The 144,179-nt window shown below is 38.5% G+C and overlaps 5 protein-coding genes and 1 non-coding gene across 14 annotated transcripts; 3 read left to right on the forward strand and 3 right to left on the reverse strand.

Moving 5' to 3' along the window:
• The first annotated feature begins 28,515 nt into the window (after positions 1-28,515).
• LOC133822520 (ribosomal RNA-processing protein 14-C-like) lies at positions 28,516-31,006 on the forward strand. Of its 7 annotated transcripts, none has more exons than XM_062254891.1 (3): positions 28,523-28,662; positions 29,261-29,480; positions 29,827-31,006. In XM_062254891.1, exon 3 carries the CDS (start codon positions 29,827-29,829, stop codon positions 30,880-30,882), a length of 1,056 nt encoding a protein of 351 aa, XP_062110875.1. In that variant the 5' UTR covers positions 28,523-28,662; positions 29,261-29,480; the 3' UTR covers positions 30,883-31,006. The 7 variants fall into 7 exon arrangements, with proteins under 7 accessions (XP_062110873.1, XP_062110875.1, XP_062110874.1 ...); XM_062254890.1 differs by having other exon boundaries at positions 28,532-28,662; positions 29,258-29,480; XM_062254892.1 differs by having other exon boundaries at positions 28,534-28,676.
• A 1,483-nt stretch (positions 31,007-32,489) lies between these two features.
• LOC133822523 (probable plastid-lipid-associated protein 10, chloroplastic) lies at positions 32,490-45,887 on the forward strand. 2 transcript variants are annotated; one of them, XM_062254897.1, is made up of 10 exons: positions 32,490-32,643; positions 33,453-33,610; positions 33,690-33,803; positions 33,947-34,081; positions 34,540-34,635; positions 34,909-34,989; positions 44,747-44,833; positions 45,023-45,099; positions 45,181-45,380; positions 45,477-45,887. In XM_062254897.1, exons 2-9 carry the CDS (start codon positions 33,455-33,457, stop codon positions 45,293-45,295), a joined length of 861 nt encoding a protein of 286 aa, XP_062110881.1. In that variant the 5' UTR covers positions 32,490-32,643; positions 33,453-33,454; the 3' UTR covers positions 45,296-45,380; positions 45,477-45,887. The 2 variants fall into 2 exon arrangements, with proteins under 2 accessions (XP_062110881.1, XP_062110883.1); XM_062254899.1 differs by having other exon boundaries at positions 32,527-32,730.
• Positions 45,888-46,314: 427 nt separating this feature from the next.
• LOC133822522 (uncharacterized) lies at positions 46,315-54,541 on the reverse strand. 2 transcript variants are annotated; one of them, XM_062254896.1, is made up of 14 exons: positions 54,045-54,541; positions 53,699-53,953; positions 53,119-53,298; positions 52,834-52,969; positions 52,324-52,658; positions 51,549-51,678; positions 50,247-50,375; positions 50,093-50,137; positions 48,977-49,056; positions 48,446-48,542; positions 48,242-48,331; positions 47,125-47,175; positions 46,832-46,897; positions 46,315-46,732 (listed from the first exon to the last, which is right to left on the reverse strand). In XM_062254896.1, the coding sequence occupies exons 1-14, from the start codon at positions 54,524-54,526 to the stop codon at positions 46,580-46,582; spliced, it is 2,229 nt and encodes a 742-aa protein (XP_062110880.1). In that variant the 5' UTR covers positions 54,527-54,541; the 3' UTR covers positions 46,315-46,579. The 2 variants fall into 2 exon arrangements, 1 of the variants encoding a protein (XP_062110880.1); XR_009887908.1 differs by lacking the exons at positions 46,315-46,732; positions 46,832-46,897 and having other exon boundaries at positions 47,119-47,175; positions 48,446-48,537.
• Positions 54,542-73,744: 19,203 nt separating this feature from the next.
• Positions 73,745-76,047, reverse strand: LOC133823896 (uncharacterized). The gene is made up of 2 exons (XM_062256750.1): positions 75,684-76,047; positions 73,745-74,217 (listed from the first exon to the last, which is right to left on the reverse strand). The coding sequence occupies exons 1-2, from the start codon at positions 76,045-76,047 to the stop codon at positions 73,745-73,747; spliced, it is 837 nt and encodes a 278-aa protein (XP_062112734.1).
• A 17,918-nt stretch (positions 76,048-93,965) lies between these two features.
• Positions 93,966-95,288, reverse strand: LOC133822524 (F-box protein At1g30200-like). Its single transcript, XM_062254900.1, has one exon. The coding sequence runs from the start codon at positions 95,195-95,197 to the stop codon at positions 94,088-94,090; it is 1,110 nt and encodes a 369-aa protein (XP_062110884.1). The 5' UTR covers positions 95,198-95,288; the 3' UTR covers positions 93,966-94,087.
• Positions 95,289-141,232: 45,944 nt separating this feature from the next.
• On the forward strand, positions 141,233-141,339 carry LOC133828057 (small nucleolar RNA R71). The gene has a single exon (XR_009890702.1). It is a non-coding gene; the product is annotated as a small nucleolar RNA R71 (small nucleolar RNA).
• Positions 141,340-144,179: the final 2,840 nt, after the last annotated feature.

The following is a 144,179-nucleotide window of genomic DNA, read 5'->3' on the forward strand; positions in this document are numbered from 1 at the left end:
ACCTCAGATTCGAGCTAGAATGATTTAAAGAATGACCCTTGAGAACGATCAACTTTTAGTCCTTTAGCGGTCACCTAGTCATAACCAAATATAAGATACCATCAATAAAAATGGTCAACATAGATTCCCAAACCAATATCTAGCCTCCGGAACATCAATCCCCACTTAACCGGGTACTAGGTACAACCCCGAGGCCTAAGGATTGAATCCCCAAGCTTAAAACACCATTTTGGGCTAAAATGACCTTAAGGGCCGCAGCCCTCCCCAGCCGCGGCGCGGCACGCCCTCCAGACAGAGAGGGCCTTCCCTGCCAGATGCCAAGGGCCGCGGAGCACCACAGCCGCGCTGCGGCGCTCAGCCTAGACCAGCAAAAAGACAGCACACGAACTCAATTTTTCCCCTGCGTTTTCCCTTGGAACTAAGCCCTTCAAACCTGTCCCAAACCTCAACCTAACACCAAATTCAACCACCAAACATCCTCTACCACTCTCCCTCATCAAAACCCAAAGAAAACATCACCCAAACTTCTATTAATCCAAACTTTCCATCATTAAATCATCAACTAAAACTTAACTCAAAAACAGAGTACACCATAAAATACATGACTGGAACTCACCTCAAACACGATTTTGAATCCCCTTTAATGTCTGAAACAAGTTCCCTAACTCCCACCTTTGATCTCCTAGCTCAACTCCTCAAGATGGCTCTCAAAATTCAAAGAAAGGATGAAGGAAAAAGCTTGTACGGGAGAGAAAGGAAAAGATGAGGATGGGGCTCTCTGTTTTTGTTCTGTTTCTACAGCCTTCCAAACCCCAAAAACTGATATAAATCCTTAAGGTCAAAAGACCATAATGCCCTTAAGCCAAATAAATCCCTCTAAAGGCTTCCGAGGGTAAAACCGTCCTTTCCCACCTATCTCGTTAATTATAATTAACGCTCTCCAATTCCCGCTAATCTCAATATTCTCAAACATCAATAAATTATATCCCATCACCCTTTTATTCCCGGTAATGCTCTAATCATCAAAATGACCCCGAGACTCACCCCGAGCCCCGAACTTAAACCCGTTATGACTAGACCGAACACTTACATCTCATGATCGTCTTATGCCGAATAGCTCGAACCAATCCACCTTATAATATGGCTATATTAATTAATCACAACCATGCACCCAAAATACACAATTACGCCCACAACGGTCAAATTACCAAAATACCCTTATAATAATAAATACTCCCATATGCATGCATTCACCATCATATAATAATATAATTCACGTAAACATGCATATATTCATTAAATACCATAATAAATCAATTATGGCCCTCTCGGCCTCCTAATCAAGGTCCTAAACCTTATTAGGAAATTTGGGGCATTACATAAACAGTACGTCCGGGTTGGCTATCGTGGCGTACCTCTTGAGTTGGAGGTTGGACATGGTGTTCCCCACCTGGTCTAGCAGGTCAGCCGCCAGGGGGCCGTGTCCTGTCCGAGTTTAGGGTGGAAGCCCGCTTCGGCGGCTGGCCAATCGACGATCGGCTGAGGAGCGCTGAACTCGGCAGGACACTCCGCGAATTCAACCTGACGATGGATCGTCAGGGCTCTGTAAGTTTCGTCCCTCCAGCCGCGACCATTCTCCTAGGTCCGGTTAATCAGCCAGGACTGCTCATCCCGCAAGGCGAACTCCCCTTCCTCGAGAAGAGTCGGGCGTATGGGGAGAACGGGCAGTGCAGGGATTTCCTTCGCGGCCAGCTGACTTTCACCATGTGACTCTTCAGCCGAGCCAGCTCGCCTCGTCCGGGGCCTCTTCCCGGTGTTGCCCTCTACGGCGCCAGCATCCGGGCCCCTCTTCCCCGAGCTCCAGCTGACCGCTGCGCCCGCCTCCAAGTCAATCACGGGGGGCTAGGCGGGGGCGGAGATTGCAGCAAGCTCCACGGTCTGGAGGGGGACCGCGGCCAGGACTCCCTCACCGGGACAGAGCTCCATCCCGGACAGTTCCTTAGTAAGGTTGGGCTCCAGGCCCGTCGCCTCGTTTTTCTTCCTGGCCGCCTTCTTGGCCGCCCTGTCCTTGAGGAGCTGCCTCATTTCGCTGGCAGGGGTTGACATATCGGAATCCCCTGCAAAAGTACAGAAAAGGGAGTTAGGACGATAAACCAAACAGACAAGAACACGCAAATCAAAGTTAGAAATGACCCGGGACGAACCCTCATCTATGCCCCGGGCGTGACTCAATTCCTCTAAAGCAAATGAATGGACCCGATCCCCTATATCGTCCGGGTTCAAGAAACCCCCGTACTGGAGGAACCCGGATAAGAACATGAGGACCTCCGAGCCTACAGGGACGGGAATTGAAGGTCTCATCTCCCCATTGGCCACAAACGCGGGGCCTGGGGGTACTAGCCTATCCCTAGCTAAGTCCCCGACTCGGGGAGCATAAGTTAAGATTAAAGGGGAGTTACCTCGCCCCGATACGCTAGCCTCGGGAGTCCCAATGTTTGGTAGGGTATCTTCGAAGAGCTCCTCCAGCTCCTCTAAGGTGGCTGCCTCTGTCGGGGCCTGGTCCTTCTTGCGTCGGGCCGCGTTGGCTCACGCCACTCTTTCCACACAGGCAATGTGGTCCAGGGCCAACTGCTCCCGGACGTCAACGTTCTTCTCGCAGGGGATGCCCCGAAGGTTCGGGATAACAATGGTTTGGGTGGCCGCGAGCATCCCGACCAGTCGGAGATTGTCGTTCGTGACATAGCCACCCACGTCCAGATCCTCCACGCTCAACTCGAAATAAAACCTCCTCCTTTCCATAATGAACTCGGTAAGGGGAGTTTAAGTGAAAGGCCCTGCCACCCGGAAGATATGATAAGAGACGACTAAAAAGGATAAGGAATAAAAGAGAGGACCAGGAAAATACTTACCCACTCGCTGGAAGTCCAGCAGTAGTGTGGGGTTCTTGTCCACAAGGAACTCGGACGTCAGGAACCAGTAATGCCTGACGTCCGGGGGATGCCTCCAGGAGCTGGTAGGAGCGGGATAGCCACTCCGCGGCTTCAGTCTATAAAAGATGTCCAGGGTCTTGTCCTTGATGTTGACCTGTGACTCCAGCTTGTAGAAGTACAGGATCTCCGCAGGGGTGGGCTCCGCGACCTCCTTCGCGATGCAAAACACCCGCCATCCAGCGAGTAGTCGGTACGCTTGAGGCAGAAGCTGGAATGGTGCGATTCCCACGTACGTCAAGAACCGCACGAAATAGTCATGAAGCGAGAGCGTAGCTCCCACGCTGATGTGACCGGCGCTTTAGGCCCTGAATCCTTCCACGGACGTATGTGCCCGCTCCTCGATCCTGGCCATGCGATTGTGAAAGAGTCCAGAAGTTGATTCGATGCCCAGACGCTGCTCCAGGAGCAACATCATCCGGTAATTCCGGAACAGGTTGGGCGTTACGTCCATTTCCCACCTATTGCCCTTGGGCATCTGGGATCCAGGAACGACGACAGGGGCCCTATTGACCTTTTCTTCAGAATGGAGCGTAACGCCCGTTGCCATAGCTGACGATCTGGGAACAAAGAAAGAAAGCCAAGCAGTCAGTACCTAAACCCAAGAAAGTCGGTCAAGGTACGGGGGGTCTCCTAAGGACTGCTTGGAGCCCCTTCGGATCAGGTCCAGGACACCGAAGAGCCACAAGACCCTGATCGGGAAAGAAGGAAACTTCTAAGACCCGCCCTCTATCCGGGAAGCATCTGGATACAGAGCAACCCGAACCAGGCGGCGTTCCTAACAACTCCTAAATATAAAGCCTAAACGCACGTATTAAAAGAACATCATAAGTTCATAAAGTCGTCAAGAGAGTCAGGGGGACTTACTGTGAGTTGTTGGCCGTAGAAGGTGATGGTTGTCCGACTGTAAGGACGGCAGAACTTCATTCTTGAAATGGTGTAGCCGGTTTAGCAGTTCGTCGATAGGACAGGCCTGAGACGCGTCTTCAGGTAGAAGGGCAGAAGTTGGGGTTCTCGGGAACAGGCGGCGGTGCAGAGTCAGCAGATAGTAGTATGTGCCGTCGGCGATGTCGGACATGCAAGGCTCGAGCAAAGCTTATCGGTTCTTAAACTGGTTCGAAGGTGTAAGAGTGCCAAATTGGCTTTCGTGGGGTATTTATAGTGGCCCCAAGTCCTGGCCTCTGATCCAACGGACAGGTGTCTCCCCATCGGACGATCAGGAGTCGCGCAGGGACATTTATGAGTCCTCTCAGGTTGGATCCTTGCCATCTCAAATCTAATGGCCCAGGAGGGGCGGATGCCAAAGGTCGCCCCATCCTACGGTCTACCTCATCCCAAGGATATTAATGATGGACCCCCGTGCGGATGGGACGCTTCGCGACGTGTGCTGACACACTAGCCTAGGCCTAGCAACCCTTGGGAGGGTTAGGCGACCTTTCGAGACCTGTGCAGCAATCGCCTGGTGACACATGTACCCTTGCCACGAAGCAGGACAAAGGTAAACGTCCCCGGATGTTGGTAAGCGGTCCGGGCCAGGCGTACGGCCAGTGCCGCGGCCCGCTGTCACGGACTCGCGATCCCAAGCAGGAACTAGGGAGGCAACCATGCGAGCGTCCTGGGAACGATGCAAACCTCCTCCTGGCAGGCCTAGGCAAAGGCTTGGGGGGTAAATGTTATCCCCATTTCCTGCATGGACTCGGGACCTTCGTCTAGGCCCATTGTCAGGGGCTGTTAAGCATGCGGGCCTGGCCTAAGGCCTCTTGGTACGGAAGTGTCCGAGAGGAGGGGTATGGGCCGGGGGTGCATGTCTGGGCCCATTATGGGGGTCCGGCATGGTCATCCGGGTTCCGTCCTCCGGGATGGTCATCCGGGAGACGTGCAGATCATTCGAACCCCCACGACATACGCGTCCTGGTCCCAGACCTTGGTACGGTCCGGGCCTGCGGTAAATGAAGAGGGACAAAGGTAAACAGACCCGGATCACATCGTCCCCCGTTGGAGGGGCCAAGCGTCCAGGAACCTGAAGCCGCCTCACTCCGCGTGGGCGTTGTCCCCACTTTTCACCTGCGGAAAAGGCCACCTCGGGATTGCACGCCGTTGTTTCAGGTCTGCGCTACCAAGTACTTTGACTAGTCTTGTCTCCTGAATCTGCCTCGTAACTCGAAGTGTCCAGACCAAAATCGCCGTTTTGTCGGGCGAGATATAGCTCTTGAGCCAATGTATTGGGCCTTAGCTGGTCTGGAATTCATGTATGTTGTATCTTTTGTATTGGGCTTCCACTAGAAAGGCCAAGAATACCTGTATCTCTGATGGGCCCGGGTCATACCCGGCCCAAACCCAGTGTTCCCATAAGCCTATAAATACAGGCTATAGAACACTGTAAAGGGGATCTCTTTTCAAGGAAGATACAGTGACTCTGTCGAAATACAGAGAGAAACTCCATTGTAAAAGGTTTTTCAAGCTCTAATACTACAGACTCGTGGACTAAGGCTAGTTAACGCCCCAACCACGTAAAAACCCCGTGTTAATCTTCTACTTTCATTACAATTACCCTTAAATAATATTTATTAATATAGTTGCCGAAAACCTCGGTTAACAATTAGTATTTAAAATAGACTTGAAGGTAACGTAAAATTACTTTAATAATAAGACATGTAAATTATATGAGTGACTAAAAAAGACTATTAAAAGTTTTCATTTAAAAATTATCGTGTAGTATACTAAATTAATTTTTATTAATAAACTATATGGTAACTTATTATACTATATGACAACTCATTAGTTTCTTAAAAAAGCTTGAAGGTTACCAAAATGTATCTTAAATAGTAAGATACCATAATATAACATAAAAATAATTGATTGATATATTAAGATGTCTATAAATGAGTTTTGAGGTAACCAAAAGGTACTGAAACAATATGATTCAAAAATAAATCTTTTAATAAAAAAAAAGTGACCAATTGGTATTTTATTGATATCGTAAGCAACCAAATGTAACATTTTACAACCCAGAAAAACAAAAATTTCGGGAAGAGAGATTTCCCAAATTTAAAAAAAAACCGGTAGGCTATGCTGGCGTGACACCGGTATTTGTGTAAATAATTTGGTTGAAGGTATTTTTGTAAATACTATATATTCTAGGTATATAATTGTAAATTTTCCTATATTTATATATATATATATATGTTGCTTGAATGGAGTTTTGCACATGGTGGCTTTCTAGAAAGCAATTGAACCATACCTTTTGAAGAAAAGTCAATTGGACTTTCTTTCTCTCTTTTAATCCTACCATTTTTTTCTTCAATTTGAAAATTAACACAAAATTAGAGTAAATTAAATAATTTCTAGTTAAATGATTTTGACATTAAAACTCATGAAAATAAATAATTAATTCTAATTATTCACCCAATTACACACACAAAAACATACAATTTTACACACTAATCAATAAAGGTGAACTAATACCATTTTAAAAAAACACACACACACAAAGCAAACTTTGAAGTCAAACAAATTGTAACGCCCTGATTACCTCAAGAGAGTTACAGTGAACTTTGAACCGTGAATTTAACTCGCTAACCGAGTTCTTTGATTAAAAACGTGTTTCTAGGTGTTATTAGTAGGTTAAGGTGGAAAATCAATCAAAAGGAAATGATATAATTTATTTAAAACATAAAATTGTTCATGGGCCCATAAAAATGTTTACAAGTTATTTGCAATGCAAAATGGTCACTACATTATAAAATTTACAAATCGCCGATCTAAGCGGCAAAAATAGGGTAAACCCCCTAGTTCCCTTGAGAACTCCTTGGCCATGGTGGTCAAGCGGCTGCATATGTACACATCACCACCTAAGCTCTCCACTCAAGGCTGGGTGAGCTTTTCTTTCCATTTACCTGCACCACATAGCACCCATGAGCCAAAGCCCAGCAAGAAAACTCAATATTACATGAATATAATATCAAACGATGATCATAATAATCATCAAGGACTTCTAGTCCAAAATAGAGAAGTGGCAGTTGTAAAAGTCACTAAGGTGGGTTCCGTTCCCTTTATCGATAAGTGATCATTTCACTAGCTTAACCGAGATAGGTATCTGATGAAATAGTCACCAGCATAAACCTACCGAGTGACCATAGAGTCACCAACGTGGGATTCCGTTTCCTTAGCCATGTGACAAAATAGTCACCTAGGCCTTTGGCCCTGGCTCTGAGTAACTAGTCAAGCGCTTATAATTTTCATCGACCTTAGGGTCGGTCCAGCATTAATGCTCTTTTGAGTCATTCAATGCTGATATCGATTAGATCTAATCTTTTATTGGCTCTGCGTTCATGACGCTCATGCCGTTTCTGACTCTTAGGTCAGTAACACGCGACCAGTGCCGATTCTGAATAGTCAGTGCCATACACAAGTAAGCAAGAATTGCTAAGCATTTAATATGCAATCAATGTCCACATTTAACAATCAACATGCCTCTATAACAACCACGCATGTCATATACACAGGGTGCAGTTTTTTTACCTCTGGTTCGAGCGAGAATGAGTAAAAGAACGACCCTTGAGAACGATCTGCCTTTTAGTTCCTTGGCGGTCACCTAGTCATAACCAAATATGGGATTCTATCAACAAAATGAATAACAAAGGTTCCCAAACCAAGACCTAGCCTCCAGGATATCGAATCCCACTAAACCGGGTAGTAGGAACGATCCTGAGGCCTAAGGTTAAGTTCCCAGGATCAAAACGCTCATTTGGCCTCAAAAACTCTCTAGAGCCGTGGCCCCAAAACCCTGAGCCACGGCCCCCAGCCAAGCCCGGAGCACTTGGGGGAAGCGTCGCGGCGCACCCTACCCAATGCCGCAGCCCCCAGCACACACACATCTCCACCGTCCTTAGCACCAAGCTCGGGCCGCGGCACCCAAGAACAGGGTCGCGGCCCCACCTGGGAAACCTGCCATAACTCCGATTTCTCATATTTTAAACCTTCCAAAAACCTACTTAAACATCTCCAAATCCAAAAATCAAAGTTCCCAAACATCCCAATGATCCAAAATCATCAAATCCCGAGGCTCAAACGAATCAAAAATTCATCGTCACACAAAATCCAAATCAAAGCTTAAAAACTCTAAAACTCTAAACTTAAAGCTTGAATTACCTTTGATTGGGTTGCTTCTCGCTAAATCCTTCGGTCAAGAAGCTTCTAATCTTTCCTAGGATCGTTATGCCTCGATCCTCGCTTGATTCCGACTCCTAGAACTCAAGTTTTCTTTGAAATTTCAACGAACAATAAAAAGAACTAATGGGGAAGAGAGAAAGGTGTTTTAACGTAAGTTTCTTTCTGACAGACTACTTCAGGCTTAAGTAACCTCAAATATATCCTAATGCTCGGGGTCCCAAAAACACTCCCGGGGGTAAAATAGTCAAAACTCCCAGAATTTCCTCCTGATCTCAATAACTCCCAATATATCCTCAGATAAACATTCTCATTATCCAATATCCCGATAATTGATCTCGTTATGACAAAACCGCTAATTTGCATCCTAAGATCGTCTCATGCCGAATAGCTTGAAAATATCCACATAATAATGAGATCTCATCCATAAATCACAACATGCACCAAAATATACAAATATGCCCTCAACGAGCCAAATTACCAAAATGCCTTTACAATCAAATGTGGGCCCACATGCATGCATTTAACATCATATTATAATATAATTCACATAAACATGCATATAACCATTTAATGGCATAATAAAATAATTATGGCCCTCCCGACCTACTAATCCAACCACTAAACTTCATTAGGGATTTTGAGGCATTACACAAACAGAGAAACTACAAACCCAAAACCAAAACCATAGCCTAATTCACCAAAACCATAAAACAATAAGAAAACATCAGCAAATTAAAACATAAAACCCAAAACAAAGGAACCTAGCCATATCAGCAATGGTAGAGACCACCATGTCGCCCCCGACAATAGGACCACGACCTCCTACTACTGGCCACCATGGAACAGTCGCCCATGACCCTAAAAACAACATTAGAGCATCAAGCCACCAAGGCCCATCCATAACTCCATGCTTTGCAAACCATGACGCTTCCAACAAAGATAAAATGGCAACCAAGGAACCCATGACACCACAACCAAACACAAGGAGGGAACTAAGGAGCGAAAACTCCACCATGCTACTGCAGTTAGGGGTGCACACGAGTCAAATTTGATGGGTTTCAGATTTTTGGGTTCCAGTTTTTTGGATTCGGATTTTAAAAAATGCCTACCAAATCCGATCCAAATATATACGGTTTTATTGCGAGTTCGAGTTTTGGGTTTCGGGCGGGTTTCAATTGGATTAGGATTTTGCCCGAATTGGGCCTATAAATTGAAATTTATCATTTTAAAGATTAAGAATAACATTTTTGTCATTTTTTTAAGTTAACTTTTGAGATGAGGTGTTGGACCTCTTATCATTTCTATTATATTTGTAAAATAAAAGATTTTGGACCTTTTTCATTTGGTTTCTTTAAAGTGAATTTAGGCTTTAATATCTAATTAAATTCTATTATTTTATATACTTTTCAATCTTAATTAAATTTAAACTAAATATAAATTTATAAATATTGATAGGTAATTGATGCGTGTCGTATGCCGTATCAAATTTAAATATATATTTTTTTCACTTACACCAGCTACTTCAGTATAGCGGTAAATAAGGGTCGAACCCACGAGGACTATGATCAAATTATTATTCAAAATAATATTATACTGAAATTAAAAAGGAGTTTTAGTTTTAATAGCTGAAAACATAAAATGAAATAAATATCAACGATTGAATAACTAAGGATATAACGATATTAAAGAAATAGTCAAGAATTACTCTCCACCTTCAACAATCAATCTATCAACAATGATGAATAATATTCCCTATTCCCAATTAAACTATTAACCCCGCATATAGCACTTAAGCAGTCAATTATCCCAGTTTCCCTAATATACGTAATTAAAGCTAAACGCTCTTAATTAACCATTTTTACCCAGCAATAAACCCATTAAGCATGTAATCTATTTAACCTAGTAAAAGCATTACACTTTGTGGAAACAAGTTAATCTAGGCAACAAATTCATTAAGCATGCAATTCATTTAACCTAGGTTCTATTTCTCATCACAATTAAAATACCTGTCACAATACCTTAATTGCAATTTATCACTTTACTTAGAATCCTAAACTATTAGGTGAATAGAAATCCTAAGATGATAGTAGAACAATGCAAAACCTTAATTAATGGCCATCTAAACAAGATTTTACAAGATCCATAACATTCAAATAGAAAAATAGAAGTAATTTAATATAACGGAATAAAAGAAATAAAATTCATCAATGCATTCAAGATATCATGTCTAGGGTTTATAAATAACCCTTAACTATAAAGAAAACTACTCCATAATCATATTCATATTCATAAACATAAATATTAAATGAAAATAAAAGAGTTTTGAGAAGAAAGAAAAAACTAGAATGAAGAATATAGATGATAATGTTTTTTCCTCCTCCTCTGTTGCTCTAGCCTCTAAAAATCGCAATCCAAAGTTATAATAAAAGTTAACCCTAATCCCTTTTATAGCCCCCCAAAAATTACATTTAAAAATTGAAATTTAAGAAAAAATCGATCGCCGGCCACGGCCAGTGATTCTTGGTGGCCGCGGCCACTAGAAAATGTATTTTCCAGAAAATCGGGCTCCAGCTGCGGCACTACATTCTGTCCCCCAGGCCGCGGCCTGGAATAAGGCTGGCTGCGGCCGTAGCAAGTTTTCCCGTTTTTCGGTTTTCTTCTACTGCAGTGACCGAAAGTATTTTAAGCATAACTTCATTGATATAACTCGGAATTGGACGATTCAAAAAGCTATAGAAAGCTAAGAAAAATATCTAAAACTTTTATTTCTCGGTATATTTCCAAAACAGTATCGAAAAGTTATCAAAATTAAGTATGAAGTGTCAGACTTGTAATTCCGAGCTTAACCATTGCTTGTAAAATATCCCAAATTCATTCACTTTCACCCAAATGTCTTGAAAATCCTAAAAACACAAAATAAACTAATTAAAAATATATAAAAAAAATAATCAAGTGCATAATAATAGAAGAATAATGAATTAAAAATAGACAAATTCGGTACTTATCAATAATATCATATAATAAAAAAGTACAAAAAAAATATAGATCAACCACACTTCCTATTTCATCTCTCCCTGCAAAACAAAAAAAATGAACATAAACTCATCATCAATATCATAACAAACAAGCATATGTATAAATATTATATACACACATACATACTTAATCAACTTTTTTATAAAAAGAAACAGAGAAACACGTATTTCATCAAAACTTTTATCATTTATGCAAGATTTTTAAACAACACATCAAACTGGATAAACATAATCTATTCATTAAACAACTCAAAACTCAAAAATCAGTATAGAAGCCAAACAACTATATAGTGAAGGAAGTTGACCATAATAGCAACACAAAATGAAATTGAGTTGAACCTACACAATAGATAGAATCATCTTCAACAAAGACAATCAGAAATCAGAAACCAATTTCAGATGCTAACATAATAGAATCATCCTCAAGTTCAACCCATATAACAATATTTTTGTTAAAAAAAAAAATGCATAAACAAGTGCTAAGATAATAGAGGCACGCAAATAAAACACAAACACTAATGATATTGAAATAGGAAAAAAATAACAAAAAAAAGAAAGAAAAATCTCACATGTTCGAGGAGATCTCCATGGCCGAGCAAAGACCTCCATCGATTGTGCACGGTCGATGGTGACATCAAGTCAGAGAGAAGAGAACACCTCCATGGCCAAGAGTGACGAAGAGGAGAGGTTGCTTGTGTCTGAGAAGCTCCTTACAGCCGCAGAGACTTGAGAGGAGAGGGTCGGGGTCGACGTTGGCAACAGGGTGAGAGGCTTCGAGAATGAGAATGAGAGGGTCATGGTTGCTGGGGAATGAGGCGAGATAGAGAGATGGGGGTCGGGGTTGCCGTGGGATGGGTGGGTGGGTGGGTGGGTGGTATGGCTGATCATGAGAGAGAGGGATGGGTAGAGAGAAGGGATAAATATTGAGAGAGAAAGAAAGGAGCGGCTAAAAGAATTAGGGCTAGGGTTGTTAGTATATATATAAATATATTTTTTTAACTATTTTTTTTATAAAATAGTTATGGGTTTAACCCGAATCTGATTTTTTATATATTAAAACCCAAACCCAAATCCAAAAATGTGGGTTTCGGATCGAGTTAGACCCGAAAAGTGCGGGTTTTTTATTTTTCAGGCTTTATGGGTTCGGATCGGGCCGATTTTGTGGGTTTTTTGGGTTTTTCGGGCTTTGTGTTCACCCCTAGCTGCAGTCAAGGAACATCTACAAAGGGGAAAAACAAAGGGCCTGTTTGACATTGTTTTCTATTTTTTGTATTCAAGATTGTGTTTTCAGAAAAATGAGAACAAAAAACAGTTTTTGTAGTTTAAAAAAAAACAGGTGTTTGGTTAATGTTTTCTAAACATATTTTTTTAGTTTTAATTTAAAAAAAAATTAAATAAAAATTAATAAATATATTTACAAAGAGAAAATTCTTTTAAAAGTTTGTAATAAATAATGAGATAAAGTAATGTGAAAGGAAAAATGATGAAAAATAAGGAGAGAGAAAGTAAGGAGAGAAATGTTGAGGAAAAAAAATTGAGAAGAGAGAAATTGATGCAAGAAAATTGATGAGAGAGAAAATGACAAGATAGAAAAAATGAGGATTTAGGAAGTGATGAGAGAAAAAATAATGAGATCAAAAGTGACGAGAGAGAAAGTGATGTTAAAGAAAGTGAGAAGAGATAAATTAATGAAAGAGAAATTGATATGAGAAAAAAAATTGACAAAAAAAAAATTAAGAACAACTAAAAACAACTTTTTGTTGTTCTCAAATTTTTATGTTTTTTGTAACTTTGTTTTTTAAAATGACCAAACGCCTCTATTTGTTTTCAGAAAATAATTTTTTGGTTTTAAAAACAATAAACAAATTTTTAGTTAAGGAGCCAAACACCCTCAAAGTCTCTTGGTCGGAATACCATCAACGTGCAAGGACGCACCAATGGCGATCCGACCAAGAGAAGCAACAAGATCCTTATTTTACAATAACAAATGGGGAGAAGCTATTTGCATCCCAAAATTATAGTTATGCACTTTAAAAGCACATCATATTACGACATTGGTTGACTCCACTTCTTACTTTTGACTTTTACTTTTGAAAAGGGAAATTTCATGTTATATGCATGATAACTTAGTAAAATTTTTTAATATGCCAACAAAAGTTACTATCCCAAATATATGAAAATTTTAATTTTTTAGACAAAAGTACTCCTAACATTCAAACACCAATTTTCTCTCTCAATCTAAACTTTCTCTCTCTAACATCTCTCATTCTCTCACTCTCTCTATCATTCTAATATTGTAGATCTTGAAAAAATACCAAAATTAAAAAAAATCTGAAACTAATATTTGAGTAAAAAAATATGAACCTCCAAAGTTTTCGTCAAATTTCAGTGCAGAGCATCGAAATTGCATCGAAAATCATCGTTTTGGACAAAAATCAAGTTTTCATGATTGTATCACAACAACATCGAAACACCATCTATTTTGCATTGAAACACCATCGATTTGGCATCGAAACACTATCGATTTTGCATCGAAAAAGCATCGTTTTGGCTAAAAAACAAGTTTTCATGATTGCATCACAAGAGCATTGAAACACCATCGTGTTTGCTTCGAAACACCATCGATTTAGCATCGAAATTGCATCGAAACACCATCAAAAAAGCATCTAAATTAAATCAAAACAATGCATTCTCGATGCAATTTCGATGCTCTTGCGATGCAATCATGAAACTTTATTTTTGGTAAAATCGATGCGTTTTCGATGCAAAATCGATGGTGTTTTAATGTTCTTGCGATGTAATCATGAAAACTTGTTTTTTTTGGCCAAAACGATACTTTTTTTTATGCAAAATCGATGGTGTTTCGATGCAATTATGAAACTTGAGTTTTGGCCAAAACGATGCTTTTTCGATGCAATTTCGATGATGTTTTAATGCTCTTGCGATGCAATCATAAAAACTTGTTTTTTTGGCCAAAACAATGCTTTTTCGATGCAAAATCGATGGTGTTTCGATGCTATTACGATGCAATCATAAAAACTTGATTTTTGGCCACAATGATGCTTTTTCGATGGTGTTTCGATGCAATTTCGATGCAAAATTGATGATGTTTTGACGCAAAATCGATGGTGTTTCGATACTCTTGCGATGTAATCATGAAAACTTGTTTTTTGGGCAAAACGATGCTTTTTCGATGCAAAATCGATGATGTTTTGATGTTATTGCGATGCAATCATGAAAACTTGATTTTTGGCCAAAACGATGCATTTTCAATGCAATTTCGATGCTCTGCACTAAAATTTGACGAAAACTTTGGATGCTCCTATTTTTTCACTCAAATGTCTATTTCAGATGATTTTTTTTTAATTTTGGTATTTTTTTGAGATCTACAAGATTAGAATGAGAGAGAGTGTGAAATAATGAGAGATGTTAGAGAGAGAGAGTGTTCGGATTGAGAGAGAAAATGAGTGTTTGAATGTTATGGGTATTTTTGTCTAAAATATTGAAATTGTCATATATTTGGAATAGTAACTTATGTTGGTATATTAAAATATCATGAAATTTTCTTTTGAAAAAGCACTTTTAGAGAAAGCTACCGTTGATGGCTTTTTTAGGAATAACTTATTAAACTAATAAGCACTTATTATTTTAATACCCAGACAATCAACCAAATAGCTTTTGCACATTTATATAGATAGAAGTGTTTTTATAAGCTATCTCAACCAGCCCCTATATATATTAGGAAAGTGGGTGTTTCGGCCCCAATTAATTTGTTAAAAAAAATACTTTAATATTTTAATTGTAAAAAGCTCTAAATTGTTTTAAAAAATTATATTTAAACTCCTAAAATTAAAAAAAAATCTTCAAATTTAAGAAAGATAATTACATTTATGCCCCTAAAATAAAATAAAAAGTCTCCAAATTAAAAAAAAAGTTACATTTAAGCCATCCTAAAACAAAATAAATAATTACCCCTTATTATAAATTCTGACTCCGTCCTTAATAAATATTTTAAGTTAAGGATAAAAGATTGATATAATATATATGAATCATCAAATATACTATTGAAATTGCATGTTTATTTGCTAGTCCATAAATAATACACTTAAAAAAATAGATAGCAAATCACTATTACCTCAAATGAGAAAATTATATTGAGAAGAATTAAAAAAAAAATACAAATTCAACATTATTATGAAATCCAAAAAAAAGAGAAGCAAGGTATTGTTTGGTTCCTAATGGAAAAATAATTTTACTATTTCAAAATCATTAGGTGTGTTTGGAAAGTTACTCAGTAATTAATTTGACGTGTTTGTTGAACCATGTAATTACACCAAACTATGTAATTAGAAGTAATTGAGGTGTTCCAATTATACTATCAAATTCTCATACTTCTTATAAGAATTAGGTTTAATTACTAAATATTATAAATTTTAAATAATAATTATTACATAATATTATTTTCATTGCTTAAAAATTAACTATATTGCCAAACATGATGTTGTACCCTAATTTCAGCATAAGTCCTTCACTCAGCTCGGGTACAGCTGACAAATAAACATACGGAGAAATAACCAAAGAAATTATATATGTTTATTATCCACGTAAGCAACTCGTGTTTCACATAGGCACGTGTGGTGTTAGGCATCCTGGGTTTAACCCGAGCTACAGACATGAAGGTTGTGAAGCACGAGCTCATGATATTCAAATGGTTGTCGAAGTACGAGCTAGGAGAGATATCCATCTCGTGATAATTCAAATATATTGCATACCCACGGATTCCCAAAGACTCAGGCACTTTTATACGATTATTTATGACCAATCTGTCATATTTAATGTCCAAGATATTAGGAGACCATTTATTTTGTGATCAAATCATATCCCAATATAAATGAGAATTGTTTGTATTAAATGTAATAAATATGTAAATCCGTGATTGACTTACGCGGTTACCCAAACCTGTCTATGGAATTTCTCTATAAATACTGAGAATATTGGACAGGAAAAGAGACGATTATTCTGTAATACTGAAACTCTGCCAAAATAGAGAGAGAAACAACAATAATATAGACTCATGGACTAGGTGGATTTTAACCATTGAACCACGTAAAAAGATTTGTGTTCTTGTGAATTCATTTCATATTTCGGTTTATTATTAAGCACTAATCAACCTTATTATTTCTTAAATACACTGTTGGTGAAAAATCGCGTCAACAGTTTGGTGCTTTCATTGAGAGGACGAAATTAGTGCTTTCATCAAAATCCTAGTCAAATCTCATCATGGTGGCCACTCGCTCAATGCACGGTAATGAGATAGAACAGCCTGGAGGGCAGGAGGCTCATCATACCGCTGTTTCAAACGAGCATGGCCCTGAAGTTCAGCAACGTCCGGAAAAGCAACCGGCAGGTCATGGCGATACTGGGAGTTCGGTGTCATTGCCACCGAATCCAAACCCAGACTACTTAACTGCAGTTGAGTTTGAAAATATACAGTTAAGAAGCCATCTTGCTAAGGCAAATAGGAAAATTGAGGAGGATTTGACTCGTTTACCCTTTTTTGCAACCGACGTTAATGTCGGAAAGAGGAAAAGTGGGTCTCATAAGTCCCATAGGAATAACTGATCCAAACCAAGTCGGTCAGTTAGAACTGTCACCCCAAGTTCTATGCCTACAACGCTAGATCGCCAAAATGCTCAACCTAATGGCCCTCATAGGGGTCATCAGCACATCATTCGATCGGTTAGAACCGTGACCCCAAGTTCAGTGCCTCCTTCATACGCGTTTGGGAATACCCATGGAAACCCACGAGGAGGGGCTGGGATAGGCTCACAGAGATAGAATGTTCTAGCTAACCCTCCTGCGTCATGATCGGATCGTTGGGCGCAGAGAGCTAGAAATAATGGGGCAGGACAGAGGCAGGCTAGTTTAGTTCGCCTTGATGGGACAAGGATTGCCTCGCCAGTAAGGCATCCCCCGTCACCTATTAGACATCCAACACCACCTCGGCCTACGTTGTACATTCCTACTTATGGAGACAGTAGGAGAAACCCTCCTCCGTCTGCCCATACCTATGTCCCACGGACACGTGTTGAAAATCCAGATGCTCGGCCTCAATCGCGAGCTGTAAGCTTCACAAATGGAAGTTATTGGACTAAAAGTCATCGAAGTGGTAGGTTCGAGGGCGATCTAAGAAATCATCTAAGTTCGGCACAAAGCCCTCGATACGATTCACAACCTGATCTGCGTGATCGCCTGAATTCGCAGAGAAGAAATTCAGCTTGAGATAAGGATGTTAGTCACATTCGTCAAGAAGGGGGTCCTTCCATAGTACGTGATAATGGGAATGTCCCACCAAACCAAGCTCGATCTTGGAGGGACAACAACCCATCAAACGCGTACGATAGGATGGGAGCTGTTGAACAACCCCAAAATAACCTAGGGACTAGGGACCAAACCCTCGAGAGGTTATCTCAGATGGAGGAGCAAATGAAGAAGCTTCTATCTGAAAAAGACAAGGACGATTGTGACTCAGAGGATGAGCTCAAGCTTTTCGCTCCAAATATTGCGGCGACCACATATTAGGTGGGCTTTAGAATGCCACACTTGTCAAAATTTGACGGAGATGGAGATCCGTCTGATCACCTTGGGATGTTTAACACCATGATGATGGCCCACAACGTTGGACCCGATCTAAGGTGCATTTTATTCCCCTCAACTCTAATTGGGCCAGCCAGGCAATGGTTTAAACAATACAAAAGGCATTCAATTAGCTCATGGAATAAGTTTTCTACTGATTTCAAGAGAGCATTCAGGGCTTCCCAGACAGCTCGGATTAAGGCTGATTCATTAGCTAATGTAAAGCAAAAACCTGGCGAACCGTTGAAGGCATATCTAAGTAGGTTTGCCAATGTTGCTGCATGAGCTAGAGATGCCGACGATAGCTCCGAGCTCATGGCAATAAGGATAGGAATCCTTGTTGGAGGCGACTTATGGCAAGAATTACAGAGAAAAGGAGTTAATAGTGTGGACGAGTTCTTGGCACGAGCTCAAAGATGGGTTAACCTGGAAGAGGCGCGAGACTCTGTCGTAGGAACCAGCCAGATCCCTGTCTAGCTCGTTGGAGCGGTAACAGATGTTGCAGCTACGGCTCAAATCGTTACCCAGAATAACCAAGGGGAAATAATAAGAGGAAGGGAAATGGTGAGAGCAACCAGAGCGGAACAAAGAAAAATAAGTCTGGGGAAAAATTCAAACATGTTTATGCAACCTATACCGACCTCACGGATACTAGGGAGCGCATCTTCCTAGCCAATTCTACTCGCCTTCCATGGAAGAAGCCAGAACCACTGAAAAACCAAAGAGCGAAGAGAGATCCTTCGAAGTTTTGCCGATTTCACAATGATATCAGTCACAACACTGATGACTGTAGACAGTTGAATGATGAGATCGAAACCCTTATCAGGGCATGAACTTTGGCCCAATACGCCCGAAATCGAGTGGTCCCTAGTCAGCCCGCTAGACAAAACCCTCCGTCAGCTCCAATGAATCAAGCCGGAGTTCAAGCGAATTAGGACGACCCTCCTCCAATAATAAGGGGAGATATAGCCACCATTTCAAGAGGACCCCATAAGGCAGGCATGAGTAGAGATGCCCAGAAGAGGTACATTAACGAACTAAAATCCCATAACGGAGTGGAGTTCATCCCAAAACAGCGGTTATCAAAACAACAGCGATTAGAAAAACAACCAATCATTTTTACAGAAGAAGATGCTAGCCATGTCCAGTTCCCACATAACGATCATTTGGTCATAACCGTTCAGCTCGCCAACTAGAGAGTACGGAGGACACTAGTAGATAACGAGAGTTTTGTGAATCTACATTTTAGATCCACCTTGGAAAAAATGGGGTTGTCTGTAACAGAACTGAAGGCGACCTCAATGATTCTGTACGGATTTTTTGGTGAAGGGTTGGCTGCCATCGAAACGATTGAATTAGTGGTAACATTGGGAGAAGGCTCGCAAAATTTCTCCAAGTTACTCGAGTTTGTTGTGATTGACTGTCCAAATGCATACAATGCAATTTTGGGTCGGCCTGCATTGATGGCATTTGAAGCCATAACCTCTATCCACCACCTAGCAATCAAGTTCCCCTCAGCTGTGAGGATATGCACCATCAGAGGTGATCAGCTCACAGCCAGGGAATGCTATAGAATTTCTATGAAGGGAAAATCACAACCCAGGCAGCAAGTTGTGGCCATAAGTGACGGAGGTGAGGAGTCCCAGGAAGTGGAAGACACTTGTGGGACGGAAGAACCTCAAGAAGCAAAGGATAGCGACGTCGTCCCACATGATGACATTGACCCACAAATGGGCGAGGACAGGTCAGAGCTCCAGGCCATTGAGGAGCTCGAGGAGGTAAGTATATACTCCAAAGAAGCTTCAAGAGTTGTTAAGATTGGGAAAAATCTTGATGATAAAAGGAAGAAGGAGCTGATCAATTTCTTACAAAAGAATCTGGACGTCTTCGCCTGGTCACATGAAGACATGGTGGGAATAAGCCTAAGTGTAATTATGCACACTCTAAACTTGGACAAGAACGTGCCTGCAAAATCCCAAAAACAGAGGCGTTTGGGAACAATCCGAGCTGAAAGTAGCTTGACTATTAAAGTGCGAGTTTATTCGTGAAGCAGAATACCCGATCTAGGTTGCCAATCCCGTGTTGGTCCCAAAGCCAAACGAGAAGTGGAGGGCATGCATCGATTTCTCCGACCTGAACAAAGCTTGCCCCAAGGATTGCTTCCCACTGCCAAGGATTGATCAGTTGGTAGATGCCACGGCGGGTCACAAGCTTATGTCCTTTATGGATGCGTATTCTGGATATAACCAGATCGCGATGAATCATGTGGACCAAGAACATACTAGCTTTATGACCCCAACTAACGTATATTGTTATAAAGTCATGCCCTTCGGGCTAAAGAATGCCGGAGCTACCTATCAACGATTAGTCAACAAAATGTTTGTTGATCAGATCGGGAGAAATATGGAAGTGTATGTCGACGATATGCTTTTCAAATCCAAGACTGCTGATAACCATGTATCTGATTTGAAAGAATGTTTTGAGATCTTAAGGAGGTATGGTATGAGGCTGAATCCCCAAAAGTGTACTTTCGGAGTAGCATTGGGAAAATTTATGGGATTCATAGTCAATACGATGGGGATAGAGGCGAATCCTGATAAAATCAGATCACTGTTAGAAATGCCCTCGCTCAGGTCGCGCAAAGAAGTTCAAAGCCTGACTGGAAGGGTGGCAGCCTTGAATCGTTTTATTTCGAAATCTACTGACAAGTGCTTGCCATTCAACAACTTCCTAAGAGGAAACAAGAAATATGAATGGACTGAGGAATGCGAGCAAGCATTCCTCGACCTAAAAATGCACTTGGCCGAGCCCCCAATATTGTCTAAGCCTATGTCTGGAGAACCTCTATTCCTTTATTTGGTCGTGACAGAAAATGCAGTCAATGCCGTGTTAGTTCGAGAAGAAGATCGTGCTAAAAAACTGGTGTATTATATAAGCAAGAGACTTCTCGGAGCTGAATCACGGTATCCACTGATAGAAAAGATGGCATTTTGTCTGATATTGGCTTACAGGAAGCTCCGACCATATTTCCAGCCCCATTCAATCAACCTCATGACCGACCAACCTTTAAGGCAGGTGTTGCAAAAACCTGAAACGTCGGGACGTATTTTAAAATGGGCAGTTGAACTCAACCAGTTTGAGATATTGTATTTGCCACAGACCTCAATCAAAAGTCAGGCCCTTGTTGATTTTGTGGCTGAATGCACCGGATTTCAAGAGGAGCTTTTAAAGGAACCGGTGCAAGAGTTGTGGAAAATATTCGTAGATGGATCATCGAACGAAAACAGATCAGGGCTGGGATCATATTAATCTCCCTAGGAGGGCATCGATTCCATACAGCTCTGAGATTTGGATTCGAAGCATCTAACAACGAAGCCAAATATGAGGCCTTACTGGCTGGACTGAGAGTGGCGAAGGAGCTCAAAGCGAAGGTCGTCCAGTGTTATAATTATTCTCAGCTCGTGGTTAATCAGGTGTTAGGGGAGTATCAAGCTCGAGGCACCAAGTTGGCGGCTTACCTAACTAAGGTGAAGGGGGAGCTAGCCGAATTTGAGTACAGTACTGTTGAACAGATACCTCGTGAGCAGAACTCTAATGCTGACGCTTTGGCAAGGCTTGCCACCACCAAGGAAGTTGAGACTTTGAATGTAGTGTCAGTGGAGTTCTTAGAGAGTCTGAGCATGACAAAAAAAATGGTAGAGGTCGAGATGATCGACACAAGACCGACCTGGATGACCCCCATAATGGAATACCTCACAATGGGAAGGCTACATGAGGAAAGAAAGGATGCAAGAAAAATACTCTATCAAGCTCTGAGGTATGTGATAGTGGATGGTACATTATACTGACGTGGTCATTCATTGCCTCTCCTACGGTGTGTTCTGCCTGAGGAGGCTAAAACCATTCTACAAGAAGTGCACGAAGCCTTTTGTGGAGATCATGCTGGGGGGGCAAAACCTAGCATTGAAAATATTGAGGCAGGGCTATTTTTGGCCCACTTTAACGAAAGACTCCATCTCATATGTTTAGAAATGAGACAAATGCCAGCGCTTCGCCACAGTTGCCCGAGCTGCTCCAGTCAAGCTAACGATGATCTCATCCCCGTGACCATTTGCGGTGTGAGGAATCAACCTAATAGGGTCCCCATCAATGGGCAAGGGAGGAGTTTGTTACGCGGTGGTGGCAATCGACTATTTCACGAAGTGGGTAGAGGCTGAGCCTTTGGCAACCATCACTTCAAAGAAAGTCCTGGACTTTGTGGTGAAGAATATTCTATGTCAGTTTGGGCTTCCTAAAAAGATCGTGTCGGACAATGGGACCCAGTTCGACAATGATCTCTTTACTAACTTCTGTGAAAAATACGGCGTTATTAAGAGTTTATCCTCAGTAGCATATCCACAAGCCAATGGGCAGGTCGAGCCTGTGAACAAAACCCTAAAGGTGAGCCTTAAGAAGAGGTTAGACGAGGCCAAAGGGGTATGGCCCAAACAGCTCCCGCAAGTACTTTGGGCATACCGAACTTCTCACAGAACCTCCACGGGACACACTCCTTTCTCCTTAACTTTTGGAAGCGAGGCAGTCCTTCCAGTCGAAGCTATGGTAACCACTCATAGGCAAAAGACATTTAGCCAGGAATGGAATGATGAATTACTTAACGCATCTCTCGACCTGATTGATGAGAAACAAGAGGATTCACAGTTACAGCTCGCCCATTATCAACAAAAAATCACTCGTTGCTTTAATTCTAAAGTCAAGAGACATGGTTTTGGATTAGGCGACCTGGTTCTCCAAAGGGTCTTTCTGGCAAATAAGGATCCCAAAGACGACATTTTAGGCTTGAACTGGGAAAGACCATATCAGATCGTGGAAGTTTTGCGCGAAGGAACCTTCAAGATAGCTCGGCTGAATGGGGAGATAGTCCCATGGACCTGGAACGCCATGCATTTAAAAAAGTATTATCAATAGTACAGTCATCCATGTAAGGCTTAATTATAAAAGTCATTTAATTAAATAACAGTCGGATTATTAAATGATTTTTCTTGTTAAGGTGGTTTTAAATAATTTTTCTTGTTAAGGTTGTATTAGCTTGTGTATTGATGTTTGTAAAAGCAACCAAGAAAGTCTCTACATTCTGGTTACTTGGGGGGCATATAACCCGAGGTGGATCAGAATAAGATCGCTGGATAAGTTTCAATCACTTAAAACCCTGGATACAACCAGGTCCAAAACTTAGAAGCTTGGAAAATTGATTATTCGACGGCCTTTTAAGAGCTTGAGATGTTAATAAACCTAGCACGAACTAAGTTTAAATAACTTAAAGCCCCTGGATACAACTAGGTCCAAAACTTAGAAGCTTGGAAAATTGATTATTCGACGACCTTTTAAGAGCTCGAGATGTCAATAAACCTAGCACGAACTAAGTTTAAATCACTTAAAACCCTGGATACAACTAGGTCCAAAACTTAGAAGCTTGGAAAATTGAATATTCGATGGCTTTTTAAGAGCTCGAGATGTCAATAAACCTAGCATAAACTCAGTTTTAATCATTTAAAACCCTGGATACAACCAGGTACAAAACTTGGAAAGTTGGGAAAATTGTTTAAAATTAAGGGCTTTTTAAAGCTCGGGTTATCAATAAACCTAACATGAACTAAGTTTCAAATATTTAAAATCCTGGATATAACCGGGTTTAAGGCCTGATTCTTAATAGGTATGATATAAATCAACACATAAAGTTTGGATATAACAGAGCTCAAAATATCTATCCCGATCTAAAATCTATTCCTAAAATCTCGAATATACAAGTCTAAGGAGTCATAAACATGAGAGATAATAAAGGAAGGATAAATAGATAAAAATATAGATATATAAATTGAAAATAAAATTATCCTGAGGAGAAAAACCTCGAACCGAGCCTAAAGGCGATTGTTTACAAGCCCAAAAAAAAAACAAGGAAAAAGGGTGTCACTGAGTTCCTCCAGGTCGCTCTGAGGATGCAACCTCCTCGCCATCTTGCTTGCCCACCGCAGACGCACCCCCAGTTTTTGATGGTTCTTGCAAAATCTGAGCCTTGAATTTTTCAAGGTACGAATCCCACAGCGCGGGAGCCATGAAAGAAAAGTTCCCATCCTGGTTAAAGGCCCAGCAATGGTACAACATATCTTCCATGGATGACAATGAGGCCGCCTTTTCTTCTTTGACTGCAGCCTCGGCCTCGAGCAGTTTTGCTTTGGCTTCATCAACCTCGGCCTAGAGTTGTGTAGTTTGAGCCTGGAGAGCAGCCAAGGCAATCTTTGCAGCCTGCTCACTTTCTTGGGACGAGGCGAGGGAAAACTTGGCATCATACTTGCTCTTTTGAGCAGCCGCAAAGGTAGCTTTGGCGGCTTGCTCGCCTTCTTGAGCAGCTGTCAGGGAAGTCTTGGCGGCGTTTATTTCGGCTTGGAGCTCATCATTTCTAGCCCTATCTCGGGTTATCCTGCGATATTGAGCCAGGGAAGACTGCAAAATAACAAGGCAAGTCAGATATATCCTTAGATGCGATAAAAAGAAAGATGTCACCAAGGAAGGATAACTTACTGTAAGGTTCATCCCCAGGGCTGACTTCAGGACGTTCTCTGGGCTCCGCTCCTCGATAGCCCTCAAGTCCCTTGAGCTGACCTTATAGGCGTGCCCCACCATGTGGCTCGCCGTCTCGTAAAGGATTCCCCGAAAGGCTTCAGGGATTTTCTCTAGATCCTGAGGATCTACTGGTATTCGGGCGGTCGCAGCTGGGGCAGGGGGAGCTAAAGGATCAGCTTGTATTACTAGATCCCGAGGAGGCGCGAACCGAGGTGGAGGAGGAGGAGGAGGAAGAATCTTCCTCTCAGTAACGGAAGACATCGAAGCTATTGAGCTCATGCCTTTCCCCTTAGCAGGGGATTTTGAGACATTTCCTGCTGCCGGAGGGGCCTTCTTCGTAAATCTGGGCCTCTTCACAACAGGGCCCGAGCCGGTTTTCCCGCCCTGGAAAGTAGTATGGAGGTCAGGAGCTCTGATTTGTTCCATCTCTTCGCCTGAAAAGAACAAGAGGGGATTAGTTCTCAAATAAAGTAAAAAACATACAGAAAGAAAATAAATAAAGATCCTAGCCTCCGGGCTGGGGGAGGAGTCTATTATCACGACCTCCGACCTTGGGGCTACTGGAGGAGAAAGAAAGTCTACGACTAGTATTTCTTGGATCCTAGGAGGTTCAGGTACAGGTTCCAGTTCTACCTCGGGGCTGGACTCATCTACGTACTGCTTAAATCCAGGGGCAAAGGCCCCCTGGAGTAGAGAAGGCCATGTCCTACGGTTGGTTCCGTACTCCTCAAAGATGGCAGACCTAAAATTTAAGGTATTATCGACAACAATGGTACCCTTAGGGTAACTATTGTCATGACGCACCACCAAGTGGTCTACACACTAGAGCTGGGTGATATTAGGGTCTGGGTTGTGAGGATGACGGTGGACGAGCTGATTGGGGTTAAATCTAACTAACCTACAACTGGCAACAACCCTATCTAGTTCCCTATAAGGATATGAGTTACCTTGTCCGGAGGGGCCGACTGCTGCCCTTGACGTAACTCGTTCTAAATCGGGTTCCCGAACAGCCTCAGGAACCTGCCTCTTTCGCACAAGAGGCACCTTGTTCTCTTCCTCGTCCTCGCCTTCGATGGCCAGCAAAGCCTCTTCTTGAGAGGGTGGGAGCTCGTGGATTATCGGGAGGGTAGCCCGGGTCCTTAAGGCCAATGTCTGGCCTTTGCCAATCAACTGGAACGCCAGCATCGTGATGTCATTCACGATCTGGCGGTAGTCCTTCTCGCTGGGTGGCAGCCCAGAAAATTTCTCGTACTGACCCCCAAGGGTCACGGACTTCGCCGTCCTCGCAAATATGGCTGCACGAGAAATAAAATCAGTTTATACATGTATAAGGGAAATATCTTGGAAATAATAAAATTTCATGAGCTGAGGTTAGAGAATAAAGAACTTATGACGATGGTTGAAGTATATGTGTTCACAGTTTCAGAACCCGTTCGACATAAACAACAAGTCTTTATAGTCGTTAGGGTGGCTTGGGAGCTCAATGACAGGAGCAGAATTGGGGAATCTGGTGAGATAGTAGAACCCGTCACCTCGACCTCTTTATTTCGGGTTGGCTTTGAGGTAGAAGAAATATAATATATCTGTCGGAGTGGGGACCTCCCACTCATGCTTAAAAAACAAGTATTTCAGCCCCGCCAAAAGCCTATAAGAATTTGGGGGAGCTGAAATGGAGCCAACTTCATGAAATTCAGAAAATTCGTGAAGTATTGGTCTAAGGGAAGGAAGGGACCTGCCTTCAAGTGTTCGTCACTCCAGGCCGCGAAATCGTCCTGGAGAGGGGAGCAGCTTCGTTCCCCTTCAAAGGCAGGTCAGGCAATGAGAACTTTGGTCTCGACCTCGATGTTGTAGCTCAGCATGATCTTGTTCACCCTCCCTTGGGTCATGATCTTGGATACAATTCTTTCCGCCTCGAAATAGGCGTTGGGGTCAACCACTACCTCCTTTCCCACCACCAGACCGAAGTGGGGAATGAGAGACTCAGGGGCGACCTCCTTCCCCTTTTTCTTTTGCTGAGAGGACGAGCTAGTTGCGTTCTTCTTGTGTGCATTATTCTTGGGAGCCATTAGATCGCCTAATGAATAGAATGACCTAATTAGTAGGCGACCTAAGAGGATTTAAAGGTTACGACGCGGAAGTATGAGAGGAATGGTTTACTTTTGATGTACGAGCTGAGTTAGCCTCGGCCCCATCACGTGATGTCACACGCTACCCTAAGTTACGCGCCTCGGTTTCCTAACAGACCCTTGATATTTGGGGATTCGTGTGTCAGAATGTTAGGCCACTACTGTCCTTGGGAGGCGGTTCAGTGCAAAAACCACCCAAGAAGCGTGACCCCTAAGTAACCTGGTTTGGACCCTAAAAACTTTTCATCTTCTATATCCCGAATGAGTATTTTCTAAATTTGCCATGGATTACCCAACTTTACCCAGAAATTACCCAATTTTATGAATGTCATAGTTCTAAAGATATTTTAGGACCTACTCATTGAATCTAAGTTGAAGCCTATTTGCTAAAAACATTTGGGAAATAACCTAATATTGACTACGGTGAAGTGCGGGTGAGCATGGTGAAGAACAAAAAAAAAAAAAAAAAAGACCAGTAAAAGAAAAATTTCTTCAAAACCAAAAGACGAGGTACTTATAGTATGTTCTTCGATAGAAAGTAAACTTTGCAGGGGAAAGTTCCTGGAAGACTCTTGAGTAACTGGGTGCAACGAACGATTTTTGGGTTTTTCTGAGAAAGAAGAAGGATTCGGAAATATAGAAGAGAGAAAATATAGAAAAATTTCAAATGAAAAGTGGTGAAACCTGAAAATTGCCTACCCTATTTATACGTAAACGACATAAATTAATTTGGGCCATCCGATTTGGTTAGTACAAGATGCAAAGGCCATGGTTAAAAAGACAAAACGACGACAAAAATGTGACAAGACAATTATTGTAGGCCTCGAAACCCGAATAGACGCCAATTGTGGTATACCACGTGTCCAGTACTCGAGTAGTGGGCAGGCATGGTTTAATGCAACAGAAGTCTAAAAGTCCCTACTGTGTAGGTCAGAAGGTGACGACATGAACCACGAGCAGGGACTTGGGGGGCAAATGTTGTACCCTAATTTCAGCACGAGTCCTTCACTCAGCTCGGGCACAGCTGGCAAATAAATATACAGAGAAATATCAGACTTGGGGGGCAAATGTTGTACCCTAACCAAGGAAATGCTATCTGTTTATTATCCACGTAAGCAACTCCGGTTTCACATGGGCACGTGTGGTGTTAGGCGTCCTGAGTTTAACCCGAGCTACAGACATGAAGGTTGTGAAGCACGAGCTCATGATATTCAAATGGCTGCCGAAGTACGAGCTCGGAGAGATATCTAGCTCGTGATAATTCAAATATATTGCGTACCCGCGGATCCCTAAAGACTCGGGTACTTTTATACGATTATTTATGACCGGCCTGTCATATTTAATGTCCCAGATATTAGGAAACTATTTATTTTGTAATCAAATCATATCCCAATATAAATGTGAATTGCTTGTATTAAATGTAATAAATATGTAAATATGTGATTGACTCACGCGGTTACCTAAATCTGTCCATAGAATTTCTCTATAAATACTGAGAATATTAGACAGGAAAATAAGCGATTATTCTGTAACACTGAAACTCTGCCAAAATAGAGAAAGAAACAACAATAATATAGACTTGTGGATTAGGTGAATTTTAACCATTTAACAACGTAAAAAGATTTGTGTTCTTGTGAATTTATTTCATATTTTCGTTTATTATTAAGCACCAATCAACCTTATTATCTCTTAAATATACTGTTGGCGAAAAACCACGTCAACCCATGACAATAAAAATTTATAAGTAATTACACTTGACATCAAATATATTTTATTATTTTTAAAGTAATCATTAGAATATATAATTACTACTTTACCCAACTAATTCCAACACACTCTAAAATAATAATTGATTGTTTCTTTATTTTCCTCTCCTAATTTTGTAACTGCCTCGATAACTGATTTTTTTAACGTTTTCACCCTTTCTAAATACCATTTCCCAAAACTTATAAAGCATAACCATTTCTTGCCTTTCACTTCATCAGTCGACGATAGAGAGAAGCTCCTTGCACTTTCACGCCGGTCTACCACCTCCAATCCGCCACCGCACTCCAAACCCACACCACACCCACGCCGACGCCACTGTAGGTAAAGTTTACCTGGTAAACCCAACCTCTTGTACTCACTTCGCTAGCTCTCTTTCACCACAACTCTCCCTCCCTCCCTCTCTCTCTCTGTCTCTCACTCTCATGGAGTCATATGCCTTCATGGCGCCTCTTTCCTTCTCCTTTCCTCTCTCAGTGTTATATACTTTCATATATGGGATCATTGAGAATCTAGAATATACATATACGATTTTATATTATATAATGGGATCATTTGATTTTGTTCTCTTGATATTGAAATGATATATGATCATTTTCCGTTTCAACATTGAAATAATAATAGTAACTAATTTTTTCTGTGCAATTATGAAATTAAATAGGTCATTGATGTTTGGGAAAGTGGGTTTCGGGTTCCACATTTGACAATGTGATTTTGTGTAGTTGGCATGTTTGATAAAATGATTGTGTGAATAATTTGTTTGTGTAGTTTAATAGTAATCAAGATGCTTTATAAGCTTTCATGGTTATGCTTTATTGGTCATTAGAGAATTATGTTTTGTATTGTTAATGCTTTATATTTTTCAAAATTTTTATATATCTGACTGTTCATGTAATTTGTTCACAACTCATGTTCTTAGTAGTTGCTATTTTTGATTACATCCGATGTTTCTCGCCCACTGGAAGCATGTTCCATTTTGGATATTAAGAGCTAAAAAAGCTTCAGTTCCATTTTAATTTCTTCCTCATCATAGAGAAAGGGAAGCAGCCTAAACTCCTGAAACGACAAGTCCCCAAGACCTAAACCCTAAAACCCTAATTTGCACCCCAGTCTCTCTCTCTCAACGCCGGCCCCCAACGCAGGTTTTACTCCAATCAACTTTGATTGCAATTTAGAGTTCAGCTATGTTGATTTCAATTATATTAATTGTTCTCTCAAGTTGACATGGTTTTCACTTCTTTTGCTCTCTGTAATTTATAGATACGTGTTCGGATTAGAATTTTAGTAGAGCTTCAAGAATTAGGGTTTTCGTTTGGAGTTTACAAGTTTCTAAATGGGTTTCATTCGCTAAAGTTTAGTTTTTTAATTATTTTTTTTGGGGGAAAAATTTATTATCTTTTCTCTGTTTCGATTGTCTGTATTTGGTCTGGAAATTGTTTCTGGTGATTAACTTTCTGAAAAAATCTTAAATTTCAATAACTGGTTTAGATGAAGAAGAAAAGGGTCAAGTCTGGTGGTGAATCGACCACTGTTGTTGATTCGAAGTCTTTAATTCATCAGCATTCGCTCTTCTTTGACAAGTTAGTTGAGCTTATACCTGCTAAGTTCTATCTATCTATTGATGACAAGGATAAACCCTGGTATCAGGGTCTTAGCAAGGCCCAAAAGGCTTCGGCCAAGAAGGAAGCTAGGGAGAACATTAAGAAAGCTAGAAGGAATCGGTTAGATCCCGATAAGTCTTCTGCAACAACCCTTGATTTGCTGAAGGAGAGCTTGGAGAAGGAGAAAAAGGAGGTTGAGATTGATGCGGAAGATGAAACTGAGACTAAGCCTGTTTTGTCTGGTTTGGATGATGACAATAGGTCGGTCACATATGAAGAGCTGCGGCAACGGTTGCGTCGCAGAATTGAAGAGTTTCAGTCTAGTCGGAACACTGCAGGCTCGGAGCCTAGAATAACCAAGAGGTATGAGAGGAATGAGAGGAGAAGCATCGAGTATAAGAAGCGTAAAAGGGAAAATGAGTTCGGAGACAAAGCAGCTAAAACTGGTATTTCGGAGAAGAAAGTAGAGAAAGATGTTGAAGAAGCCTCAAAGGTGCTTTCATTTGGTCATGTCAAGCTCAGTAATGACGATGAGCACGAGAAGAAGAAGAGGAGGCTTTCGAAAGCAAAGGAACTGGAGAGAGCCAAGAAGTTGGAGGAAGCGAAGAATGATCCAGAGAAAGGAGAGATTATCTCAAAGAAGCATTCTTGGGATGCAGCCACGAGTAGGGCCGCTGGGAAAAAGGTTCACGACGATCCCAAGCTGTTGAAACAGAGCTTACACAAGGAGAAGAAGAGGCAACAGAAGAATGCTTTGAAGTGGAAGGAAAGGGTTCAAACTACGGAGAAATTGAAATCAGAAAGACAGGAGAAGAGGTCACAGAACATAGAGCAGAAGAAACAAGATAAGAAGACGCGGCGAATGGCAAAGAGGGAGAAGAAGCTCATGCGACCGGGATTTGAAGGTCGGAAGGAAGGTTTTATCAACGAAAAATCAGCCTAAAGATTTGATTGGCGTGCTATGACCATTATGTCATGAAAGCTTGAGTTTCACACGAATTGGTAAAAACAGAACATGAAGGCCTTGTGCCTTTATCAATATATGTTTTTTCACAAATTGGTTGGTCTATCTGTCTTGCATTATAGTTCAGCATATTCCAATTTAGGAGTTTACGTTTCTGCGTATTATTATTAATTTTTTTAAACCTTGCTAAAGTGTTGAATACGTTACATAGCTCTTGGCAATACGATGTGTTCAGCATATGTCACTGTTTGTTTTGAATAATTGAGTTGCCTTAGAAAGTGTAGAAGGACATAGGATGGAGTTAATATTAAACTTTTGTGTACAAAATGGTTCACTATTAGTCTTAAAAAAAACACGTGGGGTTTACACAAATTATTAACTTTATTTTATTAAAATTTGAACCAAATATAGGAATTTGAACCAAACATAGGAAGGAATTTAGATTCGCATTCCCACCTTTACTTTATCCTATGCCAAACACCCCTAAGTATTATGTAGGTTATATTAGTATTGTACAACTTGTTACAATTATCTATGAGATACAAATTGTCATCTACCAGATCATGTTTAGCCTTTGTTTTGGTTATAAATTAAGCATCTTTGGCATAACACAAACAATGGATCTTTGATTTTGGTTTCACTCATTACTATCGAAACAACAAAAGAGACGAACCGTCGTTATCACACCCAAGGTGGTCAAAGTTTAATATTACTACAGATAATAATGTAATGGTTTTTACTGTTGAAGATATTTAGAGAAAGTACATTGTTAGCATACAAAATTTTCTAACAAATAGTTTTGTGCATGGCATTGTTTCCGTTAAGTTAAAAATTAAGGCAACACTGTTTGATTTATCCTCACAAATTGAGCAAAAAAAAAAAAAAAACAAGATGTGTAAAGTGTATTTATGGTAATAAATATTGTTTGGTTGGAAATTTTTTACAGTTTAGACTACGAAATTAAATATTCAATTTGAACCTTTCTCCATTATGTGCTGTATGGGAAGAAAAGAAACGCTCACTAAGGATAAAAAAAATACTTTCATTCAATTTTTCTATTTCATCTCTAACATAATTTATCTAAGTATGAATGCTACATTACTACGTTATTCCATCTTTAAATATTATTAACTATTTTGTTAATTATTTACATATTAAAACAAATAGGATAGAATATGTTGGAAATTGAAAAATTTCAATTCCACAAATGTTAAATATGAATTATATTTTTCAAAAGAAATTTGTCTCATATGATGGGGCTCTGTTTTTTTATTTTATTTCTTGAGAAAAAAACTTAGTTTAAATTATGTTATGGCAATATTAATCGATAATAAGAACAAATCAATGTATACACCCACTGTATTAATTGACACATCTATGACTATACCTAAGTTATAATATAAAAAAGACATTATTGTTTGATTCTTTTTTCAAAGAACAAACATTCTTTAAAATCAAGGATTTGAAAAAGGGACCACTCTAATTTCCTTTAAACGAACTCTAACTATTTTTGTTTAAGGACCAAAATGATAAATATTTATAATTAGGGATCAAAACATAATTTCTGTTTTATTGTTAGTGAAGTAAACGTTGGCTAAGACATCCTTTTATTTATTAACCGGGGAAAGCAAACGTGGGCCGTAGAAGACGAACCACACAACTGCGACAGCTGATAGAGCTCAGGATCACAAGAGTGGGAAGACGATTCTGAGTTTCTGATTTTATATATAAAAAAAACAGGTATTTTACATAATTCTTCTCTTTTTCCTCTAAAATGGGTACCCAGAGGAAGAAAAAAAGTTAACAGCAAAAGTTTTCCTCCAACAGGTATCAAAGAATCATATTCTCACATGGGTTCACTAACTTAAATCAAAAGATTATACTTTTTTTGGTGATTTTCATAGCATTTCGAAATGGGGTCGCTATACATTTTCTTGAGAAAAGCTTTAATGAAAGTTACAACCTTTTTATGTTGAATTTTATAATCTGGGAGCTGAAATCATGTGGTTAATGCGTTGAATTTTGGCCCCTCTTTTGCTATATTGTTTTTTAAATCATGTGTTGTAACTTGTCTGAGTGATGCTTCAAAATGCTCATATAATGGGTTTGGCTTATTAGCCATGAGGATAGTTCGAGTAGTTGGTGATGGTTTGCTCTACTTGGGAATGTGCTTACGTTGCATTTCTCACAAAAACTGTACGGTGTAGTTGGAGAACCCAGTTTTGAACTTGAGCTGTGAAGTGACTATGGGGAGGATTTCTGGGATTTTGAAAAAGAATAAAGTGATAATGGCTTTTGCATTCTTGCATATGAATGGATACCAGTCCTACTGTCCAATACCTGGGAGCAATTTAGTTTTATTATTTATTTTGTCTTTATTTAATTTTTGCGTAAGAAAAGAGGTTTTTTTTTTTTTTTTTTTCATTGAGTTACTGAATTAGCTAGCTTATTACATGTTAGCAAATACTTCTTTTTGCCTGTTTTAGTTGGTATCTGAATTCATTCGAACTTTTGTTGTAATCCAACACTAATATGGGTATTTTGTTAAGAAATGGACCTGGCTTTTGCTTCCCCCATGTATCTGTCTACTGGAAAGAGAACTCTTGAGAAGATTAAGCCTCATAGCTCCATGCTTACTGCAAGCCAAAAGTCTTTTCCTCGGAGATTATCACCATGTTTGGCAACTTTATCATCCCAAGTAACTCAGGTTTTTTTTCTTTCCTCTCTTATTTTATTTTCTGGTTATACTATCTTACCTACATATGTGCTGACTGTTTTGGTTCCAGGCATTGGAATTTGAGGTTGAGAACAAAAAACATGATTTGTTGAGAGCAGTTCAGGACACCCAACGGGGCCTCACAACAACGGCTGATCAGCGCTCTCTAATAGAGGAGGCCTTGGTTTAGTTCCTTCTTTAAGTAGTTTGAATTATCTTATTTAGGGTCACTTGTGTATAAGCTTGGACAATAAAGTGTGATTGACACAGATTAAGCTAGTAATAGATTGAAGTTGTTCTATACTAAAGTGAGCAAGAAACTGGCAGGTGAGCGTGGAAGGGTACAACAGGGGTACTCCAATTGACTTGGTGAAATTGGATGGGACATGGCGCTTGCAGTATACCTCTGCTTCTGATGTTCTCATTCTTCTGGAGGCTGCTGCAAGGCTTCCTTTCTTCCAGGTTTACACCATTAGTCTATGTTTCTCATTTCTTTAAGATGCCCTCATCGCTTTTTATTCAGAGGACCCAGAAAAAGAAACGAGAGAGAAGGAAGCAGAACTCGGGAATTTATCCTCTAAGGATCTTGGTGATTTAATTTGCTTGATTCTGATAGTTTAGCCCTTTAATCTATTAATTATACCTGAAATTCTCACTTCCTAGAGTGTGGAGCCTTGTTCTTTTTTTGCAAGTGTTTTCTTGTAGAAACTTTTATATAGTGAATAGTCATGAAATGCTTTATGGATCCTATTTCAACAATTCAAATCAGAGTCATGATCTTTTATTTTTCTTTTCTCTGGTTTGGGCTTGTACTCGTAAATTGTGCTGTTTTCTTTACTCTACATTATGTTAGTTACGTTTTTTGAGATGGTTTGTTTTCTGTTGTTCCTCTATCTTATTTTCAATTATTGTGGTTATAGGTTGGGCAGATCTATCAGAAATTTGAATGTCGGGATCAATCTAGGGGAGGTATAATCCGAAATGTTGTTCGATGGAGTATCCCAAATCTGTTTGAGGTATAGATTGGCCTTTTACCAACTTCAGTACAAGATATAAGATACATGTTAATGTAACTTCTGATTTAAAGCTGCATATTTTGGTTTGGAGATATATACCTGGGACAAGTTTCAGATTTGTAATTTTCAAGCAAATTGGTTGGAGAATATACAAGGCAATTTCAAATGCATAGGGCTTCTATTGTTTTAATTTAATTTAATTTAAATTTTACAGGACTCCGTTCTATGAAGCTCAAATTTTACATTTAATGCTATTTGGTTTCATACTTGAAGGAACAAGAGGGTGCAACTTTGCTTGTTTCTGCAAAATTTGATGTCGTTTCCGTTCGTAATATCTACCTTCAGTTTGAAGAGGTATGTTTTTCTGCCTTTTGTGAAACATGACTGTAGAAATATCAGCAAAATATTTTGTATTTAATTGTATGTAATATTGTGAACTAATTCGGTATCATTCTAGCTAGGGAATCTGAATTAATGCGTTTCCTTTTATGTATATATTGCTTGATTCTAGGACTAATTAGTTGACCTAGGATAGTTGTCAGAGTTACATCTGATTTGTACAACTTTTGTGCTTATTTTGTATACAGCCTATATATAGGCTATTGCTTATAAATGAATAAATCAATCAAGTATTTTTCCACATGGTATCAAAGCTTCTTTTCTGAGCTCAATTGTTTTCATTCTGACCATTGAAAATCACTACTCCAACTGATCTCAACACCACTGGCAACAATCTGCCATCTCTGAAATTTCAAAAACCTCTACTGAGGTTGTTTATTATCACTTTGAACCGCTTAATCTTCAAATCACCATTCTCTTTCACCAACAATTCTGAAGGGCATGCTTTGACATTCCCTTTCACCACATACTAGATTGCGCAACTCCATCAACTTCTCAATTCTGCCACCAGACCATATCTGAACAATTCCCCAGTCCCAAGTACTTCTACTGCCTTTACGACTCAAACCACTCCCTGGAATATTGACTCTAGCGCATCCGACCATATGACTAGTCAATCTAAACTGTTTACCACCTATAGCCAATGTCCAGGTACTATGAAAATAATGGTGTAAACCTGGAAGAAAGGAAGCCTATAAAGCTTGTTTAAATGTGAAGTGTGTCAATTTGCAAAACATTGTATTTTTTCGTTCTCACCCCTATAAAGCATCTCATCCATTCACTCTCATTCAAAGTGACATGTGGGGGCCATCCTGTGTTACAAGTGTTGTTTCAAACACTTGCTAGTTATATCATTCATCGATGAACATACACACCTAACTTGGGTATATCTTTTAAAAGATAAATTTGATGTTGTTGCTACTTTTAAAAAAAAATTCATTCAATGATTAAAAATTAATTTCATGCTAATCTCCAAGTTTTGCACATTGATAATGACATCGAATATTTTAATTCTCTCTTAGGTGATTATCTTCTCTCTAATGGTATAATCCATCAAGGTTCACGTGTCAATACTCCCCAACAAAATGGGATTGCCGAAAGAAAAGATCAACATTTATTAGAAGTTGATAGGGCACTCATGTTCACTACTTCTGTTCCTAGGCATTTTTGGGGTGAGGCTGTCTTAACAACAACCTATTTAATCAATAGAATGCCTTCTCATTTCTTACAACATCAAACTCCAATTTCGTTACTTCTTAAAGCTTATCCTCAAACTCATCTTATATATGATATTCCATTATAAATGTTTGGTTTGTACCTCATATGTTCATGTTTTAGGTCCTAATAATACCAAATTTGATCCCGTTCTCAAAAATGTGTTTTCCTTGGTTATTCTTCCACATAATAAAGGCTAAAAATGTTATAATCCAGTCACCCATCGCATGCATGTTTCATTAGATGTCACATTTATTAAAGAACATCGTTTCTATACCAACACTTCGCTTCAGCGAGGGACTGTCATTGATGCTCGCTGTTGGGATACTTGTCTCCCAATGATAGGACTTGAGTTTGGTCTGCCCATTGCATACACTCTTGTTCTAAATTCTGAAAAAATCATCCTTGACATACAGCCAGAAAAAGAGTTGCTGGTTTATACTAGGCGACGGGGTAAACATCAAGTAATACAGCCAACTATGGACTCCACATTTCATTAGTCTGAACTAGAGACAAATCCCATTGTAAGTAATTCTCTGAACCCCATCTAACCTGATTCCAATCCTAATCTTGAGTACCCTAGTGTGATAGAATCAAATCTACCCATTGCAAAAAGGAGGGGAGTTAGGAGTTGTACTTTACATCCTATATCTAAGTATGTGTGTTACAACATATTATTTAAAGTTCAAAACCTTTGCTACCAACATTGAGGAATTGATCATTCCAAGGAATATTGATGAAGCTCTTTCGGTTCCTGAATGGAAGAGAGCAGTTGATGAGAAAATAGATGCGCTGGAAAATAGTTGTCCAGCCCAAAGACAAGCATGTGGTAGGATGCAAGTGGGTATTCACATTAAAATACAAAGCTGATAGCACTATAGACAGGTACAAGGCAAGGCTGGTTGCAAAGGGTTTACTCAAACACATGGAGTGGACTACACAGAGACATTCACACCAGTGGAAAAATTAAATACAATAAGAATTCTATTATCAATAGCTGCTAATTTTAATTGACCTTTGCAACAACTTGATATTAAGAACGCATTCTTGAATGAAAATTTAGAAGAGGAGGTCTATATGAAAATCCCTCCTGACTTTGAAGGAAAATATGGAAAGGAAACTGTATGTCACTTAAAGAAATCTCTTTATGGCTTGAAGCAATCACCACGTGCATGGTTTGAGAGGTTTAACCAAGTGATTAAGAAGCATGAGTGCAAACAAGGTTAATCTGATAATACCCTATTTTTCAAACATTCAATAGATGATAAGATTGCACTTCCTATTGTCTATGTAGATGATATGGTTCTAACTGGAGATGACCTTAATGGGTTGGAAAAACTTAAAAAATTGCTAGCCCAGGAATTTGAGGTAAAGGATCTTGGTCAGATGAGATATTTTTTGGGTATGGAGATTGCAAGAACCAAACAAAGGGTTTCAGTCTCAATGTAAGTATGTTATTGATCTACTCAAAGAGACAGGCATACTTGGGTGTAAACCAGTAGCAACACCAGTGGAACCCAAAGGGAAGTACAAGCTAGTGATAAAAGTAAAACTGATGGACAAAGGGATGTACCGACAACTAACGGGGAAATTGATCTATTTGTCTCATGCAAAAGACCAAATATTGCCTTTGCAGTTAGATTGGTTAGTCAGTATATGCACAATCCTTTAGAAGAAAACTTGGAAGCAGTTTACATGATATTACGGTATCTAAGGTATGAAGAAAGAGGTGTAGAAGCTTTCACAGATGCAAATTAGGCAGGTTCAGTTGAGGACAGAAGATTAGCCTCGGGATATTGTACCAAGGTATGAGGGAATCTTGTTACTTGGAGAAGTAAGAAACAACCTGTTGTAGCAAGAAGCAATGCAGAAGCTGAGGTTAGAGCCTTGCTCTAGGAGTATGTGAATGGATTTGGATTAAACATGTTCTTGAAGAAATACAACTTCAAAGGATTAATCCTATGAAACTCTATAGCGACAATAAATCAACAATCAATATAACACACAATCCGGTTCATCATGATAGAACCAAACATGTGGAGCTGGATAGTCATTTCATAAACAAAATATTGAAGAAAAAGAACTGTGTTATTTATGTGCCAAGCAAACAACAAGTTGCTGACTTGCTAACTAAAGGATTATCATAGGAAAGTTTTGATGAACAAGTGTGCAAGCTGAGCATGTGGGATTTGTATGCTCCAGTGATAGGCCCGATAAGCCTATCATTCGGTTCAGGTACACGAACCAGGGGTAGGCCGAGTCATTTTGTAGTGGATAATTTGTTAATTGGTTAGAAGGGTAATTTGGGCAAGTGTTAGCCTATTAGTGGGAAAAGGAAGCTATGATTCTGTTATGCAAGAATTAAGGGAATTCTAGGCATCATGGAGGTTTCTCTCTCCTTTTGTGTATGAACTCATTTTCAATTTTATTCAATAGAGCTTCTGGTTGTTCTTTGCTGGTTTACTGTTCCATTGGTTTATTATTGTATTATTCTGGTAGCATTTATGTTTCTGTGAGTTACTGGCAGGTCCTATTAATTGGTATCAGAACCAGTCCCGGTGTTGTGCATGCCGATCTCAACCAGGATGGAATCTCGCGTGGAGGGTGTTGAATCGTCTCTGTCCTCTGTCCAGCATCAGCTTCAGGATCACGGTTTGCTACTTAAGGAGCACGGGGTGGAGCTCGGCTCCATGAAGGAAGTGCTGGATCGCCTGGTTACGGCTCAGGGTCGGGTGGCTGACGAACTCGCGTCGTTGCGAGAGGGGACGTTGGGCGGCCTTGGTTCGCATCGCCGACTGCCTAGCGAGGGTTCGGCCGTGACGGGTGGTGGTTCTTCCAGCCGTGGCGTCGATTGTGGTGAGCGGCGGTCGGAATTTCAGCCCCGTAAGATTGAATTGCCAGTTTTTGTGGGTGACGATCCAGATGAATGGACCTATCGGGCTGAACGCTACTTCGGGTTGCAGCGACTGTCCTCAACCGAGCAATTAGAGGCTGCGGTTTCGTGTTTGGAGGGGGCGGCCTTGAATTGGTTTCGTTGGGAGAACCAACGGCGCCTTATTACAACTTGGGAGGAACTGAAATTGCTGTTGTTACGGCGATTTCGTCCCGTGGGTGAAGGTTCGGTTTATGACCGATTTTTTGTTCTGCAGCAAGTGGATTCGGTTCAGGAATACAGAAGGAAGTTTGAAGCTCTAGCTGCTTCAGTGGAGACGATGGGAGAAGCTGCTTTACGGGCTGCATTTTTGAAAGGGCTGAAAGTGGAAATCCAGGCCCCTTTGAGAGTGTTGGAGCCCAACGGGCTGATTCACATGATGGAGCTAGCTGAACAACTTGAAGCAACCCAGGCCCTCACTAAAGGCCTTCGGACTGGGCCAGCTGGGCCCGTTAGGTCTAGTCCAAGACCTCCCTTGGGCACTCTGTCTATCCCTGATGTTCATGGTAAGGGTACTTTCGTACTTTCCCCTTCTTCTTCCTCCACTTCGACTTCCACGATCACCAGCCCCAAACCAGTCACGGCTCCAGCCCAGACTTCGACCTATCAGCGCCTTTCCGAGGCAGAAATCCAGGAGAAGAAACGTCGTGGTGTCTGCTTTAAGTGTGATGGACGTTGGACGCGGGGCCATGAGTGCTCGCAGGCTGAAGTGCAGGTCATTCTTATTCAAGATGACGCCATGGAGGATTCGGCCACTGATCCGCTTGGGGCAGCCTTGGGTGTGACGGCATCAGCGGGGGAGGCGGAAGCCCAGTTGGTGGAAGTGTCGTTGAATGCGGTGGTTGGGTTAACCTCTCCCAAGACCATGAAAATTCTGGGCTCGATCTTAGGTCATGAAGTAGTTGTTTTGGTGGATAGTGGGGCGACCCACAATTTTATTACACGGAGTTGGCCCAGAAACTTACGCTGCCGGTGTCCGAGACTGAGACATACGGGGTACAAATGGGCAGTGGGAACGCAGTGAAGGGGGCGGGAGTGTGTCGTTCGGTTCATTTACAATTACAAGGCATCGAAATTGTGGAAGACTTCCTTCCTTTGCAGCTGGGTAGTACAGACGTGATTTTGGGAGTTCAATGGTTAGAAACTTTGGGAGAAACTACACATCACTGGAAAGAACATACTATGAAGCTTAGAGTCCGCGGGCAACCTATTGTCTTACACGGGGATCCTCTCCTGCATAAAACGTGTATATCATTGAAGCAAATGATTCGCTTATTACAGACTGAGAAGCATGGCGTGTGGGTCGAACTGGGTTGTACAGAAGTATCTCAGCTTTTCGCTGTCTATTCGGAGGGAGTACAGCAAGTGTTGCAATGGTTTCGCAACGTATTCGACACCCCATCTTCGCTGCTACCCCAGCGTCGTCATGACCATGCCATTATACTTCAGCCAGATGCAGCTCCTGTGAGTATTCGACCCTATCGCTACCCCCACGGCATCAAAGACGAAGTCGAAAAGTTGGTTCAAGAGATGTTACGAACAGGAGTGATACAACCAAGTACCAGCCCCTTTTCGAGCCCGATTCTGCTAGTTAAGAAAAAGGACGGGGGTTGGCGTTTTTGTGTGGATTACAGGGCACTAAATCGAGCCACGGTGCCCGATAAGTTCCCCATACCAGTTATAGATGAGCTGATTGATGAGCTCCATGGCGCTCAAGTATTCTCCAAACTGGATTTACGCTCGGGCTACCATCAGATTCGCGTACGGCAGGAGGACATTCATAAAACTGCATTTCAGACTCATGAAGGCCATCATGAGTTCGTGGTGATGCCGTTTGGGTTGACAAATGCCCCAGCCACTTTTCAGTCACAAATGAACGACATTTTCATACCTCATTTACGAAAGCGGGTTTTGGTATTCTTCGATGACATTCTTGTGTATAGCCCGGATGAGCAAACCCATGTCAAGGATCTTGAGATCGTTTTACAAACACTGTCGGACCACCAGTTTTTTGCAAATCTTAAGAAGTGTTGTTTTGGACAGCGGCAAGTTGAATATTTGGGGCATATCATTTCAGGTGCGGGTGTGGCCGTGGACCCTTCAAAGATCCAGTCAATGGTGGATTGGCCGCTACTAAGAACGTTAAAGGAGCTACGGGGATTTCTTGGGTTGACTGGGTATTATAGGAAGTTTGTTAAGAACTATGGCGAAATAGCTCGGCCTCTTACGGAGCAACTGAAAAAGGACCAGTTTAAGTGGAATGAAACAGCCACAATCGCCTTTGAGGAGCTTAAAAAACGGCTCACTACAGTCCCTGTTTTGGCGATGCCCGATTTTATCAAGCCTTTCATAGCGGAGACCGATGCATCGGGGTTTGGCATAGGGGCTGTTTTAATGCAGGAAGGAAGGCCACTCGCATATTTCAGTCAAGTGTTGAAGGCTAAAGCTCGGCTGAAATCCATTTACGAGAAGGAGCTTATGGCTATTGTCCTTGCGGTACTAAAATGGAGACCTTATTTACTTGGTAGGCGGTTTATTGTTCGAACGGACCAAAAAAGTCTTAAGTTTTTGTTGGAGCAGCGGCTGGTTACTCCGGAACACCAAAAATGGCTGGTCAAACTATTGGGTTACGATTTTGATATACAATATCGGCCGGGAGAGACCAATCGTGCCGCTGATGCTTTATCGCGGGTCAGCCAGGTAGAATGCGCACTGTTGACATCGACCACGTGGCTGGATTGGGGGTTAGTGCACCGTGAAATTACAGCCGACCCATTCTTGTCTCGGATTCAGCGTGAGTTGGAGCAAGGAAAACAGATTGCTGGTTTTTCATTATCCCAACAGCGGTTACTCTATAAAGGACGCTTGGTTTTATCTTCTTCTTCAGCTTTATTGCCACATTTTCTAAGGGAGTATCACTGTTCATCTATTGGAGGACATTCTGGCGAATTGCGTACTTATCACAGGCTGAAAGGAGACGTGTATTGGGTGGGAATGAAAGCTAAAGTATTGGAGTTTGTTCGCTCTTGCGATGTATGCCAGCGAAACAAGTATTTGGCCATGTCTCCTGGGGGATTACTACAGCCTCTTTCGTTGCCGGCACAGGTTTGGGAGGAATTAACCATGGATTTTATAGAGGGACTGCCCAAATCCGAGGGGGTGGATACTATTTTAGTGGTGGTGGATAGATTGAGCAATTATAGCCACTTCATCGGCCTCCGTCACCCATTTACCGCCAAAACAGTGGCTGAAGCGTTCGTTGTACATGTAGTAAAACTACACGGTATACCTCTCTCTATTGTGTCAGACCGCGACAGAATTTTCCTTAGCCATTTCTGGTTTGCATTGTTCAAATTGCAAGGCACAGAACTCCGCCACAGCACCGCTTATCACCCCCAAACAGATGGACAGTCGGAGGTGGTCAACCGGTGCCTTGAAACGTACCTCCGCTGTTTTGCTTCGAATAGACCAAAAGCGTGGGCAAAGTGGCTTTCATGGGCTGAATATTGGTACAATACGTCGTACCATTCTTCACTGGGCTGTACGCCATTTAAGGTGCTGTACGGGCGAGATCCGCCTCCTTTAATCCGCTATGCAGCTGGATCGAATCATGTTGTCGCGGTGGATCAAATGCTGGAAGAACGGGACTCTTTTCTAGATGATTTGAAGATGCACTTGCTGCGTGCACAACAGAAGATGAAAGACAGCGCTGATGGGTCACGCAGACAGGTGGATTTTGAGGTGGGTGACAAGGTTTTCGTGAAGCTTCGCCCTTACAGAGAGAAATCGCTAGCCACACGCAAAAATGAGAAGCTGTCGGCAAGGTATTACGGCCCTTTTTCTGTTCTGAAACGTGTTGGCAAGGTGGCATACCATCTCAGTTTGCCTCCATCAGCCGCTATTCACCCAGTATTTCATGTCTCGCAACTCCGAGCGGCTATTGGCAACGCCCATTCGTCCCCTACCCTGCCTCCTACACTCACATCAGATCTGGAATTAATTGTTGAACCTGCTGAACTGTTGAATGTGAGGCAGAATCCAGCGTCCCCGGGGCAGGAGGTTGAAGTGTTGATTCGCTGGAAGGATTTACCACTTTTTGAGGCCACCTGGGAGAATTTTGAGACCATTCGCAGCCAGTTTCCAGCTTTTAACCTTGAGGACAAGGTTCTCAAATTTGGGGGGAGTAATGATAGGCCCGATAAGCCTATCATTCGGTTCACCTATACTAGGAGGGGAACCGGGTACACGAACCAGGGTAGGCCGAGTCATTTTGTAGTGGATAAATTGTTAATTGGTTAGAAGGGTAATTTGGGCAAGTGTTAGCCTATTGGTGGGAAAAGGAAGCTATGATTATGTTATGCAAGAATTAAGAGAATTCTAGGCATCATGGAGGTTTCTCTCTCCTTTTGTGTATGAACTCATTTTCAATTTTATTCAATAGAGCTTCTGGTTGTTCTTTGCTGGTTTACTGTTCCATTGGTTTATTATTGTATTATTCTGGTAGCATTTATGTTTCTGTGAGTTACTGGCAGGTCCTATTATCCAGCTTGAGGGAGGTGTAGAAATATTAGCATAATATTTTGTATTCAATTGTGTGTAATATTGTGAATTAATTCAGTATCATTCCAGCTAGGGAATCTGAATTAATATGTTTCCTTTTATGTATATGTTGTTTGTTTCCTTTTACATCTGATTTGTACAGCTTTAGTGCTAGTTGTGTATACAGCCTATATATATAGGTTATTACTTGATGCTAATTTTGTATACAGCCTATAAATATATATATATATATAGGCTATTACTTGTAAATGAATAAATCAATCAAGTATTTTTCCACAATGACTGTCGAATTTTTCAAGTTTAAATGTGTGTGGCTGTTCAACTCTGGTGTAGCATAATTCAATCTGGTGTATTGTTTACCTGCCTTTTTTGAGTCGTATTCACACTGCTCCTTCTTTAACTTCGAATAGCTTCAGGACCCTCTATCATTTCTTTCATATGCATTTTCTCATTTATCATTCTTTTGGAGTCACTTGATATGCAGCATTTAACATACAAATGAAGGCAGCAAGGTCCACATTTAGTACTAAGCCAATGCTCTATTTTTCTTCCAAAATATGCATTGTCTATAATATTTGATAGTACCTAAATTTATTAATGTCTTTGTAGATGAGTTTTTATTTAATTCTTGGCTTGTTCAAATGCCAAATCATTGTGAAATGATGTTGATGTAGTTTCAATTATACTGAATAACCAAGTCTATCTATTCATCCATCTGTATCAATGTGTGCTTATTTTAAAAAGTAATCTTCATCTTGGGTGCCATGAATTTAATTATCTTTCTGTGCCATGCCATGCAATGCCTTATTTATTTTCTTCAAGTCTTAATTGATTGACACTTCAACCTCTTTTCACGAAAGCTCTAAATGAATTGATCCATATACTTTGCAAAAGGCCAGCTATAATGCTGCACTTTCTTTTGAGCATCACTACTTAGTTTCGTTTACAATTTCTGAATATTCTGCTTCTAAACTTTATCTGAGGCCCTCAAGTTTTATATGGCAGATCACTGTTCAAAATATAAAAATCAGTGAAGAACTGCAGGCTCTAATCGCCCCAGCAATACTACCCCGATCATTTTTAAGTCTGCAGGTAAACAACTTTAAACAACATTGTTCTGTACATTACCTTTCACATATGGTGCGATTACAACTTCAATCCACTGGATTGTATTTAAAGCTCTATGCCAACAAAAATTCAGTTCATTAATTACCAATGCATATATAGTTTTACATGAATAAATACCTCTGGCTATGAAAGCTTATGAATCCTTTTTTACAGATTTTGCAGTTCCTTCGTTCTTTCAAAGCTCAATTTCCTGTAACAAATAGAGCACTTTCTGCAACAGATCCAGGAAGGTAGAACGTGTTATCATGAATATTGTTTAACATTTCCCTCCTAGATATGCATGTTAAAGTTAAAACATACCTGAATTGCAGACGATCAATAGGTGGTCTATATTACCTTTCTTACTTGGATTCCAACATGCTTTTGGGGCGCTCAGTTGGTGGAGGAGGAGTATTTGTCTTTACTAAAGCTCAGCCCCTTGACTGAAGATATGCATGTTACAGCTAGCCGGCAAAGTGTCTGATTTTAAAATGATTATTTGGTAGCGTGGTATTGGAACTTCCATTTTCATGTATGTAAGAAAACTCGTAATTGTCGTGATGTTTTTAACTGAAGGAACTGGAATTTGGTAGGACATTGTTCTCACCTTGGTGCTTCTTGTATGCAGAAAAATTGAGAAGGGAGATCTTCAAAGACATGTATCTGACATTGTTCTTTTACTTAGCCTGCGTAATCTTCATGTTTCCAGCTCTGATCAAGGTGAAGTTGATTCTTATGTACACGTATACGACTAATGGAGTAGTTTGGAAATTGTTATTTGGAGTTGCTTTCTTCATGGCAGCTATGGTGTTCATATGTTTACTGGATGCAACCAAAAAAAAACTCAGTATATAATTTAAACAAGTATATCACAGAATGCGTTAAAGGTAAAGAAACTTCATGGGTTATTCATACTCGTGAGCTGTGTAATATGGTGAATATGCTTAAGCATACTTAATAATGGATTGATGTAGTTGAAAAGACTTGATTTTGTGAAAATATCAAGCTCCTTCAATGACATGCGTGTTCTTACAGGCCACTGAAATATTGTCATGTTTTGTTCACATGTACATCATTCTTTCTTGTAGTCCAAATCAAACGACATTTCTTCGTTTTCTTGTATTTGTAAATCTGATGAAAAGTCATTTTGGTTCTTTACACGCCATGCCATTTTGAATCAGTTGTCTCTCTACCTTGTATCATTTTCACTCCACTTGAAGTGAAACACATTTCAAAAAAGGGTTCATTATTTCATTTCATCGGTACCTTTGTTTATTTTTTGCTCTGACCAGTACCTTTATTATTAAATTTTTTAACACGGAAATTCTACATTGCCAACTTTAAAAAACTGATAACGTATACTTCTTATCTCCTTTGCTTTTATAACTTAAAAAGGTGAGAAACAAGCATAGCTACCTTGTTATGTATGTTTTCTTCAATTCTTGTTTGATTCTATAAAAAATATATTTATAGCCAAAACAAATAAGTTCTTGGTAGTTCTTTCTTGCCCTGAAAGGGTACATTGTCAAGACGATCCTGCCATTTTTCCACCAAGAACCAGAGGAAAATTACATCCCCAGAAGGGGAAAAAAATGTATCTATAAAAATGACGTCTGTGCTATATACATATGTAATATGTACATACACATAGATGCCTGTAGATTACACCTTTAACTTGTAGATTTACAAGACATTTCCTGACAAGTTTCTCTTGTAATTTTATGTTCTCTTCTAACCGAGCAAGCTATTCCAACGTGTTTTAAGGGTTTCATATGCCTTGGAACAAGGCACAGTCTGCAGTATAATTCTTCCATCGATAGAAGATTCAGTTGCTAAGCCAAGCCTCAACAAGGTACTAACTGCTTTATCAACTGGCATCTCAACCTGCATACCATACACACACCAAGATGACTAATCAATCACTGGCTGCAGATAGCCAACACTGATCAAACACTATACATTGATCAGTGATCATTCCATTACCTTTACTTTAAACATGTCGTACATGAATTGCTCGCATTTGTCCCCAACACTGCGGCGACAGATCATCTGCAGTCATAACAAAGTTCGTTGTTTAAAGAAGAACTTGTTAATATAGTGCATTAATAGAGCCTATAAATTGAAAGTGTCATGAGATAAAGATATACTAAAGATGTATAGTATATCGTCTTTTGCAAAAAGAACAAATTTTAAAGCTTGAAGCCCCTGGTAGTTATCGATGGTTACAAAGAAGTCAAAGCGTGCATATGAATAAAATTAAGAGCAAGTGAGCAAACCTTGTCCTCCATTTTAAGCATGATTGCATAGGCCAAAATAGCTTCCTTGTACTGCATGTGTTCAAGGAAAGGAAAAGTCATTGGCAAAATAATCAAAGAAGCAAAATATAAATGTTAGAAATTGGTTAAATACATCTTACTTCCAAACATCAGAGTCAGTCCTTGTATTACTAAAATTTACATGAAATACTATCATTTTCTTACCAAGTCAGAAAAAAATAACCCCTTTAAACTCTTTCACAATATGTAGCCATACAGCTACCTGTATAAACAAATCCAATCTACTTTGTTCTTTTCCTCAAGCTTGAGAATTTTTCCAGAATTCAATCACCATCAACAAGACATAATTCCAGTCTCTGGTATTATAGCCACATAAGTGATTCCCAAACATGTTATTAGGTCCCAGTAAAATCAATTTTCTTAAATGGATAGGAGGAAAGTCCACTACTGGGGTCTGATTACTTTCAAATTCAAACTTTTCGGTAGGCTGTTAGATGGTTTTACCACCCACATATTCAAATTTTGAAAAGTTAAATAAACAAAGGAATGTCCCAATTTGGGGAGGAGCGTTTCATCAAATGGCCATGTGGGACCACATACAGCAAGGTCCAGATAAAAGTTCAACATTACTACTCAAAGTAAGTTATGTAAAGAAGGTTTCTCTACAGTTTGGAAAATGATTTTTTTGTCTAGTAAAGGTAGAATTTTGTTGATTAAATGATTAAGCTAATAGCAAGAACACCTTTCTCCCTTCTTCTACCTAATTTGAATTCAAACCCAAAACCTTCCCTTAGTGAAAGGTAAGATGCCACTGAGTTCCAAAGCTTCATGGTGAGGAATATTGCACTGGCCATGTCTTAAACATTGGCACCTGATGTAAAGATTACAAAATGTCTCGCCAAACATCATATTTGTACCTTTTTTTTTCGGCAAATGCGTCATATTTGTACTTTGAATAGAGAATTTTAGATGGGTCAATTCTTCTACCTCCCAATTTTTTCTTTTTAAATTTGTGTCATGATTAGTATCTAGGTGAGAAATAATGCCACCTAAGAAGATGGAAGGGGGAAGAAAAAAAAAGTAAATGAGAAGAGGAATAGAAGTAGGAGTTCATTACTTGCTGTTGTTCAGAGGCGTCCAGGATAAAATGAACTGAGCCAAAGCCACTGGCTAAGGTCTTTTCATAAAGTGTCCTGTTGACCAATAGCTGTAGTAGAAGATTGCTTTAGGACATCAGTAACATATAAAAACGAATAAAAAATATTAAAAAAATTTCTCCCTCAAATCATATTCATGGCACATAAAAACAAAGTTGACTCACTTGATACCTATCCCAAGTCTGTTTGTAACCAAGTACCACTCGAGACACAGATATTATGAGAGCAGTGATAGCAACCACATCTAGAAATATTGCTGATCTGACAAAAAACATAAAAACAAAATATTACTGCAATTTCTCAAAGAAAAATGCTACTTCAAAAAGAACCGTAAAAAAAACAGATTTGGAAAAGAATGGAAAGGAATAAAAATTAGTGACCCCTTCTCAATTTAATTAGTTATGTGAGAGATTCTTTGGGTCTCAAATGAAGTAAACAAATGAACCGGACAATGAATGGTAAACATGACCATAGAAGATAAAAGAAACCCACTTGATCAATCCATCAATACAAAATGAGTGGCCATGAACAACAAGGTCTAAAATTTTAGTACGAAACCTAATTCACATGCCTATCACTATCTTAAAGAATGATGTGTCACCCTGAAAATTATTCAAGTGACATGGATAAAATATTTCCTCTAGCAATAACAACTACAATGTTCCACAATAGTTTTGAGAAAAGATGATACATACGGAGATAATAAGACATTCTCAAACTTGTAGTTAATGAAGTATGCCGAAAGCCCCAATATTGTCGCACCATCCAAACGTACCTACATGATGAGAAAATGTTGTTATAAGGCTAAATTTTTCTCTCATTCAATAAATAGCATCACTCACCCTTTTATCAGTGATCTGATTTGTAAAAGAATGATCAAAGTTGGCATCATAGATCCAAAATGTGGTACGCTTTGTTGTTTTGGATTTTTTTTTTTATATTCATCTATCTTGCTGTCTAGCACAGAAGAAGCATTATAATTAGATATAGTTCATGTTCAAGGATCGCAACTTAATTTTTCAAACTTCTTAGTATGGGATTGGTCAACACAAACATAAAATTATCTTCTTCTTTTTCCACTTAAAGTGCTGCTAATCTGTTACAAAATCTATGTTTTCTCTGTCATTCTCCTCAGCTCACGAGTCAAAATATGAGATCAATAGTAACAAGTTACATGACTGGAATATGAATCGTTGTTCTTTGAATCTCATAGAGATCCACAAAGCAAAGATGATTCAGAGATGTAAGAAAGATGATCTTACTTATCAGTCATGAACCAAATTAGAATTTATCCACGTGATTTATTAAACCTTCTATATGACTATTATTTCCAGAATATTTATTAATCAAAAGCAGAATAACTTCTCTCAAATCCTGATATAGATCACTTACATTTCATGCTAGCCACATGTTTAACACAACCTCCGTTTTCCAAGTTGATTATGGGCCTACGTAGTTCCAGCTTATGTTATGTTAAACTGCTAATTTTTTTTTAAATATGCTATTAACAATTTTTTTTTTTGGACATGAACTTCTGAGTTAACAGAAACTTTTTTTTTTGTCTGAATCAACTTAAAGTTACTGACTGTTCCTTTGCCTCTGAGGAATTTTGGTTCCTCTCCCCTAGTAACATATCCTGAATGGAATTTAAGATTAGTTTATATTTTATAAGAATGAAATTCTGCAGTTAATAAATCATGTTTTTCAAAAATCTTTATATAGGAGAATCAAGGGTTGGTATTTATTTAGTTGTTTGGTCCACAATCAAATACGCAATTGATTTTTTTTTTTTAAATAAACAATCTTCATACCGTGTCTATGATGCGGAAAGATAGCTTTTTATGAGGAAAGACAACCTACAAAATAGAAAAATGAATGGGAACCCTGTGAAAAGTTAGTTACTGAATGAGCGTGGGAAATTTGAGAAGAATGAGATATAAAACGTGACTAGTCAGATGTACTTACTGATAAATCTGGAATAGGAATTCTCTCATATATCTTTAATTGCAGTGATGGAATGTCAGCTTTGTTTTGTGTACCCCTTTTCTCTACTTCGTCAGTATAAAGCAAAATCAATTCTTCAAATGCTGGTTCCTAATTTGTAAATCATCAGAAATTAATAATAGTGACTTGTTTTTTTCCAAGACAGACTGTCAAACACTATATCAGTTTCCTGTTGAAGAACAATAATTACTACAAAACAAGTGGAAGGTCAAAATGAAACTGTTCTTACAGCTTTTATGCTTGACCATGTAAACTTAAACCTAAACAATGATGGACCTAAGACACATAAGCATCAGTAATTCCTTGGCCTATGTATACAAACGAGAAGTGCCACACGACCCTGAAAACGGTTTTGGAAAAAAAGGTAATAGAAGATCAATGTTTATGCTTGGTGATCATTACTATTGCTGGTTTTTCTTTTGAAGTAACATGAGAGCTAATGTTCATCTAAGTAAGTGACAAGTGAGATTCAATAAAGGAGACTAAATAAAAGATGGTTGCCATTTTTCCTTTACTAAGTTTCAAAATAGTTAAGGCCGCTTTGGTTAATCTTTTTATTAAGCTAGGCAAAAAGTGTTTGGTAAAAAAACTTACTGAAGTTTTGGCGAAAGCTATATACCTAAGAAGCCTGATTATGACAAGAAACCTAAAAAACTAATTTTAAATTTTCTTCTCATCATTATATTGTCTAGATCTATTGATGGGTATAACATAAAGTTAATAAATGTTGGGGAAAAAAAAAAAACTGACGTTTTGGCCAATTCTATATACCTGAGAAAAACTGATTATGACAAGAAACCTACAAAACTAAATTTAAATTTTCTTCTCATCCTGATATTGTCTAGATCTATTGATGGATACAGCACAAAGTTACTACAACATATTTCAGTTAGACAAAACAAGGAAACAAATGTGAGCGAAACAAAAAGTTTTAATAGAGTCAAGAATATCCCAGATACCCAGTGTTAAAACTTTAAGCAAGACATTAGAAAAACTAAACTTTATCCAAGATATTACGATGGATGGTTAATTCCAAATAAGCAATAATAGAAAATAAAACACACATTCATTCGTGTAAGTTTTGCTAGTTGGCTGTACTAGATTTGAGGTACATGTAAAGAAAGTAGGAAATAACAATAAGTAGCACTAACTGACGAAAGAAACTAAACAGAAAAGAATAAGGTAGTAAAAGAATACTAAAAAGATTCATTTTCATTCTTAAGGAGACAAACTATTATAAGAAAAAGTTGTAGGAGGTCATACCTGGAGAACAGACTGTGAGAATAAAATGGATATTGAAGTTTTTAGCATTTTCCAAATGTCATTTCCACAAAATTTCCTTGTAGCAGGTCTCCAAATATCCCGAAGTGATATCCTTGATAAGAAAATACGTCTGGGGGAAAACAATTCTAAATAACTTAGTCATATTTGAGGATAACTGCTTGCATTATATTATATATGATTGTAACCCTTAAAGGAAGCTATTAGTAAGCCTTGATATGCTACCCTACACTCCAATGTAGTCATATTTGAGAATAACTACACTCTGTATTATACATTTATACGCACATCCTTCATGCTATTAACACTTCAAAAGTATATAGAAGCTAAAAACACTAGGTTGTATTTCACATTTTTTTATAGGAAACTGATAATGATATAATTGCATTTCATTTTTTAATACACTGTATTTTTCAGGTCATGGTACACATATTTTATATTCTTTTGGTTGCTACTTACTCCTAGACCATCTCTCAAGTTAGGGTTGTTTTTTTCAATGTTAAAAGCATTCTCTAGCACATCGTTCTCAACATCAAGCCCAAACTAATATTTGTTCAGAATTTTTTTTTAATCTGGGATTGAAACTTTTGTGGTTAAAACCTCAGCGCAGGAAACTTCTTATGTCAGTATTGAGAATCAGAAAGGACAAGCTTTACTTAACGCAAATTGATGATGAAATTCCCAAAGAAATTAGAATGCCAAGGGAAAAAGAAAAGGGAAGTAAAGAGACGGGAGAAAAAAAGGTGTTGGCACAAACCTTTTATAAGGCTCACAAGCATTAGTATCACCATCAAGCTCAAAGGGTGTTTCTGGTGTTGGAGAAACAAGTCCAGCAAAAGTAAGCAACTTTTTAAAGAGCCTTCCACGGGGACCAACTGGTGACAAAAGTCCTTCATAACGAGAAACTGCCCTTTGTGCCGCAAGCCATATTGGAAGATCCTTCTCTGAAAGCTCGTCTACTCCCAGTAGGTCATTAGAAGTCTCTTCATTCTGTTGTAATGATTGCTGGAAAGTAATTAGCTCATTGAGCCAAAGCTCGAATCTCTTAGTCCAATCTTGTGCTTCTTCTGTTTGAAAAGCACCTTTGAAAACCTGTGAAAGAATTAAACGGAAAGCTCAGTAAATCTTGTCATTCTAAGATGAAAAAACCACAATTATGAAGTCTAAGAAGAATATTGTAGCCATGCAGAAGTTATAAAAACAGCATCTTTAAGTGAGAATGAGAAATTTGCAAAACCATACTACAAAAAAGAAAAATGAGAATGACCTCGATAATCCAACTGCCAAGTTTGCCCAATGGTTTTGATATAATGAAAAAGATCCCTTGTAAAAGCTTGGACTGCAGGTAATCTAACTTTTCAACAATAAGAAGGCCCTTCTGTCTCTCAGTTGCATATCCTCGTCTATGAGATGAAAATTACATATGGAAAGTAAAGGAGCGGTCAGGAGTTGTAACTTATAATCTGTAGACTTGTAGACACTTCATCTTTTCTTTTACCTTGAACCAGCAACAGAGTTCAGAGTTGATATATAGAGTGTTCATTTAAATCACCTGAATATTATTGCGTTGGATTCAGAAGCTTTTTTCCAATCAACATATATTGGTAAAGTAAGGAGATAATCCGTGTTCAGCGCAGAAGTCAGCATCAAATCTCTAACTGATAATTCTTCAAACTGAGCGTCATTAAGAAGTTGCATGAAAGCACGCTGAAAACGAGTGGCAACAGCAACTCTACCCAATAAAAAAAGCAAGTAAGATTTCACAGAATAATCTCATGATATTCTTCAACTCAGTAAAATTAGTTTGTTCTTTGGCATAATTCAACTAAAAGGAACCAAACTAACAACTTAGTAAAAACAAGATTGTAACGTTCATTTTACAATATAAACTTTCATAGGTTTCAATTTTTCCTTCATTAAATTTACTATTTCTTAGATATCTGCCTTGAGAGAAGAAGCTTCATATCATGTTATCAGCAATTTGTAATAGTAAAAACTAGCTAAATGTTAGCCATTTAAGTTCAACTCGATCAGAAACAGTAACACTATAAACTACTCAAACCAATCGTTAAACATGTGAAGTCGAATACGTACACACATATATATATATATATATATTTATATATATACACCTTTTGACATTTTTAGGTGAGGGAGAAGGCAGGAACTTCCTTAAATCCAAAACGTAATTGAGCGAAATAGGGTTTTCGAATTCCATTTCTTCAGACCCATATCCATCCTCTTCCATGTTTCTTCCAATCTCATCATCAAAGACTTGTCCATTTGAAGCAGCCGAGCCTTCTTCGATCCCCGTTTGCTGAAAATAATCAGCGCGCATTTCTTCCAAAGTGCTCTTGTGTTCAGCATGAATGATAGAATCCAAACACCTTCAATTTCCACAACACTCTCAAATTAATTGAACTATGGAGAGGAAAAAAAAAAGTAGGCAAAACCCACAATTGTATTCAAGGGACTTACGACGATAGAAGAAGAAAGTCTTCCAATTCATCATCAACATCGCCAGTAGCATGGAACATGCTCGACACAATGCCGCTAAGAAGCTCAGTCTTGGGAATTGGTATGAACTTCTGTCTGGGTACTTGTATCTTAGAAATCCATTTTTCTTCGTCGTCTTCTTCTTCCTCTTCGCTTTCATGGAGTCCCTGTCGTTTTGTATTCATATTCTCAATGATGTCGTCGTTTGTCTCTATACTTGGGAACTGAACGGTGTCGTTTATGGAGGTCTGAGGTTGCGTCGACATCTTTCGGAAGTCGGTGAGGGAGCAGTGAAATCGGCATGATGTAGCGGCCGGTGAGAAGAGCGAGCGCCGGCGGCGAGAGGCTACGGCGACAGAGCTGAAAATTTGCAGAGAAGCAGAAGAAGAAACTGCTGCTAACATATCAGTTTGTATGTAACTTAAATCTCCACCACCCCATATGATCCCTCCTAAACCATACATAATTCTTGGATGAGGAAATGGCTTTTGTGTAAATAAATATGTGATCTGTCTATTTTTTTTATTTTTAGTTTTTATGGTACAATATTACTAAATTAAATAGAAAACAATTTCTTTTTAAGTAAAAATAAATAAATATAATTAAATGAAGTGGCTATCTCTAGTATGACACATTATTTCTCTTCCCACAAGGAAAATGGATGATTCAATTTAATCTTATTTTTTTCTCCCCTCACCTCCTTAACCACTCATAAAATTTAAAAATTATCAATTTTTGTTTCATATCCCTCCTATATCCTTACCTTAGTAAGTATGAAATCACGAAAATAAACTAAAAAAATTTCTATTTCCACCCCTTTACATTATTATTTAATGATTTCTATAAAAAAAAATGCACTTAATGGTGATTCTATTACCTTGTCAAAAAAAATCCATTTATAAAGTATATCACATTAAATTTATGAAAATATTAATTGCACCTTAATTTATTTTAATAGTTAAGAACAATAAATATATATTTTTAAGTAATAATCACAACATCCAACTAACTTATTACAAGTTTCTAGCAATGCAAGCTAATAAAAATATTATCAACCTGAAAGATTGACTCAAAATATGCAAAACTCTATAGCAAAATATTTAGCAAGAATTTAGAAATTTCTATTTAAAATGATCACATATGTAATTCTAGAGAGTGTTATTATATGTCTGTTCAGCAAACCATATCTTTATTATCAGAGTCCATAACACAAATAATATCGAAAAACCTCTAAAGTATAAAATTTCATCTCCAACATTCCTCATAAGTATTGAAAATATTTTTTAGCAACCTTAGGTCGGTCGATTGATGTGTCTACAACAACAATTTTCAACATTTTTTCAAAAAATATTGTGGTGGTAATGTGTGTGTGGTTTGCAACCAAACGCCACCTTAAAAGACATGTTTAAAGTGAAAAGTTAAAATTAATAGATATAAAAAACTCCTCGAAATTAAGGGTAGTTATTGAGAATCTTATTTTAATTATAAGGTAAATTTACGTTACCTGTAGCGTCCCAAATTTATTAATAAGGCTTAGTGCCTTGATTAGCATGATGGGGGGAAATAATTGATTTAATTATGTTAATATGTGAATTAAATGATTATGTGATTATAAATGCATGTTTAGGTGAATTTAATATGCATGTGGACCCAATTTGGTTAATAGGGACATATTTGTAATTTTGGCCCGTTGATGGCATAAATGTGAATTATATGTGTGTTGTACTTGATACCACAAGATTGTGGTGATATATTTGCGATGTGCGGTCCAAGACGGTCCTAGGGAGCGGAATAGCTAAATAGTCACAACGGGGTCGAGTACTTGGCTCGGGAGGAGCCTAGGGGAATTTTGGGGATATAGTATGTGTTCGGGAATTACCGGGTAACGGGTAGTGATTTAATGATTGTTTAAGTATGTCGGAGATTAAATGGAGATTTATAGGAACACTCGAGGAACTAGTGGGATGTTGCAATTGACGGGGTTACCCTTGGTGACATTAAGGGATTGGGGGTAGTTTGGTCAATTTGGAGGCTGAGGTCAGGTTGGACTTACCTTAGAATCTAGAGTTAATTAGAAGAAAAGGGAAGAAACATTTAGACTCTTCTCAACTCAGTGCTCCCTTTCCCTCTCTCGGCTCTCTCCCTCTCATTGGTGTGTTGGAGGTGTTGATGTGTTCTTGAGGAAATTTGGCTAAGGAACTGAGGAATTAGAGACTTGAAGTGCTTGAGGATTAGCTTAAGGTTGAAGTTATCACAAATGTAAGGGCTTAAACATGATCTTTTTTGTGTAATTCTACTGAACTAAAAGCTTGCATGAGGGAATGGACTTTAGATTAGTTTTGAGTGTTGGTGAGGTTTTAGTTAAGTTTTGGGGGTGCTTGTATCAGTTTTGTGACGTGGATATGGATTCTAAAATAAATGCTAGGTTTAAGGTTCAAAATGGGTGAATTTCAGGGAGGTTAGCTTGTAAAATGCATGAGGAATTCTAGGTTTTGGGGTTCACGCCGCTGCCCTGTTCATCAGGTGTCGCGAACTGCTTGAACTTCGATGCTTGGGAGCCTCAGATTTTTGCCCAGGTGCCGCGACGCAGGCTGAGGCGCACTGCGACCCGTGTCTCCCAAATGTGAGAGCTATGCTCTCTGACTTGAGCGCGCCGCGGCTCAAATGGAAATTTTTGGCTATTTGAGGGTTTTAGGCTCGGGAACCCAAAAGTTAAGGCTCGGGAAGGATCCTACTACCCGGTTTAGTAGGATTCGAGGTCCCGATGGCTAGTATTTTAATATGAAGTTCTAAATGTTGGGGTTTTATGCCCTAATTAAAACCCAAACTCTTTGTATCTCATTTTATTATCAATAAAAGAATAGAAATCATTTTTTGACTTGGTCAATCACTTTGCTCACATGTTTTATTTTCATGATTATTTGTTTAATATAAACTTCTATTAAATACCTAGCATATAGCTAATCGTATTTATAGTGATGTAATCACAATGAAATATAAATATGATTATATGTTCAAAATAAGTTAGTCCTAAGATTAGTCAGTGCACAGGATTTACATTGACTTGCCAATTTACGATATGATCTACTTACACATTACAGTGTTATGTTCTTTCCAGAACATTAGCAAAGTAGATAAGATCGGGTGTATTTGTTACATTGGACAGGACCGATATTGACAGTTGATAAGATAAGTAAACATACTGTTATTATCTATTCTAGTCATATCATATAGTTGACCATAGGTCAATTCAATCTCAATTCTGAGTGGTTAGTATTCTAACTGATTGTATTATTTAAGTTCTTTGACTTGTTTGTTACCAGCTTACCCTACGGACTAGCCCACACTTACATCTTGGGAACTCGGTAGTATAATTGAGTGGGAGTGTTAATCATAGATATGAACATCTATAGCTTCTGATGAAAAAGTGAAACAATGGTTTCCTTTTAGTTTGATTCAAGGTGCTAAATGATAGAGATCTCATTTCAGTAATTAAATTAGTTTACTGAAATATCATTTACAAGGAACTAAGTGTTTTAAGGATAAAATACAATGAGGGGTAAAACAGTATTTTAGTCCTATCTCATTGTAGACTGTCTATAGAGGATTGAGTGACAAATATGGTTGTAACAATGGATAATTAATAGCGTATTTATATTTGTTATAGAGCATTCTATGAATTCAAGAGTGTAATTCCGAGTCTATAGTGAAGTCACGAGGAATTAATAAGTTAGTAAATTTATTTGTTAGATTTATGATAACTTATTGGAGCTTGATTTCATAGGTCCATTGTCCCCATTATACATTGGATAAAATCATCTAGATAGTCTCAATTAATTGATTTAATTATCAATTAGAATTATCAAAGTTGACTAGGTCAATTTTGGATAGTTTCACGAAGTTATATATTTTTTTAGAAGAAAAGAGAAATTATGACAGATTTATTAATTATGATAAATTGGTATCTAAATTAATAAATAAGTTTAAATCAAGGTTCAAATTATAAATAATTAATTTGATAAAGGATTTAAATAATTATTTAATTAATTAAATCAATAAAAAATAATATAGGTCTTGATTTTAAGTCCAATTGGCTTATAATCAAATAGGAAATTTCACGGGCCTAAAGCCCATGATAATTTTGACCTAGGGCTTCATATTGGCTATTATTTTATTAATTTTTTAATTAAATTAAATGACCTAATTGAGTCTATAAAATGAGTGCTTAGAGAGAAGTCACAATACACGTTAAAAAGTTCAGAAGTCACATTTTCTAATAGTTTTAGATTCTCTCTAAACACAAGTCTTGTTCTAAGCCTCTTTGATTATTTTCTCTTCTTCTCTCTGTATCTATCTCATGTGTTGAGAATTGCCCACTCTAGTCTAGGTGATTCTAAAGATACTTTGGAAGACTGTGAAGATTTTAGAAGAATGATTCAGTTTCTTGATAATACTCTACGACAGAAAGGATTCAAGGGTTAGAGAAACTGAAGGAATGACTTATTCATTTCGCTGCGTATACTGTAAGTATTCTTATCATTGTTTCTCTTTGAATTCAATTTAGATACATGTTCTAGGCTATTTCATATTAATTTGTTTAATATTAGATATATATGAAAATAAATAAAGATCCTGTATTAGTTTTCCCAACACTAAATTGATTAGAGATTAATGGATATCTATTTATTATGGCGTTGTGACTAGGTTTTTACGTCAAAGCACGGGTTAGGGGATCATGCTCAGGATTGCATTAACTTGTCAGCTCGAGACATAGGTAAGAAAGTTGTTTGTGCCTGTAGAGCAGGGTATGACCATATTATTTGTGTTTCAGGGCATGGCCCTATTGTTTGTGTGTAATATATGTGTGACTATCTGTGAATGTTATATTGTATTGTGCATGCTTATGAATGAACGGTGAAGGTCGGGAATGGCGAAGGCCAAGAACGGCAAAAGGTCGGGTACGGTGAGGGACCGGGATCGGCGTTGAGCACATTGAGTGCAGGCCACTAGGGCGAGACCCTCTAGGGTGCAGTATCCACCCGCTCGGTGAAGACTGCGAACCCAGTGCCTGGTAAATTACCTAGGTCGGCATAGGCCGCTATATGTTTATTCTGTTGTCTATTGAACTGTTTAATTCTATGATTGAATTATGATATATTATGCGTTGAGTTTTCTTGCTGGGCTTCGCCTCAGCGTCAGGGAAGGTCAATCTTTCCCTATTCGGAGGCCTGGTCCAGGTTCCTTTACTAACGTCCTGGTCCATTCACCGGGACCCTGGTTCGTTTATCAGGGCTCGGGTTCATTCTTGATAAGGTTGTACTCCCAGACTGTCGAGCCTGCCACCTATACCAGCATCCTGGAGGATACAGATGGGTTGGGACCTAGAAGATGAGTTGGGCCTGCATCTTGGTCTCGGTTCCCTCGTTATGGTGGCGCCCATCGAACAATGATGGGCTTATTGACGATTGGGCCGCTAGGAATTTCCTCTTCCCCGTTCATTAGGCTTAGGATGGGCCTTTGATCTCTTTAGGAGAGCCCACAGACCCATTGTGTCATACCACGTGTCCGGGGGGAAAACAAGGATAACAAAGATCATTATTATGTCTTATTTTAATTAAATAAATGATCTTTTATTATTTAATGAGTCAATAACAGTTATATTTTTAACGACTATTTCTTAAAGACTATATTTTTAACCGCTATTTTCTAACGACTATTTTTTAATGGCTATATATGTTACCATATCTATAAATACCACATTCCAATCTTCCATTTCTCAACTTTCCATTCTATCCTCCATTATACTTTCCCATTCATCTTACATTCCCAAATATCTTCTAACTAAGTTCGACAACAGATTCACCAAATTCTTTGAATCCTTACGACAATATGAGTCTCGACGATATTATAATAGCAAAATGTACTGATGATCAATATTTCAACGATTTCCTGAATCAGGGTAGCTCAATAAGGCGAGGATAGAAGAAATCCCATATTGATAGGGGGCGTGTAGAAGGACACCAACGTTTGTTCGATGACTACTTTTCTGATCAACCGGTATATACGAAATCTCAATTTCAAAGAAGATTTAGAATGTGTAGACATGTATTCCTATGCAAAGTGGAAGCTCTTGTAAATCATTCGAATTATTTCCAGATGAGGTTTGATGCAATCAGTAGAAGAGGCCTTTCGCCAATACAGAAGTGCATCGCTGCTATGCGAATGTTGGCATATGGATTGCGTGCCGATTACGTTGATGAGTGTGTTCGAATTGGTGAAAGCCTGGTCAATTTCGTTCGGGGAGTGAATGAGATTCTTTGGGACCGAATATTTGAGACGACCTAATGTCGATGACATTCGTCACTTACTTCAAATGGGGGAGGTGAGAGGTTTTCTATGTTAGAAAATATATTTTTATACTCAATGGAAATATAGAAAAACTAAAATACCACTCTATGCAAAAAATACAATGGACAAGATGATAGATAAATAGGTTTACAACTCAATGACCAACAATACAAACAAAGTTATTGCGTATAAGGTTTTTCTTTCTTTCTCTCTCTCTCTCCTTCGGTGTCTACACCGGAGCTATGGCGAAAGGAGCGAAGGCAGCCGGAAAAACCAAATCGAAGCCGAAACCTAAGAAAACTGGTCCATCTTCTTCGGATAGGATCATTAAAACGAGATCAATGGATGACGTACTGGGAGTAAAAGAGTTGGAAGTTGATAATGAGAAGGAGCCGAATGAACAATGGGTGGAAACTCTATACTCTCCAGAAGAGACGGAGGAGTTGTTCAGAAAACGAAGTGAAATTCGACATAATTTCTCTGACTGGGTAGCAATAGCGAACCGCACGGCACAGGATGTAAGTTTGGGTAAGAAAATCTCTCCTCCAATCTTGCGTTCTAATATTGTTAAGAATTTGGAACCCTGTTTTGCTGGTCCTTCATCTGAGCTGGGGGATGTTCAAGGATCTATTGATTGTGAGAATGGTGTGGGGCAGTCGAAGACCCAAGGTGATTGTCTGAATATATCTGGAAATGATGGTGTTCAGCAGCGAGATCCTACCCCTAAAGTGAAAATTAGTTTTGATGATATTGCTGAAGAGGTAAGCTACTGGCAGCCATCAATAGTCTGTTTTGTAATGGGAGTCAATCCGCCACTACACATACTTGATGGTTTTGCAAGAAGAATGTGGAAAGAGGTTGTGGTTAAGGTGGGTTTGATTGCTAAGGGGATCTTTATCATTAGATTCCAGAATATGGAGCAGAGAGATCAGGTCTTACAGGGAGGATATATTTTCTTTGATCGGAAACCAGTGGTTATGAAACCTTGGAACCCGATAGATGATTTCTCTAAGGATGACATTACTAGTGTGCCGACTTGGATTCAATTACAGGGTTTGGACATCAAATATTGGGGGGAGAAATCCTTATTCAAAATAGTTGGGCAGATTGGCAAACCTCTACAAGTTGATAATATAACCAAGCACAGGGATAGATTGCTGTATCCTCGTGTGCTAATAGAGGTTGAGTTTGCTCAGGAATTTCCTAACTCAATTTCATTTACAGATGAGTTCGATCGGGATATTGAGTTGGAAGTGAAATATGAATGGCTACCTCTTGTTTGTTATAGTTGTTCCGGTTTGGGGCATGAGACTAAGCAGTGTAGGAAGAAGATCACAGAGAAGGAAGTAGAGAAGCAACAATGGGTGCCTAAAGCAAAAGTGAATAACATGGAGAAATTGGTACCAAGTGTAGATAAGGAGGGTTTTCAAAGAGTTGAGAAAGGGAAAAGAATAGAAAAAAGAAGTTATTCCTGTTAAGACTAAGGTGGATAATAGGTTTGATATACTGAATAGTCAGGAGCAGGAGACTTTAATTTGTCTTAGGGAAGAGGGGGGAGATCCCTCTACTTCTAATGGATAAGATATTGTGTTGGAATGTTAGGGGGATCAATAGCCATCAAAAACATCGAGAAATCAAGCAATTGATTTGTTCAAGAAGAGCTGGGCTAGTGAGTCTCCTTGAGACGAAGGTTAAGAATAAAAACATGGGTTGTCTATACTCTAATCTTTTTTCGAATTGGTGTTTTACAAATAATAATCCTTGGCTTGATAAAGGGAGGATAGTTGTTGCATGGCTGCCAAGTTTGTTTACTGTTAATATTAGCTTATGTACAGCTCAAGTAATTCACTGTGTTGTGCACCCAAGACAGAAACAAGACAGATTTGAGGTTACTTTTGTGTATGGATTTAATGAAGATAAGAAGAGAGCCCAACTTTGGATGGATTTGGAAGAGATTTCAATGCAAATTCAGGGGCCTTGGATAGTTATGGGGGATTTTAATGATATTCTGTTTAGCAATGAAAGAGTGGGAAAAGGATCTACTAAAAGTCCTACTCAAGATTTTCGAGATTGTGTGGAAAAGTGTAACTTGGAAGACCTGAAATACTCTGGGATTTTTTATACCTGGAATAATAAGCAGAAGCCAGAGGATCGAGTTTTCTCTAAGCTAGATAGAGCTTTAGTTAATCCTCAATGGACAGAGTGCTTTTAGTATTCGGAGGCTAACTTTTTACCTGAGGGATGCTTTGATCACAGCCCCATATTGGTCTTTCTTTATCAGGATGTGATTAGTGGCAAGAACCCATTTCGATATTTTCGAATGTGGAAGGATGCAGATGATTTTGGTGAGCGAATTGCTAAGTGTTGGCAGGAAGGAGTTGAGGGCACGGAGATGTATAAGCTGACAGTAAAACTTAAACGCTTAAAACAAATTCTTAAGTGCATTAATAAGGAAGGTTTTCATGAGATTCACAAAGCATAAATGATAGCAAAGGAGGAATTGGTGTTTTTGCAGGAAGAAGTGAATAAAGATCCCCAAAACTCTTGTTTACAGAATGAGGAACAAGTGGCTCGGGACAAATATGCTAAAGTTTACAAGGCTTATTCTCTCTTCTTAGCTCAGAAAGCAAAAGTTTCTTGGGCTAAAAATGGAGATGAAAACACAGCAATATTTCATGCTTCACTGAGGGCAAGGAGAAATCAGAACATAATTTTTTCAATAGAGGATGCGCAGGGGGTCTGGTGTGATACTCCTCTTACTGTTCAGGAAGCTTTTTTACAGTATTATCATCAGCTCCTTGGATCTGAGATGCAGAACAGACATCGGGTGAAGAAGTGTATAATCAACCTTGGGCCAAAAGTTTCTGAGGTGCATTCCAGCAGACTTGAAACCGAGTACACAGCTCAGGAGATCAAAGAAGCTATTTTCTCTATCCCTGGTTTGAAGGCTCCAGGTCCGGATGGTTTTGGAAGTTGTTTTTATCAAGATAATTGGGAATTGGTTGGTTCAGATGTGGTATCTGCTGTTCTGTCCTTTTTGAGATCAGGAAGAATTCTTAAGGCAATTAATACAACTACCATTACTCTTATTCCTAAGAGCAGTTGTCCGCGAAGTGTGAGTGATTTTCGGCCTATCTCGTGTTGCAATGTGATATATAAGGCTGCATCGAAAGTGATTTTCGCGAGATTGAGACAAATTTTGCCTGACTTAATTGCTGAGAACCAGGGGGGTTTTGTACATGGAAGATATATTGCCCATAATATCATGGTGTGTCAGGATTTGGTGAGATTATATGGGCGGAGCAATTGCAAACCTAGCTGTATGATAAAAATTGACTTAAGGAAAGCTTATGACACAATAGAATGGGGGTTCATTGAAGAGATGCTCAAGGCTTTTGAGTTTCCTCAATCTTTTTCAGATTTAATAATGGCATGTGTAACAACTCCCAAGTTTTCCTTGCTTCTCAATGGCTCTTTACAGGGGTTCTTTGCATCAAAAAGAGGACTTAGACAAGGAGATCCCATCTCCCCCTTGTTGTTTGTGATTGGGTTGGAATACTTGTCCCGAATTATGAGTAAGGTGGGGTCATTACCTGGGTTCAAGTACCATAATAAATGTTCAAATCTGAAGTTGAATCACTTATGTTTTGCGGACGACCTCCTTATCTTTTGCAATGGAGATTTTGTTTCAATAATGCTTATGTTGAGGGGTTTGAAGCTGTTCTCTTCTTCTTCGGGTTTGCTTCCTAATGCTGAGAAAACTGCTATCTACTGTCATGGAATATTTGATGCTGTTATAGATAGAGTGCTGGCAGCTTCTGGATTCACTCGAAGTCACCTGCCTTTCAGTTACCTCGGGATACCTATATGCTCTAAACGAATTTCTGCAGCAGATTGTCAAGGCATCTTGGAGAAGATGACTAGTAGGATTCGTTCTTGGAGCACTCGGAATCTATCTTATATGGGGAGAGTGACCTTGATCAATTCAGTCCTTATCTCAATTCATTCAGATTGGGCTCAGATAATGATTCTACCAAAGAAATTGATAAAAGATGTTGAAGCAATTTGTAGGGCTTTTCTTTGGAAAGGTATCTCAGACTCCCATATACCAGGATTGATTGCTTGGGAGTATACTTGCTCATCAAGGGCGGCTGGTGGATTGGGCTTTCGGCGATTACATGATTGGAATTTAGCTGCCATGGGAAAGTATGTTTGGGCAATTGCCAAAAAGAAAGATAACCTTTTTGTTAAGTGGATTAATAGCGTTTATCTGATGGATAAGAATTGGTGGGATTACAAGTGTCCCGCAGATTGTAGTTGGTACTGGAAGCGCTTAGTAGCTGTGAAGGATTGCTTTAAAGCAAAAATCTCTTCTGATTCATTCTTATCACAGAGATATCATATAAAACTTGGTGTAAATCTGCTGGTTTCTCCTGAAGTCCGAGTCCCGTGGAGGAAATTTGTTTGGGATAGACTTATCACTCCCAAACATCGTTTTATCATGTGGTTAGTCATGTGGGAACGGATGCACACAAAGAATCGAATAGCTAGATATAATTCTAATATTGATCTGGTTTGTTTGCTGTGTGGAGCAGAGAATGAAGACATAGACCATCTCTTTTTCAAGTGTACATACATCAAGAGGTGTTTAGAGGCTATCAAAGGCTGTCTTCATTGGAATGCACAGTCCATCAATCTCCACAGGCTCCTGCATTGCATTTCTCATGCCAAGCATGTGTCAAGTACATATAAAAGTATATTCTTCTCCTGTCTTGCTGCGACAGTGTACCACCTTTGGAGAGTAAGAAATGATGTGCTTTGGAATCAAAAGTTGTGGCAAGTGCATCATACAGTTAGTAGAATTCAAAGTGATTGTAAATTTCGATTGCTTAGTGTATTTCCTTGTAAAGCTTCTAGGAAAGATAGAGTTTTTTTTACCAGGTTGCTTTGATCTGTACTAGTCAGATATCAGGGATGATTGGTTTGGGCTGTTAACCCGGCTGAGTGCTGTGGGTTATTGTATATGTATTGGGTGTACAAGTGGTGGCTATATTGGTTTGTTTTTTGAGTAATATAATGGCTTATTCATCAAAAAAATGACCAACAATACAAGTAAATGTAGAAATGAGAGAAAGAAGAGAATTATTAGAACTAAAACTCTAAAACAAAAGATACCAATAAATATGTAAATAGAATTAGAAGAAGAGGATTACAAACTCAATACAATAATAATACAAGAAGAACAACATAATGAAAAGATCAATGCAAAAACAAACTCTCACACAACCAAAGTGTAGAGTAATGAGGATCACCAACTTGAACAAGGTTCAAAACCTTTGTCCAAAAGCTTATTTCACCCTATTCTCTAAGCACTAAGGGATCTCTCTAGGAAATAGCTCTCTAGAATTATCAAGCCTCTATGGTGTATTTTCCAGCCAAGTGCTTTGTGGATGGAAAATGGTGTGTCTTACAAGTGAGCATTAGGCTCCTATTTATAGAGTTTGAGATACCCTTTGAATTTCAAATTCCCTCAACTCCCATGGCTGTTACCAATGTTTAATTGGATGTTTATGGAATTAAGATGGACATTTGAGAGTTATTTGGGATGTTAGAACCGTTCAATTTGGAAAAAACTGAAAAACCAAGTTGGTTGTCAGCCTCATTGACCGCGGCCAGAATTATCAGTGGCTGCAGCCACTAGCCTCTGTCCCCCAGGCTGTAGCCAGGGAATGACAATGGCCGCGGCCACAGCCTGTTTTCAGGACAAAAAATATCATTTTCCAAAACGTCCCAAATCTTTTCCCACATGATTTTATAACCTCCAAATACATATTGAGAGTTAAAAACATGTCTCCAACAACCATATTTCATTATGGCTTTATGAAATCCAATCTCAAATGTGTAACATAAAATCTACACATTATTGAGTAATATTTGGAAGTTACAAATTTGTGACTGAATTTGTAACACCAAATATAGTACATATTTGGATATTCACATATATCTAAATATTATAACTCTCTATTCTATGTTACAATATGTGACACTCTTTGTCACATTTATTTAATCTAAAATATTATATTATAAAATAATATAATATTACATTATAATATAAATAATATAACATTCCCCCACTAGATTAAATAGTTATCTATTGTAACACTTATTTAATCAATCAAACATTATATTTTACCACGATTTTGGCCAACTGCGAGTAGACGCAAAAATGACAATAACCTTGAATAGAAAGTAAATAACACAAGTAATTTTTATAGTGGTTCAGCCCCAATTTGTTGATAATAGCCTAATCCACTTGGAGTTGTGATATATTTGGCCTACACTTGAGATCAGATGAACTTGAGTCAACTGAGTTTCTCAAGTGCAAGTGAAAAGATACAGTGTGTCTCTCTCTAAACGTTTAGTAAAAAATACTCCCAGAATCCCCCCAATAATGCCATGAGCCATTTATTTATAGGCTCATGGATCGTACATCAGAAATATCCCGCTTTGACGGGGTCCTTGATTTTTTCAACAACTTTAATTAATGAATAACAAAAAAATTACATCAATATAACTATTATTCCGGGATGTTTAAGATATTCCCACAGCAGTTGCGAATGATTCGGGTTGAAGCGATTACTGACCGAAGAGTCACCTAGATGATAACTTCTGAGATAACTGGTCAGCTAAGATAATGCCAAACATCTGGTCGGCATGGGCACAGAATTGAGCGTGAAACACTCTAGTTGGCTAGGGAAAGCATAGCTCTGGTCGGCACTCTGGTCGACTAAGGCAAGCATACCTCTGGTCGGCCATGTTTCATCCCTGATCATGCATGACACATATCTGGTCTCAACCTTTCTCATTTCCTTAGTCAACACATTGATAAAAGTATGTTATCAACTGACATGTATCTATCCAATTACCACGTCATTAAATATAAATATTTGGGGATAACATTTGCCCCCCAAGTTTATTATATGATTTTCTCATATGATAAAATTTTCCTACTCTTAGCAAGGATCCGCAGTAAATTTAACAATTACTGTGTCCCAAAACTCCCAAAATAACCTTTGACATTCTCCTACCTTTTTTTAAATTATAAAACGTCTCAGTCATGAAAATGGCAGTTACTTGCTTGAAATCGTGGGAGAGAGAATACCAAGGGTTTCAGGTGAGTATAATACCAAGGGTTTTCAGGTGAGTCAGGAGTCTCCCTTCTCCTTTTTTAAATAGAGTCACGATTTGGTCAAGACTTCCACAAGCAAAAATAAAAAATCTCTTCCTTTTCTCTTGGCTGAACCCTCCTCCTTCTTCCAAGGTGTTTCAAGTTCCTCAAGCAACTCCAAGCTTTCTCAAGGAATCAAGGGCTCTTCAACACATTTGGGTAAGCTTCCATTTCTTCATCTTTATTTTTAAGCTTTGTAAACTTTAAAAAAAAAATTACACAAAAACTTGTCTAAGAAACTCAATGCCGAAACCCCATTGTGAAACAACATTCTTGGATTTTTTCATGATGAATCTTGGCAGGATAAAGACTTTGTGGCTAATATAGTGTAGTTTATGCTTTGGGTTAGTCAATTTTTCTTTCAATTTCATGAAATTTTGAAAGAAAAATGATTTCCCACCACACATTTTAACTCTAGGTTCATGGGTTTAAGAAGAACATATGAAATCCCTATGAGACTTGTTGAACTCTTGAAATTCCACTTTTTGATCTTGTTTGCCTAGTTCAAAATCAAGAAAATAGGTTTCCCTTTTAGCCCATCAAACCCATAACCTTGGCCACTTCTAGCCATTTAGGCCACTCGGACCTATGCCCTTACTCCTCGGACACCATTCCTTGGGTATGTTATCCTCTCGGTTGCACCAGCCCAGTCGCTCCTCGGACACCACATCTTGGATGCCTGGCTCCTCGGCGTGACCAGCTACTCGGACACCATCCCAGCATCTCCTCAGACACTTAGTCAGTAGCCCCTCGGATGCCTGCCTCCTCAGAGGCACTCGCAGCTGCTCTTCGGATGCACCAGCCTTCGGACTCATGCGGACCCACTCGGGCACCTACCTCCTCGGACGCGCTCCTGTCAGTAGCTCCTTGACGTGGCTCTCGGATACGCACAGATCCACTCAGTCACACGGAGCTCCTCGGTGTGCACCAGGCTTCGGATGTGCGCAGACCCGCTCGGGCACCTACCTTCTCAGACACACCTGCCTCCTCGAACGCGCATCAGCCTTCGGATGCGCGCGGACCCGCTTGGGCACCTGCCTTTGGCCTCTCGATGTGCCCCTCGAGCTGCTTGGATACACGGCCCTCCTAGCCCCTCGACCATGCGTTACATTCACTCAGGCATGCACGACACAACCCCTTGGGCACACAACTTCCCTAAATATTTTCTTTGGGGAAGATTGACTCCTTTCCTCAAATAAATTATTTTTCACAAAGTAATGTATATATTTTTTGCTTTCATTCATTCATTCTCTGTTTGGTTTACTCACATCCTCTTATTTTTTTTGTAGATGAATCACTTCGGCTATAGGGGAGGTGACAATCAAACAGACTCCGATTCCTCAGCTCCCGCTTCAAGGGACATTCCTTCGAGCAATGATTCTTTCTCAAAGTCTCCTAGCAAACGAACTCATGAAGACCGTCTCCGTCATCTTAAGAGAATCCTCCCGCGGTCGGCCTTATATTTTCTTCACGAAGATCAGTTTCTTAAGCAGCAACACCAAAACCAATCGATGAGGGTGAAGTAGTCTAATCGGTTCCCTCAAGAACAAGATCCTCAAGTTGCTCGTAGAGCAACACAAAAGGTGGTAGATAGTGTTCCCTGTGAGAGAGGAACTCTATTAGGGGAAGCTGAGACTGAAGCCTCTTCAAAGCCTGTGCAAGCTCAAAAAACTGGAAAATCCAGGAGAAAAGATACCCAAACATTCACCACAGAAATTCAATAGACCACATCATGTAGGCTGAGGAATAAAGAAAGCGTTGCACCTTCCTAGTTTATAGCTAAACCTTCTAAGCTACACTCTAAAATGTTTGATAAACATATCGAAGCTTTGGGTTTGGAAGGAGTGAATGTGATATGCCCACGCCTGAACCAAAGAGCCAACAATCCTGGTAAAGCCTATTGCGCCTAGTCAAAGTATCGTATATATGCAGGAGCTACAATCCCTTTGCATCCTTTCTTCAGATCAATAGCAGATTATTTCAATGTGTCTCCCTTTCAGATTGCTCCAAATGGGATACAAGCCTTGTCTGCCCTATACATTCTCTACCAGTTCCAGGGTTGGAACCCGCCTAGTCCTCGTGAGGTACACTATTTATTTGATTTTAGGACTAACCCTTGCCATAAGAACACAGGTTTTTTCCACCTCTTTCATAAGCAAAAAGGGGTTAAGTACCTCCATGGTATAGCCCACAAATCAAATCCTAGGAAGTATTATACATAATACTTCCTCATTACAGACATTAAAGCCAATAATCTGCTTTCACATATGTCGGTCCTTTTGATCATCCTCTCCCAACCAGGGAAATGCACTCTCAAGTAGAAGAACTTGCCAACATGCCTTTAGATGAAAAGGATGTCGAACAGTTAGTCTCCTTAGAGAATCTCCGAATGGTGGGATTGTTACCAAACAATCAAGATATTGTCGAGGGTAGTACGACTGATGAAACAGAAACAACTGATCAGTCCAATGCTGACACTGAAGTAGTGACCGACCAGTTTTCTCCTATTCCATCCCCTCATCCACGCCGACCAGGTGGTTCTCTTATTATAGAGCCTTATTGTGAACACCCTCGCCGACCCGCCTTCCCTGTCAAACCAGGAAAAGGCAAAAGTATCGAGTCCCATAGAGAGGACAGCTCATCGTCGGAGGATGAAGATGAGTTTCTTAGCAAAATTCTGAACTCAGGTCTTGCTGATAGTAATCATAATTGGACTTCGTGATGAATATGCAAAGTTTTACTTTCCTCATACGTTCACTTGTTGCCTCTACTAACTCACTTTATGCTTTTCTTTTATGCAGATCCAACAATGTTTAAGCAATTCAACACCCCCGCTCAAAAGAGGAAGACTGGAGAAGGTAGCAGCTCAACTCCTCCAAGCAAGGCTATAAAGACCACGCCACACATCCAGGGAAATCCATTCGACCAGCCAGTCGTACGTTTGGCTCCTTCATCACTTCCCCTTTCTGTTAGTCTATAAACCACTCAGCCAACTTGCTTAAGTGAGCCTCTTCACGTTGTTGGTGAATATGACAAAGAGTTATTAGACCATACTCTTCACCATGCAACTACAACTCAAACATTCGAGACTTTACCCCGAGAGAGCATCGAAGTCGTCCTTCACAAAGGCCTCACTCAGATTATGAGTGTAAGTATCTTATCAGAAACATTTACCTTCTCATTGATCATTCTTATTTTAATATGTTTATGTTATTTATTTAAAGGTCTTATCACTGTCAGTTATGCCCAACGTCGAGCAGTTGACTATAAAGAATTGATCAAAGTCTCGAATGATCAATTGGTGGAAGCCCAAGCCAAGATTGAAACTTTAACCACATCTGAAGGGGATCTTCGATCCAAGGTCGAGCAAACGGAGAAGACCATTGCCAAGTGGGATGGATCTTTAAGAGAGTTGGCTGATGAGAACGAAAAACAAATCCAAACCAACAAAATGTTGACTGATCAGTTGGAGAAAATGACTTGTGAGAATGAGGAGCTGAAACAAGAAAAAGAAGCTGATCTTGCTCACTATGAGGAGATTTGTTTCAACTGCTTCTACCAGATATGGAAGTTGAACAAGCCCCTCAACCTTGACTTTTCTCAGAGGAGTCCAGGGCAGAAGAGCTTGCCAAATGGGAAGCAAAGGCCGTTGAGGAGGCAGCCAATCCAGCTGGGGTCGTGCCTGCTTCTCCTGCTTTATCATTCCAGCCGGAGGATGTCCCCGACGCCGAGGACGGTGTTGATCAACTTGACAGCAGTTTACTAGACCAGTGACCATGCTTTAGCCGACCAGATAGTCTCCTATCCGACCAATAGAAGCTTATCTCTAGCCGGCAATTTACTTATTTTACTTATAATTTTGCAAAGATATTTTACTATGCAATAGTTATTATATTTTGCTTGTATGGCCGAGCTGTTGGCATTTATAGTTTACTTTTCTTTGCTAACATTCTAAGTCTTTTTAGACTTAAAACACTATAAGTTTTTTGTGAATAGTAAAGTCACTCTGATATATGCCTTATATTTTCGCATGAGTACTTAGTTTCCTAACTTAGAAATTCTAGACATTTCGTAAGTCCCTACTAAGTATACTTTCTCACACTCTTATTGCTCTAACATTTTATGAGCTTAATGTTTTATTTCACACGAATATTTGCTTTTTAACTTGGTGGTATTTTAAAATATGACAAGTTACTTAAGCTTTGATAAACAAGTTAGCTTAATGGACTTTTTTTACTTTAAAAACTTACAAGTCAGCCTAAAAACAAATATCTTACTTCATGCTCTCATTGCATGTGTTGAATTAATCACCAGTATACCCCATGTTCCTCCCAAGTGATCGAGGGTCGTAAGATCCTTGGTCACTTGCTACTGTACCGGATCTGTTCGAGCAGTTACTACTCGTGAAACACATTGAATATACAGAAAATGTCCAAGCAGTTGAACATTGTTTGAACATACCGAGCAGTTGAACACCGCCCGATTTTGCCGATCAGTTAAGCACTGTTCGAAAAATTAACACATAAGCATAATTGTAGCAAGAATCGACTATGCTGCGCATAGTCTCTTATTTACTCATCAATTTGAAAAAGGACAAAACGTGTCTAGTAATGAGTCTCAAACAAACAAAAATTGTTTAAAAACAAACGAATGGTCAGCAAATAACCAGATCATAAACATACTTAAATAACAAGTAAAGCACTTGAAAATAAGCTACCACTGTGCAAGTGATATTTATTGATAATATTTCGTAAGGTGCTCGCCATTCCAGTAGTTTCTGATCAGTTCACCATTTAGCCTGGAAAGTTTGTAAGTGCTTGGTGACAAGACTTGCTCGATCTGATACGGCCCTTCCCAATTTGGTCCCAGCACTCTAGCTCATGAGTCTTTGATGAACACTCTTCTAAGAACCAAATCTCCAACCTGGAAATTTTGATCTTTAACTCTGGAATTGAAATAACGGGCCACCTTTTGTTGATGAGCAGCAACCTTTATGCTGGCCTTTTTCTCGCCTTTCCTCAATAAAATCCAAAGATTCAGCCAATAATTGATTGTTTTCGTCCTGGTTGTAAGTGCTTCTTCGATGGGAAGGAGGGTCGATCTCGACTAGTATCATAGCTTCATAACCATATGCCAAGGAAAAAGGGGTATAGCCCGTCGCTGTCCGAGCAATGGTTCTATATGACCAAAGAACTTCCGGCAACTCTTCCGCCCAACACCCTTTAACTAGTTCGAGACGTTTCTTAAGGGTGTCTTTTAATGTTTTATTCACGGCTTCCACTTTCCCATTTGCTTGTGGGTGAGCCACCAAGGAGAAGCACTTCGTAATACCATGCCTAGCACAAAAATCGGTAAATAGATCACTATCAAATTGTGTACCATTATCAGATACTATCTTTTTCGGCAGTCCATAGCGACATATGATATTCTTCACCACAAAATCTAACACTTTCTTTGACGTGATTGTGGCTAATGGTTCAACTTCAGTCCACTTAGTAAAATAATCCACAGCAACAACTACGAACTGCACTCCTCCTTTTCCTTTAGGTAGCCTTCAGATCAGATCTATGGCCCATACTGCAAAGGGCCAGGGACTCTGCATTTGTTTTAAAATATTTGGAGGTGCCCTGGGTATCTTAGAGAATCTCTTACACTTATCACATTTCTTCACATATTCAATGGAGTCCTCGTTCATTGTAGGCCAGAAAAATCCTTGTCGTAAAATCTTTTTAGATAGACTTTGCCCCCCAGCGTGATCTCCGCAAAATCCCTCGTGTACTTCAGCTAATAGGTTCTTCGACTGGTCGGGTGTCACACCCCTTAGCAGTGGCATAGAATACCCTCTTCTATATAACACCCCCTCCATCATGACATACCAAGCAGCCTATCTCATCGTCCTCTTGGCATCATTGCGGTTCTCTGGTAAAGTCCCTTGCTCGAGGTACGTGATGATGGGTGTCATCCAAGTGTCAGCCACAGTAATTGACATTGCTTCCTACTCGGTAATACTTGGACTCGCTAAGTATTCAACTGGTACTACATTCAGAGTGTCAGCATCCTTCGCACTGGCTAATTTTGCCAAGGCATCTGCATTGGAGTTCTGCTCTCATGGCATTAACTTGATCGTGTACTCTTCAAATTGTACTAACAAGTTCTTGGCTTTATTTAAGTATGCCACCATACGCAAACCTCTCGCCTGATATTCTCCCAAAATTTGATAAACCACCAACTGAGAATCACTATTAACTTGGATTGATCGAGCGTGTACATCCCTAGCCAAGCGTAATCCTGCTAACAGGGCTTCATATTCTGCCTCATTATTAGAGGCATTGAATCTAAACCTTAATGCGTAGTGGATCCGATGTTGCTCCGGTGTGATCAATATAAGTCCGACCCCTACATGATGCTCATTCAAAGACCCATTCACATAGAGTTTCCAGGTAGGGAAGACATTTCTCTGCCCAGCTACATTTTCTGTTTCGTCGGGAACATCAGGAATTCCGGTGCATTCGGCAATGAAGTTCGCTAGAGCTTGCCCTTTGATGGCTGATCGGGGCTGATACTTGATCTCGAATTGGCCTAATTCGACAACCCATTTAAGCAAATGACCAAATGTCTCTGGCTTTTGTAAGACCTAGCGTAAGGACTGGTCGGTAAGCGCCATTATGGGATGTGCCTGAAAGTATGGCCATAATTTGCGAGATGCAAGCACCAAACAGTACGCTAGCTTCTCGATCATAGGGTACCTTGACTCTACCCCTACTAGCTGACGTAGTAAACCGAATGCTGCACTTTATCTTCCTCTCGTATTAGAGCAGCACTGACAGCATGCCCTGTGACTAATAAATAAACGAAAAGGTCTTCTCCATCAATGGGCTTTGATAAAACTGGAGGTTGAGTCAAATGTCTTTTTACGGCTTGGAATGCCTGCTCGCATTCTTTTGTCCAATCAAACTTCTTGCTTCCCCTTAGTAGGTTAAAAAATGGTGCACACTTATTCGTTGATTTGGAAATAAACCTACTTAGAGCAGCAATCCGCCCAGTCAAGCTCTGTACATCTTTGGTTCTGGTTGGAGACTTCATTTCCATGAGTGCCTTAATCTTCTCAGGATTGGCTTCTATCCCTCACGAGTTAACTATAAATCCTAGAAACTTTCTAGAACTTACTCCAAACGAGCATTTGAGGGGGTTCAGCTTCATGCGGTACAATCTAAGCACTGCAAAGTATTCCTCCAAATCTCGTACATGCTCTTCAGCTTCCTTTGACTTGACCAGCATATCATCTACGTGCACCTCCATGTTTTTGCCGATTAAGTCACAAAACATGTCATTCACTAAACGCAGGTAGGTGGCCCCTGCGTTCTTCAAGCTAAATGGCATAACCTTATAACAGTACAATCCTTCATCTCTTCGGAAGCTGGTATGCTCCTCGTCGGGAGGGTGCATACTTATCTGATTATAGCCTGAGTAAGTGTCCATGAATGACAAAGTTTCATGACCAGAAGTCGCGTCAACCAACTAGTCTATCTTGGGCAAGGGAAAACAGTCCTTGGGACATGCTTTATTCAGATCGGTGAAGTCCACGCAAGTCCTCCACTTCCCATTGGACTTGGGCACTAATACTGGGTTAGAAACCCAGGTGGGGTAATAAGCCTCCCTTATGAACCCATTTTTCTTCAGTCGCTCGACTTCTTCTTTCAGAGCCTTCGCTCGTTCCTTGTCAAGAAATCTTCTCTTCTGCTGCACTGCTGGGTAACTTTCATCCGCGTTGAGCACGTGGCTGATCACAATTGGTGAGATACCCACCATATCCTTGTGAGACCAGGTGAAGACATCTTGATTCCTTCGCAAAAATTCTACTAGCTGTGCTCTCACTTCCAACTTTAACTTCTTCCCAACTTTGACCACTCTGGTCGGTTCGTTTTCATCTATTGGGACCTCCTCTAAGTCCTACATTGGTCCTACTTCACTCTCCAAATCCCCAAAGCTAGGATCAATGTCCATTCCCTCGCTTTGGGCAACACCCTATTTGGTGACTTCATCACCGGATGGGGCCTGTTGCTCATTGAAACCAAAATTACTTTCTTGGTTGGTAACTATTAAAACTTTCTCCTGGTCAGCTACAATCACAATGCTATGTGGGTTGATATACATCTCATCTACTTCTTCTCTATCTACACACACAATCATATTATTCTCCTTAGCTCCCTTCCGCGCCTTAACTATCGAAGCATTATAACACTCTCTAGCTTCTCTTTGGTCTCCCCGGACACAACCTAGTCCTGCACTGGTGGGGAACTTCATGGAAAGGTGCCATATAGAAACTGACGCATGTAAGGCTGTGAGTAGTGGTCGACCAATCACCACATTGTAAGCCGACGGACAATCTACTATCAAAAACTTCGTCATGATTGTCTCGTGTCTAGGAGCGTCTCCTGCTGTGACCGGTAATTTGATTGTTCCGGCCAGTGACAATCCTTCTCCAGTAAATTCGTAAATAACTTGAGAGCATGGCTTCAAGTCATTGATGGATAATTTCATCTTTTCGAAAGACGACTTGTAAATAATATCCACATAATTTCCCATGTCAACTAGACATCTCTTCACCTTCATGTTCACAATTTGGACTGTAATGACGAGCGGGTCATTACGAGGATACCTCACATGTCGAGCATCATCTTCAGTAAAAGTGAGAGACTCACTTTCGTACCGTAGATTCTTTGGAGGCCGCTCCTCTACTGTAACGCCCTAAACTCCAGGGACCGTTACGGTGTGCATTTTAAACAGTGCTAAACTCGTTAATCGAGTCATTTGGCCATAAAAGTGTGACTAAGTATGTTTATCAGTTTAGGATTAAAATTTTTGGTTAAGATATAACGTTTCACTAAAACGTTTAATATATACATTGGGATGCCAAAAATATAATTTAACGGTTTATTACAACAAAATATTTACAACCAGCCGACCTAAGCAGCAAAATAGGGTTTTAACCCTAGTTCCTCTTTAAACCCTCGGCCGTGGCGGTCGAGCAGCCACATATGTACACATCGTCACCTAAGCTCTCCAACTCAAGGATGGTCCAACTTTCTTTTGCCTTTACCTGCACCACATAGAACCTGTGAGCCAAAACCCAGCAAGAAAACTCAATATGTTCATGAACAATAATAACATGTTACCAAATCATAGTGTGCATGCCTAGCAATAATAGCCTTAATCACGCATGCAAATAAGTTCAGATAGTGATGGGGTATCCAGGATAAGAAATCCTGCCTTCCTGAGTGGATGACTATCAAGTCAATCCTAATCAGGTGAGTGATTTAACATTGGTGGTTTCGATAACCATGCTGGGGGGTATCCAGGATAAGAAATCCTACCCTCCTGAGTGGATGACTATCAAGTCAACCCTAATCAGATGAGTGATTTAACACTGGTGGTTCTGATAACCATGTTGGGGCTTATAGCCCTAATCAAATGAGTGATTTAACACTTGAGATTCTAATAACCATGTTAGGTCTTAGAGCCCTAATCAAATGAGTGATTTAACACTTGAGGTTCTGATAACAATGCTGGGGCTTATAGCCCTAATCAAATGAGTGATTGAGAAGTATGTCACTAACATGGGATTTGCACCCTTAGCCATGTGATGATACGGCCACCTGGGCTTTCTGGCCCTGACTCTGGGATTTACAGCTAGTTCTGACACCATTGCCGATTCTGACTAGTAAGTCAGTGCCACGCACAAGTAAGCAATGCTATCAAGTAGAGCTGTAAATACGGACCGGGCTTTCTAGCACGGCATGAAACCGGCACGGGCACGAGCATGACACGACACAAAAAAATATGTGTCTGGGCCAGGCACGACACGAATTGAAAATTGGCACGGCACAACATGGGCCTGAGCACGGCACGGCACGACAAGCCCAAAGGCACGACACGAAAGCACGAACAAACTAGTCCGAAAGCACGACACAATAAAAAGCCCGATATTTTGACATTAATAATCATAATAAATTTTTATTTGTCAATTATTAATAAATTAAAATGATAATAGAAGTCTTATTTTTCTCAATGTTTATATTTTAATAATTATATTAATTTATTTTAAGATTTGTGAGTTAAATTTGTTAGCATTTATTAGTAGGTATTAAAATTATAATAATTATTTTTGATATAATTTTGTGTAAAATATTGTTAAAAAGTATATAAAAATATCTAAAATTATAATTTAAACAAAGAAATGTATTTGGTTTGGTGGTAAGTTCATTAATGGTTAAAGAGGAGGTGGAGGGTTCAATTCTCCATCCTCACATTTTTTGGCAATAATAAAGTGGGCCCAAATTTGGGCCCGAATATAGAAAGTGGGCTGGCCCGAATAAGGAAAGTGGGTCGGCCCGACTTGGGCCCGACACGGCACGAGCACGGAACGACATGGACCGTGCTGGGCCTACTCTTTCAAAAATGGGTCGGCCTGGCCCGGCCTGAATTTATCGGAGGCACGAAAATGTGGGCTGGGCCAGGCTAGCCCACATTTATAGCTTTACTACCAGGCATATATCATATGTCAAATATCCAAATATAGGACATTCAACATGCTTACTTAACAATTGCTAGCATAATTAGGATCATGCACAAACACAGAGACTCAAGCTTTGATCATTCTCATATTTGACATTTATGGCATTCCATAACCACATGTTTCTCATGCATCACCTACGGGGTGTAGTTTTCTTACCTTTGGTCCAAGCACAGGTTACTAATAAACGAGCCACAAGCACGATCCTGATTTTAAGCCTCTAGTGATAACCTAGTCACAAACATAATATAAAACCTCATCAAAATGAATAATAAAGGTTCCCGAACCAAGACCTAGCCTCCGGGACGTCAAATCCCACTAAACCGGGTAGTAGGAACGATCCCGAGGCCTAAGGTTTGAGTTCCCATGATCAAAACATCACTTCGGCCACAAATGCCCTCAAGCGTCGTGACCCCATCTCTCTGAGCTGCGGTCCCCAGCCATATCAGAGGTGCCAGCCAAGCACCTGCACTAAGTGCCGCGACCCTCCTTCCCAAGCGCCTCGGCCCCCAGGCTCTTCAACTCCACCGCCCACCTGCACCAAGCTCAGGCCGCGATGCCCAAGAACAGGGCCACGACCCCACCTTGAAACCCAGCCAAAACCACGATTTTCCTCTTTTAAAAACCTTCCAAAATCCTATCCAAACATCTCCAAATCCCAAAATCAAAGTTCCCGATCATTATATTCATCCAAAACCATTAAAACCCAAGTCTCAAATCATCCAAAAACTCATCAAAAGACAAAATTCAATTCAAGCTTAAAAACTTTAAAAACATAGAATTTAAAACTTGAATTACCTCCGATTGAGTTGTTTCCCAACTAAATCCTTGGGCTAATAAGCTTCTACTCTTCCCTAGGATCGCTATGCCTCGATCCTTGCTTAAATCCGAGTCCTAGAACTCAAGTTTTCTTCGAAAATGCGATCGGGAAACGAAAATGAAACTTCGAAGGAGATAGAACGTTTTGAACGTTCTTTTTATTTCTTAACAGGTTACTTCAAGCTTAAGTAGCCTCAAACAAATCCTAACGCTCGGGGTCCCAAAAATGTTTGTAATGCCCTGAAATCCCTAATGTGGTTTAATGGCTGGATTAGTAGGCTGGGAGGGCCATAATTGATTTATTATGCCATTAAATGATTATATGTATGTTTATGTGAATTATATTATAATATGATGTTAAATACATGCATGTGGGTCCACATTTCATGACAGGGGTATTTTAGTAATTTGGCCCATTGAGGGCGTAATTGTATAATTGTATACATGTCGGTGATATATTGTTGAGGCCACATTATAATGTAGATTTGTTCGAGCTATTCGGCATGAGACAATCTTTGAATAGTAAGTAGCAGTTTAGTCATAACGGGATTAAGTTCGAGGCTCGGGGTGAGTCTCGGGGTGATTTAATGATTAGAGCGTTGCCGGGAATTAAAGGGTAATGGGATATGAATTAGTGGTATTTGGGAATATTGAGAATAGCGGGAATTGGAGGGTGTTAACTATGATTAATGAAATAGGTTGGAAATGATGATTTTACCCGTGGGAGTTTTTATAAACTTTTATTTGACCTAGGGGCATTAAGGTCATTTGGCTTGAGATATGTATGACTTGGTTGGCTGTAGAAACATTCAGAACAAAACAGAGCCTTCACTTCTTCTTCACGTACATCATCTTCCCTCTATCTTCCTTTGGAATTTTTGGTCCCAAATTGAAGAATTAAGATAGGAAATCAAGGTTTGGAGGTTATAAACTTGATTCATCCATTGAAGGGGATTCAAAACCAGTTTAAGGTAAGATATTATCCATGAATTTCAAGAGTTTCTCTGTTTTTCTTATAGTTTTCAGCCTATGGATTTTGATATGGATAGTTGGAATCAATGGGAATTTTTGGGTTTGGATGCTTGGGTTTTGATGAGGGTATGATGTAGATGAAGTTTAGGGGTTGAATTGGATGTTTTGGTAAGGTTTGGGATTGGTTTGGAAGGTTGGTTTCAAGGGGAATCGCAAGGAGGGAAAAACAGGGATGTTGCTGGTCTGAAGCTGGCACCCTAGCGCCAGTCCTGGCGCCCAAGCGCTATGCAGGGCAGAGGCTAGGGCCTCTCTACCTTGGGTCAGTGCCCCAGCGCCAATGGGCAGCGCCCCAGCGCTAGGCCAATTTCAGGGGATGTCATTTTTAGGGCTCGGGATGGTTTTTAAGGCTCGGGGGTTGGTTCCTTTACCCCGTTTGAGTAGATTGAGAGTCTCGAGAGTGTGGAATTGATCCCAAGAGTGTGGTTTTAGATTGTGAACCATTCATTGATTTACTTTATTAATGGTTTCTAATTGGTTATGACTAGGTGACCACTAAGGAATCTAAAGGTTGATCTTTCTCAAGGGTCGTTCTTATATTATTTCTCGCTCGAACCTGAGGTAAGAAAATTGCACCCCGTATATATGACAAGCATGATTGTTTTTTAGGCATGTTGGTTGATAAATGTGGACATTGATTGCATATTAAATGCTTAGCAGAGCTTGCTTACTTGTGTATGGCACTGATTAGTTAGGGACGGCACTAGTCGCATATTACTGACCTGTGAGTCAGAAACGGCATAAGCGTCCTGAACGCAGGGCCGATTAAAGATTAGATCTAATCGATATCAGCGTTGAATGACTCTGGGAGCATTGATGCTGGACTGACCCTAAGTTCGATGAAACTTATAAGCGCTTGACTAGTCTAAGACTAGTTACTCAGAGCCAGGGCCAAAGGCCTAGGTGACAGCTTGTCACATGGCTAGGGAGCGGAATCCCATGGTTATGACTCTATGGTCATGAGGTAGGTTATGTTGGTGACTAGTCATCATGCACCTATCCTGTTTAAGCTAGTGAAATGATCATTTATTTGTAAAGCCCCGGTGACCCTATCGACACATGGCTAGAGGGAAACAGAACCCACCTTAGTGACTTTTGCGACTGTCACTCATCTATTTTGGACTGAAAGTCCTGAATGATGATTATGATCATTGTTGATACTATATTCATGATATATTGTGTTTTCTTGCTGGGCCTTGGCTCATGGGTGCTATGTGGTGCAGGTAAAAGGAAAGAAAAGCTCACCCAGCCTTGAGTGGAGAGCTTAGGTGGTGCTGCGTACATATGCATCCGCTTGACCACCACGACCAAGGTGTTCTCAGAGGAACTAAGGGGTTTACCCTATTTTTGCCGCTTAGGTCGGCGAATTTGTAAATTTGAAACAATAATGACCATTTTGAGATGTAAATAACTTGTAAACATTTTGATGGGCCTATGAACAGTTTTATGTTTTAAATAAAATATATCATTTCCTTTTGATTGGTTTTCTACCTTAGCCTGTTAATAACACTTAGAAGCACGTTTTTAACCAAATGACTCGGGTAGCGAGTTAAATTTCCGGTTCACCGTTCACCGTAACTGTTCTGGGGTAACCAGGGCGTTACAACGTCCCCAGGGGAAAAATAGTCAAAACTTTCAGAATTTTTCCCTGATCTTATTAACTCTCAATTTATCATCAAATATTTATTCCCATTACCCAATAACCCAGTAATGCTAAATACCCCTTGACTCACTCCGAGTCAAGTATAAATCTTGTTGTGACTTTCTCACTAGCTTACCTCCTAGGATCGTCTCATGTTGAGTAACCCTAGCATAACCAAATAATAAAGAAGCACCACACATATACCACGTATATGCCAAATATGCCTGAAATACCCAAAATATGAAAATCACCCAATTAATCAGAAATGGGTTCACATGCATATTTAATACACCTAAACATGCATATAATCATTTAATAACATAATACATCAATTATGGCCCTCCCGGCCTCCTAATCAAGGTCCTAAACCTTATTAGGAAATTTGGGGCATTACATCTACAGTCATGACCTCTGATCTTGATGTTTCATCCAACTCATGTCGAAGTGTTCGAGCATATCTTTCCCTTGCTTTATTACTATCCCCAGCCAAATGTGGTCCCCCGCATATAGTGTCTGAAGTGAAGTCCACAGGCTCGGGTTGCAAGGGTGGAGACTGCTGTCGCTTGAACCCAGGATTGTTGTTGCTTCCTTCTCCTTGGGTTTTCTTTGCTCGATACTTTTTTAACTTTTCCGACCGGAGAAGAAACTCTATCTCATCTTTGAGATGATTGCATTCATTTGTGTCGTGACCATAGTCTCCATGGAAACAACAGAACTTATTCATGTCTCTTTTACTCATCTCCTTCCTGATGGGTGGGGGTTTCCGGTAGGGAACCTCTTGATGATTTGCGAGATATATTTATGCCCGGTTGACCGAAAGAGTGGTGTAATTGGTGAACCGAGGTTCATACTTGGTCAGCTTATCGTTCGGACCCGACTTAGCCTTCATTTCTTCATGGTGGTCAGCCCTGTTATTTCTACGTTTCTTTCCACCATTTTGACCATTTCCTCCATTCTTAGGAGGGTCAGTTGATCCGCCTAGATTGTTTATGCCTTTCTCCTCTTTCTCAATCACGTCATCCAATTTCATATATCTGTCTGCTCGGTCTAGAAATTGTTGGAGTGTTGAAATTGGATTGCGATGTATACTATCCCACAAAGGGCTCCGATAAGTTATCCAAGAGGATATGGCAACCATCTTCCCCTCGTCACCGACAGCAGTTGCTCGGTTGGCCTCTCTTATGAATCTCTGTATATAATTCTTTAGGGATTCATCCTTGCCTTGTTTGATGTCAGCTAAGTGGTTGGCATAAACTGGAGGAGTCTGAGCAGCGTTAAACTGTCTACAGAACTCTTTCCTGAAATTTTCCCAAGAGGTAATGGAATTTGGCTTAAATTTCCAATACCATTCCTGGGCAGTATCAGACAACGTAGTAGGGAAAACTCTACAACGATAATCGTCACTCACCCCGAGCAGCTCCATTTGGTCTTGAAATTTCCCAACATGCCTTATGGGATCTGCCTTTTCTGTATATACTGCCAACGGCGACGCTTTATATTTTGCCGGTGGCTGGGCTGCTCTGATTCGGGCACAAAATGGACTGGCACTCCTGTGGTCTACTGGATCCATTGCGGAAGGTCATTTTGACAAACCCTGAACTGCAGCCGTTAGCGCATCAAGCTAGGCTTGGATGGCTGGGGCGACCGTCGGGGGCTCAAGGTCTTGACCGCCTGGCCGGGGATTCCTATCTGGCGCACTGTCGTAAAGTATTTCTACTTGACTGGCAGAGAGGTTCAGATCTCGCCCTTCGACTGGGACGATCCTTCTCTTGTCACTGATGACATCCCTTAAATCCTTCCGGGTAGTGCGTCCTCCTAACAGATCAAACACTGTGCTCTTAGACTTTTCAGAAGGCTTACTGGGCGGGACTTGCTCTCTCCCACTACGTTGCTGGCCGGGATGTAGTGGAGGCTTTTCGGTACGTCCCGGGCAGTCTTTTCCTCCTTGTGGGTTGTTGCCTTCTTTATCCTTTGACCGATTAGTATGATGGTTATATGCCTCATCACGACCATGTCAATCTTTAAACTGCAAAGTCTTCTTATCTTGAGGAGTCCTGTTCTGATCCTGCCTGGGTGGAGTCTTCTTACTGCCCGACTGGTGACTTCCTGATCTAGAAGTTTCTAATCAGTGGCTCCTAGAGGGAGTTCTAGAGTTCTCCCTTTGTGTCGAGGCAGTTTTGGAGTGGACCCCATCATCCTCCCGACCAAGGGGGTTACTCCTACTTCTGTCCGGTCCCCGAGAATTGGCTTTGCCAACGGTCCTCCATCCCGCATTATTATTCCTTGCTCTCTGTGTGGCTGCTCCTCGTGCTGCGGTCTGGGCATTGGCCTGGGTCAGCTGAGTGACTGCTTCTAGAGCAAGTGCAGCCTCACGATGTCGTCGGTCGGCCTCCTCCTGTCGTCGCCTAATTTCTTCACTCCTGACATCCATCTCTTGTTTTTGTTGCTCGAATGTAGCCTTCTGCCCGGCCATTTCCTTGGCGAAAAACTCCTACCAAGCATTGAATTGAATCATCTCCTCTTGGAAAACGCTTATTGCTTCCTTGAGCTGTTCCACTTCCGGAGTGGTCTCCTCGAGAAAGACCCTGGGCTCAGTCTCAGGGTTTTGAGGTCCAGGACCTTCTGCTCTAGCAGGCTCTTTTGACGTACTTGGCTTTTTGGTGGCCATACTAGTATTCTTGGGAGCCATATTGGTAGGGTAGCAGTGTATTTCTTCTATTCAGGCTCTCAATGAAAGCACCAAAAATATTGACCACGATTTTGGCCAACTGTGAGTAGACTCAAAAACGACAATAACCTTGAATAGAAAGTAAATAACACAAGTAATTTTTATAGTGGTTCAACCCCAATTTGTTGGTAATAGCCTAATCCACTTGGAGTTGTGATATATTTGGCCTACACTTGGGATCAGATGAACCTGAGTCAACTGAGTTTCTCAAGTGCAAGTGAAAAGATACAGTGTGTCTCTCTCTAAACTTTCAGTAAAAAATACTCCCAGAATCCCCCCAATAATGCCATGAGCCATTTATTTATAGGCTCATGAATCGTACATCAGAAATATCCCGCTTTGATGGGGTCCTTGATTGTTTCAACAACTTTAATTAATGAATAATAAAAAAATTACATCAATATAACTATTATTCTGGGATGTTTAAGATACTCCCACGGCAGTTGCGAATGATTCGGGTTGAAGCGGTTACTGACCGAAGAGTCACCTAGATGATAACTTCTGAGATAACTGGTCAGCTAAGACAACGCCAAACATCTGGTCAGCATGGGCACATAATTGAGCATGAAACACTCTGGTCGGCTAGGGCAAGCATACCTCTGGTCGGCACTCTGATCGACTAAGGCAAGCATACCTCTGGTCGGCCATGTTTCATCCCTGATCATGCATGACAGATTTCTGGTCTCAACCTTTCTCATTTCCTTAGTCAACACATTAATAAAAATGTGTTATCAACTGACACGTATCTATCCAATTGCCACGTCATTAAATATAAATATTTGGGGATAACAATTATATTAAAATATAATATTCTAGGCATGTTTGGAAACATTGATTGTATGCACTAGAATGGAAAATTTTCCCAGTTGCATGGAAAGGCCAATTCACGCGAGGTGATCATGACACACCAACAATCATGCTCGAAGCAATTGCGTCACAAGATCTTTGGATTTGGTATGCATTTCTCGATGTTTCGAGATCTAATAATGATCTCAATGTGTTAAATGAATCCCCATTATTCACTGATATTTTACAAGGGCAAGCTCCCAGATTTGGGTTTACGATTAATGACACAATACAACAAGGGATACTATCTAGCATATGGTATTTTTCTAGAGTGGAGTACATTTGTTAAAACTATCTCATTGCCTCAAGGAGAGAAAACAAAATTATTTTCCGGATGCCGAGAAGCGGTACGCAAAGATGTTGAGCGAGCATTCAGAATACTTCAATCTCGTTTTGCTATTGTACGAGGACCAATACGTTTTTGGCAAAGAGAAGTTCTCAAAGATATTATGTATGCATGCATCATATTGCACAACATTATTGTTGAGGATGAAAGAGATGCATATGAGGGTATATTTGACTTTAGTTATGATGAAGGCCCAGTCGACACCTCAATGATTAAAGTATTGAATGAACCTATTTCTTATTTCCCGGCAATGCTTCAAAGAAATACTGAAATTCGTAACAGAAACATTCATAACAATCTTCAGGCAGACTTGGTCGAGCACATATGATCTAAATTTGGAAATCATTTTGATTAGATTTTGTTTAATTATGTTAGATTGATTAATTATTATGTAATTTTATGAGCTATTTTCAAATTTGGTGTAACTTAAATATTATGCAATATTTATATTAATTTATGAATTTTAAAAAATTTAGTGTGATAATATTTATAATCTATATATATATAAAGGATATCACAAAGGAGATGACGTGACACTCTAAAAACTCTTCAAAGAACTCTATCTATTTTCTCCTTTATTCGAATTTTTTTATTCATTTTATATATTATAATAATAATAAATGTAATTTTTTAAATTAAAATGAGATATTTATAAGATATTATTATTTAAAAATAGATAAATATCTCTTTGTGAATCTCTCTCTCTCTATATATATACACTAAATATTCTCTATTAATCTAATATTTTTCTCTACTCTAATTTCTTTTTTTTTTTTCTCTTCTTCTCTCTAAATTATTTCAATTTCAATTTTCAATGAATTCCAATTTATATCTCCAAATTTGATTGATTTACGTGTTAATGATAACACAATCCTCTTGGGTATTTATTTAATTATTAATGTTTGTTAATCTTTAAAGTTTTTATTTTAAATTATTGATTTTGATATTCTAATATTTTTATCTTATTTTTCTATCATGTTTTAGATGTTATCAGATGTTTATGTTGTGTAGGTGATTTTGAGATTGTTGGAGGTAGTTGGGAAAAAAGAGACATCAAAGTTTTAACAAATTAGTAAGTATAAAGGTAATTGATAAATCTTCAAATAGATTTTGTAGCATTATTAATCGAAAGATTTTCCACCATCTCCAATGGTGTGGAAACTATTGCGAATTCTAATATATTTATATTTTATTTAATTACTATTATTATTTAAAATGAATAAAAAATAGAAAAAAATAATAAAATTGATATAACCATCTTATTTTTTATCTGCTTATTTGTGGTTAATTAATTTACTATTATTATTTTAAATTTAAATAAGATATTAATTTTTTTATTTATAATAATATGTTCATATCTATTTTTGTAGATTTTTTTTTTAAAATTAAAGATATTTTATAAAAAAAATATCTTTTTGTATATGAGTATAAAATTAAATTTAAATAATTATTTTTAAATTAATTAAATATTATTCTTGATGAATATTATTAAATATATTACTATTATTATTATATGTGAAGTTTTGGTACAATTTGAATTAAATCTGATAACTATGATATGAAAGCCTATAATCTCTCTCAATATTCCTTCTATTTTTCGGAAGAGAAACGAGTAAATCGAATTGTAATGCCCTGAATCCCCCGATGTGGTTTAATGGCAGGATTAGTAGGCCGGGAGGGCCATAACTGTTTAATTATGCCATTAAATGATAATATGCATGTTTATGTGAATTATATTATTATATGCATGCATGTGGGTCCACATTTGAATATTATGATGTTTTGGTAATTTGGCCCATTGAGGGCAAATTTGTGTATTTGGGTGCATGTTGTGATTTGTGAATGAGATTCCATTATTATGGAGATATATTCGAGCTATTTGGCATGAGACGGTTCTATATAATGGATTAGCGGTTTTGTCATAATGGGGTCAATTATTGGGTAATAAGAATGTTTATTTGATGATAAATTGGGAGTTATTGAGATCAGGATAAAATTCTGGAAGTTTTGACTATAATGTCCCCGGGGAGGTTTTTGGGACCCCGAGCACTAGGTTTTATTTGAGGTTACTTAAGCTTGAAGTAGCTTGTCAGATAGAACGTACGTTAGAAAACCTCTCGTTCTCTTCCCGTAGTTCATTTTTATCGTTCGAAGCATTTTCAAAGAAATCTCGAGTTCTAGGAGTCGGAATCGAGCGAGGATCGAGGCATAGCGATCCTAGGAAAGATTAGAAGCTTCTTGACCGAAGGATTTGATGGAAAACAACCCAATCAAAGGTAATTTAAGTTTAAAGTTTTGAGTTTTTAGAGTTTCTAAGCTTTGAATTGGACTTTGTGAACCATTGAGTTTTTGGTTTGATTGAACCTTGGGTTTTGATGGTTTTGGACCATTGGGAAGCTTGGAAACTTTGATTTGATGATTTGGTAATGTTTAGGCATGATTTTGGAGGCCTTGGGATGTTGGAGAACGAGTTTGGGCGTGTTCTGGGTTGGGCGCCGCGACCCTGTTCTTGGAGAGCTGCAGCCCTAGCTTGAAGAAGCAGGTGGGGAAATTTGTGCTTGCTTGGCGCCCCGGCCCTTGCTTCAGTGGTGGCTGGGGGCCGCGGCCCAAGGTGCCAGGGCCGTAGCCCTTGAGCAGGGTTGAGCCCGTTTGTATGTGTTTGACCCCGGGAACATAGTTTTAGGCCTCGGGATTATTCCTACTACTTGGATTAGTTTGGATTGATGTCCTGGAGGCTAGATCTTGGTTTGGGAACCCTTGATTATCATTTTGTTGATGGTATCCTTTATTTGGTTATGATTAGGTGACCACTAAAGGACTAAAAGCTAGACCGTTCTCAAGGGTCGTTCTTCTATTCATTCTAGCTCGAATCAGAGGTAAGAAAACTGCACCCCATATGTGACATGCATGATTATTCTTGAGGCATGTTGATTATGTAAATGTGGACATGGATTGATTGTTGAATGCTTAGCAAATCCTGCTCACTTGTGCATGGAACTGACTAATTAGTCAGATTTGGCAAAGGTGTCAGTATCAACTGTGAAGCTGTGACTCATTAGTCAGGTTCGGCAGTGGTATTGGGCACTGGTCACATAGTGCTGACTTATAAGTCAGGACGGCCCTAGTGTGTTCAACGCAAGCCAATAAAGATTAGATCTAATCGAAATCTGCATTGGATGACTCAAAGATCATTAATGCCGGACCGACCTCAAGTTCGATGAATATTATAAGCGCTTGTGTGACTTACCCATCAATCACTCATCTGTTAAGTTAGAGACTTACCTATCAGTCTCTCATCTGTTTAAGGCTAGTGGCTTACCTAGCATCCACTCTTCTGTTTAAATTAGTGACTTGCTTGTTAGTCACTTAGTATGGTTTTCTAGAACCTCAAGTGATATTCACTCATCTGTTTAAGAGCTATAAGATCTGTGTGATTATAATGATAATCCTTTGATAATGTTTATATACCATACTGTGTTTTTTTGCTGGGCTTTGGCTCATGGGTGCTATGTGGTGCAGGTAAAGGGAAAGAAAAGCTCACCCAGCCCTGAGTGGAGAGCTTAGGTGGTAATGTGTAAATATGCGGCCGCTTGACCACCACGGCCAAGGAGTTCTTAGAGGAACTAGGGGGTTTACCCTATTTTTGCTGCTTAGGTTGGCGGGTTTGTAATTTTGAAGCAATAATGACCTTTTTGAGTTGTAAATAACTTGTAAATGTTCTTGTGGGCCCATGAACAGTTTTATGTAAATAATAAAATATATCTTTTCATTTTTGTTGTTTTTCACATTAGCCTGTTAATAACACTTAGAACACGTTTTTAACCAAAGGACTCGGGTAGCGAGTCAAATTTCTGATTCACTGTAGCGGTTCTAGGGTAACCAGGGTGTTACAAGAATGGAAAAAAAATAGAAATTTACCATCCCATCAAAATATGTTGTTACATAGAAAATTTAATATATGTATATGTATTGTAATATCTTTTAGTAGCAATAATATATAATAACTTATCACACTTGCCAACTTCTAAAACTAACAAGTATGAATAATGCTGGTGATCAATAACATATTCACACATTTAGGAAGTTACCATACAAGGTAAACAATAATCATGTCCAGAAATTCAATTCATCAAATCTAAATAAAGTAAACAGTTTCTATGCATAAATGAACTTAATAATAGGAAACAAAAAACCCTTAAAACTTGACTTCATAGAATTAAGTTACTCAAATTCCATTTGTTCGTAAGCTAAAATAATCAACAAATCAAAATGTGGGATACTACCATTGCCTTGACAATAATGTGATAAGCCAATTGAAGCAATTTTATTTGGCAAAAATATAAATAATACCTATAAAGGTTGACTTCTGATATATTTTAAATGACAATGTCAAAATTAAAAAATATCACACAATTTGTTTTAAAAAAAATACAAGAGAATTAAAGTCAAAATCTCTAATCTATTTCTAATTTTTTATTCTATTTTATTTTATTTATTATTATTAAATAATTAAAAAAAACAAAATATCAAAAATCATCAATAACAACAATACATCTTCCGTAACTCTTTTTTTAATATTATTAATAACTAATTTTCTAATAATTATTATAATAAATCAACCATATATAAATTCACATTTATCTTGAAGATTTTCCAATTCATAATAATCTTTTTATTGTTTCATATTTCAAATTCAAAATTTAAAATATCTTAGTTTATTTATAAATAACTAATTTTGTAATAATTATAATAATAAATAATCATATATAATTGACATTTATTTCAAAAAAATTCATCTGTATTTATCCATATATTGTTTTAACATTTCAAATTTAAAATAAAAATACTTTTATTTATATTTAAATAAAATATTTAGGAATAACTAATTTTTTAATAATTATAATAATAAATGAATCGTATATAAATTGACATTTATCTTCAAGATTTATTGTTTTGATATTTCAAATTTAAAATCAAAATATTTTAACAATTAAAACTATCTATATGTATACACGTGATATTAATTTCATTAAGAACATTATTACTTAACTTAGTAAAAATATTTATTTTAAAAAAATGAATGATTGTGCAAAAAGTCATGATTTATAAATTTTTTACCCTAAAAATATAAAATCTTAAAAAAATTATATAATAAACAAAAAAATAACGCAAGGCATATAAAATAATACTAATATTAAATAAAAGCACACGTACAACAAGTAGTTTGAATTTTATTTTTGACACTTTAATTATTCATAATTTCTCAAAAACCTAGAGGAGATTCGCTATATAAGGAGCATTATCACGAAAAAAAATTACGGTCAAGACATCCTTATGTATTTATATATCCTTTACACACAATTAATCTACCAAAAAATATTTATTTTTTAATCATTACAAAAAAAATTGCGCTTGGCGCATCTATATTTTTCTGAAAAAAAAATTAATATATGAAAATTTATACACGAGACAATCGTGTACAACTTACCATAAAAAATTGATTTGGATGAGAAATAAAATAAAATAAAATATATTTTAAGGCGGTCTTTATACTTTTGGAAACTAATGTGATTGGGGTGAGAAATTTCATGTTATATGCATAATAACTTATTTAAATTTTTTAATATGCTAACATAAGTTATCATCCCAAATGTTATACCCAGATTTCGAGCCATGTTAAATGTGACCTCGAAAGCTGGGTTCGCAGCGAATGAACCCGTAAAGTTCGAAGTATGCTCCAGGATTAAATATCGAGCCTGCAAGACTCGAGACGACCTCGAACGTGGTGGCCTCGAAACGTTCACGATCTCGAAAGGTAGCTCCCGTGACGCATCTATCCTCAGGAATGACTTCGGATCAGGGGGTCCGAGCTTGACGTACGTACGATCTCGAAGCCGTGTGACCTCGGGAGATGTCATTAGCTCGAAAGCTGATAAGAAACCTGGGAGATTAAGGGCTTGGAGATATATGATAATGACTTTGAATATCTAAAAGTGTTGTTTATAAGGGGCGTGTTCTGCATTTATTATTGTAAATCCCATTAAATCATGGGATATTATTCGATTAGTTATACGCCCCCTGGTCTTCAGGGGACAATTCCTTTTTATATCGGATTGCAGGCATTTAAAGCCATTTATTTTATTTATACAAAAAGAGTAACTACTCAAAATATGTGGGATAGTATTCTGCAACCTTCTCTATAAATAGAGAGGTCATGCACCATTGTAAAGGACGGAAATTCTGAACCTTGAGAGAAAACTCTGAAGAATTCATGCTTAAGAATTTTCAGAGATAATCTTGAGTTTAATAACAGAGACTCGTGGACTAGGCAGATTTAACTGCTGAACCACGTAAAAATCGTGTTTTGTGTTGTTATTTTTTAATTGGTCATTACTGTTTGTTGTTTACGTGCTCTTCTTTCACTGTTGACGAAAAACGGCGTCAACACCAAATATATGACAATTTCAATTTTTTAGACAAAAATACCCCTAACATTCAAATACCAATTTTTTCTCTCAATCCAAACTTTCTCTCTCTAGCATCTCTTATTCTCTCACTCTCTCTAACATTCTAATCTTGTAGATCTCGAAAAAATACCAAAATTAAAAAAAAATTAATCTGAAACCAACATTTGAGTGTAAAAATATGAATCTTCAAAGTTTTCATCAAATTTCAGTGCAGAGCATCGAAATTGCATCGAATGTGCATCGAACAAACATCGTTTGGATAAAAATAAAGTTTTCATGATTGCATCGAAACATCATCGATGCACCATCGATTTGGCATCGAAACACCATCGATTTTGCATCAAAAAGTCATCGTTTTGGCCAAAAAAACAAGTTTTCATGATTGCATTGCAACATCATCGAAATACCATCGATTTTGCACCGAAACATCATCGATGTACCATCGATTTTGCACCGAAACATCATCGATGTACCATCGATTTTGCATCGAAACACCATCGATTTTGCATCGAAACATCATCGATGTACCATCGATTTTGCATGGAAACACAATCAATTTTGCATTGAAAAAGCATCGTTTTGGATAAAAATCAAGTTTTCATGATTGCATCGAAACATCATCGATGTACCATCGATTTTGCATCGAAATACCATCGATTTGGCATCGAAACACCATTGATTTTGCATCGAAAAGTCATCGTTTTGGCCAAAAAAACAAGTTTTTATGATTGCATCACAAAAGCATCGAAACATCATCGATTTTGCCTCGAAATACCATTGATTTTGCATCGAAATTGCATCGAAACACCATAAAAAAAACATCTAAATTGCATCAAAATGATGCAAAATCGATGCAATTTCGATGCTTTTGCGATGCAATCATGAAACTTATTTTTGGCAAAAACAATGGTTTTTCGATGGTGTTTCGATGTTCTTGTGATGCAAACATGAAAACTTATTTTTTGCCAAAACGATGCTTTTTCAATGCAAAATCGATGGAGTTTCGATGCAAAATCGATGGTGCATCGATGCTGTTACGATGCAATCATGAAAACTTGATTTTTGGCCAAAACGATGTTTTTTCGATGCAAAATCAATGGTGTTTCGATGCAATCATAAAACTTTTATTTTTGCCAAAACGATGTTTTTTCGATGCAAAAATCGATGGTATTTCGATGTTGTTGCGCTGCAATCATGAAAACTTGTTTTTTTTGCCAAAACGATGACTTTTCGATGCCAAATCGATAATATTTCGAAGTAAAATCGATGATGTTTCGATGCTATCATGAAAACTTGATTTTTATTTCGAAGCAATTTCGATGCTCTGCATTGAAATTTGACGAAAATTTTGAAGTTTCATATTTTTTCACTCAAATATCGGTTTTAGATTATTTTTTTTAAAATTTTGGTATTTTTTTGAGATCTACAAGATTAGAATGTTAGAGAGAGTGAGAGAATAAGAGATATTAGAGGGAGAAAGTTTGGATTGAGAGAGAAAATTGATATTTAAATATTAATAGTATTTGTGTCTACAAAATTGAATTGTTATATATTTGGAATAGGATATTATGGTTATATATTAAAAATTTTCATTAAGTGTATAACATACAATTTTCTATTGTTGTTGCCTTAGCTCGCGACACGTCATGCACACATGCTTTTTCCTTTCTGTACACCTGGTCCCACTCTGTAAGCTCCCCTCTTAACTCTCTTTCAGCCGCGCGTGTTGCGTACACACGCACCTTGTTGCATGCACTCTCCCTCACTCGAGTGAGTGGTCTTGAAGTGAATACAATAAAAATGGTTGTATATAAAGGCATTTTCTGTGCCTGACTCTCCCTAATAAGAACGGTCAAACTAAGAATTTTCACTGAATCTTTAAAAAAGAAAAAAAGAATTTCATTAAATAATCTTATAAAAAGGTATAAATGTGTAACACAATGTCCGCCCCCAGAAAAATAAAAAATAAAAAATAAAATATGTACAAGCAGTGCAGTGATCAGAAGGAAGTCATTTCCATCACGTAAGTATTCTTCATCTTGATCATCTCTCCGACAGCTTCACCGAGAATGGTCTTCTCTCCTTCACTGCCATCGAACCCACCGCCCAACATATCACCATCGTCCACTGAACCCTTCTTAATTATCACCCTATCATCACTCGTGGGCCTGATCACGACGAGTGTTGCTCCAGTGATCATACACCCAGAGCCAGGCAGCTCCAGCTGAGGAACGTACCACATTTTCATGTTCGTATCAGGTACTACGCTCCTCTCCAACGACGACTCTAGTTCCTTCGATGACTCGTCGTTTGCCGAGTTCGATCTCATCTCGGCGAGTTGCTCCGCCCCTATGTGAAGCTTCCCTCGTTTGCTCTCGTCCGAAACGACGACGTTCGCCAAAGCTGGGAAATCTCCGACGACGCGTTTCAACATGAAGTGTCTAGCGGACGCGGTGATCAACGATGATATCATCCACCTGATTCGCAACATGAGCTCCTCGTCGGACAAAAGCGGTTGTTGAGATGGAGAAGATGATTTGCAACTTCCATTGTCGTTTTCCTTCTCGAGATTGTCGTTTTTCAGGAGCTTTCCTTTCTTTATTGAATTTCCCCCAAGGATTACGCAGCTCTGAAGATTGGTTCCGAACTCAGCCGTCCATTTCAGAAGCGACTCGTCGTTTTGATCTCCAATAGTGCAAGGAAACTCCAGATGTAGAGATTTCGTCTCCTTGAAACCCTTGAGAGCTTCATTAGGCGGATAGTAGAGAACCTTCCGAGTTGTTGGTTTGCTGTTAGGGGCGACGATTTTATGGAGAAATCGAATAGATTTCGGGATGTAGTTGTTGAGTAGGTTCTTGAAAAGGGGTTTCTTGGGAGGAGTCTTCCGAGGTAGAGAGAGAAAAATGGCGTCGACATGGGGAATCAAGGAATTAAAACGCTTCGAGATCGAAAGGCATCGAACGAGAGATCTGGCATCGAGAACTTTGTTGAAGATCACGAGAAGGAGGTCATCTGGGAGTCGGTCAAAGCAGTCTTCTCCTTCTTGTTCTTGATGAGAATCTAGGGTGGATTTCGCTTTACCCAGATAATTTTCTCGAGAAAATCTCATTGATTATGAATTAAAGAAAGAGTAATGAACAAATCTATTGAGTTGAAGAGGTGGCGGAAAGTAAAAATGTTTTCTTGCTGCTTAGAAAGACTGCAATGGCAAAAATATTTCGTTTATAGATGGCTGTAATTAATTTTTTAATTTGATTTGTTTCTTCGCAAACAATCAGGACACGGTTTTGACCAAAACTTGATACATGGTTTTAACCAATGGATTCAGTATTTGACTTTGAAGTGTTGTCATCATAAAGGGCAATTTCTAGTTAATAACATTTTGGGTTCTTCGAACTAGTGTCCGAGAAAGGAAAATAAATACAATGGTTTGTGTTACGTGTGATGGTTATCATCACCGAAAAGTATACCTAAATGGGCAGTGTTATACTAACATCATGAGTTACGGTTTTTACAGACATCATTCTAGAACTTGATATTTGTAAAGTAGAAATTAAATTTTTATTTAAAAATATGTTTCATTATACACACATAAATCATTTCATGTTTACTGAATACTAACCACGTCATTGATTAAAAAAAAAACATTTAACCCTTATTTTTGTATAAATACTTATTTGATAACGTAATACAAACTTAATAACCTATAATTTTAATAATGATGATTTGATACAATTTAAAGTTCCAATTTAATACATTGAATTTGAGTTTTGTTATCCTATTTTTTAAAATTGACCAAATTATCCTTAATTAAATAATTAACATTAATTTGAAAAGATATTTAAATAAAAAACTAATAAAAAAACAAATAAAAATTAATTCTTATTTTTCTCTCTCTTCTTCCTTCGCTCTTTCTCTATGACTACTCCCTATCACTCTCACTCTATCACTCTCACTCTCTCTCTCTATATATATATATATAGTTGTTCTTCAAATAACAAATTCATATAAAAATAAGGGTTTATACTTTTTTTGGACCGTGTGTTTTTTCCCATTACTTGTTTGGACCCTGTGTTTTGACAAATTATTTTTTGGACCATATGTTTTGTAAAATAGTTAAAATAGAACCATAAATTCAATATTGATGAAGAAAAAATTGAATATAACAACACAATTTTTAAGCAGAATGATTTTATTTTTGTTCTGAATTGTTAGTTTGGTAAATTATTTGTGATTTTAGTTGAGAAAACATTGACCAAAATTGGGTTTAGAGTTCTATTTTAACAATTTTACAAAACATAAGGTCCAAAAAGTAATTTGTCAAAACACAGGATCCAAACAGGTAATGGGAAAAAACACAGGGTCCAAAAAAGTATAAACCCTAAAAAAAATTCTAGAAAAATAATAGAGCAACAAAAACCTTAAAACATTTCAAAACCAGTGGCACCCATTAATAGAGGGGCAAATATTCAACTGGCAGTAATGGATGCAAGAAAAATGTAATGTTGAGTATTTTTACCATAAAAAAAAAGTTTGAGTGTATAAGTGTATGAATGCAAAAACATAAGTTATGCCACAAATATTATTTTTTATTAATAATATTTGTTTATTTTTTATTATTTTAAAAATTAATCAATAATATTTAAAAAAAATAGAAAGTGGACCACTAACACACTGACACGCGTCATCCTAACAATCCACATTAGCAGCTAACAGACCTTGTAGTAACAGAAGTAAGGAAAACGTAACATTCATTATTTTTACTGATGAAAAAAAAATTGGGTATATAAATGTATAAAGTCGAAAATATTAAGGATTTATGTTGAAAATACTCCTATATTTTTTAATATAAAAAATAATTAAAAATATTTTAATTGACTCAAAAATGAAAAAATATATTAAAAATCTATTTTAGTTAAAATAAAAGATAAATCAATATTAAAATAAAAAAAAAATCAAATCCTAAAATTATTTTTGTCTCCTAAAAAATAAATAAGAGAAATTTGCAATTAAAATAACTAAACTTTGTGTTTACTTACGGCTAAAATACCTAAACTTTGTGTTACCTTACGACTAAATACCAAAATTTTATCTTTTTGGCAGTGAAAGTATTAAAATATGGACCAGCCGTTATCTGACATGTGGTCATTAACTGGTCAAAGGTCACACTTAATGGTTAGTACTGAAAAATAAGAAAAAGTAATGTTTTGGTACTTTCACCACAAAAAAAAAAAAAAAAGTTTTGGTATTGAAGTGTAAAAAAAGTGAAAATTTTGGTATTTAAGCAGCAAATTTTCCTTCTCTTTATTATTTATGTTGGAAACTAATTTTTTTTTAAGGAATGGCTCTATGCGTGCAGGTATATTTATGTTTCCAAAACATATATATTATATAAATTTTTTGTTTCCAAAACTTTTATATGTATAAATATTATATAACCAAGGGTATGTTTGGTAGGAAATAGGGAGAGTAGGATGGATGCAGAGCTTATGAAGAATGAAGAGTAGGATGGATGAAAATGATGATTGTTTTCATTTATGTTGTTTAGTATTAGGAGGGGAGTTGGAAGGATGAAGAGGAAATTAAATATTAAAATTACCATTTTATATTTTTAACACAGATATTTATTATATTTTAAAAAGACATCTATGACACTTTATATATTATTTTTGTCTTTTTCTTGGATTTCTCCAAAAATGGAGGGATTGATTTTTTAAGATTTGGAGGGCAACTTTCTCCTTCCTTCTCTCCTCTCCATTCCTCCATCTTGCCAAACAAAGGATTCAACCTTTCCTTCTGCTGTCCGTGTTTTCACCGCTGGACACGTGACAGTCATTAGAGGAGTAATTGAGCTCCTCGAGCGCTAATGAGGTTTTGTAGAGCTCTCGTAGAGCTCTTCAGAGTGTGAAGCTCCTCCGAGTATTGTGATTTGGCCAGACGTGGATGTCTCCAAGTGAGGCCACGCCCCGAGGTCTGTCTACAAGGCGCGGATATCTCCAAGCGAGGCCACGTCCCGTGTTCTGTTCCTGAGGCGTGGATGTCTCCAAGGCCATGACCCGAGCACCAGTCAGGTGGTTCTCTCGTGTTCCTCATTCACCAATCCTCCACGTATAGGATTTTGTCCTCAGAACCTGAAGTAACAGCCAGGTGTCAATTACTGTAGCTGTGGCCCACCAAAAGATCATCTGACAACTTTTGGTGAGTCTCGAGTAGTGGTGTCAAGTTCGTACACTCGACAATCGACATTTCCCACAACGCCGCCTAACATGGGCAAATGTGCAGCCGTATTCTGACACTGTCAGATACTTGTTCCTTGTAAGGTTGGTGGGCAGCTTTTTGCAAATGGGCTCTATGCAATCCGCATGGACCCCTGGTCTTTATTAGTGCATCCCAATGTAATTAATTAGCATTTTACTCCCCAAATAATGGGGGAGTGTTGTATCAACTGTCCATGAAGGACATTAATGATCCAAGTCCCTATAAATAGGGCTAGAATATCTCCTTGTAAAGGGTTCAGGACTTTGGCTAGTTAAGCATTGTAAACTTAGAGCAATATATACGCTGCTTGAGACTCCATTGAAGCTTACTCAAACATGCTTCAAACTCACTAATACAAAAGACTCATGGACTAGGGCTCTTTTATAGCCTAAAACACATAAAACCTTTGTGTTATTTTCTTCTGTTTTAAATCAATTTCTTAGATTAGGTCGATAGTGAAAAAGACAGTCAAAATTTTAGTGCTTTCATTGAGAGCTTGAAGAAAGCTTGAAGAAGACGACCATGGTTACCACTAGACAGAATGCACCAGACGATGTAGCTCTTCTCACCAGAGTTGAGGGAGGAGAAACCAGCCGTCTACTTTCACAAGACCTCCCGGAGATGGTCCAGGACGATTACGACGAAAAATATCGATTACGATGGCATAAATGATGGTGGTGATGACAAATACTATGAGGAGGCCTATGGACGCGAAGGACCTGCTAGAGGTGGTGGTGCTTCATGTCTAGAGGGCTACCCAACATCAAAAAATCGATACCAATGAGGGAAGCATTGCCGCCCTACAGGAGATGGTTAATGCCATGAGGGCTACTTTGGCGACCCCTGCGAGTGGACCTGCATGGTGAAGTGCCGTCTAGGAAGCCAGCAGGTGTGTCACCCGTGCACCCAGCTGGAGTGCCACCTGTTAACACAACAGGTGTGCCTCCCAAGCACCCTGCTGTTGTGGCCCAAGATTCGCCCACTATTGTGGCACAAGATCCACCTACGCCACAAGACCATGGCAAGGGCAAAATCGATGACAACCTTACTCCAGGGCAAAAGAACGCTTGTCGAGCCCCTAAACACAACAAGCCCCCAAGGCCAGCAAATAGGGATAAAGGGCAAGGTGCCCGAGGACATCGCCAGACTGCCAGCACTCGTGGAGCATGGGGTGTTCCGCCCAGGCGCGCTGGGACGGACCGTCCAGGCCTGGAGGTGGTATCCCCCCATCATCTTGCCAATCTTGCAGAAACCCCAGCCAAGGGGCCAACCAAAGGAACGTCTCCGTTAACCAAGAGTAAGGCCTCAACATCTCGGTTAATAACAAAAAATGTCGAGTCCACAGGGAGATCGAAGTAGGATATCCCGAGGACAATGGTCGCCACCTAGGTCAACTAGACCTAAGAGATGACTTAAATGCTCGTAGGGGTGCATCAACTCCCGGCAATAGCCCTGGAAGGAGAGACTAGCCAAATCTCTGAGACAACCTTAATGCCCGGAAGAGAGAACAATTGGCACAGAGTGCCAATCAAGACCGCAATCCTCTCTGCGCGGAATTGGAGAGTCTAAAAAAGATTATGTTCAGGATGGCCCGAAGGCAAGGCCATGACTCTAACTCGGAGGATGAGGATGGGGAGCCGTGTGCTCCCCACATCATGGAAGTCCCACTACCACGAGACTTCAAGATGCTAGCCATCACGTCTTATGATGGCAGCACTGTTGGGGTTTTATGCCCTAATTAAAACCCAAATTCTTTGTAATCTCATTTATTATCAATAAAAGAATAGAAATCATTTTTTGACTTGGTCAATCACTTTGCTCACATGTTTTATTTTCATGATTATTTGTTTAATATAAACTTATATTAAATCCCGATCATATAGCTAATCGTATTTATAGTGACGTAATCACAGTGGAATATAAAATATGATTATATGTTCAAAATAAGTTAGTCATAAGATTAGTCAGTGCACAGGATTTACACTGACTTGTTAATCTACGATATGATCTACTTACACATTACAGTGGTATGTTCTTTCCATAACATTAGCAAAGTAGATAAGCTCGGATGTATTTGTTACATCGGACATGACCGATATTGACAGTTGATAAGATAAGTAAACATACCGTTATTATCTATTCTATTCATATCATATATTTGACCATAGGTCAATTCAATCTCAAATCTGAGTGGTTAGTATTCTAACTGATTGCATTATTTGAGTTCTTTGACTTGTTCGTTACCATCTTACCCTATGGACTAACCCATACTTACATCTTGGGAGCTCGGTAGTATAATTGAGTGGGAGTGTTAATCATAGATATGAACATCTATAGCTTCTGATGAAGAAGTGAAACGATGGTTTCCTTTTAGTTTGGTTCAAGGTGTTAAATGATAGAGATCTCATTTCAGTAATTAAATTAGTTTACTGAAATATCATTTACAAGGAACTAAGTGTTTTAAGGATAAAATACAATGAAGGGTAAAACAGTATTTTAGTCCTATCTCATTGTAGACCATCTATAGAGGATTGAGTGACAATTATGGTTGTAAGGATGGATAATTAATAGTGTATCTATATTTGTTATAGAGCGTTCTATGAATTCAAGAGTGCAATTCCGAGTCTATAGTGGAGTCACGAGGAATTAATAAGTTAGTAAATTTATTTGTTAGATTTATGATAACTTATTGGAGCTTGATTTCATAGGCCCATGGTCCCCATTGTACCTTGGATAAAATCATCTAGATAGTCTCAATTAATTGATTTAATTATCAATTAGAATTATCAAAGTTGACCAGGTCAATTTTGGATAGTTTCACAGAGTTATGTAATTTAGAGAAGAAAAGAGAAATTATGACAGATTTATTAATCAAGATAAATTTATATATAAATTAATAAATAAGTTTAAATCAAGGTTCAAATTATAAATAATTAATTTGATAAAGGATTTAAATGATTATTTAATTAATTAAATCAATAGAAAATAATATAGGCCTTGATTTTAAATCCAATGGGCTTATAATCAAATGAGAAATTTCACGGGTCTAAAGCCCATAATAATTTTGACCTAGGGATTAACATTGGCTATTATTTTATTGATTTTTAATTAAATTAAATGGCCTAATTGAGTCTATAAAAGGAGTGCTTAGAGAGAAGTCAAAACACAAGTCACAAGTCAGATTTTCTGATAGGTTTTAGATTCTCTCTAAACACATGTCCTTTTCCAAGCCTCTTTGTTATTTTCTCTTCTTCTATCTGTATCTATCTCATGTGTTGAGAATTGCCCACTCTAGTCTAGGTGATTCTAAGGATACTTTGGAAGACTATGAAGATTATAGAAGAACGATTCAGTTTCTTGATAATACTCTGCGACAGAAATGATACAAGAGTTAGAGAAACTGAAGGAATGACTCTTTCATTTTGCTGCGTATAATCTAAGTATTCTTATCATTGTTTCTCTTTGAATTCAATTATAGAAACATGTTCTAGGTTATCTCATATTAATTTGTTTAATATAAGATCTACATGAAAATAAATAAAGATCATGTATAAGTTTTCCTAACAACTGGCCTTAGAGCCTTCAGTAATCTTTATTTTCATAAATGAACATGTTTAAAATTGAATTATTTGATATGTTTGAATAATTGGATGATTTTCATGTTTTTATGAAGCATATTGAATTTTATGTGATTATTAGCAATTTTTAAGTTATTTTGTTGTGTTTTCTATGCTATTAATTTTTATATATGCTTTATTTTGTGTAAAACATGTTAAAAATTAATTAGAAAATGGTTTTGGTTTGAAAAATTGCTCAAATTTTTTGTCTGGCTGCCATGCGCGTGCACCAGCCATGCGATGAACAGTACCAAAATTTTTAATTTTTTTTAATTAAAGAAATAAAAATGTGAAAATTAATTATTTATAATCAAAGCAAAAAATATCAGATTAGTTTTTGTATTTAAAATAAGATATTTTGGTTAGTTGAGATTTAAATAATTAGATATTTTCTACAAAGATTCAAATTTAAATTTAAAAATAGATTAACAACTTAATTTTAAATCTTTTAATATATTAAAATATTAGAAGTAAGATATCAGATATATCAGATATTTTCTTTTAAATTCTTGATATTTTTATTAAATCTTTATTTGAAAATATAAATATCTTTTTATTCTATAGTTTTTAATATTTAAATTATTTGAAATTTGAATATTGTTAGTTAGATATTTTTATGTGTTATACCCAGATTTCGAGCCATAGTAAATATGACCTCGAAAGCTGAGTTCGCAACAAATGGTCTCGTGAGGATTAGAGTGATCTAGGATTGTAAGTCGAGCCTGCAAAGTATGATATATGGTCTCGAATGCGGTGATCTCGAAATGATCTCGATCTCGAAAGGTAGTTCCGAGAATACCTTCATCTTCAGGAACTTCGGAGCATGGGTCTTGAGCTCGATATCCCATCTCGAAAGCAACGTTAGCTCGGGAGATGTCAATGGCTCGCATAATGACATGAAACCTGAAAGGCTAAAGTCTTGGAGATACGCTATAACCATCTTGAATATCTACAAGTATTGTAAGCATGAGATGTAATCCTCATTTATTGATGTAAATCCCCAAGAATCGTGGGATATTATTTAGTCAGTTATGCGTTCCCTGGTCATCAGGGACGTTTCCTTTTTTATCTGATTAAAGGCATTTAAAGCCATTTATTTTTATTCACAAAAGAGTAACTACCCAATATATGTGGGATAGTATTCGGCAACCTTCTCTATAAATAGAGAGGTCATGCACCATTGTAATGGACCGAAATTCTGATCCTTGGGAGAAAACTCTGTAGAATTCATGCTAAAGAATTGTTCAGAGATAATCTTGAGGTTAATAACAGAGACTCGTGGACTAGGCAGATTTAACTGCTGAACCACGTAAAAAACCGTGTGTTTGATTCGTTTGTTTCTTTTGGCCATTGTCTTTAATTTTTTACGTGCTCTCTTCTTTTATCTGTTGACGAAAAACGGCGTCAACATTATAGATATTTGAATTTGATTAACTGTTTTGAGATATTTTAGGATTATTATAACTATTAATATTTTATTTTTGTAATGGTTAAAATATTAGCTATAGTTGTAACAACACAAGATATTTTTGAAAAACAGTTAAGATATTGATTTTAAAATTTAAAATTGGTTATATTTTGAAAAATATCATTTTTTCAGCCAATTAATAAAATATTTTTTTTAATAAATGGGATTTAAATTAACTTTGGTTAATTGTTGATAAATCATATTTAAATTAAATTAATATATATTTTTTTCAAATTAACCTGAACAAAGTTGATTGTTGATAAATAAAATTTAAATTAACTATTGTTAATTGTTGATAAATTTCATTTAAATTGACTTAAATTTGTAATAATTTAATTAATTCAAATTTTTGATAAATTCTAGATAATTAGTTGTGGTATTTTTGCATAAATTCATAGAATTGCTCATATAGTAACATGATTAGGCCCATCCAATTATAACATATTTGTTTGCACTATATGTGGTATTTTTGTAATTGGGCTTAGATACATATAGTGGCCTATATGTTTGTTAGATATATAGATTTTGCCTAATAAAATATTCATAAAATGATATGTTTTATTTCGGCCCATTAGAAAATGTAAAGTTTAAATTCTTCTCTTGTGGGTGATTCCACTTGTGAAAGTCCATTTGCTTTGCATGACTATAGTGAGCCTAATCAATTGATAACAATTAATAAAATGAAGGTTTGAATTCCTGTCTTTTGGACCTTGTATGAAAGGTAGGGGGCCTTTATAATGAGAACGACATACTGGACCCAGCCATCTTCCATACAAGCCCAATTGTTAAGGCTCATTTACCTGAGTTGACCTTAATTGTATATGTTCATTATATTAGTTAAACCTAAATATTGATTAGCAACAAATTAATTCTAAATTAATTGAATTTGTTTCAATGTGACACTTTAGAATTAATAGGAAATTATAGGACTTTGGTTTTAAAAATTCTAATCTTACAATTTTTTGGAAAACCATAGTCATTAATTTTCTAAAATAAATAATAAAAATACTATTTTCAATTTAATAATGAGCTTATTTTAAGAATTTTATTCGATCTCCACCGTTGGTTTAACATAGTCAATAACTTAATAGGGCCTCGAGGTGCTTTGATTCGTCCCCCTACAAAAGGTGTTCATTAGTTATTTTGACAATGTTAGATTTCGAAAGATAGATAATTATATGTCAAATTCTACTAGACTCACCCATACGGTGACTACTAGGACTAAATCTATGATTATTAAAACCGTGGGTCTAGCTCATGCAATAAGATATTTTGTTTTCTTATTTTGATCGAATAGTAGGTTGTTAATAGTGGTGTCCATTATTAAATGAGTTTACAACTCTATTTAACTAGTGGTGTTTTTGACTCTCGCCAACCGGGACAAGGATATCATAGATTAGTTAAAAACCTAAAGAAATAGAGATATAATTGTTTTTGGTATTTTTTCTCATATCTTACATATTTTATGGTATATGTTGTGCTCTTTCTTGAAATACGTGCGAATAGAAGTTTTATTGAGCAAATGTGATTGATTTCTATTTTATTGGTAATTTGTAGTATAATTATGGTTGTGTCTACTCCCATCCTTTCTCAACTTTCGATGGAGAAACTCACTGGAGAAAACTTCCTTAAATGGAAGCAAAACATCAACATTGTGTTGATTGGTGACAACTCCAAGTTTGTCATGACTGAGGAATCCCCTGAAGTTCCAGCTGAAGGAGCTACCAAGAATGTGAGGGAATGTATGAGCGTTGGCAGGCGGTTAACAACAAGGCGCGGTACTACATGTTGACTAGTATGGTCGACACTCTCAAGACAAAGATGGAGAATGTCGAGACAACCTACAAAATCATGGATCAACTCCAAGACATGTTTGGTGCCAAGTCAGCATAGACTCATTTTGAGGCCACTAAGAAATATGCCAATGCTCGGATGGCACCTTCTCAACATGTTCGTGATCACCTGATCAAGATGACAAACTACTTTCAGGAAGCTGAACTACATGGAGCCATAATAGATGAGGAAACTCAAGGTGGCTTAATCCTCAACAGTCTCTCTCCAGCTTTACTGCCATTCACCACCAACTATGTGTTGAATAAGCTCAATTATGGTCTGACGCAGCTCATGAACGAGCTTTAGACTTTTGAGTCTATCATGGGTGGACCAAGTAAGGGAGGAGAAAAGAAGACAACTACTACTACTGCTGCTGATCCAGCTAAGGCTGAAGCTAACCAAGCTTCGTCTTTGAAAGTTGGAAACAAGAGGAAAGGTGGAAAAAATAACAACCCCAAGCGTGCAAAGATGAGTGCACATATGCCTAAGGGGAAGAACAAGAAAAAAAAGAAATGTAAAGGTAAGTATTTTCACTGCAAAGAGAAAGGGGCATTGGAAACAAGATTGCCCCAAGTTGCTAGCAGCTAAAAACAAAGGTAATGATTATAGTTCATTTATCTTGGAAACATGTGTTTTAGAGAATGATAACTTTATTTGGATTATTGATTCTGGATATTCTAACCATGTTTGTAACTCTTTACAGCTTCTTTAATCGTGGGAGGAAGTGGACGAAGGCGACTTAAAGCTTAGAGTTGGGAACAGAGCGTTCGTTGTGGTCCAAGCTAGAGGAAGAGCTTGTCTGAAGTTTAGAAATAAATTTTTAATTTTAAAGGATGTCTTTTTCATTACAGATTTTAGTAGAAATTTAATTTCAGTTTCCATGTTGCAATAAGAACAATTTGTTATGACTTTCACAAGTTTTAATATATCTATTTCTTTCAATGGATCACAATTGTGTATTGCATGTTTGGAAAACGGGCTTTATATTCTGTGACCTAACGAACCCCTCGCTCTTAATAATGATTTATTCAAAGTAGCTAAACCTAGGACCAATAAATGTCAAAAGACCGATAACGATTATATGACGAATTTATGACACTTGAGACTAGGTCACATTGGCTATCATAGGATTCAAAGACTTACAAAGGACGAACATTTGAGGGAACTCACCATAGGTGAATTACCTGTCTGTGAATCTTGTCTAGAAGGCAAACTGACCAAGCGTCCATTCTTTGCAAAGGGTGATAGGGCCAAAGAACCACTTGGACTTGTTCATTTAGATGTTTGTGGACCTTTGAATGTACAAGCCAGGGGTGATTTTGAGTATTTCGTCACTTTCATTGACAATGACTCTAGATACTCATGTCTTTACCTAATGCATAGGAAATCAGAAACATTTTCAAAGTTTCAGGAATTCCTAGCAATGGCTCAGAACCAATTAGGTAAAACATTAAATATCTTGCGATCTGATAGGGGTGGAGAATATTTGGATATGCAGTTCCAAGATCATTTAACTGAACTTGGGATTTTATCACAGCTTACTGCCCCAGGTACTCCGCAACAAAATGGTGTAGCAGAACGCCGAAACAAAACTTTATTGTAAATGGTTAGATGCATGCTTAGTTACTCAACTCTATCAACTTCGTTCTGGGGACATGTAATTGAAACCGCGAATGACAATCTCAGTGTTGTGTCGTCTAAATTAATCCCCAAAACACCTTTAGAATGCTGGAATGGTCGTGAACCTAGTTTACGCCATTATAGAATCTGGGAGTGTCCCACCCACATCTTGAGGAAAAAGGAGGGAAAGCTAGAACTACGAATTGAAGTTTGCATGTTTGTTGGCTATCCTAAAGGTACTCGGGGTGGACTTTTCTATAGTCATTCAGAAAAGAAAGTGTTTACTTCTACAAATGCTACTTTTCTAGAAAACGACTATGTCCAGAACTTCAAACCTCGCAGAAAAGTAGTCTTAGAGGAGATGGTTAAAGAATTGACTCCAACCAATGTTCCATCGTCATCAACGCAAGTTGATGATGAAATTCACACTCTTCATGTCCAACCGACGCAAGTCGATTTAAATGAAGATAGTACCACTGTTCCTGAGCAAACAGTCACAGAGCCTCGTCATAGTGGGAGGGTTTCTAGGAACCCAGTTCGCTATGGTTTGGATGGTGAAACCAATATGGTTGTTGGTGACACTAGTGATGATGATCCATTTTCTTTCAAACAGGCAATGGCTAGCCCTGAAAAGGAACTATGGTTCGAAGCCATGAAATAGGAAATGGAGTCCATGTACTCAATTTCCGTCTGGGATCTTGTGGAAGCACCTAGTGACTTTAAGGCCATTGGGTACAAGTAGATCTACAAGAAGAAAAGAGGTGTTGATGGAAATATCGAGACTTATATCGATTAGTGGCAAAAGGTTATACCCAAAGAGAAGGCATGGACTATAGGAAACTTTTATTCTGGCAGCCATGCTCAAATCCATTCGCATCCTCCTATCCATAACAGCCGCTCTCGACTATGAGATCTGGCAAATGGATGTGAAGACAACTTTTCTTGATGGAAAGCTTGACGAAGTCATTTATATGGATCACCCAGAAGGATTTAAAGTAGCTGGACAAGAAGGAAAAGTTTGCAAGTTGAATAGGTCCATTTATGGACTTAAGCAAGCTTCTCGTTCCTGGAATCTTAGGTTTGATGAAATAATCAAAACCTATGGCTTTGAACAAAATATTGATGAGCCCTGTGTTTACCAATTGAAGGCAAATCAACTAGTGGTATTCCTGGTTCTTTATGTAGATGATGTATAACTCATTGGAAACAATGTTAAGAAATTATCAGATGTAAAGAATTGGCTGAGCACCCAATTTCAGATAAAGGATTTGGGTGAAGCAAGTTATGTTCTAGGTATCCAGATCATTAGAGATAGAAAGAACATACTCTTAGCTCTATCTCAAGCAGCTTACATAGATAAAGTGCTTGAACGTTTCTCAATGACAAATTCCAAGAAATGGCGTCTACCATCCCGCCATGGAATTCATCTTTCAAAGAAGCAATCTTCCCAGACTCCTGAAGAGGAAGATGCCATGAGAAAAGTTCCTTACGCATCTGCAGTTGGAAGTCTGATGTATGCTATGTTGTGTACTAGACCAGATATCTGCTATGCAATGGGAGTAGTGAGCAGGTATCAGTCAAACCCAGGACCAGAACATTGGATAGCAGTTAAGCATATCTTGAAGTATTTAAGGCGGACTAGGGATTATATGTTAGTCTACAAGGGTGGTGTTCTAAACCCTATAGGCTACACCGATTCAGATTTTCAGACTGATGTCGATGATAGGAAGTCTACTTCTGGAATGGTGTTTACTCTTGGGGTTGGAGCTGTGATTTGGAGAAGCGTAAAGCAGTCTGCAATCTCACATTCCACCATGGAGGCTGAGTACATAGCCGCGTCAGAAGCAACTAAGGAAATAGTCTGGCTAAAGAAGTTCTATTTGGATCTTGGTGTTATTCCAGAAATGGATAAACTGCTTGTGTTGTTTTGTGACAATACAGGAGCGATAGCCAACTCGAAAGAACCTCGAAGTCACAAGAGGAGTAAGTATATAGAAAGGAAGTATCACATTATTCGAGAATATGTAGCCAGGGGAGATGTGAAGGTTATGAAGATTGCAATTGAAGACAATCTTGCAGATCCGTTTACAAAGACACTACTAGAAGCTACATTTGATAAGCATATCAAGAAAATAGGATTAGTAGAATTAAGGCATTAGTTTCAATTAGTGCAAGTGGGAGTTTGCTGGGGTTTTATGCCCTAATTAAAACCCAAATCCTTTGTAATCTCATTGATTATCAAGAAAAGAATAGAAATCATTTTTTGACTTGGTCAATCACTTTGCTCACATGTTTTATTTTCATGATTATTTATTTAATATAAACTTCTATTAAATCCCAAGCATATAACTAATCGTATTTATAGTGACGTAATCACAGTGGAATATAAATATAATTATATGCTCAAAATAAGTTAGTCCTAAGATTAGTCAGTGCACAAGATTTACACTGACTTGCTAATCTACGATATGATCTACTTACACATCACAGTGTTATGTTCTTTCCAGAATATTAGCAAAGTAGATAAGATCAGATGTATTTGTTACATCAGACATGACCGATATTGACAGTTGATAAGATAAGTAAAAATACCATTATTATCTATTCTAGTCATATCATATAGTTAACCATATATCAATTCAATCTCAAATCTGAGTGGTTAGTATTCTAACTGATTGTATTATTTGAGTTCTTTGACTTGTTCGTTACAAGCTTACCCTACAGACTTGCCCATACTTACATCTTGGGAACTCGGTAGTATAATTGAGTGGGAGTATTAATCATAGATATGAACATCTATAGCATCTGATGAAGAAGTGAAACAATGGTTTCCTTTTAGTTTGGTTCAAGGTGTTAAATGATAGAAATCTCATTTTAGTAATTAAATTAGTTTACTGAAATATCATTTACAAGGAATTAAGAGTTTTACAGATAAAATACAATGAGGGGTAAAATAGTATTTTAGTCCTATCTCATTGTAGACCGTCTATAAAGGATTGAGTGACAATTATGGTTGTAACGATGGATAATTAATAGCGTATCTATATTTGTTATAGAGTGTTCTATGAATTCAAGAGTGCAATTCCGAGTCTATAGTGGAGTCACGAGGAATTAATAAGTTAGTAAATTTATTTGTTAGATTTATGATAACTTATTGGAGCTTGATTTCATAGGCCCATGGTCCTCATTGTACCTTGGATAAAATCATCTAGATAGTCTCAATTAATTTATTTAATTATCAATTAGAATTATCAAAGTTGACCAGGTCAATTTTGGATAGTTTCACAGAGTTATGTAATTTAGAGAAGAAAAGAGAAATTAGGGCAGATTTATTAATTAAGATAAATTGGTATCTAAATTAATAAATAAGTTAATCAAGGTTCAAATTATAAATAATTAATTTGATAAAGGATTTAAATGATTATTTAATTAATTAAATCAATAGAAAATAATACAGACCTTGATTTTAAGTTTAATGGGCTTATAATCAAATGGGAAATTTCACGGGCCTAAAGCCCATGATAATTTCGACCTAGGGATTCAAATTGGCATTATTTTATTGATTTTTAATTAAATTAAATGGCCTAATTGAGTCTATAAAAGGAGTGCTTAGAGAGAAGTCAAAACACAAGTTGTTGACCACGATTTTGGCCAACCATGAGTAGACGTCAAAACTACAATGAACCTTCAAGAGAAAAATACGACACAGATAATTTTATAGTGGTTCAGCCCCAATTTTTTGGTAATAGCCTAATCCACTTGGAGTTGTTATATATATATCCTACACTTAAGATCAGATGAACTTGAGCCAACTGAGTTTCTTAAGTGTAAGTAGAAAAATACAGAGTTCCTCTCTCTAAACTCTCTTAGAAAATGCCCCAAGAGTGCCCCAAATCACAGTCCCAAAGTGTTAAATATAGAGAGTTTTTGTCAGTCTAAAAAGATCAGATCCCCCAAAAAGATGCCATGAGCCATTTAATTATAGCCTCATGGATCGTACATCAGATATTCCCTTTGACCGGGTCATTTCTGTTATTCACCATATTTAATTAATAATAACATTTACAATACAACAATATGCGACTTCTTTGGGATAAACTGAGAGATTCCCGCGTAGGTTTAACCGATTCTAGCTGAAGCAGTTACTGGGATCTCTTGCGTAGCAATGATCTGTTTAGTCGGTCCACATCACACCCGAGGAAAACTGGAGGGCCAAAACACTTCACCGGTTGGCCAAACCCTCACTGGTCGGCCAAGACAAGTGACTGGTCGGCCAAACACCTATCTGGTCGGCCAAACACTTGACTGGTCGGACAAGCACTTGACTGGTCGAACAAGCACCTGACTGGTCGGACAAGTTCCTGACTGGTCGGACAAGATCCTGACTGGTTGGTCATGACACTTCTCTGGTCTAACATGACACATCTCTGGTCTAACATGGCACATCTCTGGTCTAGCATGACACTTGACTGGTCAGTCAAAAATCTTCACTGGTTGGAGATAAATTCTATCAGATCGGTCAGATCACTTTATCACAACTCCGAAGAGCCAACACATTTATTGACTATTAATGTGCCATTTACTGACCATGCATTGCCACTTGTCACTTCTGATTGCCACGTCATCGAACTGAAATTTTGGGGATAACATTTGCCCCCGAAGTTTATTATATGATTTACTCGTATGATAAACTTTTCCTCTAGCAAAATGTCTTCGTGGTCATCCAAAAGCTTCCATCCGGTCAGTAACCTTTACTTTTGTAGTAAACCCACGACGTAACTTTTCTGTCCATAAAAACGGTAGTTATCAGTTTCCTATTTCCATTGCTTTTTCGGGCTCACGGGTATAAGATAATCATTGATGTTTTCTTGAAGTTTGTTGAACCCTTGAAATTCAACAATTTGATCTTGTTTGCATAGTTCAAAATCAAGAAAATAGGTTCCCCTTTTAGCCCATCAAACCCATGACCTTGGCCACTCCTAGCCGATCGAACTATTCGGATGCATGCCCTTGCTCCTCGGATGCCCAGCTATTCGGACACCCAGCCCTTCAGGTGCGCATCTCCTCGGATGGCCAACTCTTCGGATGCGCATCCCCTAGGCGTCCCCCTCGAGCCACTCGGACATGCGGTTCCTCCAGCTGCTCGGCCATGCACCCCAACCGCTCGACAATGCATCCCAATCGCTTGAGCGTGCACCCCAACCGCTAAGGCGCGTATCTCCTCGGATGCGCATCCTCTCGAATGCACACACGCCAGCCCCAGCCGCTCGGACACAGCCCACACCCGATCGGACGCAGCCCCAGCTGGTCAGACAAGCCCCTACCTTGGACACGCAGCCAACTGATCAGATGCAGCCCACAGTTGCTCGGACAGGCAGCCAACCAGTCGGACGCAGCCCCCCAGCTACTCAGACACCAAACTTTGGACGCGCGCGCGTGCCTTCTTAGGCACACTCGACATCCGCTCGGGCATATGGCATAGCCACTTAAGCCTATGCCTAAAACTTACCCCACCAAAAACCTGTTATATTATTTTATAATATAATGTAAAATTATATTATATTATAATATAATGTTTTAGATTAAATAAATGTGACAAAGTGTGTCACATATTGTAACACATAATAGAGAGTTACAATATTTAGATATATGAGATATATCCAAATAATGTAACATATTTGGTGTTACAAATTTGTAACTTCCAAATATTACCCTTTATTGTGTAAAATTGTTGTTACACAATATTGAGATGAATTTCATTAAGCCATATGTGATATGGCTGTTAGAGATATGATTTTAACCCCAATAATGTGTTTTGGGAGTTACAAAATCATTTGGGAGGGTTTGGAAGTGTTTGGAAAAGCAGCACAATTTTTTGTGCTGAAATTGGTCAGTGGCCACGGCCACCAACATTCAGTGGCCGCGGCCTGTGGGACAGAGACCAGTGGCTGCGGTCACCAATGTCTCTGGCTGCGGCCACAGGCCAAAAAACTGACCAATTTTCAGTTTTTTCAATATTTGTTGAACGGCTCAAAAAACCCAAATAACTCCCACATCTCTTTTTTAATTCCATATTAATCCAATTAAACATTGGTAACATCCATGGGGGTTGGTGGAATTTGAAATTCAAAGGGTGTCTCTATACTCTATAAATAGGAGCCTATAGCTCACTTGAAAGACACAACTTTTCTATCCACTAGAGCACTTGGCTAGAAACACCTTGAGGCTTGATAATTCCAGAAAGCTTTTCCAATATTTGAGAGAGATCCCTTAGTGCTTGAGTTAGGGGGAAATAAGCTTTTGGACAAAGGTTTTAAACCTTGTTCAAGTCGGTGATCCCCAATCCTCTTCACTTAGGTTGTGTAAGTGAGAGTTTGATTGTGTTTCTGTTCTTCTTTTTATTCTATTGCTTTTCTTCTTATTCTCTTGTTCTATTTACTTGTATATTTTGTTTAAGAGTTGTAATCTTTTCATTTGGTCTCAACACTTTATTTTACTTGTAATCTTTTGCTTAGAGTTGTATTCTCACTATTCTCCTATTCATCATCATCTTCTTCCTTTCTTTATTTTATTTGTATTTTCAGTTATAGAGTTGTAACCTTATTTAATCAATCTATATTTACTTGTAATATTATTGCATAGAGTTGTAATATTATAATCATTTCCATTGAGGCAAAACAATATTTTCCTAACATTCAAAAGCTTATCCCTTTTTTGTTTCAATGGAAGGGGAGACAATAAAGATCATGAACCAAGACCTAGTGAGATTGGATAGGTTTGATGGATCCAATTTTACTAGGTGGCAAGACAAGGTGAGGTTTCTTTTAACCACTCTCAAAATCGCCTACATCCTTGAGTCTTCCTTGGCTCCTCTAGCCGAGCCATCTGACAAAGACATTCCCGAGGAGGTGGAGAAGAGAAGGAAGAGGGAGGAGGACAACCTTCTTTGCAGGGGTCATATCCTCAACGCCTTATCCGATAGGCTCTATGACCTCTACACCAAGACCAAATCGGCCAAGGAGATTTGTGATGCACTAAGTTCAAGGCGGAAGAGGAAGGTACCAAAAAGTTTTTGATATCTCAATACTTTGATTTCAAATTTTTTGGTGATAAACCTATTCTTCCTCAAATACATGAATTTCAAATTATTGTTAATAAATTGAAAGTGTTAAAGATAGAGCTTCCCGAGGCCTTTCAAGTTGGTGCTATTGTGACTAAATTACCACCAACTTGGAAGAGCTATAGGAAAAGAATCCTTCATAAAAATGAGGATTATTCTTTGGAGGAAATCCAAAAACATATTCGAATCGAAGAGGAATCGATATGTAGAGATAAACTTGTGGAGGGGTCTAATGGAGAGACTTCCAAAGCAAATGCGGTGTCACAACCAAAACATCCCAAAAACAAAGGGAAAAAGGGTAATGAGAAACCTTTGGGTCCAAAAATCAACCCAAACAAGTTTAAGGGCGAGAAAGGTCCTTGCTTCATGTGTGGGAAAAAGGGTCACTATGCTAGAGAATGTAGACATAGAAAAGACCAACAAGGACCTAAGGTGAACGCAACTCAAGAGGAAACATAGTTGCTACCCTTAGTGAGGTGAATGCGGTCCAAGGCAAGATGAAAGGGTGGTGGTATGATACATGTGCCACCGTCCATGTCACCTATGACAAATCATTGTTCAAGACCTTTGAAGAGTCAAAGGGCAACCATGAGATTCAAATGGGCAATGAGGACAAATCCAAAGTACTTGGCAAAGGTACTATTGATGTCTACTTCACCTCCGGCAAGAAAGTCACATTAGTGAATGTACTTTATGTTCCCGAAATGAGTAGAAACTTGGTAAGTGGTAATTTGCTTGGAAAGCTCGGCATTAAAGCTGTTTTTGAGTCCAGTAAACTTATACTTACCAAATCAAATGTATTTTTGGGAAATGGGTACTCTTGTGAGGGTATGATTAAGTTGTGCACCAATGATGTAATTTTCAATGTTATCAATAAAAATACTAATTCTGCCTATATTGTTGAGTATGATTCATTATTTTTGTGGCATCTTAGACTATCACATATAGGTTTTTCTACCATGAAAAGAGTAGTAAAATGTGGTATGATTGCATGCAATATTAAAAACTATGGTAAATGTGAAACATGTGTTAAGGCGAAAATGATTAAGAAACCATTTCCTAGTGTAGAAAGATCATCTAATTTACTAGATTTAATCCATAGTGATCTTTGTGAATTAAATGGTGTTTTAACTAGAGGTGGTAAAAGGTATTTTCTTACTTTTATAGACGATTTTAGTAGATATACCTATGTGTTTCTTTTAAAGCATAAAGATGAGACTTTTGATGCTTTTAAATTGTATAAATTAGAAGTTGAAAATCAACTAAATAAAAAGATTAAGGTGCTAAGAAGTGATAGAGGAGGAGAGTACTTCTCTAATGAATTCAATACATTTTGTGAAGAAAATGGTATAATTCATGAGTGCATTGCACCTTATACACGACAATACAATGGTGTTGCTGAAAGGAAAAATAGGACTTATCTAGAGATGATAAATTCTAAGTTGAACTTCAACTTATGGGGTGAAGCGCATTTAACCGCTTGTCACATTCTTAATCGAATACCGATGAAGAAAAATGAGATATCTCCATATGAGTTATGGAAAGGAAGAAAACCCAACATAGGGTACTTCAAAGTGTGGGGGTGTCTTGCATATTGCAAGAAAACCGAACCTAATAGAACAAAGTTAGGTTCAAGAGCCATAAAGTGTGCTTTTGTTGGTTATGCCAACAATAGTAAAGCTTATAGGCTATTAGACTTAGAGTCTAATATTGTGATTGAATTTAGAGAAGTTGAATTCTTTGAGAACATGTTATGTGACAACAATTCTAAAGCTTCAACATCTCTAAAGGAGAATATGTTATATGAGAACAATTCTCAAGCTTCTACATCCAAAGTTGATTCTCAAGAGGAGAATTATCAAAAGGATGTAAAGCAACCCTTTGAACCTAGAAGAAGTCAAAGGCTTAAAAATCATAAAAGTCTAGCAGTGGATGAGATAGATTCTCAACGAATTTCATTCTACATGGTAGAAGGAAATAGAGAGGAAGTCATTAGGAAAATTCCTATTGTACTTCTCATTGAGGATGATCCTAAGACTTATAGAGAAGCTATGAAATCGAGAGATAGTGCATTTTGGAAAGAAGCCATCAATGATAAGATGGATTCCATTCTTTCTAATAACACTTGGGAATTGGTAGACCTCCCACCGGGGTCTAAGCCAATTGGGTGTAAGTGGGTATTTAGGAGAAAATACCACACTGAAGGCACTATCCAAACCTTTAAAGCTAGATTAGTAGCTAAAGGGTTTAGGCAAAAAGAAGGTATCGATTATTTCGATACCTATGCGCCTGTTGCAAGAACAACTTCTATAAGAATTTTGTTCACTCTAGCTTCTATACACAACTTGTATGTTCATCAAATGGATGTCAAAACGACATTCCTTAAAGGTGACCTCAATGAGGAGGTCTATATGGAACAACCCGAAGGGTTTGTCCTACCAAAATATGAACATAAAGTGTGTAGACTTGTAAAATCCTTATATGGATTGAAACAAGCTCCTAAGCAATGTCATGAAAAATTTGATCAAGCCATCATGTCTAATGGGTTTAGACATAACAATGGAGACAAGTGTTTGTATTCCAAAACTTGTAAGGGATATGTGATCATTGTTTGCTTATATGTGGATGACATGCTTATTCTAAGTAATATCATGAAAGGGATAGATGAAGCGAAGAGGTTTCTATCATCAACCTTCAAGATGAAAGATCTTGGAGAAGTTGATACCATACTCGGTATCAAAGTAAAGAAACATAGTGAGGGTTTTGCGTTAGGGCAAGCCCATTATGTTGAGAAAGTATTGAACAAATTTAACCATCTCAAGGTTAAAGATGCCAATACTCCATTCGATCATAGTGTAAAACTAGAGAAGAATGAAGGAAGAGCGGTGGCTCAATTGGAGTACGCTAGTGCTATAGGGAGTCTAATGTATGCTGCCCAGTGTACTAGACCTGATATAGCATTTGCGGTAAGTAAACATAGTAGGTTTACAAGTAATCCAAGTGTGGATCACTGGAAGGCAATTGGAAGAGTCCTAGGTTATCTTAAGAAAACCAAAGGACTAAGCCTTCACTACTCCAAATTTCCTTCGATTTTAGAAGGATATACAGATGCAAGTTGGATATCCAATCTTGGGGACAACTTGTCCACAACCGGTTGGGTATTTACACTTGGTGGAGGTGCAATTTCTTGGGGTTCCATGAAACAAATGTGTATATCTCATTCCACTATGGAAGCAGAGTTCATAGCTCTAGCTGCTACCGACAAAGAGGCTGAATGGTTAAGGGATCTGTTGATAGAGATTCCCCTAATCAAAGATAATGTATATACTATATCGTACATTGTGATAGCCAAGCGACATTGGCTAGAGCATACAACGGAGTGTATAATGGGAAGTCTAGACATATTAGTCTAAGACATGGATATGTAAGAGAATTGATTCAAATAGGAGTCATCTCAATATCCTATGTGAGAACAAGTGAAAATATGGTGGATCCTTTCACTAAGCCACTAACGAGGGATTTAGTGGTTGCATCATCTCGAGGGATGGGACTTAAACTCCCTAAAGAGATTCACGATTGATGGTAACCTATCTTAACACTAGTTATTCAACTAGTGTTAGGTTCAATAGGTAATAACAAGTCAATCAAGTGAATATTAGTTATACTCAAAACAAGTCCCATCTGAGATATTGAGTACTTGTGTGTTACTAAGTGGAGGGTTAAAACCGAAAGGTTTTTTAATAGAATTCAGTCTTGTAAAGACAAGTATTTTTTGGTAACAAAATACTGTAAGAATTCTACCTATATGGACCTAGGGGCGGTGCCGCCTCTCATGAGAATTGGGAGTATTCTCAAGAACGTCCATGAATGGAAAGTGCACATGGCCATTAACGGTGCAAAGCGAGACATAGAGGTCTCAAGTGAACATCGCAAAGGTGTGTGTGTTATCACCGATTTGTCATCATGAAAAGATGGTTCAATGCCTAGTGCAACCTAATTTTTGACAAATTTTGTGATAATTACACTATAGTAAAGTTCAAGTTGAAAAACACTTTACTTTATGCACTAATGCAATGACTCCTATAAGAGAGAGTTCTTATTTAATCAAGTGGGGGATATGTTATATTTCAAAATATAATGATTGATTAAATAAGTGTTACAATAGATAACTATTTAATATTGTGGGGGAATGTTATATTATTTTATAATATAATGTAAAATTATATTATATTATAATATAATGTTTTAGATTAAATAAATGTGACAAAGTGTGTCACATATTGTAACATATAATAGAGAGTTACAATATTTAGATATATGAGATATATCCAAATAATGTAACATATTTGGTGTTACAAATTTGTAACTTCAAAATATTACCCTTTATTGTGTAAAATTGTTGTTACATAATATTGAGATGAATTTCATAAAGCCATATGTGATATGGCTGTTAGAGATATGATTTTAATCCCAATAATGTGTTTTGGGAGTTACAAAATCATTTGGGAGGGTTTGGAACCGTTTGGAAAAACAGCACAATTTTTTGTGCTGAAATTGGTCAATGGTCGCGGCCACCAACATTCAGTGGCCGCGGCCTGTGGGACAGAGACCAGTGGCCGCGGCCACCAATGTCTCTGGCCGCGGCCACAGGCCAAAAAACTGACCAATTTTCAGTTTTTTCAATATTTGTTGAACGGCTCAAAAAACCCAAATAATTCCCAACTATCTTTTTTAATTCCATATTAATCCAATTAAACATTGGTAACAGCCATGGGGGTTGGTGGAATTTGAAATTCAAAGGGTGTCTCTAAACTCTATAAATAGGAGCCCATAACTCACTTGAAAGACACAACTTTTCTATCCACTAGAACACTTGGCTAGACACCTTGAGGCTTGATAATTCCAGAAAGCTTTTCCAATATCTGAGAGAGATCCCTTAGTGCTTGAGTTAGGGGGAAATAAGCTTTTGGACAAAGGTTTTAAACCTTGTTCAAGTTGGTGATCCCCAATTGTAATGGCCCACTACTCTAGACTATTTGGACCATTAACGAAACTATACCTAAAACTTACATTTTTACGAAAATACCATAATTTATTGAGTAACTTGCAAAATGAGAGTTATTTACAAACAAACAGAATACTAAGAAGGATTATGGGATCCCATTGTCTTTAAAACAAAAGATGATTTAAAAATAAAAGGCATTACATATTTGGTGCGGAAAAAAATACACATAAAATCATAAAAATTTAAAAGGAGACTACATCCTCGAATCGAATAACGCTCGGCCCCTTGACTCCATTCACCATCGATACACATCCTCCAAGCGTCACGAATCTTACCGCCTCTAAAGCTTATTTTCCTGCACATAAACAGAAAGGAGTGAGCCTAATGCCCAGCAAGGAAAATCTAACACATAGTCATAAACATAAACATAATTTCATAATAACGTAAAGACATATCATAACACATAATTCACTTATTATAATGGCCATTATTACTTGGGGTCCCATAGACTAAACAAGCTTATGCCCATGAGATTAGTGGGGTCCTACCAGCTAAATAGGCTTATGCCCATAATCTTTTTGGGGTCTTGTTAGTCAAATAGGGCATATGCCCAAGCCTACAACATACACATCAATAACATATTCACAACATATGAAAACATAACACATAAAATAGCATAAACATAAACATATAGATTCTAGCCTATTTTCCTTACCAAAGTTACCGGGATAAAATGGACTGAGTTGGGACTTTTTGGAACACTCCTAAAACCATAAGAAAGAGTGAGTCTAAAGAAAGGAGATGAAATGAAAGAGATGGAAAGACTAAACCATAAAAACATACTTACCAACTTATATGCTTAAGAGCTTGGATTCCCTAACCAAAATAAGAATAAGGTTAGGGGACTGAGTAGAAGGTTTTGAGAAAGGAAATAACATAAAATACAGAAAGGAACTAGAGTTTTGGGTTTACCTCAAAGATTGCAAGATCACTCTAACCTCCACCGAAATACTATAGAACTCACTTCCCAAAGTGTTTGATAAGCTTATGATGTTTAAGCTTATAGTTTTTCCCCAAACCAAGTGTTTACACTCTCACACTCACTTAACACTAGCAGCTTCTGAACTTAGAGCAAATGGTGAATAATGGCTGGGTACTAGGTCCCATTTATAGAGTTTGGGAATGAAAATATCTTGATTTTACTTGAATAAAAATAATGGCTTTTTAGGTGAAAATCATTTGAATAATCGTTCAGCAGAGGCTGAAGACTCGTTCAGCAGAGGCTGAAGACTCGTTCAGAAGATGCTGGACTGTTGAAGGAGTTTGAATGGCTGAAAGGAAAAGAATTCAAAAGTATTTGAAAACATGCTGGTGGAGGCGATATATCGCCCCCTATAGGCGATATATCGCCTGGACCTTTGTTCCCGAGGCGACCGTGCATCGATTCGTGTTTTCCGTATCTACGTGCTGCGATATATCGCCCCCTATAGCTGCGATATATCGGCATACGCTGAATATTTAAACACGAATTTACACATTTTTAGCTAAGTTTGAATGGAGTAAACAGCCTTGACTAAGCCCTCAACGTACTCAAAGCTGCTGACTGACCCTATACATTCAAATTTTACTCCTTATTAGATTTAATCCCCAAAAATACTTAATCCTTAATCACCATTCATAACATGTGTTTCAAATCCTATTGGTTGATGTCTAAACCTTATAATATAATAAATATAATCCTTAATATCAGTCACTTTAATCAAACCTTAGGTTATACTTAATATTCTTAAACTATAGATTAAACTTAGAAATTCTATAAGTACTACTATGAGTGTCCAAATAATTCCCGGTCTGAACCAAAAATCCATAGTAACAAAGATAATGCTATAAATACTATCATACTACTATCTATCTTAGCTAAGTAAAGTTCTTGGACTCTACACCAATCCTCTTCACTTAGGTTGTGTAAGTGAGAGTTTGATTGTGTTTCTGTTCTTCTTTTTATTCTATTGCTTTTCTTCTTATTCTCTTGTTCTATTTACTTGTATATTTTGTTTAAGAGTTGTAATCTTTTCATTTGGTCTAAACACTTTATTTTACTTGTATTCTCACTATTCTCCTATTCATCATCATCTTCTTCCTTTCTTTAGTTTATTTGTATTTTTAGTTATAGAGTTGTAACCTTATTTAATCAATCTATATTTACTTTTAATATTATTGCATAGAGTTGTAATATTATAATCATTTCCATTGAGGCAAAAAAATATTTTCCTAACAAAACCATCAAAGCATCTTGTTCGAATCTCCCAAAAGTATTTTGAGAGATTGATTTCTCTCAATCAATCTTGTAGAAAAATTGACTTCTCTTCTCAAAGACATTTTTTCACTATGTAGTATTTACTTTGCATTCATTTGTTCGTGTTTGTTTGATTCATCCCAGGGACTCATCGTTGTTAGTCATGCTCAACAACAGACTACCTGACCAGTGATATATGCTCAGCTAACCAGGGAAGTTGTATCTGCTCTCCCGACCAGTAAAACTTTGCACCTGATCAGCTAAACTTTGTACCTGGCCAGTAGTTTAATCTTTTTTCTTGTGAAGACAATTGTTGCTTAGCAACTTTGATATTTTTCTCGTACAACCGAGCTATTGGCATTTATACTTTACTTTTCTTTGCTAACTTGAAACATTCTAAGTCCTTTTAGAGTTAAAAAGTTATAAGTTTTTTGTGAATAGTAAAGTCACTCAGATGTATGCCTTATATTTTTGCATGAGTACTTAGTTTTCTAACTTTAAAATTCTAGACATTTCATAAGTCCATACTAAGTATACTTTCTCACACTCTTATTGCTCTAATATTTTATGAGCACAATGTTTATTGTCACACGAATATCTGCTTCTAACTTTAAATTTTTTAAAAATTCCAAGTTACTTAAGCTTTGTCAAACAAGTTAGCTTAATGGCTTTTTTGGACTTCGAAAATTTACAAGTCAGCCTAAAACAAATATCTTAACTCGTGCTCTCATTGCTTGTGTTAAATTACATACCAGTATACTTCATGTGCCCCCCAAATGATCGAGGGTTGAAAGATCCTGGGTCACTCGCTTCTTGACCGAATCTGTTCGAGCAGTTAATTGCTTGTGAAACACATAGAATATATTGAAAATATTCGAGCAGTTGAACACTGCTTGAACGTATCGACCAGTTGAACACTGTTCGAATAATTAACACACATGCACATTTGTAGCAAGAATCGACCACGCTGCGCGTAATCTCTTTTATTACTCGTAAATTAAAAAAAGGATAATACGTGTCTAATAACGAGTCTTAAATAAAAAAAAATTGTTCAAAAATAGATGACTGGTCAGCAAATAACCAGCTCATAAACCAAATTTAAATAACTTGAAATTAAACTACCACTCTGAAAGCGGTATTTAGAAATAATATATTCACAGACGCTCGCCGTTCCAGTGGCTCCTGATCCTAGCACCCCCGCTCAGCATACCTCTCCCTTGCTTCATTGCTATCCTCAGCCAAGTTTGGACCTCCATATATAGTGTCTAAGGTAATGTCCATAGGTCCGGGCTACAAGGGTGGAGACCTTTGTCGTTTGAACCCAGGATTGATGCTGCCTCCTTCTCCTTGGGGTGTCTCTGCCCGGTACTTTCTCAACTTGCCCGACAGGAGAGGAAACTCTATCTCCTCCTTCAGGTGATTGCATTCATTCATGTCGTGACCATAATCTCCATGGAAACGACGAAACTTATTCATATCTCTCTTCCTCATCTCTTTCCAGATGGGTGGAGGTTTCTTGTAGGGAACCTCTTCATGACTAGCAAGATATATTCTTACTCGGCTGGTTGAGAGAGTAGTGTAATTAGTGAACTGAGGCTCATACTTGGTTGGCTTTTCGTTTGAACTCAACTTTTCTTTCTTTTCCTCATGCTGGTCAGACCCGTTATTTCCACATTTCTTTCCACCATTATTAGGAGAGTCAGTTGATCCACCCGGGTTGTTTATGCCATTCTCCTCTTTCTCGATTGCATCATCCAATTTCATATACTTGTCTGCTTGGTCAATAAATTGTTGAGGTGTTAAAATTGGATTTCTATGTATGCTATCCCACAAAGGGCTCCGATAAGTTATCCCAACGGATATGGAAACCATCTTCCCCTCGTCTCCTACAGTAGTTGCTCCATTGGCTTCTCTCATGAATCTTTGTATATAATTCTTTAAAGACTCATCTTTCCCTTGTTTGATATCTGCCAAGTGGTTGGCATAAATTGGTGGAATCCGGGAAATGTTGAATTGTCTACAAAAATCCTTCCTGAATGTTTCCCAAGAGGTAATGGAGTTTGGCTTAAACTTCCAATACCATTCCTGGGAAGTATCCGACAATGTAGTCGGGAAAACTCTACACCGATAAACGTCACTTACTCCGAGCTGTTCCATCTGGTCCTCAAATTTCCCAGCATGTCTGAAGGGATCTGCCTTTTTTGTATATACTGGCAGAACCGGTGCTTTATATTTTGCTGGTGGCTGGGCTGCTTTAATCCGGGAACAAAATGGGCTGCCACTCCGGTGGTTTATCGCATCTATCCCGGAAGGTCGTTTTGACAAACCTTGCACTGCAGCTGTTAGCACGTCAAGCTGGGCTTGGATGGCTGGTGCAACTGACGAAGTTCCAAGGTCTTGACCGCTTGGTCGGGCATTACCATCTGGTGCACTGTCATCAAGTATTTCTACTTGACTGGCAGGGCGGTTCAGATTTTGCCCTTCGACCGGGACGGTCCTCCTCTTGTTGGTGATAACATCCCTCAGATCCTTCTAGGAAGCATGCTCTCTTGCCCGATCGAACACCGTACTTTTAGATTTTTTAGAGGGCTTACTACGCGGGACTTGCACTCTCCCACTACGCTGCTGGCCGGGGTGCGGTGGAGGCCTTTTGGTATGCCCCGAGCAATCTTTTCCTCCTTGTTGGTCGTTGCCCTCCTTTTCCTTTGACTGGTCGGTGTGATGACTATCAGCCTCATCACGACCATGCCCATCTTTGAATTGTGAAGTCCTCTTATCTCGAGGAGTCCTGGTCTGATCCTACCTGGGTCGAGTCGTTTTACTACCCGATCGGTGACTCCCTGATCTAGAAGTTTCTGATCGGTGGCTCCTGGAGGGGGTTCTAGAGTGCTCCCTTTGCGTCAAGGTAGTTCTTGATCGATCCCCTTCATCTTCCCGACCAGGGGGTTACTCCTGCTTCTGTTCGGTCCCTGAGAATTGGCTCTGTCAGTGGTCCTCCGACCTGCATTATTATTTCTTGCTCCTTGGGTGGCTGCTTATGCCGTGGCTTGAGCATTGGCTTGGGCCAATTGGGTAGCCGCTTCTAGAGCAAGTGCTGCTTCACGATGTCTCCGGTCGACTTCCTCCTGTCGCTGTCTGAGCTCTTCACTTCTGGCCTCCATATCGCGCCTTTGCTGCTCTAACGCAGCTCTCTGTCTGGCCATCTCTTCAGCGAAAGACTCTTGTCGAGCATTGAATTGCACCATCTCCTCTTGGAAAACACCTATTGATTCTTGGAGTTGTTCAACTTATGGAGTGGTCTCCTCGAGAAAGACCTTGGGCTCAGTCTCTGGGTTCTGCGGTCCAGGACCTTCTGATCTAGCAGGCTCTTTTGACGTGCTTGACTTTTTGGATGCCACACTGGTATTCTTGGGCGCCATCTTGATATGATAGTCGTGTGTTTCTTCTCTTCAGGCTCTCAATGAAAGCACCAAAATGTTGACCACGATTTTGGCCAACGACGAGTAGACGTCAAAACTACAATGAACCTTCAAGAGAAAAATACGACACAGATAATTTTTTAGTGGTTCAGCCCCAATTTATTGGTAATAGCCTAACCCACTTGGAGTATTGATATATATCCTACACTTAAGATTAGATGAACTTGAGCTAACTGAGTTTCTTAAGTGTAAGTAGAAAAATACAGAGTTCCTCTCTTTAAACTCTCTTAGAAAATTCCCCAAGAGTGCCCCAAATCATAGTCCCAAAGTTTCGAATCTAGAGAGTTTTTCTCACTCTAAAAAGATCAGATCCCCCAAAAAGATGCTATGAGCCATTTATTTATAGGCTCATGGATCGTACATCAGATATTCCCTTTGACCAGGTCATTTATGTTATTCACCATATTTAATTAATAATAACATTTAAAATACAACAATATGCGACTTCTTTGGGATAAACTGAGAGATTCCCGCGTATGTTTGACCGATTCTAGCTGAAGTCGTTACTAGGATCTCTTGCATAGCAATGATCTGTTTAGTCGGTCCACATCACACCCAAGGAAAACTGGAGGGCCAAAATACTTCCTCGGTCGACCAAACCCTCACTGGTCGGCCAAGACAAGTGACTGGTCGGCCAAACACTTGACTGGTCGGACAAGCATCTGACTGGTCGGACGAGCACCTGACTGGTCGGACAAGCTACTGACTAGTCGGACTAGCTCCTGACTGGTCGATCATGGCACTTCTCTAGTCTAACATGACACATCTCTGGTCTAACATGGCACATCTCTGGTCTAACATGGCACATCTCTGGTCTAGCATGACACTTGACTGGTCAGTAAAAAATCTTCACCGGTCGGACAGAAATTCTATCAGATCGGTCAGATCACTTTATCACAACTCTGAAGAGCCAACACATTTATTGACTATTAATGTGCCATTTACTGACCATGCACTACCACTTGTCACTTATGATTGCCACGTTATCAAATTGAAATTTTGGGGATAACACAAGTCACAAGTCAGATTTTCTGACAGGTTTTAGATTCTCTCTAAACACAAGTCCTTTTCTAAGCCTCTTTGTTATTTTCTCTTCTTCTATTTGTATCTATCTCATGTGTTGAGAATTTCCCACTCTAGTCTAGGTGATTCTAAGGATACTTTGGAAGACTGTGAAGATTATAGAAGAACGGTTCAGTTTCTTGATAATACTATGCGACATAAAGGATACAAGAGTTAGAGAAATTGAAGGAATGACTCTTTCATTCCGCTGCGTATACTGTAAGTATTATTATCATTGTTTCTTTTTGAATTCAATTTTAGAAACATGTTTTAGGTTATCTCATATTAATTTGTTTAATATTAGATCTACATGAAAATAAATAAAGATCATGTATAAGTTTTCCTAACAAGCACAGATCCCACCGACCATCTATTGAAGTTCAACCGATTGATGTTGGTGCATCGTGTCTTTGAGGACACAAAATGCCACGTGTTCACGTTGACCTTGATGGGACTGGCGGATGAGTGGTTCAAGAAGCATAAACCTGGGTCCATTCATTCCTGGCACCATCTCTCGTCCTCAATCCAAAGACAATTTATAGCTGCTCAGAAGGTGAGTTTTGAGGTCAACGCCTTGGCCAACATAAAGCAAGGACCCCTTGAGACCTTCAAGGCCTACATCAAGCGCTTCAAGGAGGAAGTTGCTAGAACCAAGAGGGTAAACGGCAGCCAACAACTGATGGTCTTGCAGGCAGGCATCCACGCAGGGTCCCCTTTATGGGATGACCTCTAGCGGAGGGGATGCCACAGGATTGAAGACTTCATTCGTAGAGCACAAGAATACATAAATTAAGAGGATGCCCTGATTGGAACGTTTGGCAGACACATCGCATTCCCCACTCTGTTGACTCCGAGCCCTGTGGCTCCGGGGACCCAACACTCACCTTACACTCCTGTCAACAAGAGTATGGTGAGTGTCCTACAGTCCACCCCAGTTGTCCAATTAGTTGGCTTTAGTGCCGTGCCTTCTACTGGTTTCACAACTGCTTCGATGGGATATGGAGCTTCACCCACTGGATGCAGTGCTATTCAACTTGCATTTAGTGTTGGAACTTGTAACACCCAACATTTTCCTAATACATTTTTAATATAAATAAGAGTTTTCAATACATAAAATGTAGAAGCTTACAAATTTAAGAAATAGTAATAGGAAAATAGTGTTCAAAGCATGGTTTTATGTTATTAACGAGATTAAAGAGAGAAAGACTTGTGTAGCCAAGTATTGGACTCAAATGCCATATAATTTTAATTGGGGATTTTTATAAAATTAAGAAAGTTTTGCCAAAGGGCTTATTTGAAAAGAATTTTAATATTTTGGGTCTAAATGTAATTTAAAAAAGGCTTCAACTTTATTTTCCCATATCCTCTCTCTCTCTCCTTTCTCTCTTATTCTCTTCCTCTTTCGTTCTCTCTCTTTTTCATCTTTGTGTGTTGTTGTTGCCGACAACGAACGAACACTTTTCGGTCACCACATATAGACACGCGCCTGACCAAAATGCACACAATCCTCTAAACTATCGACTGCACGAGAATCTAGAACTCACTTGGCGGTTAAGCACCTCAACCGATCGATTTAAGTTCGGCAACCGCGCGACTTCAAAGTTGCAATCCGACCACCTCGAGCATCTGTTAGCTGATTTGTCACCACCATTGTGTTCCTCGTGTTGTGGGCTTCAAAACCCAATAAATTGTTCCCAAATCTACTATAGTTGGGTGGCGAGCCCACCAAGAGCCACCGTGATCCACCATAGATCGACGGTCAAAACTTAGTACGAGAGAATATGATCTTGTATTAGTACGAGAGAATTAAGATCATATATAATGAATAAAATAGTCAATAACATATTAAAGTAATGAATCTTTAATGAATGGTTAATAGTACGGTTTGCTAAGCATACGAGATGCAAGTAATCTAGATTCAGATTACTGATGTGGATAGACATCTTAGTAAAGGTGCTATATATAATAGAGATTATATATGACAAGACCGATGAGAATTAATTATCATTATAAACTTGCCGTTTGACGTAAATATGTAAGTCTTACCATAATAGATGATCATTTGTAGATTAGTTTAAATCCTGAGTATTCATGAACTCCTGTTTATGTTTATTGGATCTTTTGATTCACTCGTTAAGGTCTCTTAGAATAATGATGCTAATGACTTTTGTTTTGGAGATTCAATATCATGGATGACTGGGAACATGAATTACAATATTGGAATCCATGCTTTCCTAACGGATTGAATATTAGTTCCCTTAAGGGTTGATTCTGGAAATGAATAGTTATTGAGCTCAAATCTATAATTAAATTATAGATTATTTATTCGCTAGTGAATTAATGATACTTAAGGATCAAGAGGTAATTATAAAGGTAAAACGATAATTTTGACCAACTCTAACTAACGAACCAATAATGGAGGACATAACTACATATATTGATTATATCAATGGACTACTAGAGAAAACTCTGTAAATATAATTCTATAAATACTTAGAGTGCAATTCCATATTTATAGTGGAGTAATCATAGAATTAATAAATAAGATTAGTAGATTAAAGAGTTTAATTAATAATCTGGTTTATTGGAGCTTTGTATTATAGGTCTATGGTCCCCAGATCACCTTTGTCCTACACTGTCAAGGGTAAAGATGTCAAAAGAAAGATTTGTAAAGAGAAATGACTAAATTGCAAAGGAATTAACTTTCTAGGACAAGGAAATAATTATGTGATAATAATGGGTAATTGATTAATTGTGAATTAATTAATTATTTAACTATATAGTTTTTATTTTGAAAAACTATAGGTTAAAATTAATATTAATCTTGTTTGGATTAATATAAAGAGAGAATAATAAATATCTTATTTATAATATGATATTTATTTATTTAATTTAAAACTGATATTTTATGATAAAGTTAATTTTGAATTAACTGATATTTATATTGGGATAAATATATTGCCTTAAAAGTTGATTAAATAAACAAATGAGAAAATTAGGGAAATCCTAATAGGGTTGGGTGACACACACTGTATAGTACAGTGTGTGGCGCCTAACTCAGGGATATTTATCCTTGAGATTTGAATTTTGAATTTCAAATAAGTTTGTTTAATTAGTTATTCAATTATTCTTTTTAAATATGATTTAAATAAATAATTAAATGAAAAAATATAATAAGTTTTAATTTGAATTATATTTTAATTAACTAAAGAATATTTAATTAGATTAAATATCTTTATAAGTCTGATAGTACGTGACTTTTAGAATAAGGCTTGATTATTATTTTTGAAAAATAAAAATACAGACTCTCTCTCTAAATCGAAAGTTTTCTCTAAACCGAAAACTATTCTAAACCTTCTCTCTGTCAAAACTCTCTAGATCTCATGTGTTGAGTACATCTAGGGAGTCATATAAATCAACTTTTTGATTCCTACGTGCCCACACACGTCCTTGTGTGTTTTAGGATTGGTCTGGAAGATCAGTGTGTGAGATCTCAGAATACTGGATAGGAATATCGTTGATTTATACAAAAAGACTTAAGGACACTTGATAGGCTACAAGAGGTAATCCTTGATCTATTTGTATGTGATTTAATATTTATATATGTGTATGATTATGGCTGGTATTAATATTTATTAAAATGAGTCCATATATTCCGCTGCGTACATTTGATTTGATCATTTAATACCAACAAAAAGTACATTATATTATGACCAAGGTTTAAAGAAGTATTTTGTAAAGAGGATTATGATGTATGAAGAGTATTAGCATTATGATGATAATAATTATTATTATCATTTAAGTAGTTTCTGGTATTGTTAATAGACACTATTAATAGTGTATATTTACGATTTTGATAGAATTTAATAAATGATGTACCTTGAATAGGATTTGTATGGATTGGATTGATTGTCTCTTAGTGAGAAGTTTTAAAATAAGCTAAGGACCTAAGGTAAGTAAATTTCACATTTTGTGCTTAAGTGTGAGATGCATGACTACATTGAATGTGTATGCCTGATGTGTTAAGTATGGGATGATGATGCATATGATGAGTATGTGATGAATGGTTATATGCATTATGTGTGGTATGAATACCATAATGGATTGTTTGAGATAAATAGATGAATTTCGTGATATGTGTAAGTTGTCTTAATTGGTTAAGTTTGATATGAGTTATGTACAAATATGTGTTATCATGTTGATGAATATGTGGATTACCTTCTATGTTCATGATTATGTTACCTGTTATGATATATGAAGCCTTTAAGTTTTTAGGTTGTAAACTTTATACCTGAGCCATGACTCTACGTTAAGGTATAACAACGCCAGCAACCCAAAGCTTCATATATTATGACTAAAGATGTTTTGAGTTATATGAGATGTGATGTAGTGCCTTGATTGAATATCATCAAACATGAATCACGAACATTGGCATTATAGCATCAGCATGTATGCATGGCATGTACAGTTATGTGATACATTATCATGTGAAATAAGACCATGCATAAGAATATGAGAAAAGTTATGAAATGCCTTGAAAATTCTTATGTAAAGTTAAACATTCTAATGACAACAAGAATTAAGCAAAGTGACAATAAGATATTAAAAAGTGTGCCACTATTTCAATGAAGCAATTAAGTAAGTTCAGTAAAGAAGACATAGGCCTATAAGGCTTATAGTGGCAGCCCACTAGTGTGGGCTAGGACAGAGTTGACCATTCAGATATGTTTGCCATGTTCCCGTCTTTCTCCTCCATTTATATATGTAATAAGTATGACAACTATGGCAACGATGAAATGAGTAATATGATGAGTGCGATGATGGCTAGCCAGAGGAGAACCCATGAGATTTTATATTATATGTGTGACAAGCCCTGCAGACATTGGCTAAATCGAATAGTGTGCACAAAAGATAATGAACCCATAAAAATGTGAAAGTAAAAAGAGAAAAAACATAAAAGTAATGTTTGAAAGTGCATGATAAATAAATGAAATGCATAAGTATTATAAGTTAGTATATGAGTATTGTTGTGAAAATTCTAATGATTAAAATATGCGCAAGTATACACAATCGACAACAAGTAATACAGTGATAATGTATCAAAGTTCGTCTCCACAGGGACTTTTCAACTAAATTAATGTAAAATCAACCAAAAACAGTTTATAATACAATAACCAAATCAAGAGAAAGGTTGTGTAATTAGTTCTGAAAATAAATGTAAATGATCAAATTAATTCAACTAAAAATCAGAGATTAAAATAAAAGAATTCTGGGTGGATTTCAGATATGAGAAAAATAGATTTAGGTGGTTAATTCCCCTCGGTACGTTCCAGTTGCTACAGCAATGGCTCAGCAATGGGTCAGCAATTTATGTCACAGTTAACAGATTTCGTAAAACCCAGTGAGTTTTTCCCAAAACTTACTATCTATTGTTTATAACCTTCCTCAATACATTCCTGTATTAAAACAGACTATAAACAATCCATCAAGCACCAAATCTTTAGGTTATGCAAAGCAGCAAAATAGTCCTATTCCACTACTAAAAATCACCTAAAACTAGGTAAGTTTCTTGCATCAATTGAATGGGTTCAGCTAGACTTCCCTTTTCCAAGTTAGATCTAACTTAATAAATGCTAAATATGGCCAGTAATTAACATTCAATTAACATTACAGCACATTCAATTGAACTATGACATAAACAACTTCACCATGCATTTAGAAAATTAGTTCATACATAAGGGTTCATAACCACCCAAATCTTTAGAGTGTTAGTTCATGGCTGAAATTATAAACATAAAACCAGTACAGAATATTTCCATGGAGTTTGAGCAGAAATTGAGATGAGAAAATAATACAAAATTAAAGAGAGATAGATATTAGAGAGAATTGAGTGTTGAGCTCTAGTCCCCCTTAGGCGTCTGTCTTCTTTTTCTCTCCTATTTCGTACTCCCTTCTTCTTCTTTCTTTCTGCTTCTCTCTGTACTTTTTTTAGTGAAAAATATTCCGAATTCTCCCAAAAAATTCCGTATCCTTCAATATTTCGGCTGGGCTCTCTTTAAGGGTACTTGGTTTACCCTAATTAGCAAGTCAAAGTCAATCTTGCCCCCCTGTCCTTTGCCACACCAGCCAGCTGACTTAATTGTACAATATTCTCGCCACCTCAGCGCCACTTATGTCTCATTAAGTCCAACTGGCATTTGTCATGTTTTCTTCCTGGGCTCTGCCAATTGCTACGGTATGTTTGCTACAGCATTAAGAGTACAACAACATGCTCTTTCCAGAATTGTTCCTCTTCATGATCCAAAGTTCCCAATCACCTGCTTTAGCCTCCTTTCCTGATTAACATAAACACGAAACTACATAAATCACTAAGAAAAAAATATGATAATACAGATACACAGTCCCTTGATACAAATATACACTAAATGGACACAATTACACTACTTACAACTCATTACTCTTTTGTTTTGGCTTGAAAATTAAGTTTAAAGATGTGAAAATAACTCTAAATCCTAGAGTTATCAACACCCCAAACTTAGCCTATTGCTCGTCCTCGAGTAATGATGACACCACAGTAAACACAACAGTAAACACACACAACACACACACAATCGATGAGAGATTCAAAAGAATTCAAAATGGCCTAGTGAACATTGATGCTCTCAGAAAAATGGAATTAAGTGGAATAAAGAAATGTTTCTGCCTTAACCGTATATGCTGCCCTTTCAAATTTTTCTCACTGGATATCACTAACATCTCTCTAGAGTCCTCTAATCAATAATGTATAAAATCACATCCCACCGAACTTTGAATTTCTCTACAATCACCCTTTGATTTTTTCATTTATAATAGCTCCATAAGTTGAATTAGTGCACTCCTCTCCACTAATGTAGTCTCAACTTATCCACTTGATCAATAGGACTTTACTAAGCTTGTAATGTAAGGCTTAGGCTAGGGTATGATAAATGATATTTTTTACTAGCTTAAACCTAACCACCTCACTTGTCAAAAATTTAGCCTCTCCCTCATGATTTCTCACTCTTGATTCACTTCCCTATAATTATTTTTACTCACAAGGACATGTTATTGTACTGTAATTCTCTTGCTATGTTTTCTTCTGATCTCCTTTTTTTTTTCTTTTGCTTTTCTTTTCTGTTTTTTTTTTTTTTTTTTTTTTGATATTTCATTTACTACCATTATATATATATTTATATATTTTTTTTTAGAACTACAAAAATTCACAACAAAAAGAGAAAACTATATGATAAATAGCAAGAGAATATGCTTGATATTATATAATGATATGCCTTGTGAGCTAATTCCCCACCCCAAACTTACAACCCAACATTGTCCCCAATGTGGCTAAAATAATGATCAAGAATTAGCTCGCCACAAGCTACACTCACCACACTCACCCCAAACTTAATATGAGAAACAATTTTCTGACAAGTGATAGCAATTAAGTTGGGAAACATATGGAAAATGCAATATAGGGGAAGATGGGATGCATGATCGGGTTAAAAAAAAGAATAGGCTCATTGGCTCAAAATTGGGTGACTAAGGGAACAATATGTTTATTAGGAAGGCTAGAAAGGCACAAGCGTCCAAGGATGGCCTAAATCATATCTTAGGGACAAGTCGAGCTAGGATTTCGCCTCAAGGAAATGCACTAATCAATTCTAGATGCTACAGCATATACTGAACAATCAGTAAAAAAAATGCAAAGTCTGGTGGGAAAACAAAATTATACTGTATTGAAAAGAGACTAAAAAGACACATTCATAATATCCAGCAATGAAATAGTCAGAGACAGCATATAAAGCCAGGCAGTCACAGAAATGGAGCGAATGGAAAAATATCATCATCGAGCGGAACACTAGGCCACAGGAATATATGTTAAATCTCTCAACACACACTAACACAAACAAAACAGTACAAGACAATACAGACACAGAATACGAAAAATATAGTCTAAAACATATATAAACAAAAAACTAACATAAGAACACAAGCGCAGAACAGGAATTAAAATAGTGAATAGGATAAGGAAACCCCCTTCACTCGGAGTCCTCGTTAGGAGCATCCAGAGTAGGCGCAGGTGCTGAATGTGTAGTCCATGGGTCAAGAATCTGCTGCGGGAATGGTGGGAATTGGGGAACAACTCGCGGAGTGAGCTTTTTGAAGGTCCGCTCCATGATGCCATCACGCTGCTGCTCATATTGCCAAAAAGAGTGCATACGGCCACAAAGCTCTTCCTGCCTGCGATGCATTTGTTGTTGCATCACTTCAAACTGAGTGAACCGCTCCAAAAGGGCATCGTCGACCGGGGCAGCAGGTGCCGATGAAGAGGCAGAGTTGCGGGGGTTCTTGGCGGCTCGGGGTGGGCCAAAACTGACAGCTGCTCTGGGATGCAACAAAACTTCCTCGGGCAAAACAGGGACTCCAGCTTCACGGCAAAGAGCGGTGATGGTGGCAGGCAGAAACAATTTCCCTTTTCCGCGTTGGGAACACTCGAAGATCTCTTGAGCTAACACTATCCCGACATCTACTTGGAATCCCTTTTGCAGGCAATAGAGCATGAAGGCGCAAGCCTTGCTCACCGTAGAATCATGCGAAGTAGGGCAGAGAGTGGTCTGAACAAATGAGTACAGACATTTAAGATCATGCTCCAATTCCGTCCTCCGAAAACGTAAGTTGTCGTGCTCATCCACATCCCAGGTAGAATCATGCTGAGCTATTGTTTCCATAACTTCTATTAGTGCGTCCCCTGTCACCTCCCCTCGGCATGGGGTAAAAGAGCACTGAACTGATTCTAGTTCAAACAAATAATTAATTGCTTCAGCATTGAAAGGCACCTCAACTTCTCGCACAATGACTGTAGTAGGCCACTCTTGAGATAGAAAGTTCGCATAGAACTCTCGGACAAGCTCGGTTACGGCGGGTTCGGGCGGCACCACAAAATTCTCCCAACGCCTCTCACTGATTGTGGTACGTAACCACTCAGGTAACTCCTCTATGCCAGCTTTGTCAGCCACCAAACCTCTCTCAATGTATAGATCCCGACTAACCACTTGGTTGTTGTATTTTGCTTCGGTTGTTGGACAATAGAATTTCTTTACTTCATGGAAGGGCTTCTTCTTCACTTTATGTGCCACTCTCTTAGTTCTTGGCATGATTGAAATCTGGAGAGTGCCCAAATGGACGACAGCAAAAGGGAGGCAGCACAGAACAGTACACCAATAGAGACAACGAAAAACCCCCAATAAGAGAAACACAGCCACAAGTGTATATTCTGAACAAAGGACTATTACCCCAAATGGTGTCACTGAGCCGAGATGTCCTTGGCGGAGAAGAGGCAGGCACGGTTTGGGTTGCTGCCGCGATTCTTGGGCTGGAGAGAAATGATGCTCAACTGGGACTCACGGAGCAGGGGTGCCGTAGGCGTGGGTCTCGTCGGACCACAATGGAGGCAGGGACTCTCGGGATCACTGGAAAGGCTCACGAAGGGGTCGTAGCTGGTGTTGTGAGGTGGTTCTCGGTCGGGGGTCGCCGTAGGGTCGTGGTGGGGTAAATGCCGTGGGTTTTCGTGAGGTTGACGAGATGGGTCGAAGGGGCGGAGTCGTGGTTAAGTGAGATGGAACAGGCGATGGGATGGATCGGTGGCTGTTGGGATGGGTCCTATGGGTTCGGCGGTGTGATGAGATGGGCGGATGGGATGGCTCGGAGAAGTGAGAGGCGGAGCTGGGTGGCTTGGGCGAGTGGTCGGCTGAGGGATTTCTGAGGTTGGGGTTTCAGGGGTGGCGGTCAACGAGGGCTGCTGAGAATGTGGTGAGGATGTACTGAGTATGTATATATATATATATTAAAGGTAATAAACTAATGTATTTAATAAAAGTAATATATAAGAAAAGTAATATATAAAAAAAATGAAATACGAATATATATATAATAAAAGGAAAAGTAACTGATATGTTTTTTTTTTTTTTCGTTTCTTTTAGCTCAATATATATATATTCAGTACATCCAAAATAACTGATACGAAAAGGGTCTGTTGCAAGGGGGCCCAGTTGACTAATTCTTGGGAGCCCAATATACTATAGGGTCAAATGGACCCTTTCTTTATTTCTTTGTATAAAGTCCACGGGCTGCTGGGTCCACAAGAATCCAAAATTTTGACAGCTCTTTGGTCCAAAAAAAATTGAAATGCACCCAATGATTGTACCTTTAATTCCTTAATCATTTAATTTTTTTTTTCAGCACGTGCCAGTTTCACACTTTACGGACCACCCAGCCTCGATGAAATCCCGATACTTCTATTTTGGACCCAGACTCATTGAGTTGCTGCCCAGCATTGCTGAGTGGTTGCTATAGCAACTGGGCAACACTTTCCACCCCAAACTTAGTTCCTCTGCCCAGATTTCTATGCTCAGCCTAGTCCCAGTGTTACCAACTCCTGGCGGACCTGCTTCTTGATGCTCTATTTTTTTTTTTTTCAAAGGGTAATACACCCCAAACTTCATTACATCCATTATTTATGTACAACTGTCTCTTTCACTCATGGGTTGCCCAAATGTGCCACAAGAAATGCATGGCAACCCATAGCCTTTCTCCTTCAAGCATCCTTCAGATGGACGGAGGTCTTTTCTCTGTCAACCTCCCCACCAAAATAATGTTTCAGCCGCTGTCCGTTAACTGTGAATTCTCTTCCCGATTTTTCATCTCTCACCAGGACAGCTCCAAATGGATACACTTCTATCACAGTAAATGGTCCAGACCAACGGGACTTAAGCTTTCCAGGAAATAGCTTCAACCTGGAGTTAAACAGTAACACTTGCTGATTTTTCTCAAATACTCTTTCCTTGATCCTGTTGTCATGCCATTTCTTCATCTTTTCTTTGTACAGCTTTGCATTTTCATAAGCAAACAGCCGCATCTCATCCAATTCATTCAGCTGCAGCTTTCTTGCTTCTCCAGCCACTACAAGATCCAAATTTAACTTCTTCAACGCCCAAAACGCCTTATGCTCTAATTCTACAGGAAGATGACATGCCTTCCCATAAACTAGGCGATAAGGTGACATGCCTAGTGGAGTTTTATAAGCTGTCCGGTAAGCCCAAAGTGCATCATCTAATCGTTGGGACCAATCCTTCCTGCTGGGATGCACCACTTTTTCAAGAATTCCTTTAATTTCTCTGTTCGAAATCTCCGCCTGCCCGTTGGTCTGCGGGTGATATGTCGTGGCTATTTTATGCTTTACACTGTACTTAGCTAATAAGGCAGCCAAGACTTTGTTGACAAAGTGCGTCCCCTCATCACTGATTAGTGCTCTTGGCGTCCCAAATCGTGTAAAAACATTTTTATGCAGAAATTTCATTACCACTTTGGCATCATTCGTTGGACTAGCTACTGCCTCCACCCATTTCGATACGTAGTCCACAGCCACTAAAATGTAGAGGTTTCCAAAAGATTGGGGGAAAGGCCCCATGAAGTCGATGCCCCACACGTCAAACAATTCCACCTCCAAAATGCAATTAAGAGGCATTTCATTCCTGGCTGAGATGTTACCCACTCGCTGGCAGCGGTCACAGCATTGAACAAAATCGTGGGCATCCTTAAAGATAGACGGCCAATAGTACCCTGACTGAAATACTTTGGCAGCAGTGCGTTGCCCACCAAAATGACCACCATATGGAGCTGAATGACAGTGTTCCAAGATGCTGGAAACTTCAATTTCTGGTACACATCTTCTCATTATATGATCTGGGCACTGTTTGTACAGGTATGGCTCATCCCAGAAATAAAATCTGATGTCATGTAAGAACTTTTTAAGCTGCTGTTTGGTGAAATCAGGTGGATGTACACCCCCAACTAAAAAGTTTACAACATCCGCATACCATGGTACCTGTTCTTGCTCCACAACCAGCAGCTGTTCATCAGGAAATGAGTCTTGAATTTGTAATTCTGCCTCTAATTTGCTGCTGTGAGTATTAGTTTCCAGCCTTGATAAGTGGTCCGCCACTTGATTTTCTGTCCCTTTTCTGTCTCGGATTTCCAAATCGAACTCTTGCAGCAACAAAACCCAACGTATGAGCCTTGGTTTAGAATCCTTTTTGGCTATCAAATACTTGATCGCAGAGTGGTCCGTGTACACAATAACCTTAGTCCCCACAAGATAAGCTCGAAATTTTTCAAATGCAAAAATCACAGCCAGCAGCTCTTTTTCTGTTGTAGTGTAATTAATTTGGGCATCCACTAATGTTTTACTGGCATAGTAAATAGAATGAAAAACTTTATTCTTCCGCTGCCCAAGAACAGCCCCAATAGCAAAATCACTTGCGTCGCACATAAGTTCAAAAGGTAGAGACCAGTCAGGTGCTGTAATCACTGGTGCAGTAACAAGGGCTGACTTCAACTTCGAAAATGCCTCTTGACATTCATCAGTAAACTCAAAAGGTCTATTCTGCTCCAACAAGCTGCATAAAGGTTTGGACACCTTAGAAAAATCCTTGATAAAACGCCTGTAAAAGCCCGCATGACCGAGGAAACTTCTAATGCCTTTTACTGTGGTAGGGGCTGGTAGTTTCTCTATAACTTCCAGTTTCGCTCTATCAACTTCAATCCCCTTTTTCGACACTTTATGCCCCAATACAATGCCCCCTTGCACCATAAAATGGCATTTTTCCCAATTCAACACTAAATGGGTTTCCTCACACCTTTTTAAAACTCGTTCTAGATTCACCAAGCAGCTGTCAAATGAGTCCCCATACACAGAGAAATCGTCCATGAATATCTCCAAAATACTCTCAGCCATATCGGAAAAAATGGCCATCATGCACCGCTGAAATGTGGCTGGTGCATTACACAAACCGAAGGGCATTCTTCTAAAAGCGAATGTGCCGTATGGACAGGTGAAAGTGGTCTTCTCTTGGTCCTCCGGCGCTATAGAAATCTGATTATACCCAGAATACCCGTAAAGAAAACAGAAGAACTCCTTTCCCGCCAAGCGGTCCAACATTTGGTCGATGAAGGGCAAAGGGAAATGATCCTTTCTAGTGGCCTTGTTGAGTTTTCTGTAATCCATGCAAACCCGCCATCCGGTGACTGTACGAGTGGGAATAAGCTCATTGTTGTCATTAGTAACTACTGTAACACCCCCTTTCTTCGGAACACATTGGACAGGACTCACCCACTTACTGTCAGAAATTGGATAAATAATCCCATAGTCAAGCCACTTAATGACCTCTTTTCGAACTACATCTTTCATTACTGGATTCAAACGCCTTTGCTGCTCCACAGAACTAGTACAATCAGATTCCAGCAAGATTTTATGCATACAAAGCGCTGGACTAATCCCTTGAATATCAGCCATTGTCCATCCAATCGCCCTTTTATGTTGCTTCAGCAGTTTCAGCAATGCCTCTTCAGCAACAGACTCCAGACAGCTAGATATTATCACAGGTAAAGTATCATTGTCGCCCAAGTACACATACTTTAAATGACTTGGCAGTGGCTTTAACTCCAGCTGGGGTGGTTCTTCAACAGATGGTTTAGGGGCCTGAAAGTGCTTTTCTGGCAGATTTAGAGCTTCAAACACCTTACTAAATTTCTTGGTTGGTTGGCAAGAATCTACCCATGTAATCATCTCCTCATCTTCACTGCTATATTCCTCCTCATCTCCAAAAATCTGGGTTCCCATAGCAGCTTTTTCCACCCTTTTATTGAACTTCTCAGCTACCAAAGTATCAACAACGTCAACTCTAGAGCATTCTTCCACTTCATCCGGGAATTTCATAGCTTTAAACACACTAAAGGTGATTTGTTGGTCATTCACCCTCATGGTAAGTTCACCATTTTGCACGTCAATAAGAGTACGCCCTGTAGCAAGATAAGGCCTACCCAAGATTATAGGTACCTCTCTATCCGCTTCATAGTCTAAAATGATGAAATCCGCCGGAAATATAAATTTATCCACTTGAACTAACACATCTTCAATCTTGCCCTCGGGATGAGCCATAGATCTGTCTGCAAGTTGTAAAGTAACAGTAGTGGGTCGTGCCTCACCAATACCCAGCTTCTTGAAAATTGACATAGGCATAAGGTTGATACTAGCGCCTAAATCGCATAATGCTCTTCCCACATCTCTACCCCCAATTGAGCACGGAATTGTAAAACTGCCAGGATCTTTTAATTTAGGGGGTATTTTACTTTTCAACATTGCGCTGCATCCTTCTGTAAGTGCTACAGTTTCAAACTCCCCCAAACGCCTTTTCTTCGTCAAAATATCTTTTAAAAACTTAACATAATTCGGCATTTGCTCCAATGCTTCGACCAAGGGAATATTAATATGCAGCTGTTTCAGTACATCCAAAAATTTTCTGAACTGACCATCCTGTTGTTGTTTGCGAAATCGCTGCGGAAATGGAAGGGGCGGTTTAGGACCAGAATTTACTGGAGGAGTTTGCTGACCCTTTGCTGTAGCAACTGGGCCAGTTTCAGCAATTTCCTGGGCAGTTTTGTTACTTGTTTCTCCTTCACTTTGGATTGAAGTGGGCTCTCCACTACCCTGTATCTCCTCAGAATTTCCCAGATTTTTACCATTCCGCAGCTGAATAGCTTTACAGTGTTCTTTCCCATCTCTCCTTGGATTTTCTGTATCACTAGGCAAAGATCCTTGCGGCCTAGTTTTCATTTCATTGGCTAGCTGGCCGAGCTGCATCTCAAGATTACGAAGAGAAGCTGCTTGGCTCTGTATTACTGCATCATTCTTAGCCATATACTCCCTCATTAGATTCTCCAAAGAGTTCGGCTGGGAGTTTTGAACATGTTGTGAAGGTCTTGGCTGCTGTGAAAAACCTGGTGGATATGCTTGTCTTCCTTGTGCTGGTGCTGTGCTTGAACTTGCTCCTTGACCCCCCCATGACAGATTAGGATGATTCTTCCATGCTGGATTGTAAGTGTTCGAATATGGGTTGTTGTTGCGGTTGAAATTCTGATTTCCCACATAACAAACTGAGGCTGGATTTGAAGGGCAATTCTCAAAAGTATGCCCGTCCCCACAATACACGCATGACACTTCTGCACTTTGAATGGCAGCAGCTGGCTGAATACTTCCTCCCAAACTCATATTCTTCAAGATGTTGGTCATTGAGGCCATTTGAGCTGTTAGAGCCGTTAATGCATCTACTTCAAGAACTCCCGCCACCTTCCTACTTGTAGGAGCTCTAGTGTTTGACCATTGATAGTTATTACTTGCGATCCTTTCCAAAATCTCAAATGCTTCATTGTAAGACTTGGAAAGAATGGCTCCATTGGCTGAAGCGTCCAATACCATTCTAGAAGCTGCATTGAGGCCATTATAGAAGGTCTCCATTTGTATACAATGTGGGATACCATGGTGTGGACATTTTCTTAAAAGCTCTTTGAATCTTTCCCACGCGTCACTAGTGGACTCATCTTCCAGCTGCTGAAATGACATAATTTCACTTCTAAACTTTGCATTTCTGGTGGGAGGGAAGTATTTTCTCAGAAATTTCTCAGCCAAGTCATTCCAATTTGTAACGGAATCGGGAGGCAAAGTGTTGAGCCATGATCTAGCTCGGTCTCTTAATGAGAATGGAAATAGCTTCAGCCTTAATGCTTCTTCACTCACTCCTTGAAGCTTAAAGGAATCGCTCACCTCCAAGAATGAACGAAGATGGAGATGAGGATCCTCCGTTGGCATCCCGCTGAACTGCCCCACGGTTTGGAGCATTTGAAACATGACCGGCTTGAGCTCGAATTGAGCTGCTTGGATTTCTGGCCTCACAATGCCTGGATTTAGCTCATTAAACATGGGGGCAGCGTATTCCCGTATTGCTCTGGCTCTGTCATCCGCCAAAACAATGGGATTAGTAACTTGCTGGCCATCCCCCTCATCATCAACACGTTCAGCCATAGTGCCTCGGCTTTTAGCCTTTTGATCTTTTCTCCTTTTTCTGAAAGTTCGTTCGATCTCAGGGTCAATAGGAGCAAGTTCAAGGTCTTCTTACTGGTTCATAAACTGTAGGTACCTGAGATTGCACAACCCGAACCAACAAGATTAAAAACAATGAAAATAAATTGTCAAATAGTTGATAAAACAGAATTTAATTTTAAAGTCCCCGGCAACGGCGCCAAAAACTTGTTGTGAAAATTCTAATGATTAAAATATGCGCAAGTATACACAATCGACAACAAGTAATACAGTGATAATGTATCAAAGTTCGTCTCCACAGGGACTTTTCAACTAAATTAATGTAAAATCAACCAAAAACAGTTTATAATACAATAACCAAATCAAGAGAAAGGTTGTGTAATTAGTTTTGAAAATAAATGTAAATGAGCAAATTAATTCAACTAAAAATCAGAGATTAAAATAAAAGAATTCTGGGTGGATTTCAGATATGAGAAAAATAGATTTAGGTGGTTAATTCCCCTCGGTACGTTCCAGTTGCTACAGCAATGGCTCAGCAATGGGTCAGCAATTTATGTCACAGTTAACAGATTTCGTAAAACCCAGTGAGTTTTTCCCAAAACTTACTATCTATTGTTTATAACCTTCCTCAATACATTCCTGTATTAAAACAGACTATAAACAATCCATCAAGCACCAAATCTTTAGGTTATGCAAAGCAGCAAAATAGTCCTATTCCACTACTAAAAATCACCTAAAACTAGGTAAGTTTCTTGCATCAATTGAATGGGTTCAGCTAGACTTCCCTTTTCCAAGTTAGATCTAACTTAATAAATGCTAAATATGGCCAGTAATTAACATTCAATTAACATTACAGCACATTCAATTGAACTATGACATAAACAACTTCACCATGCATTTAGAAAATTAGTTCATACATAAGGGTTCATAACCACCCAAATCTTTAGAGTGTTAGTTCATGGCTGAAATTATAAACATAAAACCAGTACAGAATATTTCCATGGAGTTTGAGCAGAAATTGAGATGAGAAAATAATACAAAATTAAAGAGAGATAGATATTAGAGAGAATTGAGTGTTGAGCTCTAGTCCCCCTTAGGCGTCTGTCTTCTTTTTCTCTCCTATTTCGTACTCCCTTCTTCTTCTTTCTTTCTGCTTCTCTCTGTACTTTTTTTAGTGAAAAATATTCCGAATTCTCCCAAAAAATTCCGTATCCTTCAATATTTCGGCTGGGCTCTCTTTAAGGGTACTTGGTTTACCCTAATTAGCAAGTCAAAGTCAATCTTGCCCCCCTGTCCTTTGCCACACCATCCAGCTGACTTAATTGTACAATATTCTCGCCACCTCAGCGCCACTTATGTCTCATTAAGTCCAACTGGCATTTGTCATGTTTTCTTCCTGGGCTCTGCCAATTGCTACGGTATGTTTGCTACAGCATTAAGAGTACAGCAACATGCTCTTTCCAGAATTGTTCCTCTTCATGATCCAAAGTTCCCAATCACCTGCTTTAGCCTCCTTTCCTGATTAACATAAACACGAAACTACATAAATCACTAAGAAAAAAATATGATAATACAGATACACAGTCCCTTGATACAAATATACACTAAATGGACACAATTACACTACTTACAACTCATTACTCTTTTGTTTTGGCTTGAAAATTAAGTTTAAAGATGTGAAAATAACTCTAAATCCTAGAGTTATCAAGTATATGTGCACTTCAAACTCACAACATTCATGGGTATGTGTATGCATGACTTTAGATGTTGGGCAACTTGTGGAGCATCGACTCAGTAGCAATGTAATAGTGATTTAGGGTTTTTCATATTGTTATATTTAAATTTAAAGTATTCATACATGTAATAATTTCTATTAATAAGATTATATAAAAGTTTTAAAATTTTCTGTATTTCATAGTATCATTTTATTTAATTCGTTAGGTCAAGTGCTTAACATAATCATAAACCTTGGAATTATGAGTATGTGGCAAACGTAGTCTACCTGAGGGTCGTCATAGAACTGGGGCTCCAACCCAATCAACAGCACCCACAGGACCCCTAGCGGAAATAAGCACGGGGGCAAAGGCAAGGGCAGGAAGCCCAAGGGAACTGGGGTAGCTCTGGCAGGACAATGAAAGACCCCCGACGAGAAGTATGTCTTGTAGTACTCTAAGTACGCGGACCTAGTGGACTCTCAAGAGAACATCTTCTTGGCCGCAGAGCAGCATGTCCACTATTGGAAACCACAACCCATCTAGAGGGACCGGGAGAGAAGAGATCCCAACAAATTTTGTCGATTCAATAATGATGTGGGGCACCACATCAACGAGTTCCGAAAACTCAAGGATGAGATTGAGAATGTCATCAAGTTAGGGAATTTT

Source organism: Humulus lupulus, chromosome 3 (assembly GCF_963169125.1).
Source record: "Humulus lupulus chromosome 3, drHumLupu1.1, whole genome shotgun sequence".
In the NCBI taxonomy this organism is placed as follows: domain Eukaryota; kingdom Viridiplantae; phylum Streptophyta; class Magnoliopsida; order Rosales; family Cannabaceae; genus Humulus; species Humulus lupulus.

Excerpts from the sequence above, each read along its gene's own strand:
- LOC133823896 (XM_062256750.1), bottom strand. The coding sequence starts at position 76,047 with ATGACGAAGTTTTTGATAGTAGATTGTCCGTCGGCTTACAATGTGGTG. Across the intron at positions 74,218-75,683 it reads TGAGCAACAGGCCCCATCCG|GCCAATTCGAGATCAAGTAT; the intron begins GTGATGAAGTCA and ends TTGTCGAATTAG.
- LOC133822524 (XM_062254900.1), bottom strand. The coding sequence starts at position 95,197 with ATGAGATTTTCTCGAGAAAATTATCTGGGTAAAGCGAAATCCACCCTA.
- LOC133822520 (XM_062254889.1), top strand. The coding sequence starts at position 29,827 with ATGAAGAAGAAAAGGGTCAAGTCTGGTGGTGAATCGACCACTGTTGTT.
- LOC133822523 (XM_062254897.1), top strand. The coding sequence starts at position 33,455 with ATGGACCTGGCTTTTGCTTCCCCCATGTATCTGTCTACTGGAAAGAGA. Across the intron at positions 34,990-44,746 it reads TCTACCTTCAGTTTGAAGAG|ATCACTGTTCAAAATATAAA; the intron begins GTATGTTTTTCT and ends TTTATATGGCAG. Across the intron at positions 44,834-45,022 it reads GATCATTTTTAAGTCTGCAG|ATTTTGCAGTTCCTTCGTTC; the intron begins GTAAACAACTTT and ends CCTTTTTTACAG.
- LOC133822522 (XM_062254896.1), bottom strand. The coding sequence starts at position 54,526 with ATGTATGGTTTAGGAGGGATCATATGGGGTGGTGGAGATTTAAGTTAC. Across the intron at positions 52,970-53,118 it reads TCCAACGCAATAATATTCAG|ACGAGGATATGCAACTGAGA; the intron begins GTGATTTAAATG and ends TTCATCTCATAG. Across the intron at positions 52,659-52,833 it reads TTGGCAGTTGGATTATCGAG|GTTTTCAAAGGTGCTTTTCA; the intron begins GTCATTCTCATT and ends ATTCTTTCACAG.